Source organism: Schistocerca cancellata, chromosome 4, assembly GCF_023864275.1.
Source record: "Schistocerca cancellata isolate TAMUIC-IGC-003103 chromosome 4, iqSchCanc2.1, whole genome shotgun sequence".
NCBI classification, from domain to species: domain Eukaryota; kingdom Metazoa; phylum Arthropoda; class Insecta; order Orthoptera; family Acrididae; genus Schistocerca; species Schistocerca cancellata.
This window is the reverse complement of record NC_064629.1, coordinates 297,327,921-297,472,099: the sequence shown is the minus strand read 5'-3', so window position 1 is coordinate 297,472,099 and position 144,179 is coordinate 297,327,921. Positions and strand designations below refer to the sequence as shown.

The 144,179-nt window shown below is 45.5% G+C and overlaps 1 protein-coding gene across 1 annotated transcript; it reads left to right on the top strand.

Moving 5' to 3' along the window:
• The first annotated feature begins 41,115 nt into the window (after positions 1–41,115).
• Positions 41,116–98,850, top strand: LOC126184804 (uncharacterized). Its single transcript, XM_049927392.1, has 3 exons — positions 41,116–41,278; positions 78,426–78,866; positions 98,329–98,850. The coding sequence occupies exons 2-3, from the start codon at positions 78,474–78,476 to the stop codon at positions 98,353–98,355; spliced, it is 420 nt and encodes a 139-aa protein (XP_049783349.1). The 5' UTR covers positions 41,116–41,278; positions 78,426–78,473; the 3' UTR covers positions 98,356–98,850.
• The last annotated feature ends 45,329 nt before the right edge of the window (positions 98,851–144,179 follow it).

The window sequence follows — 144,179 nt, the reverse complement described above, 5'->3', positions numbered from 1 at the left end:
ACACCAGCCGAAACACAACTCTTCGGTCGCAACTGACACAATTTCGATAGTCATATTTTCAGTCCTGGGTGTTCATCTTTGAACGCCTGGTACAGTTCATGCAGATTTCCCAACGATAGTCGTTTTACTTTATGAATCCTGGAACCATTTTCATTGAGAGAAACAAAATCCTTCTTCCTAGGCAAACAACGGCCTATATCGTCTCTGTTGTAAAATTCTATGACACCGTTCACAATTTGTTAAGTTAAGAGACGTTTAGGTCTTGGCCTCGGGGTTGGTAAGACACCACAATCTTTGACTAATTGCTTTTCTCACCAAATAGTTACAGGCTCCAAATTCATTTTCAATCCTTCGAATGCTCCAGCTTATCGGAAGAAGTGTCGGAATTTCGACCTTATCACTGCTGTTGGTGCTGTGACTGAATTTCTCTTTCGATTGCATTATCATTTCAGATTCAGCATTACTTTTATAATGTGAATTTTCTTCCGCACTAGGTAAGTACTTCGGAATACGTCAGACAGTGCTTGAACTTCTTCTGTGCGTATGTTTTCTCTCCCAGTTTGTTCTTTTTCACTGGGGACTGCCAAGAGATACAAAACTATCATGTAATGCATCTAAAGCAACTTTTGGGTCTACAGATATGTCTGGCTCGTCTGAGGAGCTACGCAGGTTTGTGTTTTCCACTTGTTTCATTGTAGTTGGATCAGCCACAGGTCCTTGTTCCAGGGTTAATTTTTGGCTACATTTATCACCTGTTTTGCAGTCTGTCGTTATGCCACTGATAATGTCAGTCATTCACATTTGAAATTTACGTAGATTTTTCTTGTATCTGTTGTGTCCACCTTTCCCGAATGGATTACAGCAATACATGATCTTCTCAAATTCCATTTTCAAGGTAGATTTGGATAATTTCAACACACTATATCTTTTGCAGTAACTGTCTGTGTACATGTAGCTGCCACACTGCCATCCAATATTTGATAGCTTGGTATTGGCCAGCCTACATTGTTACCTCACTGCGCATTGTTATAACACCTACTTTTTAACAATAAACATGTTTTTCAGTGCTTTGTGTGATATTGTTGGAGTATATACAATTTGTTTTGCATTAATGCAACACATTGCTGTAGACGTTAATTTATATCTTCTAATCCCATTGGCATCCCAACTTGATTTTTTGCTGTGCTGTGTAATGTAGCAGGAAGAGGCAAATGGATTCTTTCGTCACTTTCGAAGATGACAGGTTTTGAGACTTTTAAGGTCATAGGTCAAGGTCACTGACCTTAATGGAGTATTGGCGGAATTGTCATCTGTACTCAGATGGTACACGTGAAAAGGTTTCCGCCATGATTATGGTCGCATAACAGGAATTAACCAACACTGAACGTGGAATGGAGCTAGATGCATTGGACACTCCATTTCGGAAATCGTTTGGGAATTCAGTACTCCGCGATCCACAGTGTCAAGAGAGTGCGGAGAGTACCACATTTCAGGCATTGCTTCTCGCCACGGACAATGCAGTGGCCGAAGGCCTTCACTCAACGACCGAGAGCAGCGGCCTTTGCGTAGAGTTGACAGTGCTAACAGACAAGCAAAACTGAGTGAAATAACAGCAGAAATCAATGTGGGACGTACGAGGAACGCATCCGTAGGACAGTGCGGTGAAATTTGGCGTTAATGGGCTATTGCAGCAGACGTCTGAGCAGACGGCTTTTGCTAACAGCATGGCAGCCTGCAGTGCCTCTCCTGGGCTCGTGACCACATGCCTGATTGCACCCTAGACTACTGGAAAACTGTTGCGTGGTCAGATGAGTCGCAATTTCAGTTGGTAGGAGCTAATGGTAGGTTTCGAGTGTGGCGCAGACCTCACGAAGCCATGGACCCAAGTTGTCAACAAGGGCACTGTGCAAGCTGGTGGTGGCTCCAATAATGGTGTGGGCTGTGTTTACATGGAATGGACTAGGTCCTCTAGATGTTCGGCTACTAGGAGACCAATTGCAGCCATTTATAGACGTCATGTTCCCAAGGAACAATGCAATTTTTATGGATGATAATGCGTTGTGTCACCAGGCCACAATTGTTCGTGACTGATTTAAAGGACACTCTGGACAGTTCGAGCTAATGGTTTGGCCACCCAGACCGCCCGACATGAATCTCATTAAGTCAGTTCGTGTATAAAATCCTGGACTTGCAACACTTTCGTCGGTATGGACGGCTGTATTGGCAGCATGGCTCAATATTTCTGCAGGGGACTTCTAAACACTTGTTGAGTCCATGCCACGTCTACTTACTGTGCTACGCTCAGCAAAAGTTTGTCCGACCGATATTATGAGGTATTCCATGACTTTGTAAGTGAAGGCACTAAAGCGAATTGGAGAAAGACAAATTTATGGCACAACCTGCCTAAAACAGGGGCTATGTTGGTAGCAAACATACTGAGGCACTGGGTTGTTTTGAAAATCAGCCTTATGCAAACACAATTATTTTATTTTTATATTTACCCAGTTTCGACGCCAATATGTTTTCTTCTGTCGGTCAAATTTTTATTTCTGCTAAGTGCAATATCAAATTTGTAATAATTTGACTGCTGTAAGCCTAAGAAATAAAATATTTGCAATTTGCTTCGTTGTATATGTATAATATGTATATGTATAATAATACAGTTCAATTATAGATGCAACTGTAAGGTGAGTGTGTAAACCAAACAAAGCAAATTGCAAATATTATATTTCTTAGGCCTACAGCAGTTGAATTATTACAAATGTGATACTGTACTTTACAGGAATGAAAATTTGACCCACAGAAGATGACACATTGTTGTCGAAATATGTCGGGGTAAATATAAAAATAAACTAATTGTGTTTGCATACGGCTGATTTCCAAAACAACCCAGTTTTTAAATCGCAAACACGGAGGAACGAAAGGAGGACCTTCAGACCTTAGTAAAATGGTAATAGAGGGAAGTGGGGGGGGGGGGGGAGGGAGAGTAAAAACGGTGAAGGGGAACGTAGGCTAGTCTACGATAAACATGTTGAAATGGACGTAGGCTGCAGCAGTTATGCGGTGATGAGGAGTCATGCACTGGAGAACTGCATCAAACTAGTTATCGAACGGAAAACACAACACAAGTGACAGATGCACATTAAATGGACGTAATCCTACAACCTGAGTGTAGTCCAAAAACTTAGATGGATGAGGACAAATGTAAGGATGTAGAGGCATATATCACTAGGGGTAAGATAGGTACTGCCTATAGGAAAATTGAACAGACCTTTGGAGAAAAGATAACCACTTGTATGAATATCAAAAGCTCAGATGGGAAACCAGTTCTAAGTAAAGAAGGGAAAGCAGAAAGGTGGAAGGAGTATATTGAGGGTCTATACAAGGGCGATGTACTTGAGGACACTATTATGGAAATGGAAGTGGACGTAGATGAAGATGAAATGGGAGATATGATACTGCGTGAAGAATTTGACAGAGCACTGAAAAACTTAAGTCTAAACAAGGCCCCAGGAGTAGACAACATTCCATTTGAGCTACTGATAGCCTTGGGAGAGCCAGCCCTGACAAAACTCTACCATCTGGTGAGCAAGATGTACGAGAGAGGCGAAATACCCTCAGACTTCAAGAAGAATATCATAATTCCAATCCCAAAAAAGCAGGTGTTGACAGGTGTGAAAATTACCGAACTACCAGTTTAATAAGTCACGGCTGCAGAATTCTAACACGAATTCTTTACTGACGAATGGAAAAACTAGTGCCAGCCGACCTCAGGGAGGTTCAGTTTGGATTCCGTAGAAATGTTGTAACACGTGAGACAATACTGACATTACAACTTATCTTAGAAGATAGATTAAGGAAAGGCAAACCTACGTTTCTAGCTTTTGTGGACTTATAGAAAGATTTTGATAATGTAGACTGGAATACTCTCTTTCAAATTCTAAAGGTGTCAGGGGTCAAATACAGGGAACGAAAGACTATTTACAATTTGTACAGGAACCAGATGGCAGTTATAAGAATCGAGGGGCATGAAAGGGAAGCAGTGGTTGGGAAGGGAGTGAGACAGGATCGTAGCCTATCCCCGGTGTTATGCAATCTGTGTACTGAGCAAGCAGTAAAGGAAACAAAAGAAAAATTCGGAATAGGAATTAAAATCCATACAGAAAAAATAAAATCTTTGAGGTTTGTTGATGACATTGCAATTCTGTCAGATACAGCAAAGGACCTGGAAAAACTGAACGGAATGGACGAGGGAATTAGATTACAAAATGAGACACTTAAAGTAGTAGATGAGTTTTGTTATTTGGGGAGCAAAATAACTGATGATGGTCGAAGTAGACAGGATATAAAGTGTAGAATGGCAGTAGGAAGGAGCATTTCTGAAGAAGAGAAATTTGTTAACATCGAGTATAGATTTAAGTGTGAGGAAGTCATTTCTGAAAGTATTTGTATGGAATGTAGCCCTGTATGGAAGTGGAACATGGACGATAAATAGTTTGGACAAGACGAGAATAGAAGCTTTCGAAATGTGGCGCTACAGAATTATGCTGAAGATTAGAGGGGTAGATCATGTAACTAATGAGGAGGTACTGAACAGAATGTGGGAGAAGAGAAATCTGTGACACAACTTGACTAAAAGAAGGGATCGGTTGGTAGGGCATGTTCTGAGGCATCAAGGCTTCACCAATTTACTATTGGAGGGCAGCGTGGAGGGTAAAAATCTTAGAGGGAGACTAAGAGATGAATACACTAAGCAGAGTGAGAAGGATGTAGGTTGCAGTAGGTACGTGGAGATGAGGAAGCTTGCACAGGATAGAGTAGCATGGAGAGCTGCATCAAATCAGTCTCTGGACTGAAGACCACAACAACAACAGCCACATACTCCATTCTGTCTCTTTTCCTCTTTTAGCATTTTTGTTGTTTTAGCTAAATAGTTTCGGGCAGGTGCAATAGATTAGGTTTTGTCATGAAAATTATAATTGAAGAATTCATTAAAACTAGTGCCATTGTCAAAAGTTTAAAAATTTTATGGAGAGCAATAAAAGAGGGCAAATCATTGTACGTGGTCTCGTCCTAGATTTTGTTTCTTAAATTGCTTCGAGGGCATACCTAAAACATTCCTTTTACATTATACCAACTTGCCTTTCAACGTACGTGCAAGTAAAATTTGTTCAAAGTACTGTCCTCACTTGAACAGGTTCTTTTTGGCAGAAAATGTAGCGGGGGTAAGATGGAACGACACGATAACTCTTTTTTAATAATATCATGACATGCTAATGTATTACAGAACAAAAGGTTCAGTTACCATCACGAACCTCAGTGAATCGGTTCTGTTCCTTACCTGAAATTACTAATGAATGCAATGTCAGTGAGGAAAAAAGAATTACCGTATTGGGAATGAAATTAGTAATTCTGTTAAATATTTTGAGGCTGTGTACCAGCAAATGAAGACATCAGTGATTTTCAGTAAAGCATGTAAGTGAAAGAGTAACTGCACGAGGCGTGATGTGCTTTCCACTAACATTGTTTGTAGAGCTGTTGTTACGAGTCAGACGCTATTGTGAGGTGCGCAATTAACCGCGTGAGATTACATACAAAGTAACGAATGCCTCTCTACACTCAGGTAGCTGTGTTGTAATAGCATCGGGGGACTTAATACTTTTTTTTCTTTAAAAAAAAAAGAATGTCACGTGCAAAACAAGTGCCAGGCAGTGAACTTACACCATTCGCTCCCTCTCCGTGTACTGTTTTGCGCAGCGATCGTTGTTTCACATCATCAACTGTGATAAGACTAGCCAAACAGAAGTCTTGGACGGCCTTTTTTGTACTTCAGATATCGGAGGAAAATTGTTCTCTGTTTTCAGCTGTTGTCGACTGAAAGCATCGCAGTTTTTTGTAAGTGCCACCAAGGGGAACAGATATCTTTTCACCTGCATACTTTTCTATAAAGAATAGCAAATAGAAATATTTACTGTCGGAGAAAAAGAAAAGGCGGAAACAATGTTTACCTGCTGTCATCTCCAACACGTTTGGTGGGAACGGTTCTGCCAACGCGAATGACATGAACCTCGCCCGTCAGCATCTTCTTTTACTTTACATTTTTCTTTCCTTATTGACGTTTCTGGACACTGTCTTCGTATTTCATTACAGAATCAGTGACACTGAACCTTAAAAAAGGCAAAGAGTAAACCGAAAGACCCCAACAATAAATATTCAGGTGGCGTTGTCGCCAAAATTCGCACAGTAATAGCACTTGTCAAACGACAAAGGCTATTTGCTTGATAAACCTTTTATTCACTGGTTGTTTATGAAGAACCGCTCAGTCTTTCAGCTGAAATAATTCAGGCCAAGGGCTGATCCTGATAAATTTGATTAATGCAAATAGTGAGTCTAGAGCATAGTTACTAAAATGTGTTGAAACCACTAAAACTCCTCAATTGAAATATCTCCATGTATAAGTGCCTAGTCTGTTTTAGATGATTCGTATTTTTGGTACCGCTGAATAATGTAGATGCAGTGCGATCGACTCGTAGATCGACCGTATCATCTCGAACGTGTATGGGGTAGATCCTTCACGACTCACTTCTCACCGGAATTTGCATGGGGGCAGAACTGTACAGGCGATAACAGCGGCTATCAAAACGTAAACATTAGTACGGAGGGAATCTTGGACGGTATTGCCAGTCGCGTGCTCGCAGGAGACCCTGGCCGTCGGGTGGCTGCTGTAGCAGTTCGCTGACACCGGCAAACGTAAGCAGGTAAAGAAAACCTGTTGCTTTATAAGCTTCCGCTTCCGGATGGAAATTTGTGAGTCCCGTATCAGTTGTGAAACATATTATATGGAAGATTTCTTATAGAATCTGACGGTGTACTCAGTTAATTCTATCACATCTGTAACAGCGTGGTTCTAGCTTTCATACAAAAAAATGTTAAAAACATTTAGAAAGTGGAATACGAGCCAATTACCTTACAGTACTTTTTTGCCACTAGGTAATATTTTATTTGAAGACTAGCTACTTTCGTTGAGTGGTTTAGTTTTTCAAACCTTGTGACTAGCTAACTCGACATGCAAGCTACTATGCTGTACATCAGTCTATATTCGGATAAGTCTGGCTTTCACGTCCTACATTCACATCAAAATCGCATAAGGCTGATGAGTCAGTGGTTCACTACATCAGCTAATTACCCCCCCCCCCCCCCCACCCAATCCAAAGGAAAACCTGAAGTTTCCTGAGGAGTAAGGAGTAAGAATGAAAGAGACTACATGTCGGTCACGGAACTAAAGTACTTGGAAAGATCATTAGCCTTACCACTATTTCGTGAGACTGTAATGCTAAGCTACAATTTTTTTTAAAACTGCCATATTTAAAGTATGACGTAATGTGTCTGTTACAGTTTGTGGAACGAATGTACGGACATCTTCCTCACACAGTCCACCCAGTAACAACCCATTTTATATTGTGTCCGATCCATATATGGCACAAAAATTGACAGGGCCATCGCCTTGGCTTAAATATCTCCTGAAAATGCCTTCTCAGAGTGGGTCGTTGTGACAATGGACCAGAAGCTGCTTCACTATCCACTTAACACACAAGAGAAGGTGGTGGCCGCACGGGAAGCGTTTGCAGTCGGAAGTTTTAAAGTATCTTCCATATCAGGGGGAGGAGTCCATCAGACAAGTGGTTTACATAGTATGCGTACGTTATAACTCGGTTGATTTTGAGTGGGGGTGCAGGGTGTGGAAGAAGCAGCTGTCGCTACGCATGAGTGGTGCAGAGGAAACATGTTTCATAAGTGCCCACCTTCAATGTGAATGGGTAGCTTTATTTCGCAAGTTACGGGTAGCACTTGCGATGCATTGAAGAGCTTCAGTCTACAAATAAGGTTGCTAGAAATCACCAGTTTCATTGACTTATTACTTCGTAGTTTAGTAAAACACTTACAAAACTATATATTCTCTTCTGAAAATAATGAACAAAGAATCGTAAGTTCTAAATGGTAGTAGTTAGTCGATGATTGATGAGGGGGGGGAGGGGGAGGCGGCATCGTAAGCACCTGAGTCTCACTGTTCAGACCTGCTGAGTAATCAACGGTATCGACGTTGTGCTGACTTGTTAAGTAGTTTCGTGAAAATTCTTCGTAATATTGAAAATGAGATCGCCATCGTAAGCCGAATGGCTTTTCAACTCGTTACAAACTTTCTCATAGCCTGCCATCCTAACAATGTAGTGAACTTACCCCTTACGACAGCTCTGCTGCTTATACCCGTGTACATGCGTAAAATCTTAGTGGTTACTGGGTGTTCGCTGCATATGTCTGTCGTGTTAAGTTCTGTTACTAAATTTATTAAATGAAGCAGCTCTGACTATATTAGGTGGATTGTACTGGTAACTTTAGTCCTTTGACAGTTGCTAGATAAAGTAAGGACAGTCCGATGGCAAAGTGATTACACGAGATTAACTAAATAAAGTGCTGTTGCGTTATTTATAAAATCTGAAGCTTATTACAAAATAGGATTATCAGCTGAAACAGAATTTAGCGCACGCGTTACCTTAACGAATTGGAACATAAACGTGTCTGTAGTCGAGTAAGGAATGACATAGCAACTACTGACGAACTCATAATTTAGCACGCTGTTCTTCCTCCGTGAAACAATGGAGCAATTACCAAGTTTAAATTCTAGTCACTTTCTATAAACTAATTGGCTTTAAAAAAACTTGTACTGTGTCCAGCGTACTCTCGTGAAACAGTAATTGATAAACATTCGGCACGTAATTAGTGCACAAGATAGGTTCTTACCTCCTTGTTATACTGCGATTGGACCCGTATGTTGTATAGGGCAGCAAGGATGAAGTTAATACGGATGTGACACTATAGAGTAGCTATATTTATTTCATATACTAAAAATGTATGTACTAAGACCTCTTTCGGAAAAATTTGCCGAAAATTTTTAGACATAGTAATGTAGGTGCGTGCGGCTATCTATAGAAAAGGGAAACTTCTTGACTAGTGCTGAGACATTGAAACTCAATAAAGGCTGGCATAATTGAAAGTAAGGGTTTACTAGGCAATTACCTGCGATAAAGGTGCTTGCAAAACTTGTCTTAAGTGTTCAGATTTTCTCGTAATCCTGGCTAAAGCAAATTAACTTGTCCCGATGTTGCAACTGTACAATTGGCGCAAGGGCATCCGGCAAGGGGGTCCGCGGTTCCCCTTAGTTCTCAGGGAATGGAAAAGTGTGTAATCAGGTGTTCCTTTTTTCAAGTAAATTATTTAAAATCGTATTACGCAAGTTTAAACAGGGTCGGAATTGGTTTTTTTGGCTACTTACATGCCGACATTAGTCTTCCAGTGTATTAAGAATACTCCATACCCTTAGATCTAGCGGCGCCGACGCAAACAACCCCCCCCCCCCCCCCACCCCGCCCTTTCCGTCTTCCCTTTCCAGCAAATTACAGTCTGGACGTCCTTGCATATGCATCGATCGTAATTTACAGCGGTGCTTAACATGCAAGACACTTGGATGGTGCTATGAACTTGACATTTTAGTGACATGAATGCATATTCTTGGCGCATTTCAGTAACAGTTAGCTGCTACATGCACACAAATTTGTGGCTTACAGTTCACATTCCTACATGAATTTGTAACTTGCAGGATAAGCGTTAGTTACATAGCTATGTTCCCACTGGGAAAATGTGTTGTCGACACTTCCATAATGACATAACGCAAACCGTGACCATTCTTTGTGATAACACGTGTAAATAAAGCGTTAGTTGTTGGTCGTGAGACTGATAGTGTTCCTAAAGACATTTTATTAGCATGCATATTTTTCGCAGTCAACAGTATTTTTAGCGGTTTGTTAGTTTTCATCGTGTAAAAAATCTTCAGGTCATTTACGTATTACATTATGCGCGTTTGTGCACATAAACGAAACTTCGGCATGGATCCTATTAATCGCAATATCGGTGAATACCAATTAAGAAAAATCTTAAGATGTGCACAGGGATTAAACATCACTCAGTTCTGTGCAGAGTAGGAATTACTGTTAATCGGACATCATTCCCTCAAGGCAGTGTTAGTCTCTAAATAATACATACTAAATCACGTCAACTGAAAGAAGGTAGCATCGGTATGTTGAGGCAAACCTGTGCTGAACACAAAGGCGGCGAGAATGGCTTGGTTTGTTAATGCATCCGTTTTGAAGGGTAAGTGGTTAAAGTTAAATGCTATAGAAATGTCGCTTGTCTCGAATGGGAAATCAACACGGAGGCGATAGTCACACACTGATCGTAATCAGCATTGGAGTATGAAGTAGTCATCTGAAAGATCAGGCTCATACCACTTGCAATGGATATCGTAATCGTTACTGCAGTCTTACATGTAAACGTGCAGCTGTCTCATGAGTGGGAAACACTCGCGTAAAAAGCAATAATAAAATCTAAGAACAGGTTATTTGACTAAGTGACCTAAACAGTGTTCAAAAGAATAGTTACGCAAGTAGTAAAGTAGCCTTAGCAATATCAGTGGATAACTTCCCTCAACACAGTACAGTAAAATACAATGAAGGAAGAAACGTAAGAACGTACCTCGATAAATAAGTAAATTAAAGGGAGAGGGTTCGCTCCAGCTTTCATCCGACTCCGAAATCCTGTCTGGACATGTAACACTATTTATACTCCCAACGCAGAAACGCAGCGAATGCAGCTTGAGGTGTAACAATTACTTCCATTGTCGACGCGAAATACTCTGAAAATAATAATGGCGCCAAACAGAAAAACACTGGAGTCGACAGCATTCGTAAGTTGTCATACCATCCCGTTCGCTATATGAGCAGCTTTTACATGATGTACATGTCTTCGGTAAATACGATATGTAACATGCACTGAACATAGGTTGATTCGCAAGAATTTGGGTCAGAAACTACATTCTCAAGAAAAACGGTTCCTCTATTTCCGTAGTGAGTCATACCCATCTTCACACGGCTGGCAATAGCTGCCGTATTCTACTGTTCAAAGTTCGACATATTTATTCCAAGCTTGAGTTTCAATAAATATTTAGTACGCACACGTGAGTCATGTTTTCGATCAAGACACTTTCGTCAGTTTGTAGTAGCCGAAATCCCCCGTTTCTGATAGATTCCCTTAAGGCAACTGCTAACACCGGAAATTCCCAGAATTAGTTCAGTCCGAAATGCAATGTGAAAATCTTGTACAGAGCTCGGAGATACGTAATTACTGTCCATACGACTTAGAATATGATTTTCTGTATCTGTAAGAAAAAAAGTACTGCTTATACAGTCGGTCGTTTCGGGGGACGACCGCCATCGCTTAGCAACTCACTTATGTAGATTTAAACACGGCTGTAAAGTTCATGTGGGACACAATGCCACTTCTTGAAAGGAGCAATCTTCGGCACAGGGAAAGACGTCAGTAGGTGTGCAAGCAGGATGCCGAAACATGGATATCCTTACCTTCTAGAATTTAGCCCATCACCAATAGTCTGTCGGAGCAAGCACTCACAGAAAGGAATTGCAAATGGCGCAAAATGGGCAATTTTCCCTTCCAACTGTTCAGGGAACCTGCCGTTTCGAACACCACCTAAAACTGCTGCCCACACCACCAATCTTCCAGCAGGTTTCGCGTGTAAATATTAGAATTCAACGCTTTCTCCAAACATGGACGCGTTGCGTTGATGTATTGACATCAGTTGTGAAAGACCACGACCGGTTCTCAGCCGTCACTTCTGCCTCTCTCTCTCTCTCTCTCTCTCTCTGCGCTTCGTCGTCGGCAGAACGTTGGACTGATTTCCTTCATTGTTCTTAACAATGTCCCTTCGCCAAGTTCCTTTTGTCGTTGAAGTTTTGTATTGTTAATGCGGCGTAGGTACCACGAAGAAACTAATATATTAAACTGCAGTGGGTCGCAAACGATTAGTTTTTTTAACGGTGGTCGTAGTCTTCTGCTTATCAGCTTCAATGGTTTTCTACATGTCTAGGTCTCTTCCCAAAGGCGCCACGAAGTCATTGCACCGTCAACATCTTGCATACACATCGTAGGCGGTCTTCCACATTCTCTTGGCGCGGATGTCCATACATGGATTCTTTAGACTATAGCTTATCATCCATTCTTTGGTGGCCACACTGTTAGTATTTTGCTATCCATGCCATCGAGAATTACCATTTCGTCCTATAATTTCTCATATTACACTCAAGGAAATGATGCAACCAGCCACAAATTTTTTCAGATGATTTTATAGCACCATTACTAGTTTCTGGCCTGATCCCATCGTTAAATGGTAGCGCTTACTTTTAGCAAATTTTACATTTGTGCCCTAAAATATGTTTTTGTTCACATAGTTTATATTTTAGGACAAAAATGTAAAACTTAAAAAGTTGAAAATGATTCCATCTGATGGTCTCTCCCGAAATTAGTAATGGTAAACAAAACAATTACAAAAAACTTGCGGGTGGTTGCAGTATTTCTTAGCGTAATTTACGAAAACAGCTGTGTTGTCCCCTAACCAAAATGGATACAACAATCTCTCATTCTTTAATTCCTGCTTGATTAGAGGAGAGATGCGACAACCTCTTCAACAAAAATTCGTCTCAAGGGACAACCATTTATCTTAATCTTCTCTACAGGTATTAGGCAGGAATTGCCTGTTACGGTAACCATCTGTCAGGGTCTTCCTCCGTCTCTTCTCCCATGGCACTTAAAACTTCTTGTCTCTAAGGGAGCCTCTCCATTCTTTGTAAATGTTCGTACCATTTTCTTCGAATTTTATCATTGATACTAAAGATAAGCAGTTCTCTAGTATCTTGATTTCTTAGCCTGTCTTTTATGCAACCTTTAACAACTCTAAGGAAGTTCATTTCTTGTGCCGGAATCCGGCTTTCTTGCTTCTTGTTAATCACCCAGGTCTCACTTCCATACAGCAGTGTGGGAACTGCGTCAGTTTTGTAAAGTCTGAGTGTTTTTCCTGGTTTTGCTTTTAGGTTTCTGTTAATTGTTCCACATACCCGGTTGTATTTACTAAGCTTAATTTCAATATCTCTGCTGTAGCCATATGTCACATCACATCCGAGGTAACTGAAATGATTTACTTGCTCTAAAATCTTCTATTACTATTTTGGTTCTTTCCCCATGATGGCCATTTTTTCTTTTGGAATTTCCATGTTAAATTTTGCACTTGTTTTAGCAAGAAAATTTTTCTGAAGGTAATCTTCCTTATCTGCTAGGATCACTGCACCACCACCATATAGTACATTATTTAAAAGAACGTTACTTTCTAGGTAGATGCATTTCTGAAATTCAGATTTCCATATATGTAGTATTTCATTAATGTAGATGTTTAACAAAGTTGGAGAGATGCAGCAAAATTGTCGTACCCCTTTGTTAGTTGGTAACATTAGTTTTACCATTCAGATCTAGTGATACTTGTTTGGATATCAACTTTTTATCGCATTTGCTAGATGATTTGGATATCCGCGGTACGTCATTGTTTCCCAAAGTTTGTCTATTGATTGTTGAAAGCTTTTAAAAATCAATAAAAGCAATGTTTATTACACTACCACCGTTTTTCTATTTGCTGTAGAATAAAAACTGCACCTATTGCGGAGCGTCCTTTCCTAAACCTCATTTGCTTCTCATGCAGTACTGCTATGTTTTTAAATCTTGTATTTAAAATCTTAGCGCACAGCTCGAATGCTGAGTCCAGTAAACTTACCTGTAATTACTGCATAGGCTTTTATCTCCTTTTTTTAAAATTGATATCACTATAGCTGTTTTCCAGTCTTCGGGAGTACTCCTCTTCAAACATTCGTTGATGAAATGCGGCTTGTTGTAGCATCATCCACCATATTTTAATAATTCAGCATTAATGCCGTCTTTTCCTGTTGCTTTCCTGTAAAGTGATATTAGTCCATATATTAATTCGTCAGACTGTATTTCATCTAATCCTTTCTCATCTAGTTGTTAAATTTGTTTCTTGTGCTGTATTATCATACAAAAATTCGCTGTAACGATTTATCCACTGCTCTCATTCAGTACTACTTATTTGTATCTTCACTCTTTCTGTTGTTTAAGGCTTTTAAAGCCTTATATGCCATTTGTTGTCTTCAGAGGATATCATGATATTTATTAGAAATAAATCTGTGTTGCTGATGTACTTCACTTACTACGCATTTAGCGTTATTTTTCTTCTTACAATATTGTTTGTTGTCAATAGTGGGTTGCTGAAGTATTTTATATATGCATCCTGTTGTCCTCTGATAGCTTATTATATCCTCATTACAAATTTTTAGGTATTTTCATTTCTGTATTCTTTCCTTTTTACCGAGAGCTTCTCCAGGTACTCTGACTACAGTAATCTTGAGTCTGCCATTCTTCTGTATTGTCTTCAGTTTGTAAGTTCGTTAGCTCATTCAATCTCCTTTGGTACAGGTGTCTGATAACGTCCTCTTCAAGCAAGTAAACCTTATAAAAGCTTCGATCTCGGTGATTTTTTTTATTTGCTTAGTTTCTTCCAGTTTGTGGAAGGTCTGTTCTGGAGATCAGTAAGAAATGATAGGATCCTATATCTTGCCCTCTATAAACTCTTGTATCCATTACTTGGCCAGCTAGCTAATTTACTAAGACGTAGTCAATTGCTGAGCTAAGACCTCTGCTGGCTCAAGTATACTTGCTTACATCGTTTTTCTTAAAAAGTGAGTGTGATTTTTGAATTGTAGTAAGTGGCAAAATCTTAGTAATTTTTCATTTTCTTCACATATTGGTTCTCCAAACAGACCTATAACGTTTGTTATTGGGCTATTTCCTAGTCTGGCATTGAAATCACCCATCATAATCTGATCAGTAGCACTGTATTTACTCAGTCTTCTGTGGTTATTCATAGTAGCTGTCACTCACCTTTTCCCTTCTTCAGGTGCATATACACTTACAAATGTGGCATTACCCATTACCAGTTACAACCTGACTGTAAGTATTCTTTCACTTAGGTATGTACAATCTCGAATGTCTTTTTACCATTTTTTATGCAGGAGTAGTGCTACACCTTTGCTTGCTCTTTGTTGTTCAACCCCACTAAAGAAAATAATGTAGTCCCTACATATTTCCTCTTAATTTCTTGTTAGTTTCTGTGAGTGCTGTAGCATCGATATTGATGTCGCTTAGTATGTTTACTAGTTCTACCTCCTTTTGGGAAATTCCTCTAACATGCCAGGTTGCTGCTTTGATGTGTCCATTTAGCCATTTTCGTTTTGTCGTTTTTCATAGCCTTGTCATTTACCTTAGAGACCATCCGGTTTCCAAGGCTCATTTGGGTGCTGGGAGTAGTTTCTTTTTTCAGAGTTGGTTATCAGCCATCTGCTCAACCCCTTTTAGGAGGACCAGGATTTTCTTCCGGGGCTATCTCCTTTAGCCGATATGTTCTGGTTATTTAAAGGCGCCGGAAATTAGTTAGCCTTTCATTCGCTCCTATTGGCTTTGTCCCCCAGGGGGTCCACAACTCTTTTGTGGATACGTGTGTGGTGAGCACGGGGCCTCGCCTCCCTTCGCCTCCCTTCGCCTCCCTTCGCCTCCCTTCGCCTCCCTTCGCCTCCCTTCGCCTCCCTTCGCCTCCCTTCGCCTCCCTTCGCCTCCCTTCGCCTCCCTTCGCCTCCCTTCGCCTCCCTTCGCCTCCCTTCGCCTCCCTTCGCCTCCCTTCGCCTCCCTTCGCCTCCCTTCGCCTCCCTTCGCCTCCCTTCGCCTCCCTTCGCCTCCCTTCGCCTCCCTTCGCCTGGTATCCTTGGTTATGTTGGCCCCCGCTATCCTCCTGGTTCTGTTTGTTTTACAATATGGCTTTGTTGCGTAATCATCTCCTTCTTTTGGCATTCCTTGGTCCCCCTCTAGGGTTTGACCTCCATTACTAAATTTCTCCTCCGTAGTGTAAGCCATTTGGGGAAGAGCACCTTACCTAGTGTCTCCGATGTGCGCCCTCCTAGTACCTTCCACCTTTTCTTTCATGTTGTTGTCTGATGCTACGGTGCATAGCCAGCACGGTAACCCGCCCGTGTGGTGGGGTCGCTATATACCCTTTTGGTTGAGCCCCCTGAACACACAGGGATCACACTTCTGATACCTGAGCTGTGACCACCTCATGCATGCCTGGAGTGGTTGCTCGTCATCCTGGAGCATCAGAACTCCAGGCAATGGCCGCCATGCCAGACGGCCCGTGCTGTGGCTGGGTGGCGCCCGTGAGGAGAGCCTCTGATCAGAGTGGGTGGTATCAGGGCAGACGTTACGAAAATGAAACACATACGGGTCCAGAACTCTGGCCGTTTTTCTGTGGCCATCTCTCTATGTGGAACTGATTCTTCAAGTGCTTCTTCTCTTGCCTCTTCAGCCTTACCTTCCATGGCTACACGCTGGGAAGATGGTCAGGCCCGTTGGCTAGGGGCGAAACCTTTCCCCCGTTACCTAGTTTGCACCAGGACTGCTGGAGATACTTTCACCAATACCAAACCTTTATTCTTTGTGGAACACATTGAAGACAAGGATGGCGAAGTGGACTCCCTGAGCAAGATGCGGTCGGGTTCGTTGCTGGTCAAAACTGCTTCAGCTGCCCAATCTGCGGCCCTTTGTGCCTGTACCCTTCTTGGCACAATTCCTATGTCCATTACCCCCACCAGTCTCTAAATATGGTACAAGGTGTGATTTTTCACAGGGACCTCATCCTTCAAGCTGATTAGGAACTTCGGAACAATCTCGGACGGTGGGGTGCTCACTTTGTTCGGTGTGTCCAGAAGGGTCCTAAAGACAATTGTACTGATACTGGTGCCTTTATCCTCGCCTTTGAAGGGGATACCCTCCCTGAGAAAGTTAAGATTATGGTTTATCGATGTGATGTGAAGCCGTACATCCCACCTCCTATGAGGTGTTTTAAGTGCTTGCGTTTTGGACACGTCTTCCCGCTGTTCCCAGGCCCCTGTCTGTGGTGACTGGACATCCACTCCATGAGGGGAGTCCCTGTGTTCCCCCTCCTGTGTGTGTAAATTGTCATGGTAGTCATTATCCACGTTCACCAGATTGCCCAGTATATAAGAAGGAAAAGAAGATACAGGAGTATAAGTCCCTCGATCGTTTAACCTACACAGAGGCTCGTAAGAAATATACAGGTCTTCACCCTGTGTCCATGACATCTAGTTACGCCTTGGTTAAATCTTCACCCCTTCCTCCCCCTTCCTTACCCCCATCCCCAGCCCCTCTCCTCCCCCCTCCCCTGCGGCTCCCACACCTTCTCTGGGCGCTGCTCCCCCTCCCCAGCTGGAGAAGTGTTCCACTCCTTCGGCGCCTCTCCTGGGATGCCCCTTCCCGGCACCTTCCAGGCGAAAGGTCTGATGCGCGACAACCGCGAGAGCCGCGGTCTGTTGGCCTCCAGGTCGCCCGGTCTCTTAATGTTCCTGATCTTGCTGCAGCTGGCTCCTTTATGCCTCACAGCCCTCCTCGATCTCAGCCTGAAAAGAAGAAGAAACATAAGTCCCGGCACAAAGAGCCTCTGGTGTCACCAGAGGTCACTTCCCCGACTTCACAACCGGATTCTGACCTGTCGTTCATGGATGTCGCCCCCTTCTTGTCGGTGACGGGTGGGGATCCGACGGTATGACTGGCTTTAGCGTGTTCAGCCCCCATTTAAATCATCGTTCTGTGGTTCCGCAATGGAATTGTAATGGATACTATCGTCACCTTCTCGAATTGAAATCCCTTCTTTCGTCTTACTCTGCAGCTTCTGTGGTTCTCCAGGAATCTCATTTTACTGATTCTCTCACCGACCCTCCGTGGGTTCAGTGTTTTCTGTCGAAATCGGGTCGGACCTCTGCGGGCTTCTGGTGGTGTTTGTACGTTGGTCCATACAGACATTGCTAGCACGTGGATTCCTCTTCAAACTACATTGGAAGCAGTTGCTGTTAGGGTCTATCTAGACTCTGCGGTCATTCGGATGGATCTCCGGCGAGGTCCGAAAGATTCCATCCCCCCGGTGGTGTTCCGTTCCTTTTTCCGCCAAATTTTATGGGAGTTTCGGGATGCTGTTGCTTTCTACACTGATGGCTCTAAATCTGCTTATGTGGAGTATGCCTTCACGTCCTCTGTCGGAACGGAAAATCATCTGCTGCCACCTACATGTGGGGTGTTTACTGCAGAATAGATGGCAATTTCCCAGGCCCTTACCTTTATTAAACAGTCCCAACACAACCGCGTTTTGTTATGTACGGACTCGATGAGTGTCCTTCTTGCTATTGACCGGTGTTTTTCGCGCCATCCCTTGGTCTCTGCCATCAATGACCATCTCGCTGATATTCACCGTGCTGCTTGTTCCATTGACTTCCTTTGGGTCCCTGGCCATGTGGGTATCCCGGGTAATGAGCTCGCTATTCGTTTGGCTGGGGGAGCAGTCACTTTCCCCGTTTTCTGTAACCCCTCCTGCAGCGGATTTACGGCTTCACATCAAATCCCACTTCGCACAGTCATGGGCCAATTCTTGGGAGGCTACTCCCCTGTCTAATAAACTTCGTGCAATTAAGGTGACACCAGGCCCGTGGCGTTCTTCCTTTCGCCTCTCCCGAAAGGACTCGACCACACTGTGTTGTCTCCACATTGGCCATAGCAGGCTGACCCATGGTTTTCTTTTGCGTGATGAGCCACCCCCACGTTGTGGTTGTGGAGCCTTCCAGTCGGTAGCCCACATTTTGGTTGAATGCCCCCTTCTTTTGGCTCTGCGTGCTAAGTACAGACTCCCCACACTTTACCTTTTATGTTGGCTGACGGTTCCCGGGTGGTCTCTCTGGTTCTCGGTTTCCTCCAGGAAAGTGGTTATTCTCAGTTGTAAGGTTTTTAATCTCTCTGGTATTGGGGCAGGGCGGTGAGTGTTTGTGTGTCTCCCACTGTAAGCAGTGTTCGGAGATTCCCGATTCATCTCCCTGACCGAAATCCTGTTTTCTTCCCCTTTTACTCTGTCTTTACCCTTTTTTTAAGGCTTGGTTCGTCTCCTTTTCCCATACGTACTTTCTACATTCTAGCGGTTGTACCTTTTAAGTCACAGGTGGTCTTGTCTATGCTGCTTCAGCATAGTGTTGGGTTCGTTGTCTTGCGGACTTCCCTCGTTTTGTTTTTACCATTGACAACATGACTGCCCCTTTACGTTTTTAGCCTTTTCCCTTTTATTGTTCTGACTTTCCTGAGATGTCACATTAGCGGAATGGACCACATGTGAAACAAGGGACTGATGACCTTGCTGTTTGGTCCCTTAAACCATAAACAACCAAACAACCATTGGCTTTGTAGCCCGTATCTGTCATACATTGTCTAGGGGTCTCTGGACTCGTGCCTTCTAGGATGTGGGATTAGGGTTTGCATTGAAATCCTTGACGTCTGATTTCTCAAGTTTCAGTGGACATGTCCCAGAGTTTTGTTTCTGCAAACAAGTATTGGCAGCCTGAGCAAACTCTGGAGTCGATAAGCGAAAGATTCGGCAGTGTGGTAATGCAGTCCACCGTCGAATGGCCAAATTAGCTACCTTTTGTGGCATGTGTTGTAAAAATAGTTTCATTCCTGACTTTACTCCAGGAACCGAGAAGGTCCATGTTACTGTCGAACGGTTCCTAGAAGAAAAAGGTAACTGTTGCAACACCATGGAACGTAGATCAGATAGTTTTGCTGTTATTGAGCTCAGCAATCTAACACCTCGGAAACAGGACTTCCCACAACGATAGTTACATTGATGGTTGATTTCAGATGATATCCTTACATCAGTTCCACGGCTAAAACGATTTCTGGTAGCTGCCGAAGTTTCAAAAGAAAAGTCTTTAGGTTGGATATCTTAAAATTTTTACAGTTTGTGGTTTATCTCTGATTCTCGGAAAGTGTTCCCAATATTTTCGCGCTAAGACTGTCGTTAACTTCGTGTGTTTCGGTAGCGTCATGGGAGCTCTTCAAGCCTCTAAGAATTCTTACGTTAACTATGAATCAAGCGTGACTATAGTTTTTCTGTCTTAAACAGTGTAGCTAAAGGTATCGATTTTGATAAGAAGTTCAAAAATTTGGAACAAAGCAGGTTATTCTATGCTACAAGCTAGTCACAAATGAGAAAGATCTTTCGTTATTTGTACAGCTTTATTAGTAAACTGCTACTTACGAAAATTCGTTTCACCAATCTTTCTTTCATAAAACTGTTAACAAAATAGCTGACATATTTAACTACTAACATACAATTGCTCCCCCCTTCCAAAAAAATTATGGGGTTGTGGGTTTAGGGGTAGTGAAAAGTTGAAACGCCGTACCGAATGTCAAACGACCTGGCTACACCACTGGAAGCTGCACGATACGATGACTTCATCCTTCGAAAAACATTGTAATACGTGTCCAATGTTTTAGGGACGGATGTCTGAAGCAGTAATTACAGGAATGTAGATTTTAAGTTTGAAAGTTTTGTTCGTGTGAATTTACTACAGTAGGTCACACTTTGGGTCATGAATTTAGCTGCCAGCGGTGCGAGCGTGAACATCAGCAGTTTCCACGAAAAATTTGAACGCCATGTGTTAGACTTTCTGCCAGTTGTATGCAGTCCTTTTGCTTAATGAGCTGGTTTTCCCTAAGCCTCATAATGTGGCCTGTAAAGGCGACAGACAACGTATGTGGAATGTCGAAAGTCTGGTAGGTTCGTCATGAGTCATCTTTCTGGCGACTTCAGGTATTCTGCTAATAAGTGGAAAAGAATGCGATCGGTGTGGCCAGTAGGCCGCACTTACAACTGCCGTTGTAGTGGGAGAAAGGTGATAACCAATCGTCCTGCGCCTCATGGCCGATTGGCTGAAAGGCTTAAGTGTTTACACGTTCCCGAATTCGGAAAATCTCTGGCAATCCTACGTCTGAGGCAAGTCGTGGGGAAGTAATAATCGGGGGTTAAATTTTGAAGTAGAAATCGACTGATAGGCTGTTGTCTATGGAAAGCTCTGAAGAAAGCGCCTCATAGGCTTCGGGCTTTATGCGTGCGAAATTTACTGGTCGGCGCAAAACTTACGTGAGATGGTACAGCTGTCAGCTGGCTAGTACTGATCTTATGAAAGAAGTTAACGTTGCAAGTTTTAATAAAACCGAATAACTTCTAGTAGAAACTTGACTTAATGTAGATTTTGACGTGGCTTTTACCTATGCAAGTTAAAGCAGTTCACATGTTCAGACGATGTGGGGATTTCTGTGAAAGTTGAAAGGGATCGATTGGTGATGTAGTGCGTTTGTTTTCAGATTCAGTGATCTAATTCTGAAACAGTGATGCGCTAAGAGATGGTTATATGGCCTAGACCATTGGTGAAAGTGTTGACTACTCAAAACGTGTCTCGCGGGCCAAAGTGGTGCCGGCGACTGTCAAGATTGCTTGGGAAATGTAACTGTCAAGAGTTGATTCGAATCTGCTGCGAAGTTTCTCTTTCAAATCCGTTATTCTGCGTCCCATAATTTCGGCCACGAACCGCACATGGCTAGATTTTGGTCGCGAACGTGGGTTAGGGTTTGGCGCGATCAACCTTTATGTAAATTGATGCAATTCGATGTTCACTTTTGGACAAGTTTTGGCGACCTAAGCCTGTTAAGGGTAAAATAGCTTTTTGTAAATAGTATGGGAAGATTTAATATAAGGTATTTACTCTTTTCCTTAAAGCAAAGCAGACCTAAAAAGTAATGCACGCTCTCCTCGACATGTCCGGTAGTAAAACTGCATATCAAGCACTAAGCGGTCATCCTCCGCACACTGTTCTCTTGGGGCTTTCGAGGCCGGCTGCCCCTTTTTCTTCGCGAATTTATGGCAGAGCGCACTTTTAGGGTGCGGGTGAACACTACTCTCTCCCGTACTTTCTCCCAAGAAAACGGGGTACCCCAGGGATCTGTGCTGAGTGTTGTACTATTTGCCATCGCCATAAATCCAATTATGGATTGTCTCCCTCCTGATGTCTCGGGCTCCCTCTTTGTGGACGATTTTGCGATCTACTACAGCTCTCAACGGACCAGCCTTCTTGAACGACGTCTTCAAGGATGTCTCGATCGCCTCCACTCGTGGAGCATCGAAACTGGCTTCCGTTTCTCACCCAGTAAGACCGTTTGTGTCAATTTTTGGCGACGTAAGGAGTTTCTTCCGCCCTCCTTACATCTAGGTCCTGTCAACCTTCCGTTTTCAGACGTAGCTAAATTCTTGGGTCTTATGTTTGACAGAAAACTAAGCTGGTCCTCCCACGTTTCCTATCTTTCGGCTCGCTGTCTGCGATCGCTTAACACCCACCGTGTCCTGAATGGTACCTCCTGGGGAGCGGACCGAGTGGTCCTTCTCCGCCTGTATCGCGCCTTAGTGCGCTCGAAATTGGATTATGGAAGCATAGTCTACTCCTCTGCTCGGCCGTCTATTCTTCGGCGTCTCGACTCTATCCACCACCGTGGATTACGTTTAGTGTCTGGAGCTTTTTACACTAGCCCTGTGGAAAGCCTTTATGCTGAGACTGCTGAACCTCCGCTGTCCAATCGGCGGGCAGTACTCCTGAGTCGTTATGCTAGCCATCTGTCTTCCATGCCTACTAATCCAGCCCATGACCTTTTTTTCGACGCCTCCTTTGATGTAGGGTATGCAGGCCGCTCCTCTTCCCTACTACCCCCGGGAGTCCGCTTCCGTCAACTGCTCCATTCTCTTTCCTTCCGCTTTCCTAAAACCTTCTGGACAACTTGGGGTACAGCACCGCCTTGGCTCCGTCCCCGGATCTGCCTGCTCCGTGACCTTTGTCAGTTTCCCAAGGATGGTACCCCTACACTTGTTTATCGTCGGGCATTTGCTGCTCTATGTGCAGCAATGACGGAGGCCACATTTATTTACACCGACGGCTCGAAAACATCGTTAGGTGTAGGGAGTGCTTATATTGTTGGCGACACCCCAAATCAATTTCGGCTTCCCGACCAGTGTTCGGTTTATACTGCGGAGCTTTACGCTGTTCTCCAGGCTGTCCACTACATCCGCCGCCATCAGCGGATACAGTACGTAATCTGCTCAGATTCTCTCAGCTCTCTCCTCAGTCTCCAAGCTCTTTACCCTGTGCACCCTCTGGTCCACCGGATTCAGGACTGTCTGCGCTTGCTCCACCTGAGGGGCGTCTCGGTGGCGTTCCTCTGGCTCCCGGGACACGCTGGTATCTGTGGGAATGAGGCGGCTGATATAGCGGCCAAGGCCGCAGTCTCTCTTCCTCGGCCAGCTATTCGGTCGCTTCCCTTCACCGATCTACGGAGCGGTTTATGTCGCCAAGTTGCTCATTTATGGCATGCGCATTGGTCGGCACTTCCCTGTAATAAATTGCGGGAAGTGAAAGCCCTTCCTTGCGCTTGGACCTCTTCCTCCCGAACGCGTCGTCGGGAGGAGGTAATTTTAGCTAGACTCCGGATAGGGCACTGTCGTTTTAGCCATCGACATCTTTTAAGCGGCGATCCTCCCCCACTCTGTCCCCACTGCTCTCAGCTGTGGACGGTAAGACACCTTTTAATTGAATGCCCCTATTTTAATCCGTTACGCTCCCGTCTACAGCTATCGCCTGATCTATCGTCGATTTTAGCAGATGACACGCGCTCCGCCGACCGCGTTCTCCAGTTTATTAGTGACAGTGAAATGGCGTCAGTCATTTGAACCTTTTTTTGGGGACAATCACCCCCTTTCTGTAGTGGATTTTTAAGCATTCTTCTATTTTTAGTTTCTCAAATTTTCTGACTGTTCCCATTGCTGCTGGTTTTAAAATTCGGTTTTTTACTGTCTTAAGTCACGGGCTGGGCGCTAATGACCTTAGCAGTTTTGCGCCCTAAAACCACAAAAAAAAACTAAGCGGTCATAGGTACATTCAAAGACGTGTATAGAGTGGGTTAGCGCAGTGGTTAGCACACTGGATTCGTATGGGGAGGGAGGGGTTCAAACCCGCATCCTGCCATCCTGATTTAGGTTTCCGCGATTTCACTAAATCGCAGCCGAGTACTTCTCCATCCTTCCGTAATAAGATCTTGTGCTCCGTCTCTATAATGACCTCGTAGTCGACGTACGTTACTCTAATCATCATTTTCAGGACATGTAAAGCTTACGTAACTGATTCCTGTGTTTCAACCATGTACTGATCCAGATTATTTGCAAAGCTCTCTGGTATCACTGTTGAAAGTACTGTGGTCGGTTGCTATAGAACTGTCACGAATGTAGTAAATATTCACGTTAAAAAATTCATAGAATGCAGACATGTTACTAAGTTAACTTACCTTTTGTTGTTCGAACAGTATCGGTGTACCAAGAAACAAGTGATTGCTGTTAAGATTTCATCGTTAACATAGAAAAATGTAGGGAATTGATCTTGGTACACATGTGACTGAACCTCAGCGTACAAGCTAACAAGTTGCAGGATCTTTCGTAGCCTAGCACCACAGTCTGTGACAAAAAGATGCACTTTTTAAGTATTGAGCAGCCTGGCGCTGCATTATCGCGTGTAGATTTTGTGTAAGGCGTGCGTGATTATTTACTGGAATAGTCAGATCGGTGACTTAAAGTACTGTACTTCCCCGGATTAAACCAGCGGTTAAATGAATATTCGTAGTTGGTCGCAGCACCTTGAAAACTTGCCGCCGCTTCTGCTACAATTTTTTGGCTACCCTCAAGCTTGCGTAATCTGCAAACACGTTAATACCACACATGCAGAAATAGCAAGGTATTTGAAGACAGAAAAAGCTGTCTCTTAGACAAATAAGTCAATAACGAAACATGCACAAATTTGCAATTTACAACATAGGTTGATTACGTTTTTAGTGAGGACTTCAAATTTATACCCCACAGGCCTGTGTGTAGTACACGCTGGGATATTTTATAGAGGTCCGAGCTACTCCACCGTATTACACTCGCGTATCAAATGGTACAAAACATTTGGTATACAACCTGATCTACGGCTGTTAGGTATTTGCTTCAAAAATTTGGCGTGACGGGGCTCAAAGTGAGACTAATTTCGTAATGGAGTACCAACAATTTCTTAATGGAATGCTATCGGGTTCTTCCTCTATGGACGTTGTTCTATTCATCAGCATATCGAGAGTTCTCAGTCAATAACCCAAGAAACAATACGAAGTACTACGGTACGTAGATACATAAAAGCATCGTCTCTGAACAATCAGCAAGTTTTGTAATTCGATGCAGTTTTTGGAAGTGAGAAATTAGTTCTATTGCGCATACTTCAGTACACGTGATGCTGCCATCGAACATGAGCGGTGTAGGGCGACTTACTAGTCGCACATTTAAGATAATCTAAATGATCATATCAGGGTTATAGTTACACAAAATAAGGCAGCATTTGCTTTGTGGGCTTCAGGCCGTGGTTTAAGGCATGATTTTGTGCCTAGATTTGTTTCGTAACTCGGGAGACATCAGAGGCTATAAAGACACTGTCTTTATAGCCTCCGATATCTCAAGCATTAGGAGACGAATCTTTGGGCATAGAAAAGTACCTTAAACCACAGCCTAAGGCTCACAAAACAATACAGCGTAACATTCATAACATTGTCGAACCACAATACACGTTCATGTGGGTCACCTTAACAAATGGTAGTAGTTAGAGGGCTGTGAAACTGATACGACGCACTACGCTATACTTTACAGCAAATGTTTGATGGAAACATATAATTTGGGTCGAATGACGTATCCAGAAACTGAATCAAATAGCAACATTTAAACTGTTCACTGACTGCTTTTATATCGACGTGCCGTAGCTCTTCGTATTGCCCATTTAACAAATACTACAAAGAGTGTTAATATCGATCGTGAAAGACTTCACCGTATGATCAGTGTTCTACACCTTTCTTTTTTTTTTTTTTTTTTCGGAGCTTTGAAAATGGGACTAGGCAAGCTATCTCCTATCTTGTGTAGAAAGAGCTGTTTTTGTTTTCTCTTCATTAGGCATTTCAGGGGTGTTCAGAAAATTACATACCAGAGGTCGCTATTACATAGCTATTACATAGCAGAGGTCGATAGTGTTGGTTTTCCTCGTTCTAGTCTGTAGTCTTGCAGTTACGTCTCCTTGTATCCTTTGTGATAGTTGTCCTGCATGAATGGTGAATTGAGACTCCTCCGTGATTCCACGGACGGTTTTGCTTCTTGAAAGTGCTCTTCCAGTTCCCTTCCGAAAGTCACTAGTTCTACTTTGAATGACTTGGGCACAAGTAAGCTTTGCTGTGTGCTTATTTTAGCAGCGAAATCTTTTAACGAACTTGGATTGTAATGCGTAATTTGGTCTGTGACATCACTCCGCCTTCAACCGTAAATTAGACTGCAATCTTAGATTCTGTGACAAACCATTCTTTGGGTTTTTAAATTGTTTTCGAATAACCAGTAAGCACGTCGCCATTTGTTCTTACGTTATGACTTCTAAATGGATAAAGTTCAGCTTGCTAATATTTTTCTTATTACTTACATGTTACTTCGAAACTAAAACAGCTACGACGGTAACAATATCAGTTCTATTTTCGTCTTACCTACTTGGGCTAATGTTTGGAGGCGACACACCTGGTCCTTTGCGTCTGTTACTAAGACAGTCAACTGCCTTACCCAGGTATATCAAACTATGGAGTAGTTTTCCAGCTCGTCGTTAGTCGGAAAAGTGGTTTGATGCAGCTATCCATGCTAATTTATCCTCTGGAAGCATCATCTGTAGACTGTTAACGAAAGTCCGATTGTACGTAACGAAGGTTCTGAGGAGTTCAAATACTAATCAGGCAGTAGCAATCCAGTACGGTTGATAGGATGAGTGTCAAATATGGCTATCGTTAAGAGTGCCCAGTAAAGCGTGACTGGGTCCCTCCGGTTATCTGTATACACAAATGATCTGGCGGATAGGGTGAGCAATTGTTACTAAACACTGCTGTTTAGTGATCAGGAAAGTGTCACCGTTCAGTAACTGTAGGAGAATACAGCACGACTTCGACAATTTGTTTGCCATATTGCAGTGCCTTTAAGAGAGAACAATGTTCGTTTGGACATGCATTCACGTACAGGCACTGTAGCTACTACAGCTTTACGAAATTCATGAATTGCGTTAGTAGTTGGAATACGAACAACCGTCAGCTGTGTAATCGAATGACAATGAAGATTCGTACTGTACCCGACTCTGGTTATCTCCGGCCTGGCACAAATATTTTTCGTTCCCTTACACTGCTGATGACTGTTCGTATTCGTAACTGAGCATACATTTCATGAATTCTTATTTGGTGTGATGAATGACAGCTTGCTGTAAATGAACAGCGAGGTACAGTAATAAGAAAAACAATTCTGTAATACTGTAATGTTTTGTCTGCTGCTTCAGACGACGATCAAATATCTAAGTGTAACGTTACAAAGCGATATGGAACGGAACGAGTCCATAACCCTTTATCTGGCAGTGTTGCTCTCAAGCAACATCAAATTTACGTTGGCCTTCTGGGACAACAAACACTTTCCAGTGCCTTTTTACATTGCGAATGCCAGTTACAATAGTTAAAGGTTTTCTACACGAGATGGCAGTTTGTGCAGTGGTGTTAAGGATATCTCCTCGTGTGAGCAACAGGGGTCTCTTATTTTGGTTCTGAAAGAGTGGATTTCAATAAATTGGCAGTAATCTCAGATTTTCTTCAAGAAATACCAAGAGGCGAGTTTACAGCAGAAATATTTCAATCTAATACTGTTTTGAATTATGTAAATAGTACAAATCTTTTATGTTGCCTGTGAGCAACATTGCCCATAGTTGGGACATGTGCCATTAGTATATTACATATGCTTACGGCGGATATTCAAAACAATAAAATCGTGACACTTGCAAGCTCATTTTGTGGTGTCCTACCACTCTCAACAGTAAAATGATGGGACAGCAATGAAAAAAGAATTTGTGCCCTGTCCCAGTATCGTACGTCAGTACAACAAGCATATGGGAGGAGTTGATCTTGCTGGTTTGCTGATAGAGCTCTACAAAGTACCAATGAAAACTAGGTGTTGGTACAGGAGATTGTTTGGATTTATGCTAGATCTGATTGTTGTAAATGCCTGGCTGGTATTTCGAAGAGAATCTCTGGACAAGACGACCTCATTGAAGACATTCAGGGCAGATATTGCCAATGGTTTGATGTTTTCAGGGAAAAGGAAAGTAGGAAGGCCCTCAATAGACATAACACCACAACAAATGAGGAAGCTAACAGCTCAGACTGTTACACAAGATGTCCGATTTGATAATATGGAGCATTGGCCTCTATACAGCCCCAAAGGTCGTTGTCGTTATTGTCCATCTGGATTTTCTACAGTCATGTGTTCAAAATGCAATCTAGTATTGTGCTCCGTTCCAAAGAGGAACTGTTTCCAAAAATTCCATTGCAAGAACTAGAAGGCAAAATGAAACAGTTCTATTACACAGCAGGAATGCATAAATGTGTTTATAAATCAAATTATTCACGTACAGGAAACCTTTTGCTTGAGGTTATTGGCAAACACTTCTCTATAATATGTATAAATGTGGTCTACTGCTGGCAATGTTGCTTGTAAGCAACATTTCATAATTTCCATAATTTTTGTCAAATTTCTAAAACTGACTGAATTGTATTTCTTTAAGCATAATAAAATATAAGCACTGAAATTTTTTTTTATTTTCACCATTTGCCAAATAAAGGGATAAGGTCGGTAGTGGCGAAGGCGAATGGCTAACTTCGGTTTACTGGAAAATTTTCGCGAAAGTGTTGGCCACCTATAAAGAACATCGAATCTTGAAAACCAGTGCAGCCCATTCTCGGATACTGATCAGGGTCCTCCATGAGGCCGGTTTAAAGGAAGACGTCGCTAAATCCAGATGCATGCTGTTACCGGCAGGTTCGATCAACAGGGAGTTTTACGGAGATCTATAGTGGACTGAAATGGGAATATCTGCAGGGAAGATAGCGTTCTTTCCGCGGAACACAATTGAAAAAATGTAAAGAACCGGTGTTACAGCTGGCTGCAGAACGATTCAACTGCCACCAACGCACATTTCCTGCAAGGATCGCGAAGAGGAGGGAAATCAGGGTAGGGAGGCACATAGATACTTTCTCCTTCGCTGGAACAGATTACATGGTCAATAGAGGTACAATGTATCCTCCGCCATGCCTATGGTGTCTTGCGATCTACGTATATAGATGCACCTCGTAAGTTACCAGATCTCCAATGTAATCTCAAATATTCCTCTGTAGCACCATACTACAGAAATTTTTGTTCTTCAAAATTTTCAATGGGCACGTTTTACTTCTCTTAAAGGATACACTGAACATTTCGAAAAGACTTCTAAACACCTGGGTTAGACGTCAATTTTTTCTTCTTAAGGTCTGCATTTTATACACTAGTTACTTCAACACTCGTCGGTAATTTTACTGTCCAAATAGTTGAACTCGTTCTCTAATTAATTTCCTGAACTCGCTTCTATCAGCTTCACAGGGCTGTAATTAAACTACATACTATTACACTTTCATTCTTTTCTGTTTGTCTTAAAATATGTTAGACGCTATGCATTTCGTACCTCTGTTATTGCAAGTCCTGTCCCGCCACTGACAGATATAAAATGTAACCGGCAGCCTGCAAGATTTTCTTCTTTTAATTGTAATTGACTTCGCCAATTTTTTAGTTTCTCGTAATGCTTCCTATGTGCAGAATGAATAATACGCGATAGGCCAACTCTCACTACCTTCTCAGTTATGGTTTTCATTCCCTTCACCTATTAAGACTCAAATTTGTTTTCGGTACAAGATGTAGATAGCTTTCTGCTCCTTGTATTTCATCCAGGCTACCAACAGAAATGGAAAAGATTGTGTTGTGGTCAATGTTGCCAAAAGCTTTCACTAAATCCAGAAATATTGTGAGTTTTAGCCTCAGTTAATCTCATTTAAGATAATTCGCAGGCTGTTTTTCCTTGCGTGTTCCTACATTTCTCCAGAAACTGATCTTCCCCGAGGTCGGCTTCTAACAGTTTGTTACATTGTAAATAACTCCTTTCAATATTTTGCAACCATGGGTTGTTACTCTCTTAAGATTAGTGAATGTTCACAATTTCCCCCCAGCTGTCTTGGCTTTGGATTTACTACACTATTTAGTCTGATTGTATTTCGTCTGCCTCACACCTTGCACATCTGGTGGAACAGTTCTGTCGTGGTATGCTCTGCAAAATACGTCAATTTTAAGGAAATATCTACTTAGTGCATTATTCGGATGTGTCCCTTTGACGAATTCTCCATTTCTCTCCTAATCTTTGTACAACTCTTGGTTTCCTTTGTACAGGCCTTGCGTCTATCTTCTAACCGTTGATGTTTAGACATTTTGCACCCCCGTCTAAATTTTTAGACTACCGTAACCTCTTGTGCCTTTTTAATTTGATCCATTTTTGTATTTTGTACTTCCATCAATTTAGTCAAATACCTATGTTACGAAAGTAAGTGGCGATCGTTCCCAGTTTTGTCGCCACTGCTCTCAATCGTGAACGGTGAGACACCTTTTACTTCAGTGCCCTTCCTTTAATTCGCTACGCGCACGTTTACAGCTGTCGCTTGATATACACTCCTGGAAATGGAAAAAAGAACACATTGACACCGGTGTGTCAGACCCACCATACTTGCTCCGGACACTGCGAGAGGGCTGTACAAGCAATGATAACACGCACGGCACAGCGGACACACCAGGAACCGCGGTGTTGGCCGTCGAATGGCGCTAGCTGCGCAGCATTTGTGCACCGCCGCCGTCAGTGTCAGCCAGTTTGCCGTGGCATACGGAGCTCCATCGCAGTCTTTAACACTGGTAGCATGCCGCGACAGCGTGGACGTGAACCGTATGTGCAGTTGACGGACTTTGAGCGAGGGCGTATAGTGGGCATACGGGAGGCCGGGTGGACGTACCGCCGAATTGCTCAACACGTGGGGCGTGAGGTCTCCACAGTACATCGATGTTGTCGCCAGTGGTCGGCGGAAGGTGCACGTGCCCGTCGACCTGGGACCGGACCGCAGCGACGCACGGATGCACGCCAAGACCGTAGGATCCTACGCAGTGCCGTAGGGGACCGCACCGCCACTTCCCAGCAAATTAGGGACACTGTTGCTCCTGGGGTATCGGCGAGGACCATTTGCAACCGTCTCCATGAAGCTGGGCTACGGTCCCGCACACCGTTAGGCAGTCTTCCGCTCACGCCCCAACATCGTGCAGCCCGCCTCCAGTGGTGTCGCGACAGGCGTGAATGGAGGGACGAATGGAGACGTGTCGTCTTAAGCGATGAGAGTCGCTTCTGCCTTGGTGCCAATGATGGTCGTATGCGTGTTTGGCGCCGTGCAGGTGAGCGCCACAATCAGGACTGCATACGACCGAGGCACACAGGGCCAACACCCGGCATCATGGTGTGGGGAGCGATCTCCTACACTGGCCGTACGCCACTGGTGATCGTCGAGGGAACACTGAATAGTGCACGGTACATCCAAACCGTCATCGAACCCATCGTTCTACCATTCCTAGACCGGCAAGGGAACTTGCTGTTCCAACAGGACAATGCACGTCCGCATGTATCCCGTGTCACCCAACGTGCTCTAGAAGGTGTAAGTCAAGTACCCTGGCCAGCAAGATCTCCGGATGTGTTCCCCATTGAGCATGTTTGGGACTGGATGAAGCGTCGTCTCACGCGGTCTGCACGTCCAGCTCGAACGCTGGTCCAACTGAGGCGCCAGGTGGAAATGGCATGGCAAGCCGTTCCACAGGACTACATCCAGCATCTATACGATCGTCTCCATGGGAGAATAGCAGCCTGCATTGCTGCGAAAGGTGGATATACACTGTACTAGTGCCGACATTGTGCATGCTCTGTTGCCTGTGTCTATGTGCCTGTGGTTCTGTCAGTGTGATCATGTGATGTATCTGACCCCAGGAATGTGTCAGTTTCCCCTTCCTGGGACAATGAATTCACGGTGTTCTTATTTCAATTTCCAGGAGTGTATCTTGTCTTTTAGCAGATGACGCGCGCTCAGCCGATCGCCATGAGTGAGTGTGTAAGTGTTGAGATGACATTGGTCATTTGAATCTCTCTTCGGGGAAAACAGTCCCCCTTCAATAGCGCTTTTCTAAGATTTCCTTCCGGCTTTAGTGTCCATCCTTTGAGTTAAGCTCCCATTGCTGCTGATTTAAATTCCTGTTTTTACCCTTCGCTAAGCCATAGAAAGGGCGCTTATGACCATAGCTCTTACGCGCCATAAAACCGTAATAAAAAATTACGAAAGTATTGTCACTATATTTGAGTATATGCCTCTTTGATTTTCCGTTACTTTCACTACTTCAGTTCTCACACACCCATTTACCTTCTATTGTATTCCTTTGCCCCGTTCCAGTCGTTCCCTAATGCTACCTATGAAACGCTGAAGTTTCTAGTTCTTTAACTAGGTCCTCTACTAATTTCTCAACATTCTCAGACAGTTCGTTGTAATCTGAAGTTCGTAACTAATAAATAATGGGTAGACTTCCCATGTACTGCCGGAAATGGTTTGCAGTTCAGAACTTTTTTCGAAGTACCTTGAGATTTTCATCGAAGCCCATAAGATATTCGGACGTGGTTTCTGATCATTACCAATCAGCGAAAATCACCGCTTAGTTTTATACAGTTGTTACAAGAAGCAGTTACCATTGGCCTTGACAAGAGAAATAGTTTCTCCCTGCTTTATCGCTGCTGGGTAGTGTGTAAACATGTAGTAACATTAAATGATAAATGGTATAATCCATTTCATGCCCTTAGGTGGATAATACCTCTTTCTATATCTGGCTTTGCCATTACGGCGGTGGCGGTTTCAGGCTCGAGATTTGTCGGGGACAACAGAAAAATAAAATTTCGACGTAATGCTTCACTAGTAACTTACGGTAATAGGATGTTGCATTCAACTTCGCATTTTCCATGGATTGTACTTGGATGATGATAATTCTTGTATGATACGTGAGTGTAATGGCCACGTATTTTGCCCGACCCATAGGTCCATATTAAAACGTCGACGTTCCCACATATCTTTCGTAAAACCCAGAACCACGTTCATTTATAGAAGATGTACAGATAACCAAGTACACCATTAAGGATCTCGTAAAACGCCCTTCATAGATGATTTGACAAAGATCTTACATACTATATCACTGACCGTAGCGTTCAGCTACCACAGTCACTGGGAGTGTTGTGTTGGGTGGTAAGAGGGATTATGATAAAGCTTTAATAATAAATAAGCACAAATATTTATAACGAATTTTTCTCTCTGCGGTGGAATGTGCACCGATATGATGTTTCTTGGCGTACACTCCGCTGCACAGTCAAAAAAAATTCATTCTGGAAACATGCCCCCCTCCCCCCCCCTCCCCAGTCTGTGGCTAAGACATGTTAGTGCTCTACCCTTTCTTGGAATGGTAGTCCTACAAGTTTAGGAAGGTAACTTTGTGAAGTTGGAAAGGTAGGTGGGGTACTGGCGGAAGTAAAGCTGTGAAGACGGGTCGTGAGTCGTTTTTCTGTACCTCAGTTGGAGTAGTTGCCTGACGAAGGCAAAGCTCCCAGGATCGATTCCTAGTCAAGCACTGTTTACTCTTCCAGGAACTTCAAAGCATTTAATATGTCAATCCTTGTTCACCGAATATGAAGGACAAACATGTTTTTTGCCATATGTAGATGTTGGTTTTGCCATAAGTCCCAATGCATCATTCTTGCCACACCATTGTGCTTCATTTTATCACAAACTGACGTGAGTCTGTTGCAGAATTAGGTAAAGGTTTTAGCTTTATGTATTATGATGATCATGGAGAACGCAAACTTCGTTTAAAAATACACTGATACGGCAAACAGGTCTTGGGAAACTCAGCTCGCTCTGAGTGTGCATGAGATAGTTAGCGCCGTAGATAACCGTACGAACTTCACTGTTGCGTTCATGGGCTTCAGGAAGGAGTCATAGTTACCCACAGTCCTTCAGTGAAAACAAAGGTTAAGACTATCGTGCCAGATACATTATCGGATTAAAGATTTAGTGCATCAAATTTCTTAGCAGGCAGAACTCAACACGTCACTCATAACGGAATGAACTAGACTAATAAAAGGTGATTTGAACATCCCCATATGATGCTGTTATCTACAGGAAGGTAGCAACGCTAGTAGTCCACAGCCAAATGCAGGAAGTCACGCAAAAGATTGGTGATCGGTACACGGTCTGACAGCTGATGGTGAAGCTAAAATAATCTAAATCTAACCTGTTCAGCATAAATGTCAAATATACTACTGTACTATTACACTGTCAATGGAAAATCGAGTAACTACTGTAAAATACCCCGGGGAGACATGAAGTGGAATGACCACACGAGATGGAAGGAAAAGGCACATGCCAGACAGTTATAGAATTGAAGGAAATCCAATTGAGCCACAGAAGTAGCGGCATACAACACTGGTTCGACTGGCAGAGTGCCGCTTGGACCTTTACCAAGTTGGATCTACAGAGCTACAGCTATCTAAGGAGGCGTGTTTCGTAAAGAGGTTTCTAAATGGGTGCGAGAGCATTACGGAGATATTCAGCAAACACATGTAGGAGACGCTACAAAAGGCCTTTCGCTTCACAGAGGTTTGCTACTGAAATTCTGAGAAAATACGTTTGAGTCTGACAGGTTGTCTTCGACCACCTAGCAGCAGACTTGGGCTTACCGAGTCAGTTAGGGTAAAGGAAGGGATCATTGATAAGATTGTAATAGCAACTATGACCATGGTTATGACAAGGAATCTTCAGAAGAGTAAGAAACCCTCAGTTACCAAGACTGGCATAATACAACTCGCAGTGTGTGTGAGTAGTCAACATCAAATACTCCCTGCTGAGGAGGAAGACGGGGAGCACGAATGAAGAAAATTCAATAGTATCGGTCAGTAATCCCAGGGCAAGTGTGTTCAGAGCAGGGTCTTTTGGGAAGGGGAAGAAGCAACATGGGTAAATAGCGGTTTATGGGTAAATAGCGGTTTATGGGTAAATAGCGGTTTATGGGTAAATAGCGGTTTATGGGTAAATAGCGGTTTATGGGTAAATAGCGGTTTATGGGTAAATAGCGGTTTATGGGTAAATAGCGGTTTATGGGTAAATAGCGGTTTATGGGTAAATAGCGGTTTATGGGTAAATAGCGGTTTATGGGTAAATAGCGGTTTATGGGTAAATAGCGGTTTATGGGTAAATAGCGGTTTATGGGTAAATAGCGGTTTATGGGTAAATAGCGGTTTATGGGTAAATAGCGGTTTATGGGTAAATAGCGGTTTATGGGTAAATAGCGGTTTATGGGTAAATAGCGGTTTATGGGTAAATAGCGGTTTATGGGTAAATAGCGGTTTATGGGTAAATAGCGGTTTATGGGTAAATAGCGGTTTATGGGTAAATAGCGGTTTATGGGTAAATAGCGGTTTATGGGTAAATAGCGGTTTATGGGTAAATAGCGGTTTATGGGTAAATAGCGGTTTATGGGTAAATAGCGGTTTATGGGTAAATAGCGGTTTATGGGTAAATAGCGGTTTATGGGTAAATAGCGGTTTATGGGTAAATAGCGGTTTATGGGTAAATAGCGGTTTATGGGTAAATAGCGGTTTATGGGTAAATAGCGGTTTATGGGTAAATAGCGGTTTATGGGTAAATAGCGGTTTATGGGTAAATAGCGGTTTATGGGTAAATAGCGGTTTATGGGTAAATAGCGGTTTATGGGTAAATAGCGGTTTATGGGTAAATAGCGGTTTATGGGTAAATAGCGGTTTATGGGTAAATAGCGGTTTATGGGTAAATAGCGGTTTATGGGTAAATAGCGGTTTATGGGTAAATAGCGGTTTATGGGTAAATAGCGGTTTATGGGTAAATAGCGGTTTATGGGTAAATAGCGGTTTATGGGTAAATAGCGGTTTATGGGTAAATAGCGGTTTATGGGTAAATAGCGGTTTATGGGTAAATAGCGGTTTATGGGTAAATAGCGGTTTATGGGTAAATAGCGGTTTATGGGTAAATAGCGGTTTATGGGTAAATAGCGGTTTATGGGTAAATAGCGGTTTATGGGTAAATAGCGGTTTATGGGTAAATAGCGGTTTATGGGTAAATAGCGGTTTATGGGTAAATAGCGGTTTATGGGTAAATAGCGGTTTATGGGTAAATAGCGGTTTATGGGTAAATAGCGGTTTATGGGTAAATAGCGGTTTATGGGTAAATAGCGGTTTATGGGTAAATAGCGGTTTATGGGTAAATAGCGGTTTATGGGTAAATAGCGGTTTATGGGTAAATAGCGGTTTATGGGTAAATAGCGGTTTATGGGTAAATAGCGGTTTATGGGTAAATAGCGGTTTATGGGTAAATAGCGGTTTATGGGTAAATAGCGGTTTATGGGTAAATAGCGGTTTATGGGTAAATAGCGGTTTATGGGTAAATAGCGGTTTATGGGTAAATAGCGGTTTATGGGTAAATAGCGGTTTATGGGTAAATAGCGGTTTATTGTTAAATAGCGGTTTATTGTTAAATAGCGGTTTATTGTTAAATAGCGGTTTATGAAGTTAAAACAAACAAGCTGAATGAAGCGAAAATAAGGGTAAGGGGGGGAGAGAGAGAGAGAGAGAGAGAGAGAGAGAGAGAGAGAGAGAGAGAGAGAGAGAAGCGTTCAACGACTTCGGATTTAAAATTTTGTGGAACGATCACCCTAACTGTAGGCGTGCACGGGCGATTTTCCTGCGTGCGATTACTTCATTGCAAGAATGAAACAAGTTGGCTGAAATAAGAGTGCGCACACCTGCGATCAAACAGTGGCAATTTAAAAACCGCAACGTAGCGTATTTCACGTGCGACGCGATACTCGCAGATGTTGGAGCACACGCACTGGCACCAGCCCACGCGCCCTGGCGACGCTGTTTGTCATTCTCGCTGTGCGTTTGCAGACAAAGGTTCTGTGCGCTAACTCCATGTCTGATAACGAGAGTTGGGCTACGGAAGACATCGCAAGTTGTGTTGTCAATTCAGAAAGGCTAATTGCAGAAGTAGAAACGGAGGCAATCTCTCTCTAGAGCAGGAAATTAAAAGAAGTGATCGCAGCTGTGGCATTAGCCTAGCGACAGGATCTTTTAGAATGAGTCAGGTCCTTGTGGAGGCCAGAGTCACTCCATTGCGTATCCGATGTGCACAACTGCTCGGCAGTTAAATTGCACACATTCGCTGTTCTCATGAGCATCTGAATTACCGTCTCATTTTCCAACCTGTGACATTTCATCTCCCATGTCGGCTGTCCAGGTCAGGGCTAGCTACTGGGTTAGCGTCCGGTCCCTTCCGTCAGAAGTCCTTCCCTCTACCACATCTACTTGAGGTCCATTCACATACACCTCCATGGTGTACACCTCGGCCGAAGCTTTGTGCGGACCCTTTGCATGTCCCTAGTGGCTCAGTTCTCTCCCACTCTCTATCACTACGTCTCGATTCTTAGTGTTCCGGGGCTCTGAAGTTCACACCGATGGCTCGGTGGCTGATGGTCCACACAGGCCATATTGAAAAGCATTCCTGTGTATTCACTACAGAGTTTGTGGCCATATCTCGTGCACTTCAGCACATCCGATCCTGTTCTGGTTAGTCGTTTCTACTCTGTACTGACAACCTGAGCAGCTTACAAGCTATCGACCAGTGCTCCCCTCGCCATCGTTTGGTGGCTAACATCCAGGAGTCCATCTGTCCTGGAACGGTCCAGTCGTTCAGCGACTTTTGTTCGGACCTCAAGACACATGGGAATCCCAGGCAACGAACTTGCTGACAGGCTGGCCAAACAGGCTACGTGGAAACCGCTCCTGGAGATCGGCATCTCTGAAACTGACATGCATTCTGCCTTGTTCCGCAAGGTTTTTCGGCTTTGGGAGACGGCGTGGCATAACAGTATGCACAACAAACTGCCTGTCATTAAAGAGACTGTGAATGCATGCAAGTCTTCCATGTGGGCTTCTTGCAGGGAATCAGTTGGCCTTTGTCGACTCTGCATTCGACGTATTTGGCTCACACATGGTTACCCCCTCTGTCGTGAGGACTCACCTCAGTGTCACTGTGGCTTCAAAATGACAGATGTCCACCTCTTGCTGGACTGCCCACTTTTAGCCGCCCTGAAGCGGACTTTTAACTTCCCCAGCACCCTACCTTCGGTGTTGGGCAACAATGCCTCAACAGCAGCTTTAGTTTTAAGTTCTATTCGTGAGGGTGGGTTTTATTTGATCTGAGTTTTTGCACATGTCCTTTGTCCCTGTGTCCTCCTCCCTAGGGCTTTTAGGGTGGAGGGTTTAATATGTTGCAGAGTGACTGGCTTATTTTTTATTCTCATGTTCGAGATATGGTAATCTTTGTTTCAATCTCCTTTCCCTGTTTCTTGCGTCTGTCGTTTTCTTGTCCTGTTTTGTCCATTGTGGTGTTCGTTGTCCTCCTGTCGTTCTTCTGTTTCAACATTTCTCCTGTTACTGTTCCGTATTTCTTTGTTTCCTTCTTTCCCTTGGGTAATTGTCATGCTGGAAACTAGTGACAGATGACCTCGCAGTTTGGTCCCCCCCTCCCTTTGAACAAACTACATAGGTCGCCCCAACGCCGAAATCCTTGTGCACGAAGTGGCGTATTTTCAGAGTTAATGTTCCTAGTTTGCTACACACAGTTCTGCTGCGGTGCGTGTAACAGGCGTATCACAGCGTGCGAGTGACTTCGCACGGCAACGGAAACTTCCTCCATTGCCGAAGCAAGTCTTTTGGGGGATGGGTATCTAAATTCACACATTAACGAAATGCTAGTGGTACAGTAACAAAGTGCAATGTCGTGTGAAGCGACAATGAAACGTTTCCAGTAATTAAACAAAGGGTGCACAGACGTTAGTGAAGCTGATAGGGAAGTCCAGATCTTCCCTATGCGGTTCCCGTCTTTTCAGGAAGCTGGAAGGACAAATTGGGTGAGGTGGATTTTCCGCCAACGAGGACGTCCATACAACGATTCCCGAGTGGCTCCGTTCTCATGGAGTGAATTACTGTCGTCAGTGAATTGGAAGGTTCGTGGAACATTCCGACAATTGTTTTGAGACACGGTGACTACATTAGAAATAACTCTGAAACATAGGAGAGCATATAATACGTTACTTGGCGTGTCATAATAATGTGTAACTTCTGATCTCCCGTATAGAGAGAATAGCAGTCTTCAGTTTCCAGGGGCAGCCCTTGACGATATCATTGTCTAGAAACATTTGCCGTCGAGAACAACGTTCTGGGTTCTATTACTTACAAAGCCCTCAAGCGACCCACATATCTAAGGATCTCTTCCGTATTCTGGGTCTAACAAGGGAACCTCCCCATCGCACCCACCTCAGATTTAGTTAAAAGTTGGCACAATGGATAGGCCTTGAAAAACTGAACACGGATCAATCGAGAAAACAGGAAGAGGTTGTGTGGAACTACGAAAAAATAAGAAAAATATACAAACTGAGTAGTCCATGCGCAAAATAGGCAACATCAAGGATATTGTGAGCTCTGGAGCGCCGTAGTCCCGTGGTCAGCGTGAGCAGCTGCGGAACGAGAGGTCCTTCGTTAAAGTCTTCCTTCGAGTGAAAAGTATACTTCCTTTATTTTCGCAAAGTTATGATCTGTCCATTCGTTCATTGACGTCTGTTAACTGTAATAAGTTCAGTGTCTGTGTTTTGCGACCGCATCGCAAAACCGTGCGATTAGTAGACGAAAGGACGCGCCTCTCCAATGGGAACGAAAACATTTGATCGCACGGTCATAGGTCAACAGATTCCTCCACAGGGAAACACGTCTGATATATTCTATAAGACACTGGTGACGGCATGTGCGTCACATGACAGGAATATGTTGTCGACCCACCTAACTTGTACACTTGGCGAATGGGTAAAAAGATTCTTCTACCTTGCCCGATTTAGGTTTTCTTGTGGATGTGATAATCACTCCCAAAAAAGTGATGAAAACATAAGTTTGTCGCATAAACTGCAACAAATGAATGCAACAGTTTCACAGTCGCACAGTTTTCCCTGTGCTCTATCAAAACATATGTTTTTAACGTTTTCAAATTTTTTCGTGTGTAGACCGTCAAATCCTGCATATGTCCAAGCAAATCTGAACATGCCCTGGAATTTTGGAGAGCGAAGTTACGTGTGTCTGAACTTTGATAATTGACACACGATCACGTAAACAACACTGCTCTGTGTACCTGTGCAGCTTCGCAAAAATCATAGAATCTTTTCACAAAGTATTTCACTTGCCGAAAACCAAACATATATAACGGTTGCACAAGAGGTGTACAACCTGGAGGAATGGTAATCACGTCTACTCCCACACTAAAATTGTCTGAAAATAAATTAAACTTTTCAGTCGAGGAAAGATTTGAACCAAGGCCCTCTCGTTCGGCAGCTGCTCACGCTAACCATGGGACCATGGCGCTCCTGAGCTCACACTATTCTTGATGTTGCCTATTTTGCGCATGGACTACTCAGTTTGTATATTTTTATTTTTTTCATAGTTCCACACAACTTCTTCCCGTTTTCTCGATTGATTCGTGTTCAGTTTTTCAAGGCCTATCCATTGTGCCAACTTACAACTAAATCTGAAGGGGGGGGGGGGGGGGGGGGGTGCGATGGGGAGGTTACCTTGTAAGAAACTTTACCATATGCTTCGACCTTCATTAAAAATGCAGCGGGTTACTGTTTCTGTGCGTGGTAATTATTACTGTCGGGAAGGAGAACGGTGTGTAGTAGATGTAAAGCAATATGTGTACGATGTTCGGGAGCAGGATGCGCGGAAAGGCGGCTACACCAGACGAGCTGCGGCGGCGGAGCGCGAGCTGCCAGTGGCAGAGGCAGAAGCTGCTGAGAGCCGCGGTGGAGAACAGCACGAGCCGGTGGGCGCTGGAGGTGTACAGCACGCGCTGCTCGCTGCCCGCGCTGGCCAGCCTCTGGCGCCAGCAGACTGGCGGCGGCTGCGACTTCGAGAACTTCGCACAGCGCGTCGTACGGCGCAGCAGGTCGCGCCTCCGCTCGCCGTCTGAGACCTCCGCGGGCAGCAGCCGGCGGTCGGCCAGCGAGCCGCGCCTCTGGGTGCCCCAGCAGGGCACTGCGCCACCAGCTGGTCAGGGGAAGACGCGACACTCCGTCGCCGTACCTGTGCTGCCGGTTGCCATCTGTGGTCCTTACGTGTGCGTGGCACCCACAGCGTCAAAAGTAAGCACAATCTTATTTCGCTTTTAGTTAGTAGATTGGTATGCAGCAAGTTCGTCAGTTTCACTCCGTCCTGTCGACGGAGCTTCAGCAGTGTCTGGCGAAGACCAACTCCCGTTCGCGGCCAGAGTCGGCGCACTCTTAGCGCACTGCGGCGCGTGAGACGAATTACGCGACGTATTGCTCCATAGACTTCCTCGAAAACTCGGGGGCGGCGCCGGATTGTTCGCGCGTTGCTACTTCCATATTTCATGAAATAAGGGTCACCACCCTCTCTACCCCCGCTAATCAACGCCATGTAGTAACATGACTTCAACGAGATTGCCAAAACTGACCACAGGTTAGGAAAACGAAAACTGTAAACAGATACATAGTAACCGATTTCCATCACTGCGTCCATAAAAAGCATAGCGTACCCCGGTAAACAGTAAAACAATTAAAAAACACACTACTTGAGGTAAATCGACCGAAAGAATTATATAAAATTTACAGTGAAATATACAGGCGTCCTTCGTTGCTAGTAATCAATTTTTTCCGTTAAAATCTCTAAAACAGTAAGGGTATTTAGTTCTTATCTCGTTGAATGAGATGTTCCCAGATAATTATTCTTTCAGTTCTCACTTAACTCCATTTTCTAAAACATTTTACACTTCAAGTAATACTTCGGCCACTTCTCCATCCCCAGATATTATTTCACTTATTGTAACATAATACGACATTCGCATCTCCATCATGCAAAATTAGTACTTAAAATAAAGAAATGAAAAAGGCGGAAGTGTTATATTAGAAAAAACTATAATCCATGAAAACTAACCTACTTCAATAAGGAACATCAGTTACGTACAATATCAGGAACACAATTTAGAAGCTGAAATTCATGAATGAGCTCATGTAATAAAGGGATGCTTCCAACCGAGAAAAAGAATTCAGTACGAAATTTCTTCATAGCAAAAACTTCAATTTTTTTTCTTGTACATTGCAACGCACTAAACTGCGTATAATTTAAAGGCTGTAGTGGTCTGGTGTTTCCTCAGACATAAAGGCATGTCTTCAGAAAATCGTTATGTGAGAAACACTATCTAAACAGACATTGTAATAATGAACGACAATAAAAATTGTTCCAATTAAGTTAAACACGAAAAATTTCGAAACTCAATGTGCCGCTCTTCATGAATAACTCCAGCACACTTGCCAGTAGCAACGCTGAAGTGACAATGATCTTGCCATGGTGAACCATGAAGTAGTCTCTCACAAATTCACACACTTAAATTTTTCATTGGCGCAAAACAGAATTTATAATGACTAGCAGAAGAAAATTGTACACGTGCCTAATGCCGTGCAGGACCCTCGCGAGCCCGCAGAAGTACCGCAACACGATGTGGCATGGATTAGACAAATGTCTGAAGTACTGCTGGAGGGAATTGACACCGTCAATCCTGCAAGCCTGTCTATAAATCCTCAAGAGTATGTGGGAGTGGAGATCTCTCCTTATTAGCACGTTGCAAGGCATCGCAGATACGCACAGTAATGTTCATCGCTGGGGAGTTTGGTGGGCAGCGGAAGTGTTTAAACTCAGTGTTTCTGGAGCCACTTCGCAGCAATTCTGGACGTGTGGGGTATCTCATTGTCTTGCTGGAATTGCCCAAGTCCATCGGAATACACAGTGGACATGAAAGGATGCAGGTGATAAGACAGGATGCTTATGTACGTGTCACCTGTCAGTTGCATCTAGAAGTATCATGGATTCCATATCACTCTAACTGCACACGCCCACACCATTTCCGAGCCTCGACCAGCTTCAACAGTCCGCCCCTGACATGAGGATGCAGGGTCCATAGATTCATGAGGTTGTCCCCATACCCGTACACGTCCATCCGCTCGATACGATTTGAGAAGACTAGTCGGAGTTGGCAACATGTTTCCAGTCATAAACGGTGCGATGTCGGTGTTGATGGGCCCAGGCGAGAGACAAAGCTTAGTGTCGTGTAGTCCTCAAGGGTACACGAGTAGGCTTACGGCTCCAAAAGCCCATAACGATGATGTTCCGTTCAATGGTTCGCACACCGACACTTCTTGATACCCAGCACTGAAATCTGCAACAGTTTTTCGGAGGGTTATACTTCTGCTACGTTGAACGATTTTCTTCAGTCTTTGTTTGTCAACTTCTTCCAGGATATTTCTACGGCCGCAGCGATGTCTGAGTTCTGATGTTCTATCCGATTCCTCATATTTACTGTACACTTGAGAAATGGTCGTACGGGAAAATCCCCACTTCATAGTTACATCGGAGATGCTGTCCCATCCCATAAGCGCCGACTATAACACCACGTTCACACACTCTTAAATTGCAACCTGGCACTGTATCAGCAGTAACCGTTCTAACAACTGCGCCACACACTTGTCATACATAGGAGTTGCCGACCGCAGCGCCGTATTCTGCCTGTTTACATAGCTCCGAATCTGAACACTCACGCCTATACCAGTTTCTTCATTTCATTGTAGTATCGTTTAACCACCCTGCAAAGCTGCAAAGGGTGGCTAGCTAGATGATAAACGTTATCTACGAGAATACCTAAAACAGTCGCAAAGTTTCAATTAGCATGAAGAAATGATTTTCATTTGAAACTTGGTAATGGTATTAATCAATACTCAATGGGACCAATTCTTCCCCAACGACGGATGACCTTGTGGAGGCATTGGCTTTCAAAGTCTGCATTTTGGCCGTTCAGGGGCTTTACTCTCAAATGATTACCTCTTCATCATGCAACAGGCTGCCACGCAATGGAAAAAATGCTACATGCAACGTAAAGTTACAACGGAATGTAAGGCAAACTTCGATGATCAATGAGTGGTCCTCACTTTCCCAAGATCATCTCCATTGTGATACGCCGGTCTTAGACAATCGAGGTCTCCACTTTTCTTGATGCCCAGATTTTTGCAGAGATAGTCGGCTACTTCACCAGACGTGTATCACCATGCTGTAAGCCTCTCAGCCGCCTAATAACTGCACCGCATGAGGTGCATTGTTGCTGTACACTTCTAACTCAGAATTGTTGCAGCATTGTGAACATTAAAGTGCAGGACGATAATTCATCTGTGGTCTGCATAATGTTTTGGCTGCTCTAGCAGCGTCCTATAGTATTCTGGCATGGCGATTTGTGTACCAGGAATGCAGACATGCACCCACAAATGAAGTGTTAAGAAATCCTTTTCGTGGTTATACTTCAAACTGCGACTGCCCACCGCACAGCGTAACATCGTTGAGGGGCTCGTTGAAACGAGAATTGGGAGAAACCATTAACTAATTAAGACTACAATTAGTGGTGTGATTTTAGTCCCGAGTTTTACGCAAGAGGCGTTTGTGACTTGGGGATGTTACCTTGGTGGTTAGGGTCGCATCTGGCGGAATTTGGCTCTACCCCTTCGTATGGAGGTGCGTCGAACCTACGAGGCTGTTCTAAGAGCTGGAAACAATCACGAATGTACATACTCCACATACCATTTTTGAGCTGGACATGGTGTATCCACAAGAAGCAGCACTTTCCAGAAGAATATGAATAACGGGACTACAGGATGAGCAATGAAAATGCCAGCATTCTGCTACTGAGGCCCGAAAGGCTTGAACGTTTAAAATTTTAGGTAGTCGAATGTTGCTCGTGGGATGAAGGACTCTGACAGCAACCCAGCTAACGGTAGGGGGCAAGTCGCGAGCCCTCTGGGAGTGCAATTTAAGTTCCACATTTCGGAATTCACGAGAAAATGAGTGAGCAGTAGTGATAGATGGAGTTACTCAGTCAATACAGAAAACGTTGAATAGTTACTGGGTATATTACTGTAAGCGGGCGTGTGATTCCTGTTAGCCATCTTTCAGACTTAAAGCAATTGCTGTAGATAGTGCATGTGATCAGTAGGCAGAAGCCTCATATCAGATCGTGGAGCCAATAGCTGACTGGAGTTTGTATTGAAGCAAATCGAATTTGTAGAAGTGTTACTTCGTGGCTTTCGAACTATTTTCGTTGAATTACTATCCTGTTTTGTTTTTGTGAAAGTTCCAATGAATAACATACTGTTCATGAAGTTTCTCATTCAAGTGATAGGATCTCTCGTTCTTTCTGAATACAGTTAGACTGATGCAGTGTATTTGTTTGGGAGTACTCGCAACAGTCTGAAATTTCTCCCCCCAGGGGGTCCACAACTCTTTTGTGGATACGTGCGTAGCGAGCACGGGACCCCTAGCTAATGTGGCCCTCCTTCCTTTCTGGGCTGCATACCTTCCTTTTCAGCATGCTTCCCCATCCCCCATCTCTCCCCTCCCTCACCACCGCCTCTTTCCTTCCCTTTCTCCCCCTCTGGGAGTATGTTTTGTGCCTACGTCTGGAGACGGGCACCCGAAACTGACACGTTCTTCGCTTTCTCTGCTTGCAAGTCTTCAGCCTTCCTTTGTCCTCTTTTCCTTACCTCTTCTCTGTACCCTTTTCTCTGCTGCGGTGTTCGAGACCTCTCCTTTCCTTTCCCTTTCTGTGGTTTTTCCCCCCTTTCTGTGGTTTTTCCCCCCTTTCTGTGGTTTTTCCCCCCTTTCTGTGGTTTTTCCCCCCTTTCTGTGGTTTTTCCCCCCTTTCTGTGGTTTTTCCCCCCTTTCTGTGGTTTTTCCCCCCTTTCTGTGGTTTTTCCCCCCTTTCTGTGGTTTTTCCCCCCTTTCTGTGGTTTTTCCCCCCTTTCTGTGGTTTTTCCCCCCTTTCTGTGGTTTTTCCCCCCTTTCTGTGGTTTTTCCCCCCTTTCTGTGGTTTTTCCCCCCTTTCTGTGGTTTTTCCCCCCTTTCTGTGGTTTTTCCCCCCTTTCTGTGGTTTTTCCCCCCTTTCTGTGGTTTTTCCCCCCTTTCTGTGGTTTTTCCCCCCTTTCTGTGGTTTTTCCCCCCTTTCTGTGGTTTTTCCCCCTTTCTGTGGTTTTTCCCCCTTTCTGTGGTTTTTCCCCCCTTTCTGTGGTTTTTCCCCCCTTTCTGTGGTTTTTCCCCCCTTTCTGTGGTTTTTCCCCCCTTTCTGTGGTTTTTCCCCCCTTTCTGTGGTTTTTCCCCCCTTCTGTGGTTTTTCCCCCTTTCTGTGGTTTTTCCCCCTTTCTGTGGTTTTTCCCCCTTTCTGTGGTTTTTCCCCCTTTCTGTGGTTTTTCCCCCTTTCTGTGGTTTTTCCCCCTTTCTGTGGTTTTTCCCCCTTTCTGTGGTTTTTCCCCCTTTCTGTGGTTTTTCCCCCTTTCTGTGGTTTTTCCCCCTTTCTGTGGTTTTTCCCCCTTTCTGTGGTTTTTCCCCCCTTTCTGTGGTTTTTCCCCCCTTTCTGTGGTTTTTCCCCCCTTTCTGTGGTTTTTCCCCCCTTTCTGTGGTTTTTCCCCCCTTTCTGTGGTTTTTCCCCCCTTTCTGTGGTTTTTCCCCCCTTTCTGTGGTTTTTCCCCCCTTTCTGTGGTTTTTCCCCCCTTTCTGTGGTTTTTCCCCCCTTTCTGTGGTTTTTCCCCCCTTTCTGTGGTTTTTCCCCCCTTTCTGTGGTTTTTCCCCCCTTTCTGTGGTTTTTCCCCCCTTTCTGTGGTTTTTCCCCCCCTTTCTGTGGTTTTTCCCCCCTTTCTGTGGTTTTTCCCCCCTTTCTGTGGTTTTTCCCCCCTTTCTGTGGTTTTTTCCCCCCTTTCTGTGGTTTTTTCCCCCCTTTCTGTGGTTTTTCCCCCCCTTTCTGTGGTTTTTCCCCCCCTTTCTGTGGTTTTCCCCCCCTTTCTGTGGTTTTCCCCCCCTTTCTGTGGTTTTCCCCCCCTTTCTGTGGTTTTCCCCCCCTTTCTGTGGTTTTCCCCCCCTTTCTGTGGTTTTCCCCCCCTTTCTGTGGTTTTCCCCCCCTTTCTGTGGTTTTCCCCCCCTTTCTGTGGTTTTCCCCCCCCTTTCTGTGGTTTTCCCCCCCCTTTCTGTGGTTTTCCCCCCCTTTCTGTGGTTTTCCCCCCCTTTCTGTGGTTTTCCCCCCCTTTCTGTGGTTTTCCCCCCCTTTCTGTGGTTTTCCCCCCCTTTCTGTGGTTTTCCCCCCCTTTCTGTGGTTTTCCCCCCCTTTCTGTGGTTTTCCCCCCCTTTCTGTGGTTTTCCCCCCCTTTCTGTGGTTTTCCCCCCCTTTCTGTGGTTTTCCCCCCCTTTCTGTGGTTTTCCCCCCCTTTCTGTGGTTTTCCCCCCCTTTCTGTGGTTTTCCCCCCCTTTCTGTGGTTTTCCCCCCCTTTCTGTGGTTTTCCCCCCCTTTCTGTGGTTTTCCCCCCCTTTCTGTGGTTTTCCCCCCCTTTCTGTGGTTTTCCCCCCCTTTCTGTGGTTTTCCCCCCCTTTCTGTGGTTTTCCCCCCCTTTCTGTGGTTTTCCCCCCCTTTCTGTGGTTTTCCCCCCCTTTCTGTGGTTTTCCCCCCCTTTCTGTGGTTTTCCCCCCCTTTCTGTGGTTTTCCCCCCCCTTTCTGTGGTTTTCCCCCCCTTTCTGTGGTTTTTCCCCCCTTTCTGTGGTTTTTCCCCCCTTTCTGTGGTTTTTCCCCCCTTTCTGTGGTTTTTCCCCCCTTTCTGTGGTTTTTCCCCCCTTTCTGTGGTTTCCCCCCCCCTTTCTGTGGTTTCCCCCCCCCTTTCTGTGGTTTCCCCCCCCCTTTCTGTGGTTTCCCCCCCCCTTTCTGTGGTTTCCCCCCCCCTTTCTGTGGTTTCCCCCCCCCTTTCTGTGGTTTTCCCCCCCCTTTCTGTGGTTTTCCCCCCCCCCTTTCTGTGGTTTTCCCCCCCCCTTTCTGTGGTTTTCCCCCCCCCCCTTTCTGTGGTTTCCCCCCCCCCTTTCTGTGGTTTCCCCCCCCCCCTTTCTGTGGTTTTCCCCCCCCCTTTCTGTGGTTTTCCCCCCCCCTTTCTGTGGTTTCCCCCCCCCTTTCTGTGTATGCCTGAAGGCGGACCCACGCATTTTCATGCGTAGCCGGTGACGGGGTAACGCGTAATTCCCCATCCCGGGTACACAGGTAGAACATGTACGTACTCCCTGGTAACGGCCAGGCCCAGGAATGGGTGAATACCCGAGCTGATACCTTCCGAAAGTGCCGATTGGTCGCTCCGTCCGTTTCTCTGGAGGTGGGACCCGAGGTGGGACCCCACAAGGGAGGAAAGTGCCATCGGAGACGCCAGTGATCATGGGGGATACTTCTGCAATCGTTTCATCATCTTCTACTATGTCTGCTCACAAGTGTAAGTTCAATGAGTTTCAGCCTCAGACAGTTCTTTCATCGTTAACACAGTTCCTTGTTGTTTTTAGGTTTCCACACTCCCTCGACGGATTGTCCGACGAAATTCAACACTACCTGTCTGACCAGGGCCTAACGGCTGTTCAGTCATGAAAAGGGTTGACACAAACATCGTTCCAACCCATACTGTCTTCTTGACATTTGACAGAGTTAATCTCACATCGAACATAAAAGCGGGCTATGAGAATTTCCGTTTGCCCTTACATCCCAAACCCTACGCGTTGCTATTGGTGTCAGCGGTTCAATCATACCAGCCAGTCCTGTTCCAACCCGGCCAAATGTGTTACGTGTGGCAAGGATGCCCATGAGGGTGCTTGTCCATATCCATCCACTCATTGCATCAACTGTATGGGTGACCACGCTGCTTCGTCTCAAGATTGCCCCATTTTTAAAGACAAAAAGCTCATTCAGGAAATCAGGGTGAAGGAAAAGGGGACGACCTTTGCTGCTCGGAAATTATTCGCCATTCGAAAGCCCACTGTGCCTCAAACAGGTAAAACAGCACTGTCCTTGCCTCTTCTCAGCCAACAAAGTAGGCAGCCACGCAGACTTGTAATCTCACCTTTAGTGCCACGGAAGTAAGATCGGTCAGCGCAAAGATCGCCCGTTCAACCTCCCCACTTTCGCCTGCTCACTCTATGGCTCACCCTTCATCAGGTTCTGCTAAATCTCGATCCCAGAAGTCCGACACCCAGACTTTGAAAAAAGAGCACACTCGTGAAGGTTTTTTACATACCCCAGCTTTCACCTCCCGCAATTTATTATGGGGAAGTGTCGACCAATGTGCATGCCATAAAAGAACAACACGACGACATAAAACACCCTGTAGATCGGCGAAGGGAATCATGCGAATAGCTGGCCAAAGAAGAGACTGCAGCCTTGGCCGCTATATCGGCCGCCTCATTTACACAGATACCAACGTGTCCTGGGATCCAGAGGAACGCCACCGAGACGCCCCTCAAGTGGAGCAAGCGTAGGCAGTCCTGAATCCGGTGGACCAGAGGGTGGACAGGGTAGACATCTTGGAGACTGAGGAGAGAGCTGAGAGAATCTGAACATACTGTATCCGCTGATGGCGACGGATGTATTGGACAGCCTGGAGAGCAGCGTAAAGCTCCGCAGTATAAACCGAACACTGATCAGGGAGCCAAAATCGATGTTTCTGAGCAATCAGTGTAAATAAATGTGGCATCCTTCATTTGTGCCCATATAGCAGCAAATGCCCGACGATAAACAAGTGAAGGGGTAGCATCCTTGGGAAACAAAGATGACGGAGCAGGCAGGTCCGAACCTGGAGCCAGGGTGGTGCTGTACCCTAAGTTGTCAAGGAAGTTTTAGGAAAGTGGAAGGAAAGAGAATGGAGCAGTTGACGGAAGCGGACTCACGGTGGTAGTAGGAAGGGCGGCCTGCATACCCTAAATCCAAGGAGGCGTCGAGAAAAAGGTCATGGGCTGGATTAGCAGGCATGGAAGACAGATGGCTAGCATAACGACTCAGAAGGACAGCTCGCAAATTGGACAGCGGAGGTTCAGCAGTTTCAGCATAAAGGCTTTCCTCAGGGCTGGTGTAAAAAGCTCCAGACACTAAACGTAATCCACGGTGGTGGATAGTCGAGACGCCGAAGAATAGACGGCCGAGCAGAGGAGTAGACTATGCTTCCATAGTCCAATTTCAAGCGTACTAAGGCGCGACAGACGCGGAGAAGGACCACTCGGTCCGCTCCCCAAGAGGTACCATTCAGGACATGGAGGGCATTGAGGGATCGCAGACAGCTAGCCGAAAGATAGGAAACGTGGGAGGACCAGCACAGTTTTCTGTCAAACAAGACCCAAGAATTTAGCGACGTCCGATAACAGAAGGTTGACAGGTCCTAGATGTAAAGAAGGTGGAAGAAACTCCGTACGACGCCAAAAATTAACACAAACGGTCTTACTGGGAGAAAAGCGGAAGCCTGTTTCGATGCTCCAAGAGTGGAGGCGATCGAGACATCCTTGAAGACGTCGTTCAAGAAGGCTGGTCCGTTGAGAGCTGTAGAAGATCGCAAAATCGTCCACAAAGAGGGAGCCCGAGACATCAGGAAGGAGATAATCCATAATTAAATTTATGGCAATGGCAAACAGTAAAACACTTAGCACGGAGCCCTGGGGTACCCCGATTTCTTGGGTGAAAGTACGGGAGAGAGTTCTGTTCACCCGCACTCTAAATGCGCTCCCCCTGCGGGTTCGGGGGTTAGAATAGGCCCGCGGTATTCCTGCCTGTCGTAAGAGGCGACTAAAAGGAGTCTCACATGTTTTGGCCTTATGTGATGGTCCCCTCTCGGGTTTGACCTCCATGTTTCTAAATTCTTCCGAAGAGCGAGCCAATTGGGGAAGGGCGCCTTACATGGTGCACTGTATCCGTCGTGCAATTAGACCTTTAGCCGGCTTTCACGTCGTTGCAATGGTGTCCCGCTCGTTTTCGATCTTTAGGGCGGGGATACGTCCCTGGGTGCGATTACCACACTGCCCTCTGCAGTGTTTCTTTTAACTGCGACGACGACCTTGGACAGTTTTGCACCTAAGATCCAGCACGGTAGCCAGTCCGTTGTGGTGGGGCCGCCATGTACCCTCTTGGTTGTAGCCCACTGACAACACAGGGATCGCTCTACTGATGACTGCGCCGTTAACTCCCCACGTATGCCAAGGAGTAGATGCCTATCCTCCTGGGGTATCAGGACTCCCGGCAACGGCCATCCTGCCAGGTGGCCTTTGCTGTGGCTGGGTGGCGCCCGTGGGGAGGGCCCTTGGTCGGAGTAGGTGGCATCAGGGCGGATGACTCGCAATGAAGCGTGGTACATCATCTCTCGCTGGCGGCCAGCCGCCAGCAGTCTCTAAGCGTTCTCGGGCTCAATTTAATGCTCAGAAGTACGATCCGAAAACGTTCCCCTCCCTGGCCACGCCGTGGGAAGAGCGTAAGTCCCAGGATGGAGGTAACAGTTATTCGCCCCGATTGTTAGTTTGCACGAGAGCTGATGGGGAGTCTTCTCTCCACAAAGCCTCAGTTCTTCGTCGAGCATTTAGAGGACAAGTTTGGGGAGGTGGAGGGCTTGTCTAAAATGTGCTCTGGCTCAGTACTGATACACACGGCATCCTCCGCCCAGTCACGCAGGTTACTTGCTTGTGACAAGTTGGGGGATGTTAACGTTACTATTACTCCACATAAGAGTTTAAATATGGTCCAGGGTGTTATTTTCCATAGGGACCTCCTTTTGCAGTCTGATGACGAGCTGCGCGCCAACTTAGAACGTAGAGGTGTTCATTTCGTCCGGCGCGTTCATCGGGGTCCGAGGGACAATCAGGTTGCTACCGGTGCCTTCATCTTGGCCTTCGAGGGTGATACGTTACCGGAAAAGGTCAAGGTGATGGTCTACCGATGTGACGTCAAGCCCTATATCCCTCCCCCGATGCAGTGCTTCAAGTGCTGGAAGTTCGGCCATATGTCTTCCCGCTGCACTTCCAGCCTCACATGTCGAGATTGCGGACGCCAATCTCATCCCGATACTCCATGTGCCCCGCCTCCCATCTGTGTCAACTGCGGGGAGCACCATTTACCTTGCTCGCCAGACTGCAGAATATTCCAGAAAGAGCGCAAAATCATGGAATATAAGACCCTGGACCGACTGACTTACACTGAGGCCAAATGGAAATACGACCGATTACATCCAGTGCGAGTGACAACTTCCTACGCCGCTGCTACAACACCTGTGCTAGCCCCATCAGTTTCGCGCCTTCCGGCCGGATCGACGAGTGGTACAACTCCTCTTGCCCCCTTGCCAGTGGGGGGCTCTACCCACCGGCTTGCTCCTGTGCCACCTACCTCAGGAGCAACACCATCCCCCCCATCGGGGACGTCGGTCCCCGCTTCTCAGCCGGAGAAGTGTCCAACTTCTTCGGCTTCTCACGCTCGCAAGGGGTCCCTTGGGTCCCTCCCTTCCCAGGTTTCCACCGGCGGGAAGGCTGACGATCGACAGTGGCGTAAGTGCCCACAATCTGCAGGTCGAAGGGCTTCCCGATCCTCCTCAGTCCCGGAGACTGAATCGGTGAAGCCTTCCCAGCCAGTTAAACCCAAGGAGCAGCGTGAGAAATCAAAGAAGAGCAGCTCTAAGCCCAAGGAACGCGCGGTGGTAGCCACCCCATCGCAACCTTCTAGCTCTGCGTCTGGGGACGAGGTGGAGATTCTGGCGTCCGCTGAGGACCTCGATCTCGCCGGTCCCTCAGACGCCGTGAATAGCAATAGCACTAGCACGGGTGCTCAATCGGAGGCAGCAGGTGACCCAGCGGTATAATCTGCCGTCCCAGTCCCGGCACGCCTTTCTCAGCCATGGACAAAACCATCCTCCAGTGGAACTGCAGCGGTTTCTTCCACCATCTAGCTGAGCTCCGCCAACTTATCAGCCTTAACCCTTTCCTCTGCATTGCTCTGCAGGAAACTTGGTTTCCAGCAATGCGCACCCCCGCCCTCCGTGGCTATCGGGGTTATTATAAGAACCGAGCAGCTTATGAAAGGGTGTCTGGTGGCGTCTGCATCTATGTCCTTAACTCTCTTCACAGCGAGTCTGTCCCTCTACAAACAGCTTTAGAGGCTGTCGCTGTTAGGGTGTGGACGCCGCAGGCTCTTACCGTCTGCAGTCTTTACCCTCCACCAGAGGGTGATGTCGCGCAGCATGTCCTGGCTGCGCTGATAGCCCAATTGCCGCCACCTTTCTTCTTACTGGGCGACTTTAACGCCCATAACCCTCTGTGGGGTGGGTCAGTGGCAACAGGTCGAGGCGCCATCGTTGAGCATTTATTGTCGCAGCTCGATCTCTCGATTTTGAATGATGGTGCCTCCACACACTTCAGTGTGGCGCATGGCACCTACTCCGCCATTGACCTTTCAATCTGTAGCCCTAGCCTCTTACCATCTGTCCACTGGAGTGTGCATGACGACCTGTGTGGTAGTGACCACTTGCCGATTTTTCTGTCACTACCACAGCGTCACTCTTCTGGGCGCCCTAGCAGATGGGCTATGAATAAGGCTGACTGGGACTTGTTCTCCTCCACTGCCGCTATTGAGCCTCTCTCAACTGATGCCATTGATGCGGTGGTTACATCGGTCACCGCCGGCATCGTCACTGCCGCCGAGTCTGCCATTCCCAGTTCTTCTGGGTCCCCTCGGCGGAGGGCTGTGCCTTGGTGGTCGCCTGAGATCGCTGAAGCGATTAAAGATCGCCGGCGGGCGCTCCAGCGTCACAAGCGACATCCCTCCATGGACCACCTTATCGCCTTCAAACGGCTGCGTGCGCGGGCCCGCCTCCTTATCCGCCAAGGCAAGGAGGAGTGCTGGGAGCGGTATGTGTCCACCATTGGACTCTATGTCACTCCATCGCAGGTGTGGGCCAAGATTCGACGGGTCTTCGGCTATCGGACCCCTGCCAGCGTCCCTGCGCTCTCACTGAATGGAGCAGTTTGTACTGACTCCGACGTCATTGCAAACCGCTTAGCAGAGCATTTTGCTATGAGTTCCGCTTCTGCGAATTACCCCCAGGCCTTCCGCTCCATTAAAGAGCGGATGGAACGTCGGAGCCTTTCTTTTCGCACCAACGCTTCTGAACCCTACAACGCTCCATTCAGTGAGTGGGAATTTCAGAGTGCCCTTGCCCCTTGCCACTTGCCCTGATATCGCTCCCGGGCCAGATCGCATCCACTGTCAGATGCTGAAACACCTTTCAGTGGACTGCAAGCGACGCCTCCTCGACCTTTACAACCGTCTCTGGGTCGAGGGTGAGTTTCCGTCGCAATGGCGGGAAAGTATTGTCATCCCCATTTTGAAACCTGGAAAGAACCCTCTGGAGGTGGACAGCTACCGTCCCATTAGTCTCACCAACGTTCTTTGCAAGTTGCTTGAACGGATGGTGAGCCGGCGCTTAAATTGGGTGCTGGAGTCTCGGGGCCTTCCGGCTCCGTCTCAGGGTGGGTTCCGTAAAGGCCGCTCCGCCACCGACAATCTGGTGAGCCTTGAGTCGGCCATCCGTACAGCCTTTGCCCGCCGTCAGCACCTGGTCGCTGTCTTTTTTGACATGCGGAAGGCGTACGATACGACATGGCGTCATCACATCCTTTCTACGCTTCATGGATGGGGTCTTCTGGGCCCTCTGCCGATCTTTATTAGAAATTTTCTGTCGTATCGTACCTTCCGCGAGCAAGTCGCGGCCTCGTATAGTTCCTCCCTCGTCCAGGAGAACGGGGTACCGCAGGGCTCTGTCCTCAGTGTCTGCCTGTTTTTAATTGCAATAAACGGTCTCGCTGCGGCAGTAGGAAATTCTGTCTCCGCTTCCCTGTATGCTGACGACTTCTGTCTTTACTATAGTTCTATTAGCATTGCAGCAGCTGAACGTCAGCTACAGGGCGCAATCCGCAAGGCGCAGTCTTCGGCTGTAGCGCGTGGTTTTCAGTTTTCGGCTGCCAAGACCCGCGTTACGCATTTCTGCCGGCGCCGAACGGTCCATCCTGAGCCGCCGCTTTATCTTGCCGACGAACTTCTTGCGGTGGTGGAGACCCACAGGTTTTTGGGTGTCCTTCTTGATGCCCGGTTGACTTGGCTGCCTCATCTCCGGCAGCTTGAAGAAGCGTGTTGGCGGCATCTCAACGCCCTGCGTTGTTTGAGCCACACCCGCTGGGGCGCCGACCGATCTACCCTGTTGCGGCTCTACCAGGCGTTAATACAGTCTCGCCTGGATTATGGGTGCCTAGCTTATGGCTCAGCATCCCCATCTGCGTTGCGGGTGCTGGACCCAATTCTCCACAGCGGGATACGCCTTGCCACTGATGCTTTCCGCACCACCCCTGTGGACAGCGTCCTAGTGGAGGCAGGTGTATCTCCACTGCGGTTCCGACGCCAACGTTTGCTGGCCGCTTATGCTGCCCATGTTTTTAGCTTGCCCGGGCATCCAAATTATCGTGTCCTGTTCCCGCAGTCAGTCGTCCACCTGCCAGACCGTCGGCCCCGGTCGGGTTGTCCGATCGCCGTACGCATCAAGGAGCTTCTCTGCGGGCTTGGGTTTTTCCCAGTTCCACCTCCTTTCCGGGCGCCTCTGCGTACACCCCCGTGGTGTGTTCCTCGCCCTTGCCTTCGGCTCGACTTGGCACAGGGCTCGAAGGACTCGGTCCCTCCAGAGGCCTTCCGCCGCCGCTTTTATTCCATCCTGGCCACGTATCAGGGCTCTGGAATTGTTTACACCGACGGTTCGATGGTTGCTGGTCGTGTCGGGTATGCGCTAACTCTAGGGGACCATTCCGAACAACGGTCCTTGGCGGCTGGCTGCAGCGTTTACACTGCTGAGCTAGTCGCCATCTTTCGTGCCCTAGAGTATATCCGCTCCTGCTCAGGTGAGTCCTTCGTTATCTGTAGCGATTCCCTGAGCGGTTTACGAGCTCTCGACCAGGGTTTTCCTCGTTCTCATCTGGTGATGGCTATCCATGAGTCCCTACGTACTCTTGCGCGTTGCGGCCGCTCTGTGGTCTTTGTGTGGACCCCCGGTCATGTCGGTATCCCGGGCAATGAACATGTTGACCGCCTGGCGAAAGAGGCCACGGGTAAACAGTCTCTGGACGTTGGCCTCCCAGAGACTGATTTGCGGGCAGTCCTCCGCCGAAAAGTTCTTGCGCTTTGGGACGCTGAATGGCGCAATCAGATCATGCCCAATAAACTCCGTGCCATCAAGGAGACGACGACTGTGTGGCGGTCATCCCTGCGAGCCAACCGCAGGGACTCTGTCGTCCTTTGTCGGCTCCGCATTGGCCACTCCTACCTGACACACAGTTATTTACTGCGCCGGGAGGACCCTCCTGTATGTCGCTGCGGGGCGGCTTTGACAGTGGCCCACATTTTGTTGGCCTGCCCCCTTTTAGCTGTGGTCAGGCAGACATTTGCGCTTCCTGATACGCTCCCTGCCCTCTTATGTGATGACCCTGGTATGGCTGACTTAGTTTTCCGTTTTATTCGGGCAGGGGGTTTTTATTATTTACTCTGAGTGTTTGTTCTGTTCTTTTGTGTTCTGTTCTTTTGTGTAGATTCTGGCCATTGGCCTACGATTTTACGCTGAGTTTTTAATGTGTTCTCGGTGGTTGGCTTTTCCTTTTTATCTCTCTGGTCGGCCAACCACTGTCACACTCTGTGTGATTTTAATTTGTTTCGTCTGATCTCTGTAGGAGTATTTCTTGTCCTGTGTCGTCTGACGTCTTTCCTGTTGTTAGTTTTTTATTCTCTTTGGGTGGTTTTACTTTTTTTGGAAAAAGGGACCGATGACCGTCGCAGTCTGGTCCCTTTAATCCCCCCCAAACCAACCAATCTAAATGCGCGCTCTGCCATAAATTCGCGAAGAAAAAGGGGCAACCGACCGCGAAAGCCCCGAGAGAAGAGTGTGCGGAGGATGCCTGTCCTCCAACAGGTATCGTATGCTCTCTCCAGATCAAAAAATATTGCTACTGTTTGGCGTTTCCGGAGAAAATTGTTCATGATATAAGTGGAGAGAGCAACAAGATGGTCAACTGCAGAACGATGCTTTCGGAATCCGCATTGGGCAGCTGTTAAGACTGCGGGATTCCAGCCACCAAGCTAAATGGTAATTCACCATAAGCTCCAAAACCTTACAGACACTACTCGTGAGAGAAATGGGGCGATAGCTAGAGGGGAGATGTTTGTCCTTTCCAGGTTTCGGAACAGGAACGACGATAGCTTCCCGCCATCGTCTGGGAAAAGTACTGTCGGTCCAAATTCGATTATAAAGGCGAAGGAGGTAACGCAGACTATGGTATGATAAATGCAGCAACATTTGGATGTGGATACCATCCGGTCCTGGAGCGGAGGAGCGAGAAGAAGAGTGCATGTTGGAATTCCCACATGGAGGAAACAGTATGATAGCTTTCGCGATTTTTAGAAGAAAGCTAGAGGTTGCACTTCCGCTGCACGTTTCTTCGGGAGTAACGCTGGTGGGTAATTTGAAGAGCTCGTAATCTGTGCAAAGTGTTGACCCAATGAGTTAGAAATTGCGGCGGGGTCCACTAATGTATCATGCACGACAGTGAGCCCAGAGACCAGGGATAAACTAGGCGCGCCTGATAACTGTCGAATCCGAGTCCAAACTTACGAGGATGGAATGAAGGTGTTAAATGAGCTAATAATTTCCAGCTTGCCTTCTTGCTATCGCGGATGAAGCGACAGCATCGCGCACGGAACTGCTTATAGCGGATACAATTGGCCAAAGTAGGATGGTGTCTGAAAACGCGAAGAGCACGTCGCCGTTCACGTATGGCGTCACGGCATGCCTCGTTCCACCAAGGAACTGGGGGCCGCAGGGGCAATTCGAAGATGAGAGGTATTGAACGTTCCGCAGCTGTAAGAATAACGTCTGTAATATGAGTGACCTCATCGTCGACGCTAGGAAAGTGACGGTCATCGAATGTCGCTAGAGACGAAAAAAGTGCCCAATCGGCTTGGGCAAACTTCCAGCGTCTCGGGCGCATATATGGCAGTTGTGGCTGCAATCGAAGGACATATGGAAAGTTGTCACTCGAGTGTGTATCAGCAAGGGCGAACCATTCGAAGCGCCGAGCTAGCGGAAGAGTACCGACTGCAAGGTCCAAATGAGAAATTTGTCGTGGAGGCAGAGAAAAATGTAGGGTCCCCAGTGTTGAGGCAAACAAGATCCACTTGGTGGAAGATGTCTAGCAATAGTGAGCCACACGGACAAGGATGTGGAGATCCCCAAAGGGGTGGTGGGCATTGAAGTCCCCAACCAGCAAATAGGGGGGTGGAAGCTGACCAAGAAGATGGAGATCAGCTCGTGCCATTGATGTGGAAGATGGAATGTATACAGTACAAAGAGAGGTGTATCCAGAAAGGGAAAGACGGGCAGCTACAGCTTGGAAGGAAGTGTTTAAGGGGATTGGGTGATAATGGAGAGTATCATGGAGAAGAATCATGAGTCCTCCATGGGCTGGAGAGCCTTCAACAGAGGGTAGATCATATCGGACGGACTGAAAATGAGGGAGAACAAAGCGGTCATGGGGATGCAGCTTAGTTTCCTGAAGACAGATGATGACTGGCGAGTAGGATCGTAAGAGGATCGTCAATTCATCCCGATTGGCTCGAATGCCGCGGATATTCCAATGGATAATGGACATAGGGTGGACAGAAAATGGAAGAATGTGACCAAGGTTGCCGTCTACTCAAACGACTGGTCAGAGCTTGCGACCGACAGCGTGGAACGGCATTCAGCCAAAAGGCAGAAGATCGTGATCCATAGGTTGTTCAGGAGCAGCTTCTGCCACCAGCGATCGGCCGGTTGATCGGCCGCCAGCAGTGCGCCTCGGCGACACAGAAGACGGCCGAGGGCGGCTACCGCCAGGTGGTGCTCTAGATGAGACACGCCGTGGCGGAGAAAGAGGAACTGGGTTTCTTACTAGCCTTCTTGGGAACATGATGTTTAGATGGAAGTGTTACGGGATGACCCTCGCATGGGAACATCTGTCCTTTATTTTCTTCGTAAAAGTGGTTTGTACTATCGGTTGTAAGTCCTTGAATTTTCCTCTGGCATTTGAGTCCCTTAGTTAAGGAGACCTTGACATTGCCTCCACACCGACCAGGCTCTCACCACCTTTTCCCTACATTGGCTGATTTGCTGTGCTGTTTAGTTCCTACTTTTCTTGTCTCCTTCACCTAGTGGGGAAGGTAGGATATTAATACTTCAACGTATGGCGTCGACGGATTGAGATTTCCACGGAGCTGTGAATGGTCTCACTTCAGATACGGTACTAAACAGAAAAAATCATTACTATTTGTCACGCCCATTTTATCAGCAGCAACAAACAAGTTGAGCTGTTGGCGCAGTTGCTATACGTGAATCTAATACAGGCGACATCTTACAGTGTAGTCCTAAGTTGGCATTTGTATCTTTAGACTTCATCTTCTTCTTCTTCTTCTTCTTCTTCTTCTTATTATTATTATAATTATTATTATTATTATTAGCAGCGTTTCAGAAACTTACATAAAACATAGTTTATACGATTGACAAGTCAACACAGTTCATTCCATCTTGATAAAATGCAAATAGAATGACGGTGCTACTACATAATTCTTCGGACGTAAGATTCGAACCGCTTGCATGCACTGTGGAGTTCTACGTAGCGTTTTGTGCAAACATTGTCTCGTTTATCAGACGGTCTTACGTCGAACGTTAACTATATACATAGAGGGGAGGGGTTTGTAGTACTTCAAATTATCTAACACAAGGGCAAGTAAAACTTACTCATAATTAGTTGATTCCTGTTGAAGACCTGTACTTGTTAAATACTGTTTCGCCATTGGCATATCCCGTTCCTTCACTGTTGTTATTTCTATTGCCTGTAGGAAGTTAAATCATTTTGCCTTGGTCAGCATTACGTAAAAATACAGATGTTGACCAGCTTGGTGCAAAAGATAGCTGAGATTGTTGACGGAGCGCCCTAAGAGTTAGCTGCCTCCCATAATTCCTCCCCCCTGCGGGTTCGGGGGTTAGAATAGGCCTGCGGTATTCCTGCCTGTCGTAAGAGGCGACTAAAAGGAGTCTCAAATGTTTCGGCCTTATGTGATGGTCCCCTCTCGGGTTTGACCTCCATCTTTCTAAATTATTCCGAAGAGCGAGCCAATTGGGGAAGGGCGCCTTACGTGGTGCACTGTATCCGTCATGCATTGAGACCTTTAGCCGGCTTTTTCGTCGTCGCAATGGTGTCCCGCTCGTTTTCCATCTCTTCGGCGAGGATACGTCCCTGGGTGCGATTCCCACGCTGCACTCTGCAGTGTTTCTTTTAACTGCGACGACGACCTTGGACAGTTTTGCACCTAAGATCCAGCACGGTAGCCAGTCCGTTGTGGTGGGGCCGCCATGTACCCTCTTGGTCAGGGCGGATGACGCGCAATGAAGCGTGGTACATCATCTCTCGCTGGCGGTCAGCCGCTAGCAGTCTCTAAGCGTTCTCGGGCTCAATTTAATGCTGAAAAGTACAATCCGAAAACGTTCCCCTCTCTGGCCACGCCGTGGGAGGAGCGTAAGTCTCAGGATGGAGGTAATAGTTATTCGCCCCGATTCTTAGTTTGTACGAGAGCTGATGGGGAGTCTTTTCTCTCCACAAAGCCTCAGTTCTTCGTCGAGCATTTAGAGGACAAGTTTGGGGAGGTGGAGGGCTTGTCAAAAACGCGCTCTGGATCGGTCCTGATCCAAACGGCATCCTCTGCCCAGTCACGACGGTTGCTTGCTTGTGACAAGTTGGGGGATGTTGCTGTTACGATCACACCGCATAAGAGTTTAAATATGGTCCAGGAAGTTATTTACCATAAGGACCTTCTTTTGCAGTCTGATGACGAGCTGCGCGCCAACTTACAGCGCAGGGGTGTACATTTCGTCCGGCGCGTTCATCGGGGTCCGAAGGAAAATCAGATAGCTACCGGTGCCTTCATCTTGGCCTTCGAGGGTGATACGTTACCAGAAAAGGTCAAGGTGATGGTCTACCGATGTGACGTCAGGCCATATATTCCTCCCCCGATGCGGTGCTTCAAGTGCTGGAAGTTCGGCCATATGTCTTCCCGCTGCACTTCCAGCCTCACATGTCGAGATAGCGGACGCCTGTCTCAACCCGATACTCCATGTGCCCCGCCTCCCATCTGTGTCAACTGTGGGGAGCACCATTCACCTTGCTCGACTGACTGCAAAGTCTTTCAGAAAGAGCGCAAAATTATGGAATATAAGACCCTGGACCGGCTGACCTATACTGAGGCCAAAAGGAAATATGACAGACTCCATCCTGTGAGAATGACATCTTCTTATGCAGCTGATACGACATCTGTGCTAGCCCCATCAGTTTCGAGACTTCCAGCCAGCTCGATAAGCAGTAAGACTCCTCCTGCCCCCTTGCCCGTGGGGGGCTCTACCCAAACGGTTGCTCCTGCACCACCTCCCTCAGGAGCAACCTCCTCCCACCCGTCAGGGACGTTCGTCCCCGCTTCTCAGCCGGAGAAGCGTGTAACTTATTCGGCTACTCTCGCCCGTAAGAGTTCCCTTGGGACCCTCCCTTCCCAGGGTTCCACCAGCGGGAAGGATGACGGCCGCCAGTGGCATAAGTCCTCACCAGCGGCCGGGCGTAGGGCTTCACGATCCTCCTCTGTCCCGGAGACTGAATCGGTGAAGCCTTCCCAGCCGGTTCAACCCAAGTTTCAGCGAGAGAAGTCCAAGAGAAAGACCTCTAAGGCCAAAGAACTTGCGGTGGCACCAGCCCCACCGCACCTTTCGCGCTCTGCGTCTGAGGATGAAGTCGAGATTCTAGCGTCCGCTGAGGACCTTGATCTCGCTGGTCCCTCAGACGCCCTGGATGCCTCTCGTACGTGTACTGAATCGGTGGCAGTGAGTGAACAAGCGGCGTAAATTGCCTTCCCAGTCCTTTCACGCCTTTCTCAGCCATGGACAATATCATCCTCCAGTGGAATTGCGGCGGTTTTTTCCACCATCTAGCTGAGCTGCAACGACTTATCAGCCTTCACCCTTCCTTCTGCATCGCTCTTCAGGAAACTTGGTTTCCAGCAATGCGAACCCCCGCCCTCCGTGGCTATCGGGGTTATTATAAGAACCGGGCAGCATATGAAAGGGTGTCTGGTGGCGTCTGCCTCTATGTCCTTCACACTCTGCACAGCGAGTCTGTCCCTCTCCAAACACTTTTAGAGGCTGTCGCTTTTCGGGTGTGGACGCCACAGGCTGTTACCGTCTGCAGTCTTTACCTTCCACCGGATGGTGCTGTCTCACAGCATGTCCTGGCTGCGCTGATAGCCCAATTGCCGCCACCTTTCTTGCTATTGGGCGACTTCAACGCCCATAACCCTCTGTGGGGTGGGTCAGTGGCAACAGGTCGAGGCGCCATCGTTGAGCATTTATTGTCGCAGCTCGATCTCTCGATTTTAAATGATGGTGTCTTCACACACTTCAGTGTGGCGCATGGCACACACTCCGCCATTGACCTTTCAATCTGTAGCCCTAGCCTCTTACCGTCTGTCCAATGGAGTGTGCATGACGACCTGTGTGGTAGTGACCACTTTCCGATCTTTATGTCACTACCACAGCGTCACTCTTCTGGGCGCCCTAGCAGATGGGCTATGAATAAGGCTGACTGGGACTTGTTCTCCTCCACTGCCGCTCTTGAGTCTCTCTCTAATGACGACATTGATGCGGTGGTTCAATCGGTCACCACCGGCATCGTTACTGCCGCCGAATCTGCCATTCCCCGATCTTCTGGGTCCTCTCGGCGGAAGGCTGTGCCTTGGTGGTCGCCTGAGATCGCTGAAGCGCCGGCGGGCGCTCCAGCGTCACAAGCGACATCCCTCCTTAGACCACCTTATCGCCTTCAAACGGCTGCGTGCGCGGGCCCGCCTCTTTATCTGCCAAGGCAAGGAGGAGTGCTGGGAGCGGTATGTGTCCACCATTGGCCTCCATGTCACTCCTTCGCAGGTCTGGGCCAAGATTCGACGCGTCTACGGCTATCGGACCCCTGCCAGCGTCCCTGCGCTCTCACTGAATGGAGCAGTTTGTACTGACTCCGACGTCATTGCCAATCGCTTAGCAGAGCATTTTGCTACGAGTTCCGCTTCTGCGAATTACCCCCAGGCCTTCCGCTCCATTAAAGAGCGGATGGAACGTCGGAGCCTTTCGTTTCGCACCAACGCTTCTGAACCCTACAATGCTCCATTCAGTGAGTGGGAATTTCGCAGTGCCCTAGCTGCTTGCCCTGATACCGCTCCTGGGCCAGATGGCATCCACTGTCAGATGCTGAAACACCTTTCAGTGGACTGCCAGCGGCGCCATCTCGATCTTTACAACCGTCTTTGGGTCGAGGGGGTGTTTCCGTCGCAATGGCGGGAAGGCGTTGTCATCCCTGTTTTGAAACCTGGAAAGACCCCTCTGGAGGTGGACAGCTACCGCCCCATTAGCCTCACCAACGTTCTTTGTAAGCTTCCGAACGGATGGTGAGCCGGCGCTTGAATTGGGTACTGGAGTCTCGGGGCCTTCTGGCTCCGTCTCAGGGTGGGTTCCGGACAGGCCGCTCCGCCGCCGACAATCTGGTGAGCCTGGAGTCGGCCATCCATACTGCCTTTGCCCGCCGTCAGCACCTGGTCGCTGTCTTTTTCGACATGCGGAAGGCGTACGATACGACATGGCGTCATCACATCCTTTCTACGCTTCATGGATGGGGTCTTCGGGGCCCTCTGCCGATCTTTATTAGAAATTTTCTGTCGTATCGTACCTTCCGCGTGCAAGTCGCAGCCTCCTATAGTTCCACCCACGTCCAGGAGAACGGTGTGCCACAGGGTTCTGTTTTAAGTGTCTGCCTGTTTTTAATAGCCATTAACGGGCTCGCTGCGGCCGTGGGAAATTCTGTCTCTGCTTCCCTGTATGCTGACGACTTCTGCCTTTATTACAGCTCTACTGGCATTGCAGCTGTTGAACGTCAGCTACAGGGCGCTGTCCGTAAGGCGCAGTCTTGGGCTGTAGCGCATGGGTTTCAGTTTTCGGCAGCTAAGACCCGCGTTATGCATTTATACCGGCGCCGAACAGTCCATCCTGAGCTGCGGCTTTATCTTGCCGACGAACTCCTTGCTGTGGTGGAGACCCACAGGTTTTTGGGGTGGTTTTCGATGCCCGGTTGACTTGGCTGCCTCATGTCCGACAGCTTAAACAGACGTGTTGGCGGCATCTAAACGCTCTGAGATGCTTGAGCCACACCCGCTTGGGCGCCGACCGCTCTACCCTGTTGCGGCTCTACCAGGCGTTAATCCAGTCCCGTCTGGATTATGGGAGCCTGGCTTATGGCTCAGCATCCCCATCTGCGTTATGGGTGCTGGACCCAATCCTTCACAGTGGGATACGACTTGCCACTGGTGCTTTCCGCACCAGCCCTGTGTACAGCGTACTAGTGGAGGCAGGTGTACCTCCACTGCAGTTCCGGCGCCAACGTTTGCTGGCCGCTTATGCTGCCCATGTTCTAAGCTTGCCCGGGCATCCAAATTAGCGTGTCCTGTTCCCGCAGTCAGTCGTCCATCTGCCAGACCGTCGGCCCCGGTCGGGTTGTCCGATCGCCGTACGCGTCAAGGAGCTTCTCTGTGGGCTTGGGTTTTTCCCTGTTCCACCTCCTTTCCGGGCGCCTCTGCGTACGCCCCCATGGTGTGTTCCTCGCCCTTGCCTTCGGCTCGACTTGGCACAGGGCTCGAAGGACTCGGTCCCTCCAGAGGCCTTCCGCCGCCGCTTTTATTCCATCCTGGCCACGTATCAGGGCTCTGGAATTGTTTACACCGACGGTTCGATGGTTGCTGGTCGTGTCGGGTATGCGCTAACTCTAGGGGACCATTCCGAACAACGGTCCTTGGCGGCTGGCTGCAGCGTTTACACTGCTGAGCTAGTCGCCATCTTTCGTGCCCTAGAGTATATCCGCTCCTGCTCAGGTGAGTCCTTCGTTATCTGTAGCGATTCCCTGAGCGGTTTACGAGCTCTCGACCAGGGTTTTCCTCGTTCTCGTCTGGTGATGGCTATCCATGAGTCCCTGCGTACTCTTGCGCGTTGCGGCCGCTCTGTGGTCTTTGTGTGGACCCCCGGTCATGTCGGTATCCCGGGCAATGAACATACTGACCGCCTGGCGAAAGAGGCCACGAGTAAACCATCTCTGGATGTTGGCCTCCCAGAGGCTGATTTGCGGGCAGTCCTCCGCTGAAAAGTTCTTGCGCTTTGGGACGCTGAATGGCGCGACCGGATTACACCCAATAAACTCCGTGCCATTAAGGAGACGACGACTGTGTGGCGGTCCTCCATGCGAGCCAACCGCAGGGACTCAGTTGTCCTTTGTCGGCTCCGCATTGGCCACTCCCGGCTAACACACAGTTATTTACTGCGCCGGGAGGACCCTCCTGTATGTCGCTGCGGGGCGGCTTTGACGGTGGCCCACATTTTGTTGGCCTGCCCCCTTTTAGCTGTGGTCAGGCAGACATTTGCGCTGCCTGATACGCTCCCTGCCATTTTATCTGATGACCCTGTTATGGCTGCCTTAGTTTTACGTTTTATTAGGGCAGGGAGTTTTTATTCTTTCATCTGAGTGTTTGTTTTATTTTATTTTTTGTGTTGATTCTGGCCTTTGGCCTATGATTTTAAACTGATCTTTTAATGTGTTTCTAAGTGGTTGGCTTTTCCTTTTTTATTTCTATGGTCGGCCAACCAGTCACACTCTGTGTGGTTTTAGTTCGTTTTGTCTTGTCCTTGTCTCCGTTTCTCTTGTTCTGTATCGTCTGTGATATATTGTTCCTCGTTTTTATTCTCTGTGGGTGTTCTTTGTATTTGGAAAAAGGGACCGATGACCGTAGCAGTCTGGTCCCTTTCATCCCCCAAACCAACCAACCAACCAACCAACCAACCATAATTCCTACACGGTCCGTCCGCATTACAGATTTGTACGTCCGTGTTCTTTGATGACTTCCAGAAATTAACTCATTATGTGACCAATAGGTCTTACAGTAGGTAGTAAGACTGTTACCGCCAATATTAATTACAGATTGAGTTTCAAATTCCAATATATAACATGTGATACACAACAAGTGAAAACCATATGTGAAACCGGTTTCCCAAATAGCTACAGAGCTTCACAGTGTAGTCACAGCACCACGCACTGTAACTTCAGTCTACGATCGGACACACGGAAAGTCAATAGAGTTAAATGCCAGATCAACCACCAGAATTTATCTACATAATACATATTGTCACTAAAGATAAACCAAGAGACTCAAAGCCGGTGGCAGTGGCCAGTACATTGTAAAAACAGTAGCGCACTGAGGTTCATCTTGTTAAATTTAAGTGTAATCACTAGACGACCGGTTTAGTTCACCTCTCTTGGCTAGTTTTTCAGACTTTTTCTCTGTGTGGTTCAACAACCACCTACATTGGTTTGAACCTGATTATAGTGAGACTTTGTCCCTCGACCGTTTCTACAATCCACACTTATGTTGTCTAACTGAATATCATTTTATGAAACAAGATGTATCCTATCAAGCAAGCCTTGCTTTTGTTCAAGCTGTGCCATAATTTTTTGCTTCCCAAGTGGATTCAGTAATTCTTAAATCAATAATACGATCTGTCTAACCTGCAGCGTTCTCCTGTAGCACCCCACAGGAGCTCACAGTTTCGTGAGTTCGTGCGTGGCAGACACGAGGGGCCCCGAGCTATAACCGCTCGTTCTACATTCCCTAGCTGCATTTCCCTCACCCTGCCACCTCCTTCCTATCCCCGCTCCTTCCCCATTGCCACCTCCTTCATATCCCCGCTCCTTCCCCATTGCCACCTCCTTCATATCCCCGCTCCTTCCCCATTGCCACCTCCTTCATATCCCCGCTCCTTCCCACCCCCCCCATGGGGTCCGCAACTCTTTCGTGGATACGTGTGTGGCGAGCACGGGGCCCCGAGCCATTGCAGTCTTCTTTCTCTCCAGGGCTGCATTTCTTTTCCCTTCCCATCCTTTCCCCTCCTTGCTCCTTTCCCCTCGCCCTCTCCTCTCCCTCTCTTGGTGTCCTTGCTTATGTTGGCCCCGCTATCCTCCTGGTTCTGTTGGTTTTCTAATTCGGCTTTGTTGCATTATCATCTTCTCCGTTTGGCATTCCTTGGTCCCCCTCTGGGGTTTGACCTCCATTACAAAATTTCTCCTCCGTAGTGTGAGCCATTTGGGAAAGAGCACCTTACCTAGTGTCTCCGACGTGCGCCCTCCTAGTACATTCCATCTTTTCTTTCACGTCGTTGTCTGATGCTAGGGTGCATAGCCAGCACGGTAGCCAGCCTGTGTGGTGGGGTCGCTATGTATCCTTTCGGTTGAGCCCCCTGAACACACAGGGATCACACTTCTGATACCTGAGCTGTGACCTCCTCATGCATGCCTTGGAGTGGTTGCTCGTCATCCTGGAGCATCGGAACTCCTGGCAATGGCCGCCGTGCCAGACGGCCCTTGCTGTGGCTGGGTGGCGCCCGTCAGGAGAGCCCCTGATTGGAGTGGGTGGTATCAGGGCGGACGCTACGCAAATGAAACGCATACGGGTCCAGAACTCTGGCCGTCCTTCTGTGGCCGTCTCTCTGCGTGGAACTGATTCCTCAAGTGCTGCTTCTCTTGCCCTCTTCAGCCTTCCCTTCCATGGCTACCCACTGGGAAGAGGGTCAGGCCCATCAGCTAGGGGCGAAACCTTTCCCCCGTTATCTAGTTTGCACCAGGACTGATGGAGATACTTTCACCAATGCCAAACCTTTATTCTTTGTGGAACACATGGAAGACAAGTTTGGAGAAGTGGACTCCCTGAGCAAGATGCGGTCGGGTTCGTTGCTGATAAAAACTGCTTCAGCTGCCCAATCTGTGGCCCTTCTCAGTGGAGGGATAGCATTGTGGTTCCTGTCCTTAAGCCTGGTAAGAACCCCCTATCTGTTGACAGCTATCGACCAATTAGTTTGACCAATGTTGTTCGTAAGTTACTTGAACGGATGGTAGCCCTTCGGCTCAATTGGGTCCTCGAATATCGGGATCTATTGTCCCCTTACCAGTGTGGCTTTCGAGAGGGACGGTCTCCAATCGAGCATTTACTTCGCTTGGAATCCGCAGTCCGGCAGGCTTTTTCCCAGCGCCGCCATTTGGTTGCAGTGTTTTTTGACCTTCGCAAGGCCTATGACACGGCCTGGCGCCATCACATCTTACTTACCCTTCATCAGTGGGGTCTTCGAAGCCCACTCCCGATTTTTATCCGCCAGTTCCTGATCCATCGGTCATTCAGAGTTAGAGTTGGTACTGCTTTTAGTTCTCCATGGACCCAGGAGACGACCATCCCACAGGGTTCTGTCTTGAGTGTCCTTTTCCTCATTGCTATCGATGGACTTGTGGCCTGTCTGTCCTTTCGTCGTCCCTACCCTGTATGTGGATGATTTCTGCATTTGGGTTAGTTCCTCCTCGATGGCCTCTGCAGAACGGCAGCTCCAGGTAGTTATCCGGCGTGCTTCTGCATGGACCCTCTCACATGGGTTTCAATTCTCTCCTTTAAAATCGCGAGTGGTCCACTTCTGTCGCCGTACTACGATCCACCCTGATACAGAGCTCTTTCTCGCTGCACAAAGATTGCCTGTGGTCCCACAGTTTCGTTTCTTGGGTCTTCTTTTCGACAACAAGCTCACTTCGCTGCTCCATATCAGATATCTGAAGGTAGAATGTTTCCGTAAACTCAATGTCCTTCAATTCCTTGCCCACTCCTCTTGGGGTGCGGATTGTTCCCTCTTTCTCAGTCTTTATCGTGCTCTAGTTATGTCTCGCTTGGACTATGGTTGTCAAGTTTATGGTTCAGCTGCTCCTTCCACACTGCACGTGCTGAATCCAGTCCACCATCGTGGTATCCGTTTGACCACCGGTGCCTTCCCTACTAGCCCTGTTGATAGTCTCCTGGTTGAAGCTGGGACCCCCCCCCCCTTTATGTTCGGCGGTCCCAGCTTCTGGTGTCTTATGCACTCACTATCCGTTCCTCTCCCACTAATCCTTCCTATTCTATCTTGTTCCCAGACCATGGACGTCGCCCACCCAACTCCCGCCCTCGGGTGGGTTTACCGGTTGGGCTGCGCCTTGCGTCTCTTTGCCGTGATTTTCAGCTTCCTTCTTTGTCCTGTCTTCCTCGCTCCCTCCCCTCCTCCCCTCCACCCCTCCTTGGTTAGTTCCTCGGCCTCGAATTCGGATGGATCTCCGCCGAGGTCCGAAAGATTCCATCCCCCTGGTGGTGTTCCGTTCCTTTTCAGGCCAAATTTTATGGGAGTTTCGAGATGCTGTTGTTTTTACACTGAAGGCTCTAAATCTGCCGATCATGTAGGGTATGCCTTCACGTCCTCTGTTGGAACGGAAAGTCATCTGCTGCCACCTACATGTGGGGTGTTTACTGCGGAATTGATGGCAATTTCCCAGACCCTTACCTTTATTAAACAGTCCCAACACAACCGCCTTTTGTTATGTACGGACTCGATGAGTGGCCTTCTTGCTATTGACCGGTGTTTTTCGCGCCATCCCTTGGTCTCTGCCATTCATGACCATCTCGCTGATGTTCACCGTGCTGCTTGTTCCATTGATTTCCTTTGGGTCCCTGGCCATGTGGGTATCCCGGGTAATGAGCTTGCTGATCGTTTGGCTGGTGGAGCAGTTACTTACACCCCATTTTCTGTAACCTCTCCTGCAGCGGATTTATGGCTTCACATCAAATCCCGCTTCGCAGTCATGGGCCAATTCTTGGGAGGCTACTCCCCTGTCTAATGAACTTCGTGCAATTAAGGTGACACCAGGCCCGTGGCGTCCTTCCTTTTGCCTCTCCCGAAAGGACTCGACCACACTGTGTCGTCTCCGCATTGGCCATAGCAGGCTGACTGATGGTTTTCTTTTGCGTGATGAGCCACCCCCACTATGTGGTTGTGGAGCCTTCCAGTCAGTAGCCCACATTTTGGTTGAATGCCCCCTTCTTTTGGCTCTGCGTGCTAAGTACAGACTCCCCACACTTTACCTTTGATGTTGGCTGACGGTTCCCGGATGGTCTCTCTGGTTCTCGGTTTCCTCTGGGAAAGTGGTTTTTATTCTCAGTTTTAAGGTTTTTAATCTCTCTGGTGTTGGGGCAGGGCGGTGAGTGTTTGGGTGTCTCCCACTGTAAGCAGTGTTCGGAGATTCCCGATTCACCTCCTGACCGAAATCCTCTTTTCCTCCCCTTTTACTGTCTTTACCCTTTTTTTAAGGTTTGGTTAGTCTTTCTATTCCCATCCGTACTTTCTACATTGTAGCAGTTGTACCTTTTACGTCACAGGTGGTCTTGCCTATGCTGCTTCAGCATAGTGTTGGGTTCGTTCTCTTGCCAATTTCTCTTTTTGTTTTTTACCAATGACAGCATGACTGCCGTTTTACGTTTTTATCTTTTTCCGTTTTATTGTTCTGACTTTACTGAGATGTGCCATTAGCGGAATGGAGCATATTTGAAACAAGGGACTGATGACCTTGCTGTTCAGTCCCTTAAACCTCAAACAACCAAAGAACCAACCAACCAACCCACTCCTTCCCCATTGCCACCTCCTTCCCCTCTTGTTCTAATTTTTGTCAGCCTGGCTATTACCCTGGTTCCCTGTATTGGTTGCATTTTTGCTCCTTTTACTTGTTCTTTCACCCTTTTGGTGTTTCGGTCCCCATTTGAGGTTGGACCTCCACTTCAAAATTTCCTGTTTTTAGTATGAGCCATATGGGGAAGAACTCTCTAGCACCTACGGTCTGGATTCCTCTCCCCCTCCCTTCCCCACTGTAGCCCCCTTCCACCCTGCTAGCTTACCAGCATGTGTAGCCAGTCTGTGTGGTGGGGCTGTTACGTACCCATATGGCTGAGCCCCCTGATAACACACGGATCACCCTACTGATACCTGAGCTGTTCCCTGCCTGTGTATGCCAAGGAGTGGTTGCTTGTCTTCTTGGAGCATCGGAACTCCCAGCATCGGCCGCCGTGCCAGACGGCCCTGGCTATGGCTGGGTGGCGCCCATGGGGAAGGCCCCTGGACGGAGTGAGTGGTATCAGGGTGGATGCTTGGTGCATGAAGAGTACCAGGCTGCAAAGACTCGGCCGTTCTCACTCGGCCGTTCTCACTCGGCCGTTCTCACTCGGCCGTTCTCACTCGGCCGTCTCTTCGAGTGGTGAAGAATCCTTAAATTCTGCCTCATGACCTGGAAGCCTTTCCTTCCCTGGCTACACCATGGGAGGAGGGCCAGGCTCGCTTTCTTGGGCTGAAACCCTTTCCCCATTATCCCGTCTGTACTAGGACGGATGGGGACCCTTTCACTGCCACGAAGCCATTGTTCTTCGTGGAAAATGTAGAGGAAAAGTTTGAAGTGGAGTCCATTAGTAAGATGCAGTCGGGCTACTTGGACAAAGCTGCTTCTGCCACCCAATCTGCAGCTCTTCGTGCCTGTGATCGTCTTGGCAATGTCCGTGTCTACCATTCGTCACCTTCCCTTAGTATGGTCCAGGGACTCATTTTTCATAGGGACCTGATCCTGCAAACTGATGAACTCTGGGCTAATCTGGAGTGACAAGGCGATCACTTTGTTAAACATGTGCAGTAGAGGTACAAAGACAACTGCTGATATACTGGTTCCTTCATTTTGGTTTTCGTGGGGGATACCCTCACAGAGAAGATAAAAGGTTATGTGGTAGAAATCTGAGGTGAAGCTGTACATCCCTCCACCTGTGCGGTTCCTTAGGTGATTGGGTTTTGTGATGTGTCTTCCCACTGTATGGCGGACCCTTTGAGTGGTCACTGTGGCCACCCTGTCCATGGGGAAGCCCTTCTTTTCCGCCGCCTGTGTGAGTCAATTGTGCTGACCGCCACTCACCTCAGTCGCTGGATTGCCAGCTTACAAGAGAAGATAAGTCTCTGGATCGCCTGTCTTACACTGAGGCTCGTCAAAAGAATGAGACACTCCATCCTGTCACTATCTTCAACATTTGCCTTTACTTCCTTTGCTCCTCCTCCTCCTCCTCCTCCTCCTCCTCCTCCTCCTCCTCCTCCTCCTCCTCCTCCTCCTCTTCCCCCCCCCCCCTCGTCCTTACCCCAGCCTCACCCCACTCTCCCCTGCAATTCCCATGACCTCCTGTCAGGGAGTCATTCCCCCTCCTCGAAGAAGTGCCCCCCTTGTTCGGGATCTGCCAGTGGTCAGGCTCCCTACCAGGACGCCTCTCCTTGGTGTCGCCCAGGCCAGAAGATTCTCACCACCACTCGGCCACCAGGCGCACCATCCTTGTGCCTCAAGGTCGCCCACTCTTTCGGTTACTGATATTGCAGATGCCTGTACTTTCATTGTGTCCTGTCCTCCTCCCACCTCAGAAACAGAAGAAGAAATATAAATCCCAAGACAAAGCACCCTGGGTGCCCCTGGAGGTGCCAACTCCCCCTCGCATGCTGAGTCTGGCATCTTATTTATGGATGTCACCCCATCCTTGTCGGTGACTACTACTGACAGTGACCTGACCACCATCTTGGCTCCTTCGTGCCTACCTTGGACTAGCGCCACACGCTCATCCAGCAGAACTGCAACGGATACTATCGTCACTTAACGGAAATGCAACATCTTGTCTTCTCTTATCCTGTGTTCTGTCCTGTTCTCCAAGAAACGCATTTCCATTGTAACCACTCTCCAACTTTACGTGGTTATCGGACATTCTGTGGGAACTGTGCTGGCCCTGGGATAGCATCTGATGTCTGCATTTTGGTTCACTCTGATGTCCTTACTGACAGGATCCCCCTATGTACCACACTGGAAGTGATAGCGGTTAGACATTGCAAATGGTGATTGCTGGAGTCATTTGCAATCTACCTCCCTCCATGTAGGCCACTTGGTTGTTGCACTGTCTACCTTAATCTAGGAATTCCCATCATTATTTCTCTTCCTTGGGGATTTCAATGCCCATCATCCACAGTGGGGAGAGTCACTTCAATGGGTAGGGGTATCCTATTCGACCAACTTACTATGGACTTCGATTTGTCTCCACAATGATTATTACCCTATCCACTTCAGTGCTGATCATGGCACCTTCTCTGCTATCGATCTCACTATCTCCTCCCTTGCCCTCGTGGATTCCCTACATTGGTCATCCCATGATGACCTTCGTGACAGTCAGCACTTTCCAGTAACACTACCGTTGCCCTGCTGCTGCCAGGCAGACGGGCCCTCACGTTGGGCATTCTCCAGGGCCAATTGGCCATTATACATGTCTGCTGTCAGCTTTGACACCTCCGTCTCGAGTTCCATTGATTTAGTCTTGCAAGGCATCTCGGCCTCTCTTCTTCATGCTGCTTGCACTGCTGTCCCCCTATTCACAGGGCACCCTCGTAATCGGCCGTGGTGGACCAAGGATGTCACAGTCACTGTCCAGGATCGCTGATGGGCGCTGCAGCGATTTAAGCGACACCGTTCCCAGACTAACCACCTCACTTTCACGCGTTTCCATACTAAGACTTGTTAAGTGGAGTAAAAAGGAATGCTGGAGCGCTATGTTTCCTCCCTGGGGACGTATGCCTCTTCATTGCAGGTTTGGTCAAAGCTCCGTAGTGTTCCGGGCTGCCACCAGCAGTCGACAGTTCAAAGCTTGAACCTCCAGGGGGCTCTGTGCACTGAGGCATTTGTCCTTGTGGAACACCTTGCCACACACTTCGTAAGTGCGTCGTCCTCCGCTTCCTAGCCTCCTGCCTTTCTTCAGCAGAACCACAAAGTTGAACAGACCCCCTCCATTTCATCCCACACCACGTTGAGCCCTATAATACACCTTTTGCTGAACAGGAATTGGTGCAGGTTCTCAGCTCCTCAAGAGACACAGCCACAGAGCCAGATTCCATTCACAATCAGATGATCCAACACTTGGACGTTCCATAGAGGCAACAGCTCCTCAGGGTGTTTAATCATGTCTGGTTCACGGATGCTTTTCAGTCACAGTGGTGTGACAGTATAGTTATTCTGTCCTTAAGCCTGGGAAAAACCCAACGTGTCTAGACATTTACCGCCCCATTAGCCTTTTGAATGTGCTTCGTAAACTGCTCGAAAGGATGATAAACTTCAGATTATTTTGGGTACTCGAAACTCGGGGCCTTTTATCACCATATCAATGTGGCTTCCGGGCAGAGCGATCTCAAACTTACCATTTACTCTGATTGGAATGAGCCATCCGACAGGCTTTTACTCACCACCGGCACCTGGTCGCAGTTTTCTTTGACATACATAAGGCCGTATGACATGGCTTGGCGCCATCACACTTAAGTTACTCTCCATGACTGGGGCTTCTGTGGTCCCCTTCAGATTTTTATCCGTGATTTTTCATGTTACTGGCTTTTCCAGGTTCGAGTTGACACTTCACTCACCACCACTCAGATTCAGGAGAATGGTATCCCACAGGTTTCTATGCTAAGTGTCACACTCTTCCTCATTGCTGTAAATTGGCTTGTGACCTCTGTTGGGCCTCTGGTTACCCTGGAATTGTGTGTTGACAGATTTTTGCATCTGATGCAGCTCCCACTCGGTGTCTGCTGAGTGCCATCTCCAAGGCGCCGTCTGACGGGCCTCTGCGTGGGTCACCGCCCATGGCTTCCAGTTTCCTCCTTCCAAATCGCGAGTTACGCGTTTTTGTCCTTGACCCACAGAACACCTTGATCCAGAACTTCATTTAGGCAACCACCTCCTCGATGTTGTAGCACAGTCCTGTTTCTTGGGCCTTATTTTTGATAACAAGGTGACATGAATGCCTACACATTTTGGGGTGCAGACCGTTCCACTCTTATCCACCTTTACCGTGCTCTGGTCTTGTCCCGACTTGATTATGGTAGTCAGGTTTATGGTTCAGCAGCTCCTTCCGCTTTGAAACTCCTTGACCCTGTCAATCATTGTGGGCTGCATCTGGCTATTGGTGCCTTTCGCACTAGTCCTGTTGATAGTCTCCTTACAAAAGCAGGGATTTCTCCTCTACATATCCGACGGACCCAACTCCTTGTTTCTTATGCAATTGACATTCGCCAATTCTGAGACCATGCTGTGTACCCTGTGCTCTTCATCAATGAGGGATGTCTCCCTCCCAATACTCGCACATGGGTGGGATTGCTGGTTGGCATGTCTCAATACCCTCTGCCAGGATCTCTTCCAGGGTACTAAGGTCTCTGTTGATCCTATGTTTTACCAGTGTCCTGTATGTACTATCGTTGCAGAGTTCCAGGGTGCCATCATCTTTTACACTGATAGTTCTAAGACTATTTTAATATCTCCTACTAGTTTCGAGCACCATTTGTTACCAGGATCATGAAGTGCATTTACAGCAGAGCTTCTAGCCATTCACAGGGTCCTCCTTTTTGTTTCTCAGCCTCCCTCCACAGTATTTTTTTCCGACTCCATGAGCAGCCTTCAGGCTATCGATCGATGCTACTCTCGTCACCCCTTACTATCTGCCATCCGTGACCTTCTCTCTTCCCTTTAGCGCGCCACCTGTTCAATCGTCTTTCTCTGGGTCCCAAGTCATGTGGGAATCCCAGGGAACGAATTGGCTGACGGTTTGGGTAGAGAAGCAGATTTTTGCCCCGTTTCCTCTCAAGATTTCAGCTGCAGATATGGGGATCTACGTCAAATCTCTCTTTGCGCATCAGAGGAACGCCATCTGGAGCGCTACAGCTCATATTAAACTCCGCTCAATCAAGGAGTCTACTGCAGTTTGGCGCACTTCGTTTCGCCTGTCTCGGAAAGAGTCCACTGTTTTATGCCGTTTACACATTGGCCATACCTGGCTCCCCCATTGTTTCCTCCTATGTAACGACCCACCCCTACAGTGTAGTTGTGGCGCCAGACTGACATCTCACATATTGGTGGCCAGTCCCCTTCTTTCGGCCCCCGTGCTAAGTATAGTCTTCCTGCTTCCTTACATTTAATATCAGCAGGTGATTCACGGATGTTGACCTGGTGCTCGGTTTCCTCCGTGAAATTTATTGCCAGATGCGAGGTTCTCCTTCAGTCATGGAGCAGGGGCGGGTTGGTCGTTGTTGGGGCTCCTTTTGCAGTCTTCACGGTCTGTGACCTCATGACAGCCTCCCCTTTTTTCAGTTTTAAGGTTTGGACTCGCCTTTTATGGTTATACTGTGTTTGTTCTTTTACTCTGATTGAATCCGTTCATTTTTAGCAGACTCATTCTTATGTAACCCCCTTTGGAATGGCGGGACTGATGACCTCACAGTTTGGTCCCATACTCATTCAATCAATCCTGTAGCACCACATTTCAAAAGCTTCCGCACTCTTTCTTCCAAATTTAATCGTTCGTTTCACTTCCGTACAAAGCCAGATACCGGCAAATACTTTCAGAAGAGACCTAAGGTATTAAGAATCAGTAATTGATGTTAATTTACAGCAACGTTTTTGTTGTTGGTGCTAGCCGGCATTTTATATAGTCTCTACTTCAGTCTTCATTAGGTTTTCTGGCCCAGTAGCGAAAATCCTTGGCTACTTTGTGTCATGTCTCCTAATTCCCTCAGCATTGGCTGATTCAGTACAGCTGATATCCATTGCACTTGTTTTACCGATATTCATCTCCTCTCTCTCAAAGAAACTGAACTTACTCAATGTACACTGTCACTTGTAGCTTCTGACAGAATTACAATGTAGTCGCTAAATCTGTTATTTCTTCTCCTGGGGATTTAATGTTTCATTTCCAAAGTTCGTAAGGTGCCAGGACATGGGCACTTACACGTTATCCTACCAACATTAGTATTTATTATAAAGGGACTGGCCAGGGCATCAGATTATGACTGTTTAATTATGATAAATATGAGGCACACTCGGGCAGTATTCCCTGCATGTCTGCATGATTGAGCCGCTAACTTAAAGCGTTGGTGTAAAGTATCGGAAGTTGAGAATTGTGCAATGTAAAGTCTGCAGACGGCCGTAGCTCGCCGGGCTGCCGTGCGCGGCAGGTAGCGCTCACCGGAAACGCAGGACAATACGGAGCTTTTGGGGATAGCCTGGCATCCGGAGCCACCTGTACTGGGCAACACGTGGCGAAGACGGGAATTTAGTTTGCCTAGGGGCGTTATGACGTACTCTATCATTGGGTAGACGTCAGTGGAGGGATTTCGGCGATGATAGAGCGTTCGACATTGGCCGAAACTGAGTATTCTTCCGCCGCGTTTTCGTACGCGTGGGAGACGAGAGAATTGTGGAAGGTCTTCGCCTTCAGCCATCGAGCTGTACGGACTTGGAGACGGAGTCTTGGCCATCGTCTTCGAAGGGAGATATACGGTCTGTATCGCAGCATTGCACCAACGCGTGTTCCGTGCAGAGTTCTGTGGTTAGAGCTCTTTGTGTGCTCGGAAGCGAGATTTTCTCAAACGCCTAACCACTTCCAACAACTTACCTAATATTCTCGATCTAGAAGTTATCTTTGCGAGGTGCCGAGTATTTATTAACGCAGCTGCCGGTAATAGGGGCGCGTAATTGCAAATTATTAATGTGCCATTCTCAGGAGCGTGTGGGTGGACAAAGAGATTCACATTTTTTTGTAAATTGTCAGTTGTGGGGAATATCAAATTAAAATACCAATATTACGATCGAATTATCGACTTCGTTGTAGCTAGCATTTACCCTGTCCCACTAAGATTTAAATCTACTCTAGTCACTGCGCAGCTTGCCCAGACGGGAAGGAAAGAAGGTTTGAAGTCTTCTGTCAGCGACGGACTGAAAAGTCTAAACGTTTCATGTCATGTTCGCTCAGTAAACATATTGAATAACGTGGACACACACACACACACACACACACACACACACACACACACACACACACACACACACACACACACACACACACACACACCCGCGCGCGCCGCCACCAACACACACATTCCCTACGTGTTGTGGTAAATTGCATGCTGTCCCCATAATCTGATACCACCAAGGAAGCATGTGAATTACCCGTGTACTGGTCACACCAAATTTACGATGTATTTATGAAGCGCACATTAAACAGATGCATTAACTGTTAGTAGAAATAACGCTTGCAGTACCAAAATACATTTTTGTTAGTATTTGATACCCTGTAAGGAATGGTATTCTGACACGGTTAATAAATATTGCTTTTCCGGAATGTTTTCTTATTCAATCTTAATTGGACATTTCCAGTATAGATAAAATATTAAGGCTGTTAACATGTCGATAATATCTTTGAGCTGTAAAACGAATAAAACTAACCACCTGTTACTCTGTTTACAGCCAGCTGTTCATGGAACTTCCAAAGCTGATCAAATTCACCGGACGCAAATGCATAGGTCTGGCGAACAAATGCAGCGTAACTACCCCGGTGTCTGCCATGTGGACACGCAGCAGATACGTCTGCTGCCGCACGCCATGCCGGTGTTACTGTTGTGCAGAGTTGGAATGGCTCCTGCTCGCCAGTGGGTAGCGCCGTCTGCTGGCGCACCGGTTGAGACTTCGGCTGGCAGAGGTGAAACGGCACATAAATGGACCCACACAGAGGCTTCGCAGTCATCGGGCCGCAGAGATCCGTCCCGGCGCAGCTCCAGCGGAGACATCGGCCAAGTGGAACACACAGCGACAGCAAGCAAAGTCCAGCGTAGTCGTACACGAACGCTTCCCGGCAATTTCGCACAGCTGGAGAAATCTTGGACTTGTAATGCCGGCAGTCAAGTAAAGGTTGGTTATCTAGTGTGGAGGCGTGTTTAAGATACAATCTTGGCATTAAAAGATACCGTGGACACTAATACACATGTCACTCCCGTGTTGCAAATTCAGTTAATGATCTCTTCGGCGAATATTAAGCTTGGCGTTCCATCATTCTGCTGTTTCAATGTTGCTTTCGTTAAAGAACTACTAGAAGGAATTCATTAAAGTGCAAAGCCTGTAAACGTAGATGCATACTAGATGTCATGAAACAGCAAGGAAAGGGACGGTACGTCAAAATGTTTAACATTGCATTTCAAGCGGTGCTATTTATACAAACAGTGAAAAGGATTTAAAGGCTCTTCCGGATGAGTTTCCACGTTGATGTGTGTGACGTGATTGCAGAGCGATGCCATCTGCTAAAATTAATGTGAACACATTCTCGACGTGCTCACTACTGTTGCAGCAGTTGATTTCGTTCTTTTATGTCTAAGTCGTCTTGCTACATCGCGCGAGTTAAACGAGAACTGCAGTAGAGCTATAGGAGTGGTCTGCCACCAGTAGCGGATTTAAAAATTTTGCGCTCTCCCCCCCCCCCCCTACGCACAACACATTATATGCGCTCCCTCCCCTCCCCACCAGAAAAAAGGTTTTAAATAATTACTATATTACCCGATCACTTCACAATTGCCGTTTTGGCTGGGAGCGCTGGGAGTTGTTTCCTTACTCTGCTGTTAGTTTTGAAGCACGCGTCAGCGGTGTAGTCGTGCTCAGTGTAATATGGTTCCTGAACTCTACTTGATGTACGGCAGCCGATAAAACACTTAAAACTGCAATTTGTTAACACATTCTCCTGTCGAGGCAACAGAAACGAACACCAGGAAACTAACTTCAATTTTATGGCCTAAAAATTCAGCAGAGGGTGTACAACACGGATTTTTGTTACACGTTCACTTTTAATGTTCTTTTACACGAAACCAATGAAAATGAAGTTCTTACGATCTCAAAATGGAAGCGAACGTGTCACGCATTAAAATTTAATACGTACTTTTACAGACATGCGTCCACAATTAAACTGTCGTTTCACGATCTAATAACATGAATTTGTAGCAGATAAACACGTTCGGTATTAATACGTGAATCTATAGGAAAGCGTAAGAACTGAAAATGAGATTTCGATGCACGAACTGGTAACTAAATAGACGCCCTCTGCGGGTTCAGGGGTTAGAATAGGCTCTAGGTATCCCTGCCTGTCGTAAGAGGCGACTGAAAGGAGTCTCACTTTTTGGCCATATAAGCTTAGGTCCCATTTCATGGTTTGACATGCCACTTCGCAAATTCTACGAAAGTGCATGCCATATGGGGAAGGACGCCTTACGCAGTGCATTAGTTACCCATAGTACCCTTAGATTCGATTTCCTTAACCTCTTGTCATGGCTTCTCATCTCCACCTGCAATCCAACTATTTTGGCGAGGACACTTTCTGGGGTGCGTCATCTTCCGTTGCCTCCTGTTCTATTTCGCCCCTATGACGATTGGATTTCTCTGCGAACAATATACAACATGGTAGCCTGTCCATTGTGGTGGGGCCGTCATGTACCCATTTGGTGGTAGCCCCCTGACAACACAGATTACGCTGCTGATGCGTAAGCTGTAAACTCCCCACATATGCCGAGGAGTCTTCCTAGGGCACCAGCATGCCAGGTGGCCTTTGCTGTTACTGCGTGGCGCCTGTCGGGAGAGCCCCAGATCGAAGTGGGTGGCACCAGGGCGAATGACCAGCAATGAAGCGGACTAAGACATATCTTACTGGCGACCATACGGCGCCAGCAGTCTGTAAGAAGGGAAAGATGGAGTACAATGCTGACATATATGACCCTCAGTCATTTCCCTCCCTCGCTACACTACGGGAGGAATGTAGGGCTACAGAAAGAGGAACCATATTTGCCCCAGTATTTAGCCTGTAGCAGAATGGATGGGGACTCTTTCCACCTATCAGTTTTTTGTTTTTTTGTTGAACATCTTGAAAATGTTTGGGGAAGTGTCAGCACTGTCAGACATGAAAAGCGGTGCAGTCTTGATTCAGGCAGCATCCCCAGCCAAGTCCCGGGCGTTAGTCGTTTTTGATGGGCTGGTTGATATTACTGTTTCCGTCACTCACCATAAAAGTTTGAACATGGTCCAGGGGATTATGTTCCATCGTGACCTCCTCTTGCAGTTTGATGAAGAGCTCCACGCCAATCTAGAACGGAGGGGTGTCCATTTCATCTGGAGCATTTACAGGGGACCCAAAGACAACAGGGTTGCTACTGATGCCTTCATCTTGGCCTTGGCGGGTGAGTCATAGCCTGAAAAGCAAAATTCGGGCACATCTCCCTGCTGCACTTCAAATGCCATATGTGGAGACTGCAACTGCATTCAGATATTCCCTGTGCGCCTCCTCCTCCTTGCATCAACTGCAGAGATCAGCACTCCCTCTGCTTGCCAGACGGCACAGCACTCCAAAAGGAGCGGAAAAGTATGGAGTAAAAGGCCCTGGACCTTTTGAGTTATCAAGAGGCTAAACATAAATTTGAAAGATTACACCCTGTTCGGTTTAGCCGGATGGCGGGCCAAGTGGTTCTAGGCGCTACAGTCTGGAGCTGCGTGACCGCTACAGTCGTAGGTTCGAATCCTGCCTTGGGCATGGATGTGTGTGATGTCCTTAGGTTAGTTAGGTTTAAGTAGTTCTAAGTTCTAGGGGACTGGTGACCTCAGAAGTTGTCCCATAGCGTTCAGAGCCATTTGAACCCTGTTCGGTTTACGTCCACATACACTGCAGCTACATTATCATCGCTATCACAAGTGCCAGTCGTACCACAGTGTCACGAACAGTGGGCCCTCTGGGCCTCCAGAATACATCCATCCCCTGGTAGTAGGGGGAAAATCTCCTTCCATCGCTCCCAGAGTACCTACTTCGGGAGCAAGGCCCCCCAAATGCAGGGGACATAAGTCCCCTCTCACCAGCCAGAGAAGAAACAGCCTCCGCCAGCTCCTCTTGTGCGGAAGGGATCCTTTGGGACCCTCTCCCAAGGTGTCCACTAACGCCACAGTGAAAACTCGACAGTGGCTACTGGAGCCAAAAGCTGCTGGACAAAGAGCTTCACGGTCTTCCTCCATGCCTTAAACTGCTTCAGAGAAGTCCTCCCAGAAGCCTCTAAAGAGAAGAGAGGGCAAGCAAACGAAGTCTGCTAAGGAAAAGGACCCTGTGGTGGCCCCAAAAACACCACTGCCTACGAATTCTGCACCTGCGGAAGAGGCAGAGCTCTCAGCATCCCCTGAGGACCTGGATCTCACTGATGCCTCATCCAGAATAGGAATGGATACAAAAACTCCATTGGTGGCAGCAGGTGACTCATGTATAGCCTTCCTCCTTCCGTGCTTCATGCTTTCCCAGCCTTACTGTAACGTCACCTTCCAGTGGAATTTCTGTGGTTTTTCCACCACCTAACTGAGCTACGACAACTGTTAAGCTTTACATCTGATTTCTGCATTGCCCTCTAGGAAACCTTTATCCCGGTAATGTGGACCCCTGCCCTTTGTGGCTATAGGGGATATTAAAAGAACTGTAGCGACTATAATAGTGTCAGCTGGAGTTTTTTCCATGTCCTGAACTCGGTATGCAGTTAACCTGTGCCTCTCCAACCCCTCTTGAAGCTGTGGCTGTCAGGATAAGGACAGACAAAGGAAATATGTCTTCAACGTATATTGTGCTCCAGATGGTGCAGTACCTCTAAATGTATTAACTGCACTGATTGATCAACTCCATAAACTCTTCCTACTTTTGGGAGACTCTAATGCACATAACCCCTTGTGAGGTGGCACTGTGCTTACTGGCCAAGGTAGATAGGTCGAAACTTTCTCAGTTCGACCTCTGCGTCTTAAATACTGGATCTCCCCCACACATTTCAGCGTCCCCCCTGCGGGTCCGGGGATTAGAATAGGCCCGAGGTATTCCTGCCTGTCGTAAGAGGCGACTAAAAGGAGTCCATCCCCCTCACGGGGGTAGTTAGCGCCTGCGTCCGGAGACGGACGGTTTCACGACCTATAATCGTGGTCTTTTTGGTTTTAAACTTCTCGTTTCTTCCTTCCTTTTGTTGGTCCCTTTCTTTGCTCTTCTCCACCTCACTGTCTTCCTTACTCTTTCCCTTGACTTCTCCTTGCCTTCTCATTGCCTTTTTCTCCTTGCCTTCTCATTGCCTTTTTCTCCTTACCTTCTCATTGCCTTTTTCTCCTTGCCTTCTCATTGCCTTTTTCTCCTTGCCTTCTCATTGCCTTCTTCTCCTTGCCTTCTCTGGTCTCCGCCTCGGCGTTTGAGACAGTCTGTCCTCTTTCTCCCTCTCTCTCTTCTTTTTCCTCTTCTTCCTTCCTCCCTGTGCGTGTCTGAAGGCCGACCCACGCGTTCGCACGCGTAGCCGGTGACGGGGTAACGCGTAAGTCCCCGCCCTGGGTAGACATGTAAGGCACGCGCGTACCCCCTGGTAAAGGCCAGGCCCGGGGAGGGGTGATTGCCTGAGCTGATACCTTCTGACCATGCCGATTGGTCCCTCCGTCTGTTTCTCGGGAGGTGTGACCTGAGGTGTAAACATTCACCTAAGGCGGGAGTGCCCTCTGAGAGGGTCCCCACAAGGAAGGAGCGCGCCATCGGAGACGCTGGCAATCATGGGGGATTCCTCCGCAATGGATTCTACTCCATCGCTTTCGACTTCGACCCAAAAACGGAAACGTGACCAGCCAACAGTGACAAAAGTACTACCGCCTGCCCCACAGTTCCTCGTAGTTTCTCGCACTGAGGACGGAAAGGATTTTTCCTCTGTCAACCCTTTTGTTATTCAGAAGGGCGTTGATGCCATAGCCGGATCTGTCAAATCTTGTACCAGGTTGCGTAACGGCACCTTATTACTAGAAACTGAGAATGCCTTTCAGGCACAAAAACTGCTTCGGGCCACCCTCCTGTACACGTTCCCTGTCCGGGTGGAGGCCCACCGAACTTTGAATTCGTCTCGTGGTGTAGTGTATACTAGCTCCCTCGACGGATTGACTGACGAGGAGCTTCAATCTTTCCTCGCTGAGCAGGGCGTGACGGCTGTCCATAGGGTCATGAAAAAGGTCAACAACGACCTTGTACCGACCCGGACACTCTTCTTGACCTTCGATAGTGTTAAGCTGCCATCGCGCATCAAGGCGGGCTACGAGGTTATTTCTGTTCGCCCCTATGTCCCGACACCTACGCGCTGCTACCAGTGTCAGCGTTTTAATCACACTCGACAGTCTTGTTCCAATGCGGCTAAATGTGTCACTTGTGGCAGGGATGCCCATGAGGGTGACTGTCCACCTCCGTCTCCTCATTGTGTGAACTGTCAGGGTGACCATGCCGCATCCTCCCGCGACTGTCCTGTCTATAAGGACGAACGTTGCATCCAAGAAATTCGTGTCAAAGAGAAAGTGTCCACCTCGGCTGCTCGCAAGCTATTGGCTAGTAGGAAGCCCACGCTGCTCCCAGCGGGGAAATATAGTACTGTCCTCGCCTCTCCTCGGACTACCCGGGAGGTCGCAACCCAGACATGCGATCTGACCTTCAGCACCACGGTCGTCCGTTCGGCCAGTGCTAAGATCGCGCGGTCGACGTCTCCTCTTCCTCCCATCACACCACAGACACCAGCCACTTCCTCAGCTTCTGCTAAGTCGAAGACACCGAAGTCAGATGCACGGTCCTTCAAGAAGGAACCATCCCGTGCAGACTTCCTCCGTCCCTCGACCTCCCAGCCTTCGACCGATACTTCCACCAAACGTCCTTCCAAAAAGGCGCATAGGAAGCACAGTTCTCCTTCTCCGCCACGGCGCATCTCTTCTCCTGCGCCACCCAGCGGTTGCCGCCCCAGGCCGTCATCCGTTTCGCCTGGCCGCACCGCCGGTAGCCGTACATCTGGCCGTTCACCGGCGGAGGAAGCTCCCCCTCCCGGCCATCCTCCCGAGATGGCCGATGACCCTATAGACCCCATGGACGATGACTGTCCGCCTACTGATAGCGGCGGCAGTGCTCGCTCGAAGCCAGGCCCTAAGCGGCCTTCGAGGTGACCCCTTCTCTCATCTTCCTTTTCTTACGATGGCACTTATTCACTGGAATATTCGCAGCATTCGCTCCAACCGAGAGGACTTGAAGTTGCTGCTCCGCTTGCATCGTCCGCTCGTCGTAGCCCTCCAGGAAACAAAGCTACGCCCATGCGATCACATTGCCTTGGCACACTACACCTCTGTGCGTTTTGACCTACCCCCTATGGTAGGAATCCCAGCTCATGGAGGGGTTATGTTGCTGGTCCGGGATGATATTTACTACGATCCCATCACATTGCACACCGGCCTGCAGGCAGTCGCCATCCGCATTACTCTCCCCACTTTTACGTTTTCCTTTTGTACCGTTTACACTCCCTCGTCATCTGCCGTTACCAAGGCAGACATGATGCAACTTATTGCTCAGCTACCTGCACCGTTTTTGTTAACTGGAGACTTCAATGCCCACCATCCCCTTTGGGGTTCTCCAGCCTCCTGCCCGAGGGGCTCCTTGTTAGCAGACCTTTTCAACCAGCTCAATCTTGTCTGCCTTAATACTGGCGCCCCTACTTTTCTTTCGGACACATGTCATACCTATTCCCATTTAGACCTCTCTATATGTACTCCCCAACTTGCACGCCGGTTTGAGTGGTATGCACTTGCTGATACATATTCGAGCGACCACTTCCCATGTGTTATCCATCTCCTGCAGCATACTCCGTCTCCGTGCTCCTCTAGTTGGACCATCTCCAAGGCAGACTGGGGGCTCTTTTCTTCCAGGGCAACCTTTCAGGATCAAACCTTCACAAGCTGCGATCGTCAGGTCGCACACCTCACGGAAGTCATTCTCGCTGCTGCTGAATATTCCATCCCTCACCCTACTTCTTCTCCACGTCGCGTACCGGTCCCCTGGTGGACCGCAGCATGTAGAGACGCTTTACGTGCTCGTCGACGTGCTTTACGCACCTTTAAACGCCACCCTACAGTGGCGAATTGTATTAATTATAAACGATTACGTGCTCAGTGTCGTCGTATTATTAAGGAAAGCAAGAAAGCCAGCTGGGCTGCTTTCACAAGCACCTTCAACAGTTTTACTCCTTCTTCTGTTTTCTGGGGTAGCCTGCGCCGGCTATCTGGCACTAAGGTCCACTCGCCAGTTTCTGGCTTGAAGGTCGCGAATGAAGTCCTTGTGGCCCCTGAGGCTGTCTCCAATGCCTTCGGCCGCTTTTTCGCCGAGGTTTCGAGCTCCGCTCATTACCACCCTGCCTTCCTCCCCCGCAAACAGGCAGAGGAGGCTAGGCCACCTGACTTTTGCTCCTCGAATTGTGAAAGTTATAATGCCCCATTCACCATGCGGGAACTCGAAACCGCACTTGGCCGATCACGGTCCTCCGCTCCAGGGCCTGATTCTATTCATATTCAGATGCTGAAGAACCTTTCTCCTGCGGGTAAAGGTTTTCTTCTTCGTACATACAATCGCATCTGGATTGAGGGACATGTTCCCGCATGCTGGCGCGAGTCTATTGTTGTCCCGATTCCTAAGCCGGGGAAGGACAAGCACTTGCCTTCCAGTTATCGACCTATCTCACTTACCAGCTGTGTCTGTAAAGTGATGGAGCGAATGGTTAACTCTCGATTGGTTTGGCTGCTAGAGTCTCGAAGCCTACTTACCAATGTCCAATGTGGATTTCGTAGGCGCCGCTCTGCTGTTGACCATCTGGTTACCTTGTCGACCTTCATTATGAATAACTTCTTGCGGAAGCGCCCGACCGCGGCTGTGTTCTTTGATTTGGAGAAGGCTTACGACACCTGTTGGAGGGTGGGCATTCTCCGCACCATGCATACATGGGGCCTTCGCGGTCGCCTCCCTCTTTTTATTCGTTCCTTTTTAATGGATCGACAGTTCAGGGTACGTGTGGGTTCTGTCCTGTCCGACACCTTTCGCCAGGAGAATGGGGTGCCACAGGGCTCAGTTTTGAGCGTCGCTCTGTTCGCCATCGCGATCAATCCAATAATGGATTGCCTCCCAGCTGATGTATCAGGCTCCCTTTTTGTGGACGATTTTACCATCTATTGCAGCGCGCAGCGTACACGTGTCCTGGAGCGCTGTCTTCAGCGTTCTCTGGACCGTCTTTACTCCTGGAGTGTCGCCAATGGCTTCCGTTTTTCTGCCGAGAAGACGGTCTGTATTAACTTCTGGCGCTACAAAGAGTTTCTCCCACCGTCCTTACGACTTGGTCCCGTTGCTCTCCCAATCGTGGAGACAACCAAATTTTTAGGCCTTACCTTTGACAGGAAACTTAGCTGGTCTCCACATGTGTCATATTTGGCCGCCCGTTGTACCCGTTCTTTAAATGTCCTCCGTGTTCTCAGTGGTATGTCGTGGGGAGCGGATCGAACCGTCCTCCTTCGTCTATATCGGTCGATCGTCCGCTCCAAGCTGGATTATGGGAGCTTCGTATACTCCTCTGCACGGCCATCCATCTTACGCCGCCTCAACTCCATACAACATCGGGGTTTACGACTTGCGATCGGAGCATTTTATACCAGTCCCGTAGAGAGTCTTCATGCTGACGCTGGCGAATTGCCGCTCACTTACCGGCGCGATATACTGCTTTGTCGGTATGCCTGTCGGCTACTGTCAATGCCCGACCATCCGTCTTATCGTTCCTTTTTTGACGACTCTCTCGACCGTCAATACGGGTTGTATGTCTCTGCCCTGCTACCCCCTGGAGTTCGCTTTCGTCGCCTCCTTCAACACCTTCATTTTTCACTCCCTGCAACCTTTCGAGTGGGCGAGAGCCACACGCCACCTTGGCTCCAGGCTCAGGTCCGCGTTCACCTTGACCTCAGCTCGCTCCCAAAAGAGGTCACCCCCAGTTCGGTCTACCACTCCCGTTTTTTGGAACTTCGTTCGAAGTTCATCACCATGACTTTCATTTATACAGATGGCTCTAAGACCAATGACGGGGTCGGGTGTTCTTTTATAGTCGGGGCACAAAGTTTCCAATACCGGCTCCATGACCATTGTTCGGTCTTCACAGCTGAGCTCTTTGCCCTCTACCAGGCTGTTCTTTACATCTGCCGCCACCGACATTCTGCTTATGTCATCTGCTCAGATTCCCTGAGCGCCATCCAGAGCCTCAGTGATCCGTACCCAGTTCACCCTTTCGTACACCGGATCCAACGCTCTCTTCAGCGGCTGGTGGACGTCGGTCCGCCGGTTAGCTTTATGTGGGTTCCTGGCCATGTCGGTATCCCTGGGAATGAAGCTGCAGATGCCGCGGCCAAGGCTGCGGTCCTCCAGCCTCGGACAGCTTCTTGTTGTGTCCCTTCGTCCGATTTTAGCAGGGTCATTTGTCGGCGCGTTGTGTCGCTGTGGCATGCCGATTGGGCTGCACTTACCGACAACAAGCTTCGGGCCTTAAAACCTCTTCCCGTGGCTTGGACGTCCTCCTCACGCCCTTCTCGGCGGGAGGAGGTCGTTTTAGCAAGGTTAAGGATTGGACACTGCCGGTTCAGCCATCGCCATCTGCTGACGGCTGCGCCGGCGCCGTACTGCCCATGTGGGCACTTGCTGACGGTTAGACACATTTTAATGTCCTGTCCCGATCTTAACCAACTGCGCCTCGATCTTAACCTGCCTAATACCTTCGATGACATTTTAGCGGATGACCCACGAGCAGCTGCTCGTGTTCTTTGTTTTATCAATTTGACACACCTCGCTAAGGACATTTGATGAAGTTTTTTAATCCTATGCCTGTCAGTCTGTCTTTTATTGTGTTTTTCCTTTTAGTTGTTGTTGTCAACTTGTGGCTCGCGGTGCATTTTTAGAGTAGTCAGGGCGCTAATGACCATTGAAGTTGTGCGCCCTAAAACCACAAAAAAAAAAAAAAAAAAAAAAAAAAACATTTCAGCGTGGCTAATGGCACTTATTCGACCATTGATGTATCCCTTTGCAGTGACACTTACCCCATCTGTCCACTGGAGTGCATATGACGACTTACCTGGTAGTGACCATTTTCCCATCTTCCTGTCACTCCCCTCGACGTATACAAAGGTGGGATTTAAACAAGGCAGACTGGGACGCTTTCACCTCTGCTGTCACCGTTGAATCTCCCCCACATGGTACCATCGATGTGGTAGTTGAGCAGGTCACTAGAACGATCGTTTCTGCGGCGTAAAACACGATTCTTTGTTCTTTACGGTGCCCCTGGCGGAAGTCAGGACCTTGGTGGTCTCCAGAAACCGCTGAGGCTATTCAAGAGCGTCGGCGAGCTCTACAGCGACATAAGCGGCGTCCTTCCCCAGAGCACTTAATAGTTTTAACGGCTCCGTGCCCGCGTTCGCCAGCTTACAAAACGATGGAAACAGGAGTGTTTGGAGAGGAATGTGTCGACCATTGGGTGCCATGCGTAACCTTCCCCAGTCTGGACGAAGATCAGATGTCTTCTTGGGTATCATACCACAACAGGTGTCCTTGGCATTAACATCAATGGCGTGTTGTCTACCGACGCAAACACAATTGCTGAGCACTTCGCTGAGCACTATGCTCGAGCCTCTGTGTCAGAAATATTCCCCAGCGCTTCGCACCCTCAGACAGCGGATGGAAAGGAAAGCCCTCTTGTTCAGTGAACGTCAGTGAACTCTATGATGATCCATTTACAAAGTGGGAGCCCACAGCATCCTTGCACAGTGCTCTGACATAGCTCCTGGGCCAGATCGGATCCACAGTCAGATGATGAAACATATTTCATCTGACAAAAAGCGACGTCTCCTCGTTATCTTCAATCGGATCTGGTGCGATGGCGTCTTTCCATCGCAATGGCGGAGAGCACAATCATTCTAGTGCTCAAACTCGGTTAAAACCCGCTTGATGTGGATAGCTATCGCCCCATCAGCCTCCCTAATGTTCTTTGTAAGCTGTTAGAACGTATAGAAAGTCGGCGTTTGTGTTCGGTCCTGGAGTCACGTGGCCTACTGGTTCTATGCCAGGGCAGTTTCCGCCAGGGTCGCTCTACAATTGATAATCTAGTTTCCCTCGAGTCTGCCATCCGAACAGCCTTTACCAGACGCAAACACCTGGTCGCCATCTTTTTTGTTTACGAAAAGCTTAAGACACGACCTGGTGACATGTTACCCTTGCCACATTATATGAATACGGTCTCCGGGGCACCATTCCCAATTTTTATCCAAAATTTCCTGTCGCTCAATACTTCCATGTCCAAGTTGATGCCTCCCATAGTTCTTCTCCCCCCTCCCATATCCAGAAGAATGGGGTTCCGCCAGGCGCTGTATTGAGTTTATCTCTATTTTTAGTGGCCATTAACGGTCTAGCAGCAGTTCGAGGACCTTCGGTCTCACCTTCTCTGTATGCAGACGACTTCTGCATTTCGTAGTGCTGCTCCAGTACTAGTGTTGGTGAGCGGTGGCTACAGGGAGCAATCCACAAGACGTAGTAATGGGCTTTAGCCCACAGCTTCCGGTTTCCAGCTGCCAAGTCGTGTGTCATGCACTTCTGTCGACATCGTATCATTCATCTGGAACCAGAACTTTACCTTAATGACGATCCACTCACGGTAGGGGAGACATACCTATTTTTAGGACTTGGTCCCGGCGCCCAGTTGACGTGGTTACCTCATCTTCGTCAGCTGAAGCGGTAGTACTGGCAGCACTTCATTGCCCTCCGTTTCCTGAGCAACACCAACTGGGATGCAGATCGCTCTATGCTGCAGCAGCTCTACAGAGCCTTCGATCAATCCTGCCTTGATTAAGAGAGTGTGGCTTATGGTTCGGCGGCGCCCTCAGCGTTGTTTCCTCAATCCGATGCACCACTGTGGCGTTAGACTGGCAACAGGACCGTTTAGGAAGAGTCCAGTGACCAGTGTCCTTGCGGAGGCCGGAATCCCACAATTGAAGGTAATGCATGCACAGCTGCTCGCCAGTTAAATTGCACACATTAGTAGTTCTCCTGCGCATTCGAATTACAATCTCCTTTTCCCATCCAAGGCGGTTCATCTCTCGCATTGGAGGCTCAGGTCAAGGCTTACAATTGCGGTTCGCATCCATTCTCTTCTGTCTGGAGTCCTTGCTTCTGCCACCTATAGAGTCTACTCAAGTTCCATTCACGTACACGTTCATGGTGACAACTAGGTCGAAGCTTCACTTGGACCTTTCACAGGGGTCCTAAGGTGTCAGTTAACCCCATAGCTCTACACTGTCACTTCATCTCGATTCTTGACAAGTACTGGGAGCATGAAGTGGTTGATACTGACTGCTCGATGGCTGATGGTCAGGTTGGCTTTACGTATGTTCATGGACATATTGAACAGTACTCCTTGCAGATGGCTGCAGTGTTTTCATTGCAGAGCTGGCGGCCATTTCTCGTGCTCTTCAGCGCATCCACCCATGATCTGGCGAGTCGTTCTTTCTTTGTAGTGACTCCTTGAGCAGCTTAAAAGTATCTACCAGTGCTACACTGGCCATCCTCTGGTAGCGACCATCTGAGTCCATCGATGCTCTGAAACGGTCCAGTCGTTCAGTGGTGTTTGTGTGGACACCAAGCCACGTCTGAAACCCAGGAAATGAACTTGGCGACAGGCTGGCCAGATTGACTACACGGATACCTCTTCTGGAGATCGGCATCCCTGCAACTGACCTGCGATCATTGCTACGCTACAAAGTCTTTCAGATTTGGGAGACGGAATGGTTAATCTCAGTACAGACAACAAACTGTGTGCCCTTAGGGAGACAACGAATGTGTGGAAGGCCTCCATGCGGGTATGTCGCAGGAACTCAACGGTTCTCTGCCGGCTCTGCATTGGCTGTACGTGGCTAACAGAGTTACCTCCGCCGCCAGGACCCACCTCAATGTCGCTGTGGCTCACATATGAATGTCGTCCACATCTTGGTGAACTGCCCACTTTTAGCCGCTCTGCGGCGGACTTTCAACCTTCCCAGCACCATACCTTCGGTGTTGGGTTACAGTGCCTCAGCAGCACATTTAGTTTCACGTTTTATTCGTGAGGGGGTTTTATCGCACTATCTAAGGGTGGGCATTTAGCCTCCTCTCTGAGATCGCCACACTACCTCCATTTTCTCTGTCACACTTGCTATGCATTTGTTGGTCTTGGTGGTCGTATTTTCCCTACATGTGTTCATCTCGCCTTGTGTTTTTGGGGTGGACATTTTGTGTTGCAGAGTGACTGGCTCATTCTCCTTTATTATTGTGATCAGCTAGCCCAGACAATCTGCTCTATGGTTTTGATACATTCTTCTTCTTTTCCTTGTGGTGTGTGTTTTCCTCATGTTTTGTCCATTCCATTCGTTTTCTTAGGTGTGGTGTCAAGTGTTCTTGTACCTTGAGCCTTATTTGCGTCAGGGAAAAGGGTCTGACGACCATGTAGTTTGGTCCCTTTATATCACAAACCAACCAACCAATCCGAATACAGACGAACAAATACAGAACTGGATTTGCTGTTACATAATTTTAGAGACCAGTGTGGAAAAACAGATCTGTTTCATAATGGTTCAGGTGTAAAGCATAAGGGGCTGAGTAGCTAGATGCTGCATAAGTGTACACAGTACCTTGAATCCGTGTAAGGGCTGAACATTTTTGTACTGCATGTATTGTTTTCACCATAGCTCTCTAAAGGTATTCGCAGAGCTTTTATGTATTTATCGAGAGAACTGAACTAAGTTAATAACTTTTCGTCTGAGCGTGCTCTCAGATAACGTATATTTCCGCGATACGCATCAGTTGTAACATACTACAGTGTCAGTATGACTTGACTGTACAGCGCCGAGCGGCCCTGGGTCATTCGGGTATTGTTTAATATTATCGGGTACCTTCGGTCACGTCTGCACCTAAACGAGGTTTAGTTCCACGTTCTGCAATCGGCAATTCTAAAATACAGGTAATGCGTACTTTTTAAGTACAATGAATGTGCTCTAAGTTATAATAAGAATCACATATTATAAATTTTTAAGACTAATTGGCATAAATAAACTCACCAGTCAACAAAGTTGCGTCTGGTTTCGACGACAGAAAACTCGATCATATCTTCATAGTTCAGACGGTTATCAGTTAAGAGAACGGCTTCGATGTGAAGAATGGACAAGGCGTTCAGTCTCTCATCAGACAACGTAGGTACGATTTCAGTCCTTGAAGAGCCGAAATCGAGCGTTCTGCTGAACAGTTTCCAAGTGCCATACATGGCAATATTCTAAGAGCAATGTCAACGTTAGGAAACACGGACTGTAGCCTCTTTTCGTAAAAATTTGCTGATTTCGACTAGTAGATCGCTAATCTCAGATCTCAAAAGTTGCGCGAAATGTACACATTCACTAGGGAAGCAAGGCTCTAAATCTGTCATGACACTTCGAGGTTTGCTGCACGTTCACCAATATCGTCAGGTGAACTGTTCTTACGGTTACTGAAAACTGTGAAGGGGGTCCAACAATGTTCTAAAGCGTTCCTTCCGCCTCACTAATTCGGCGTACAAATTGTCGAGTACTGGGAGAAATGTTAAGATTCCAAATTTTTCTCTTCCACTCAGAAAAACTTCTTAAGAGTCCGCTTTTTCGTCGTCATAAAGTTTGCGTTTTCGTGACCTATAGGTGCATTCATAGTTTGTCAGTCATCTCCATGGATTTATTTTCATAATCGATGAACATGCCACGAAAAGATGCAATAAATCCTACAAATGATTGGTATAATTCATGCACTGTTTCAGTATCAATATTTACACTCCGCAATTCCAGACTTAAACAATTAAATCTCTGGAGTATGTCCTTCCAAACTGTCATCATGACTACCGTTTCTAGTCTGTTGAGTTGATTCAATAGAGTTGAAGTTTCATTCCGCACAAATGGTTTTTCAGACGTATTATTGGCAATATGTGTGAACACACTGATAACGCCCTCCCAATTTTCATATAGACTTCCACACGCTTCCTCTACCTCTATACTCCGCAAGCCACCAAACGGTGTGTGGCGGAGGGCACTTTACGTGCCACTGTCATTACCTCCCTTTCCTGTTCCAGTCGCGTATGGTTCGCGGTAAGAACGACTGCCGGAAAGCATCCGTGCGCGCTCGAATCTCCCTAATTTTACATTCGTGATCTCCTCGGGAGGCGTAAGTAGGGGGAAGCAATGTATTAGATACCTCATCTTGCTGAGCAACATGTTTTTGATAGATTTTTACAGTTTTGTGTCCTGTTCCCATGAAAGAAGTTTATTCCAGCCCTGTGTAGAAGCAGAGAAAAAATTATAAAGATTTTGCACTACATTGAAAAATTAGCATGCTCTCAAACAGCTTGCAGCACCAGTGCCGACTAAATTCAAAGAATGTGCTGCACAAGGCACATAATGCGCTTTCGGATTTCGTTCTTTAATGTGTGCCTGCAAACCATTGTAGATTCCTGACTTTGCTTGGGTTGTCATATGGCCTCTACAGTCAATATTATCAATGGAATTTGTAGAGAAGTCTTTCAGTGCAGCCTCAGCCAAGTTTTCGGACTTGCGTCCCGGGTTTGGTAAAAACAAAAAGAAACTTTCAAGTTTCACCTCGTTCATATATCTTAATCTGGTAGATAATTGATCAGTATGTGAAACGACCACAGTAGAACCTACTATTATAGAGAAATATTTGGCGTATTTCATTGCACTTAAAATAATTCTCTTAATTTGCTCAGAAAGAAGCTCTATTATTTAATCAGACTGTTGAAGAAAGATAACTTCTATGTCCCTGCCCTGGATTTCCATATCGTTCAATGTGCTCTGCGAGAAAAGGATCAAACTCGGCTAAAGTTAGAGACCTCATAAACTGACAGTTATGTAATGAATGGAATCTTTCAACGTGACCACGTACGGGAAGTGCATGACTTGTTAGCTTCTTCCCAACTGCAAACGCCCTTTTCAACACAATGCGCCAGTACATTTGTTTCTGTCTCAACATATGACCAGAAATGGTTGTCTATTGTTCAAAGTGACTCTTCTTGTCAAGAGTGATAACTCAGAATTTTTGTGTTCAAGTGAACTGCTGTGATCAGATAAAATATTAGAAATATTTTTCCAATCTACAATACCATTAGTTGCAATCGCGGCCGTACCTCCTAACAATTTAAATGGTGCACGAAAACAGCACCGGTACTACAGGAGTATACTAGAAAAGAACTCAAAGTTGATTCACCATTTAACAGTTTACGGAAAAACACATTTTTGTTCAAATATCTGGTTTTATCGCCTATAGATATTCTTGAATTAGAAAAATCAGTTACAATTTTGATTAATGCCACGTTGTGTCGAATGTTCATTCATTGACGCACTATTCTGCAGGATGATCACTGACAATGTTATTTCTTTTTGTAATGTCTGATTCCACACTGTTTTTCGTGAAACTCGAAATAAGGAACAATTTGCTTTTCTTCACTTTCATTTTCAGCTTCTGTTTCGTCTGTATTTACTTCCTTCACAACAGCTGCAGTGCCAGAAATATCATCCGTACTACTTGAAACCGAAGTCGTACCAGCAAAAGTTTTTGCGAAAATTTTATCTACTCTGCCAAGTGTTTTTAGAACATAGGCTTCCCATTCTCGCCTTTCCTTCGATAACTTCCGAAATGCCGCCGCACTTAATTTTGCACCTTTGCACTTTAACAGTTATTTATGTTAAGGCACTTACAAAATTGTCAACAAACGGTCAAAACAAAAGAAAGAAAGAAATTTGTGAGAGACTGTGTACAGGTACAATCTTACTACACCTCACACCAGCACAAAGATTTTTTCCTTTGAACATGAAGCGATGAACTGATAAGCTCGGATTACTCGACGTAACTGTGCTATGAGAGAACGACAATGCAGAATAATTTGCGTCGCTTTTTTCTGTCAGTGAACGGTAGCACACCTGCCGGCTGGAATTCGTCTCGTAAAGAAAACAGGTCAGTCCCTTTTTTAGTTAGTTTCCCGCGTCGCCGGAATTTTAGCTAGGACGCAAATATGTTCTGAATATTCTTGACACTGTCTTTCTAATTTCAGAAGAAAATAATTTTTGCAATTTCTTGCAGTGAGTTGTGCTAGATCGTCTCTTATCCCACTTACTCTTACAACATTTCAGCGATTCCTGTGGGCAGAGAAGACAGACTATTTAACTTTAAGTAGTCTTGTTGACAGTTGTAGTGGTGTCATTAGTGTGATCACTGCTGTTATGTCTACACGCAAGTGCACCTTTTCTTCCAACGTAAAATAAAAATAATCATGCCCAGAAGAAAAAGCCTAGTTAAGAAGTTCAACGTAAAATTTGCAATGCCACGGACTACTCGATAGCGCACAGTATGAGCTTTGATGTAGTGCAGTCAGCAGTACAATAAATGAGAGAAACGGAAGTTGGTTTCTCCTCCTTTCGCCAAAAAAAAAAAGTAAGCAAGTAAATAAAATTTTGAACTGTTGTGAAATGTATTCCACACTTCATTAGATATGCTTATGTTTCTTTTGTAAACACGTTTAAAAATGTAAATCATTTCCAGTATCACCATGTTTTGTTAAATGGATGTCATTAAATCTAAGCTGAGATGACGACCACAGAGCTTTCACATTAATTAAAGTTATGGAGGGTTGACTTGATACTTCCCCGTAATTTCTACAAGAAATGTAAGTAGTCGGGTTTTAATACTGAGGCCCACACATGTTCCAGTATTTAAGAAACTGCTGATTAATTTATCACAGCTTTTCAGGGGTCCTGGTATTTTCACGGGAAAAATATATCAGGGTTAAGTAGAAGCTGACAACATAGTCGGAATAAGAACTTTTCAAACATTGTATTGTAGATTGCCGTCCTGACAACTTACTTCAAAATATTTTTATCGATCGTGAAGATACCAAACAGAAACCCAATGTTAAATTTTCATTCAGTCACCATGTAAACTACGTAAGTTTCCAAGCTTGTATTGTCGAATTTTGTTCATAAGGCTTATTTAAACTAGCAAGTTGTTTACCAATATAAAAATTTTTGTAGTTTGTAAGCGCAGTTTTTTAAAACGTAAAAGATTCAAATGAGTACAGAGCGAAGAATGCCACCCTCCCCCACCCCTTCAGGTGGTAGGCGTGCCTAGTGGGCCTATACGTAAATCCGCCACTATCTGCCACAGAAGAGACCAAATCTCTGAAAGTTAAATATGAACATGGCCGAAGAACATTGATGAAACAATTTTCATTAAAGGATTTACTGATTCTACTTTCCTGACGGAGGAAATTATTCTTCACGTTATTTGATACTGAGAAAGAAAATAAAAAGATCACGGTATAATGTGATACGCATTGCTTTGTAAGTATTGACACGTTCTCTTCAGCAAGTCATTATCGATGTTTTCAAAAGTTCAAACGACGCTTTTCCATTTCATTCGTTTCTCAGCAGTGCGGAAAATTAGTCATACAACCTTCAAGAATAAGTTGGAAATTGTGCTTTGCTTTAACTGTTATTACTAATTTCCTACTTGCGATGCCACACTAAATTTGTCTCGGTTGACAACTCAGTCGTTTCTCCATTCAGTACTGGGTTGAACGAAGTGCTGCAGCGTTCGTATTCCACCTCGTGTGAACACTAAATATATCACAGTGTTGGTGCTTCGAACCGTTAACATCCAGGGTTGAAGCGACCTTCATCTCGTAAGTCACGCCGCTATTAAGTTCGCCTTAGAATTTGAGAGAGATCGTACTTTACTTCATGCGAATACGATTAATTTGTTTCATGAATAGTAAAAAGATAAACTGGGTATACAGTGTACCATCAGCAAAAAATTAAGTAGTTCACATATTTGTATGTATAGTTTCTTTCGGTAACCCAAACTTGGGCTTGAAACAATGCAATCCTTCGTAAATGTCTTCATACAACATGCATACACGTATGGTACTGCTGAGGATATTTTTGAAACATTTAATACAAGCGCAAGGTTTTGTTACTGACCGCTGTAGTCAGAATTTGTAGCCAGACATAAGAGCTGCATGTTGCAGGCAAACATCGTTTTTTGTTCCCATTAATGTGCCATAACAGGTATCGGTAAAAGACATATTTTAGTCGTCTTTCATAAGACCTGTGTATAGCTGTAAGCAGTGTTGTAAACAACGAATATTTTCTGAATTCCATTGTTAAAGATGTGTGGAGCCAAGATGAAAAAACTTAACTTCCTTTTTTACTAAAATTGTTTCTAGGATAACAGATGAAAAACGAGCTAAGGCATATAGTAAAGTAAATAAATGTAAGGCAATTTGATGCGTTATCTTTCGTTGCTCCTAGGAGTGTGACTTGAAATTGTTCTCCTGTAACACTCACTTGGTCTGTTTCTGGTTTTAAAGTCTCATTTGTTTTATTTTCCAGTTGAACAAAGATCAACTATAATTTTCTGTTCCAGTCGCCATCCAAAAACATTCGTTTATGACGAGCAGATCAGAAGTATCACGCAAGAGCGGCCTCTGGGGACGATCGATCAATCAGCTGAGAGTACAAGAAAAGTAACTTTTAAGCAACAGACATTATTTTGGATAACAACCAGAATGTAAAAAAGATTGAAGTATCGTGATGTTACTAAAGTCCTAGTAACAATTTTATTTTGGTCCCACACTCCTCTTCCTATGTATGCCGACGTAGAGAGAACGGGTTTAGCTTGGAGTTAAAAACACATGGCTAATTACATCATGCTGCTACTAAAACGTTTAGTACTGTGTATACCAGATCCCATTTTTCTGCTACAATGAGTTATCGGTTCGATGAAGATGATAAATACTCATACTAAAGTATACGCTTAGTTTTTAAAAAAAACTAGTCCTGAAATACAATCGTTAAGGATTTTTAACACGGAATTTTTTTCTAATGGCGTGTCGAACAGAGGTGAAGGTATATCAAAGACTCAACGCTCATACCACATTTCTGCAGTCAGTTGGAATTTTATTTTTGATAATGGTTTGTTACTTGAAAAGTAGTACTGTTGTTAAGCAGTCCTGCAAATCAATAAAGATGGTTTGTGAGCCTACTGTCTTAATAATTGACTTACTCTTATTTTCAAATACCGTAATATAGTTGACATACTGTTAAGGAATTGCTTATTCTCCAGCTATTTTTTGTTTAATCACATATTTGTAAGGTTTTCCGTTGAGCAGAATAAAAATTATTGGAGCTACGAATATGGAACTTCAATTTCTCTAAAATGAAGTCCTGCTTTTGAACTGTTACTCTGAACTATTCAGACCTAACACTTTTGCCTAGGAGGCCAACTACACTACTTTTGGTGTCTTCTCATTAGGACTCCCTGCCTTCAAAGTCCCAAACACTGATTGTAGTACTTACATTCAGGGATGTCAAAATGGGAATGATCACCCACTAAGCAAACTATTACGAACGACTTAACCTTAAAGGCTCCATGTCCTCTCACATGACTGCTAGTGAATGGAATTCCGCAGATACGACAGAAGGAACGCATTTCTAGAAAAGCTGCACATGTTGATTGGTAACTACTAAAGTGTTGAAACTTCCTGGCAGATTAAAACTGTGTGCCCGACCGAGACTCTAACTCGGGACTTCTGCCTTTCGCGGGCAAGTGCTCTACCAACTGAGCTACCCAAGCACGACTCACGCCCCGTCCTCACAGCTTTACTTCTGGCAGTACCTCGTCTCCTACCTTCCAAACTTAACAGAAGCTCTCCTGCGAACCTTGCAGAACTAGCACTCCTGAAAAAAAGGATATTGCGGAGACATGGCTTAGCCACAGCCTGGGGATGTTTCCAGAATGAGATTTTCACTCTGCAGCGGAGTGTGCGCTGATAAACTTCCTTGCAGGAGAGCTTCTGTTAAGTTTGGAAGGTAGGAGACGAGGTACTGGCAGAAGTAAAGCTGTGAGGACGGGGCGTGAGTCGTGCTTGGGTAGCTCAGTTGGTAGAGCACTTGCCCGAGAAAGGCATAGGTCCCGAGTTCGAGTCTCGGTCCGGCACACAGTTTTAATCTGCCAGCAAGTTTCATATCGGCGCACACTCTGCTGCAGAGTGAAAATCTCATTCTGGATACTAAAGTGTTGTTGTTAATTCCGTTTAGCGTTATCAATTTCCATTAACTTGTGTTGAAATAGCTGTTAAATGTATGCCTCAGTAATGGTAGCCATAGTTAAAAACTTAACAATCTCTCAACAAATACAGTATCTTTGAAGGGTAGTTTACTCCGTAGCTGGAAGGACAGAATTATAGAAAGAGATTCTGAATTCTGTAATTTAGCACTTACACAAAATTCAGTTCTGCGCTAGACTATGGTATTGTCACTTAGTGCTGTTAATTCTAAACTTTCCAGTTTCGCCAAAGAGTCGTGCACTAGAAAAGATTCGCAGCTTGCTTACTCATGTGGAAAAAAACTATTCTTAGTAAGTTACTCTCACAATCAAGAGAGAACGACTTTACGACGTTGCTTTCATCAGATATTATGTATGATCCATACTTCTCAAGGGAGCATGAAAGAAAATTCAGTGAATCAATAAATCTGAAATTTATAAATCATATCTTTTTGTGCGCTACTGAAATACCATTTGTGAATGATTTGTTTTTCTGTATTAAAGTCGGACAAACGCAACTTTCATTTAGCTCTTTATGATGATCAACCACTGTTTGTTCACACATATTGGTGATCAAGAAAGACATATCACAGTTGCTATGATCGTTGACAATTATGGGAACTGTATTACAAGGTAGCACTGTAGCTGGCATGGGCAGCACCCTTACGTGAGATGGAACGGCAGTGGAAGGTGTTAATCACCTTCCTTCAACGCTCACCTGCAAATACAGAAAATTTTTGCTGAGTGAAGCGCCAGTTCTTGACCAGAGCTTACTTCGATGTTTTTATGTCGCAATACGAGCCTACTTAGTTCTAGCGATAACATACAGCTCTGTGGACCATTTCATAAAATCACTGCTTCCATGCAGTTTAAAATAAGCTTAATCATAGCTTGTGTAGTACATAATGCTGAAGGGTGTACTCACATGTATGTGACTAGAAAAAAGAGTAACTGCTAAGACTACAGGTAACAGTTGGTTGTAATATGCATTTCGTATCAGCATGAATTGCAAATGGCAGTCTCAATTCGTTGCTGAAGTCTATATTTCATAAAGTGGGTCACTAGGCATGACGCCACTGACCAGCCTATGCACAGTCAACTAATGTTCACATTTTTCTCAGGAATGAAAAAGCAAATGACATTCATGTAGTACAACTGAATGGCGATAAGAGTAATGCCATTCTGTGCTAGAGTAGAAACGTGTGGTTTTTTCTTTGCAACAGAAAAGGTATGTGTCCGTGTTAATAACCTGTAAATAAAGATTTCAATGTTGTGACAACGTTTTGTGATATGAAGCCGTGCAACTCTCAATTTTTTCCTGTTTTCCACTCTCATCCATTCATAAGCTGAATACTGAGCGCCACAGATGTTCCGAGACGTACTCATTCTGTTCTTGGAAAATATGGAAATGTTTCAGCTCTGCAGGGTATGATATGTTGGCAAAATTGAAATACTTTCCATATGGCCAATACTTACTTTGTGCATCCCAACTTACGGGATAAAACCTTCTATAACGGACAATCTGCAACAAACATTGTTCTTAGTTAGTACTCATTACTACTTACCTATCAGTTAGGGCAGTTTCAGACGGAGTACTGCATATACTCCGTCCAAAAGGACTAATGAGGTCCAACGGTACCGACCGATCGCCATGTCACCCTCTGCCGATAGGTGTCACCTGATGTGGATACAAAGGGACACGTGGCCAGCACACCAGTTTCTGATGGTTGTCAGTTTTTGCGACTGGAGCCGCTACTTCTCAATCAAGTAGCTCCTCAATTGGCATTGAAAGCACTGAGTGCACCCCATTGCCATCTGCAGGCCAGGATGTTCACCCATCCAAATCCTGGCCAAGCCCGATGGTGCTTAAATTCCGTGATCTGACGAACGGTGTTACCAATGTCACAAGGCAGTTGGCATAATCCTGCATAAAATCCTTTCCTTTCATTGCTATTATCTCTAAGCTGAACTACTTCCTCCAGTGCCCAGCTGGAATCTCAACGTTAAAGAGCTTGCATATACTTCTCAAGAACCAGTCATCAATAATGTCCGATGGAATTATACTTGAACTGTTTGTATTCAGGTACATAGGTTTTTCTGAACCTGACTTCAGTGAGAGAGACTGCAGATCAGCAACTGATTCCAAGATGTTGGTTAATCAGATCCTCTGTTCCCAAAAAATGTGTGGAGAGGCAATCTAGAAACGTCTAGGCTTCTTAAATACAAACCTACTATCAAACTTCAACTTATTAGACTTCTAAATGCAGACCAGACAACAACCCATCGGAGATCATGTTTAACGCAATTTGCTGCTGGTGCACCCATTGTTAATCTGACACAACTAAAATAGTACTATTAGTCTGTCAGCAACGACAATGTTCACGATGTTCAGCCTACTGAGACTCCTGTCAGTCACCTGCTGCTTGATCATGTTACTAAATGATATATTGGCAGTATTTTCGACAATCACTGCTCTCCCCAGCTACGTGCACAGCTACGTGCACATCTGCAACGTTGAATGAGAAAAATCAGATTTTAGGAAAGACAACTCAGTTGCATTTATACATAAGCAACGCGTGAGCAATCATACATATAGCAAATGACTGCAGGAGAAGAGAGATTGGGGAAGCTTTCTGAACGATCTGTTAAAGTAGAAACGTTTTGGGGCAGCAAGTAATCAGTGTGTGAAAAACAAAACAAAATTAACAATGTTACTTCGACCTTTTTAGTTTCTAACATGTCTAAGAAGAAAGTGATGAAATGACAGCCACAATTTAAATCATCAGTAAGTCTCAAAGAATGGCTGCTTCCAGTTTTATAAACCCTCGTTCCAGCTGATTCGACAACTGGATTTCTCCACGTGTGCAGTGATGCAATTTTATATTTCACAGTCTCGACAAGTCCAGGCATGTTGGATTGTTCCAACAAGCAAACAGTCCTCAGATTGCTACGGCTTGTCAATACTTAGACAACGACCACTTCCTTAAATTGATGGTTTCGCCAAGACTTGGCGGAAGTAGTACATCGCTCAGTGAGTTGTGTGTTAATGCCTAATAATTGTCTTACCGCTGCTAAGTCGAGAATCAAATGCATTGGTCTCCACCTCGGTGTCATCACTGTTGTGGAGAAATTAAGGTATAAAGTTACACTTAGAAGTCTCTTCAATTTCGACGGACAATATAAACTTCAAGCGCACACATGCATCTGCCATGTCATATAGGCACTATATTCTTATATAATCAGTTACCTTCGAAATCTATCTCTAACATTTTGGTCATGAGGTGTAATGTATGTAGTCACATGCAAAACCCTGCTCAAGAATTACATGAACTGTTAACAAATCTTTAGAGTTTGCAAAATGAAGCTTCTGTGGGTGGCTTTAAACAGATGGACTGTTCTCATACACCACTCCCCAGTCTGCAACAGTCTTTCCATTTAGTATTGTCAGCCATTGTAAACTTCAAGCAATGATTGAAGGTTTTGGAAATCCTCTCCAATATATGCATCGTCATGTGACTTGCCTGTCAATTCCGAAGCAATGAGAAAACTAATCACGTCAACAATTCATATAAGCAAGAACTAGGGATCCCACACTTTTGGTACCTAGTTCAGACTACTTTCAGTGTCAATACTCAAACATGCAGCTCATCATAAATGGGAGACTGTTCAGGATATCAGGCAGGATAACAAATAAGATAATGTTCGTGCGCAAAATATTTATTAATGCATATACCTTTACACATACTTAACAGATATTTATATTTCTTTGGTATAGTTTTAATATCTACATTCTGAGCTCATAATTTAGATGGCATCCAAATCTTTCTGCAGACTGTAATTCCAGAAATGCAAAGAAGGTATTTTCTCCGTTTCTAATACACATCTAACTTTGTTGCAACAAACTAGTTTTTCTATGCCCTTAACAAATTAGTTTTGTTACTCTTGTAATACTTTTGAGAAAATTTGCAAATTTCAATTTGCTTTTTTGTTTTATGGGTAACAATACTGTTAAAGAATTATACGTCCTTTTGGTTGTAAGATGGCAACTCTTCTCCAGTTTCATGTGGAATTTTTGTATAGAAAATAAAGTTAAGATTTTGCGAATGAACTGTCATTTACGTTACTCCACTGGTTTTAAACTATGTGAACAGCTTTTTTATTTCGAGATGCCCAGTGTCCAGTCCCTCGCACTTACGTTCAAAGCGACCATCCTTTTTACACAGATACGTACAGGAATGTAGGTTTATTAGGTCATATATCCTCTAATCCTTGGACCAATCTTTTTCTGAATGTACACCGACGTAGGGCCAATTTCCATTGGCAATAAATGTCGTTTTTCTGTTACCTGGTCGTATCCAGGTTTTGCTATACACTTCGGTTACGTAATGTGTAAGCTTTGCTTGTGTATCAACAGTGGCTTCTTCCTCCAATAATAGTTCGTTCTTCGTTATGGCAGTTTTCTCCATACACTCTAGTTTCTACTTTTTTTACGTCAACCTCGTCCAATCATTAGCTTTCCCATACTCCTGACAACTTAACTGTAATTGGAGTAATTTTTCAAGAAGTACTGGTTTGTCTGATACATGGGTTCTTCTTAAAACCTGTGGAATGACTTCAGCTGTAACCAGTCCTAATTAGACAGTACCTATATTTCAGTGTTGCGGAAAATAATGCCCTGTACTGAGTAAAATGTTTCTCCAGCTTTCGTGTAATACTTATGTACAATACTTGAGGCATTATTGTTGAAGCATGTGTTGACAGTTCCCACACAGTTTGCAGTCAGATAAAGAAAAATATAGGCAGGCAGAACGTAACTGATCTTTTCTTGCTCTTAAGTGTGGAATGTTCAGTTTTGCACCAGCTACTTACCGTCTATTTTTATTATCCTAGTAGACCAAATGCAGAATCCTGTTAAACACAAGACAACTGTTCTGTAAGCTATCTCACATAGACGTAACTTGCAGAGCGTATTGTAAATACTTTTCCTTGGTGTTTGACCCTTATCCGCCTTCCATACGATCAAACGTCATCCAACATTTAGTTATAAATTAACGGCTTTTATTCTAGTACAATTTTGTTCAGCCAAGAAAGACACAAAATTTTCTCAGATGCGTATCAATGAACTTTATAAAATAAGATGGCTACAAATAACTTCGTTTACTCTTGGGCTCCTGATTTGATATACGAATTTATGTATTTTATTGTACAATTGGAGATATACAGTTGTTCAATCTATTACATTGGTCGGAATTTTAACAGCAGAGTAGTCTGGTAGGTACATGGTATTTTGTGAATTAGAAAAAATTGAGTATTCCAGGTTTGGAGTACTGCCTCAATCTGCCGACATTCTGAAGAAAAAAATTTTGAAAACGACTTCTCTTTTTCGTTTCAGTTATTGAGAGAATGCCATTGTGGAAGTAATGATACATGGTGTTTTAAGACATTCAAGATATTAAAGAAGGAATGGCGACTAGAAACTCCTGTTTCATTAGGAATGCTGAAAACTGGAGAAAAAGTAGTCATACAGCTCTATTAATAACAAATTTCCATGTTTGTGAACAGGGGTTGGTAATGCAATATCTTCCTGCCAGTGACTCTTTTTTTTGGGGGGGGGGGGTGTCTGTGGTAAAGCATAGTTGCCAAACCTGCACATCCATATGGATGGTGTGTTATTGCGAAGTAACACCGCAATGAAACTTGAACAATAGTAGAACCGATACTGTACAGCACAGAAGGAAACGGAAATACACAATTCGATAAATAGAAACGACGCTTCTACTCCAATGCAATAACACTTAAGTAACCGCGGTTTATGATCCCGTGGGCATGGTTCTTCATAGGATGTGTGATCACGGACGGCAGTGTATGCTTTGCAACGTGCTTCCATGCTGGCAACAAGCTTGGTAAGTTCTTTTGTTAGGATGTTTCATTCCTACACCAGCAGTTGCCGTCTGCTGGACTTCGATGTATGTCGACCTAAAACATCTCCCCAATGCCTCCCACTGAGCTCGATGGGAATTAAGAGGGGTGAACGGACAGGCCAGTCATTCGCCGAATATCCTCTACCTTCGCTGTTACATGCGATTCCACATTATCAACCATAAAAAATGAAGTTAGGTTCGAATGCACCATCGAAAAGACGCACATGAGAAAGGCGTAGTGTCAAAACAGCGTCGACCAGTGAGTGTACAGTTTTCAAAGATACGTAGTTCAGTACACACGAGCAAATGTAGTTGGAACTCTCATGAGGCCACTGCGAGCTGAAGTAACTCGGTTGTTCTGAGACAGTCGTGATCATAACAGAGGAGTACTGCCATAATTGGCCGTGATAAAGCGTGCAATAACCCGTTACAGGTATGCACGAACAATGAATCGTGCACAGCTAGTCATGCGAGAGCTAGTGGGTGTCATTCAGTGATGGGATGGCGAGGCGCGGCAACTCGTGCGCTCCGAGAATTCCTCGAGCCTCTCGTTCCCAAGCAATTCTCGAGAAGCTCACGAGAAACGGCCCGGCGGCGTGTGCCGCTGCGCGCCAGTTGGCTGCGACAACATTGCCGCGCCGCTCGTGTTCTATAAATTGAATGCCGCCGCTAGACAAACACGCTCGCTGTGCTCGTAACTAGTACGTCTCAGGTTTCGTTCGAGTAAAGTTGTTGTTCAAATCAATATGGACACTCAAAAACGAACATCATGGTGTTGGCAATACTTTACGGAGGATGGAGATAACGTTACTAGGAACATTGGTGTTAAAAATCTCCGTAATGTGTCAAAAAATACAATGGGCATGATTAGACATCTTAAACTGCACAATTTATCGAGCAATAAAACAGCGACGTCCGTGGATACAGAGGCTCATTCTACCAATAGTGCGAGGCAGACAAAATATCCAGGTACATATGGACAAAAGGTGAATTCCGTGCAAAAGCTCGGATAATGTCCGAAGCGGTTCGCCATGCTTGAAAAACATCGATTTTTTAATCGTACTTTGATAACATAAGACATACCCCAAAATCAAACCTATACTATCCTAGCTTTTGCACGATACGATATGTAATTTTATTGGACTAGTTCTCGAGCATCACAGCGGGGAAGTAAACGGCAACAACAGCTAGAAGAAGCACTAGTGGCCATGATAATAGACTATTTTCAACCGCTTTCAATCGTCGAGGACATAGGTTTTCGACGTTTTGTTTCACTGTTGGACCCACAATACTAGATACCAAATCGAAAAAAGTTGCGCCTCATGATTGAGGACGATTACCATAAAGAGAAAGAGGCTGTAAACTTGGTCGTGGAAGACTTTACTTGTGTTTCTTTAACGACCGATATTTGGACCTCACTCAATAGGGAGGCATATATTGCTGTAACTGGTCATTTCATTAACACTACTTGGTGCCTGAAAGCTTTAGCTCTCGAGACATTCCATTTCCCGGAAAAGCATACAGCGCTAAATATTAGTGAGGCGTTAGATAACGTGATTTCAAAATGGAACATTGAAAACAAAGTTGTAAACATCACAACTCACAACGCCAGTAACATGACGGCAGCCGTAAAACTTTTTCAATGGCAACATAGATATGCAACATGTGCCTTGTTTAGCACACACACCATAAATTTAGTTGTGAAAAGTTCTTTGAACAGCAACAGTGAGCTCTGCATAATGCGGGAAAAAGCCAGAAAAAATTGTTACTTGTTACTTGTTTTAAAACAAGTTGCAATCCTAATGAAAAACTCCATGAGATCCAGGATCTAATGAAAAAACCTGTTAATAAATTGATTCAGGAAACCGAAACCCGATGGAACAGTAAGTTTTATATGCTACAACGTCTAGTGGAGCAAAATGAATGCATTGCAGCCTGTTTATCATCTTTGTATTCAGGTGTAGGGAACCTCACAGCTGACGAGTGGCGAGTTTTGAGGGAATGTTTGTGTGTACTGGAGCCATTTGAAGTGGTAACAAGTGAAATCTGAACTGAAAACTATACCTCTCTTTCGAAAGCTATTCCAATAATCAGACAGCTAATCCTAACCGTATGCAATGGGAAGTGGGCTATCACGACAGCGCAAGAGCTACAGCAACATCTGCACAACTCACTAATAGCCCAGCTAGGATTAATAGAAACAAAGTACGGTACATGTCGTTGCCACAGTTCTCGACCCAAGATTCAAAACGTTACCATTTACGAATCCCACTCATTCAAAAAATGCCGTTGCAAGCCTAATTGCAGAGTGCACAAACGTGGTAGAGACCGTACGATCTACTCATTCGGCTGCTTACGACACTAGCCACGAGCACCATTTCGTACAAAACGCCAGTAGCCCCTTATGGGCTTCTTTCGATGAAGAGGTTTCCAATAAAAGTCTAATGAAAAGCGGTTGTGATAGCATAGACCTGGAGGTACGATATTTGGAAGAACCGTACCTAAAACGCACGGATAATCCTTTACACTACTGAAAAAAAATGAAAAGTTACCCAGGTCTAGCTGTCGTGGCAAAAAAATATCATGCAATGCCTGCAACTTCTGTCCCCAGTGAAAGAATATTTTCGAAAACAGGACTACTTATAAACAAACAAAGAAGCAGACTAAAAGGCCAATTGGTTAATAAAATCATTTCTAAACAAAAATTGACGGCAGTGCAGCAGTGGGATGTAAAAATGCCTTTTGCTGAACAGCTTTTGTTTCCTTTCTTCAGTAAGTAAACGCATGTACGCAGTTTCTGTATATATAAGGCTATAGCATTTCTCTTTTACTTTTAAGCATGCATGCGTACATGCAGAATGTACGAGGAAATTTATTTTGTAAGAATAAAGCTTCTGTTTCATGCGAATTCTGTGCTTTCTTTTAAACAATTCTATGATTTTTGTCTTATGAGACATAGACTGATAGTTCAGTACACATTAATAACGGTATACAGTTGATATCAATCATAGAATTTCAACGTTTTCCGTGCACGTACGTACGGCGAGTACGACCGCTGCGGCTCAGTGCTTCGTGTACTGAAGGTATGCGCAATTTCTCAGAGAGCGCAGCACTGTCAACTTCTCGAGCGTACCCGAGACATTCTCGATAAATTGCCTTCGTGTCGCGCGTTTCTCGAGCACGATCATAGCCCAGCCCTACTGTCATTGTTTTCATCAGGAAAAGAGCGATCCAGCAATCAGTGACACCAGTGTGTGGTGATAAAGGGGCCACATGCAGTAACTTATGTGAATACAAAGCTGAAGTTAAGTGTGTTGTATAATAGAATAAGTTTGGCGATCTTTGTTAACAATCAAGATTTCATTCATCTTCCAAGCAGTATGTTTCCATGGTGCTCCCCATGCTATGGGAAAGGTATGGAGGCGGAACACCTAAACTCACAAGTGATAACAAAATCTGTGCATTGAAGGTGCTAGAAAGTCGAGACAAGCGTATTTAACCAGCGGCATAGTAATAATATAACGTTGATTCTCGGATGCGATAGATCATTCGCGTAGATAGCAACAAGTGAAACAAAATATTTGTTAATACACCTCAGGAAGACTCAGTGGACAATAGATAAGGACTATGTTTTTGTTGCAGTCCTAGTTGGATAATGGAGTACACGACACTGACGTATAAGTGTGCTGCGTGGGTGTTATAGGACAGAATTTTCAATTTTCCCCCCCCCCCCCCATTTCTGAAGTAGCTGTTAAGTTGGGTAGCTCATCGTGAATGGTCACTAAGTCATGCTGGACCCGACTCCTAACCTCTTTGTAATGCCGAATCTGGTCTTGCAACTAACCATGGACCCAACTAGTCCTCTTCAGCACTGATTAAATTGGATTAAAAGAAATATGTTGCAGAGAATAGTGATATTAATCCAGAAAAGAGAATAACACAATAATAGAAGTAACTTTCACTGAGATTACTGTGAGAAACTTCGGTAGTTCAGGCAGAAACGTGAACCTTAATGAGTTCGTGAATTCGAGATACAGGTTTAGTACAGAGTGTACGAGAGCTATTACAAACATCTTTAACGGTAAGGTGGGACGAAAGAAAACAACGTGTTCCTGAGCCGCTATGGTTTTCTAGTTAGGTAAGTTAGTTATGTTAATCCTGAATCGAAATATTGCAACATCATCGAAAATTTGTTCAGATTATATACTAACATGTAATATTTCAGCACGAGCCACCATTTAGTTACCGCATAGACGCGCGCGCGTGTGTGTGTGTGTGTGTGTGTGTGTGTGTCAGTCGTCTTGGCAGATGGCCCCGAACAATAATCCGCCCTCCTTGAGGAAGTTTAAATCAACAACCTTTAACTGTGTGTGCCTTGTAGATGCTAGTAGCAGCGGTTTCTCAGCTGCCTTTAGCCATAACACGAGAAAGGGTTGTCAAACCAATGTAGTCATTTTGTAATTCTTACATTGCCTGATAAACGTCACAAAAATTCCGGAACATGTCTCTAAAACGTCGGCAAAGCTCCAAAACTGTCGTCATAAAGTTTCCAATGAGGACAACCATAGACTCACATTAAACTAATATTACACCAATAGATAGCATGAAGTCACAAGTGAACATAAAACAACCATTACATAGAACACCAATAAATCTCATCATAATAGTTTCTGTACTGAAGCCGATGTGGGGCATTATTATGTGCATCAATATGGGAGCTAGTGGCAGCAAGCTTAGGTAGGTAGGCAGTCACAAATGACTGACGTTAGAGTGGCACGCTGGCAGAGGCCGGATCATCCCCAACATGAAGGGTTGTTAACTGAGCACAAAGGCAGCAAGAGATAGCAGAAACAGAGTTTGAAGAGGATGACAGCCATGCAGGATGAACTTCAAAAATCACCTGTATTCGTGAGCAACCTTTGTGTTACTGAAAGATACTCCTGTTGAGTGAGTTGCTGGAGATGTTATGACTCAGATTGGTCAGCAAGGCGCCAAGTGTTCACGAAATGTATATGTAACTGTACCATAGCAAGATTAAATGAAATAGAGGAGATTATGGTGGGAAAACGAAAAGGAAGAGGATACTATGAACAACTGGGGCGCTCTGTGAGATCTAACCATGTCGTTCTAGCTGCATACCCTCGAGGATAATGAAAAACTGGCCAGTACAGTACCATTAATGCAGTTCAAATTGTATAAATCTTGTGAATTTAGGTTACAGTCACTTCCTGTACTGTAGGTTACTGGTTGCTCACCGCCACACTGTATGTCAGCTGTGCTTTAACAAAATTGAAGCTGTATCCAAGGTTCTCGGGTGTCCAGCCGGATCCGATCGTCGAAGTTCCACGATATTTCGGCGAATAACCGTTCCGCCATCATCAGGTGGTGCTGATGGAATGATCTGTCTGCGCTGTGTCCATGGTATTTATGTCCTCGGGGTCCCGAGTCGTACCCCGGCGCGGACGGCCGGCGGATCGCCGTGTGGCGGGAAAGGGGGGGGGGGGGGGAGAGGAGTTACTGCAGCCACGCCCGGTGGTAGGCGCAGTTCATCTCCGTCCGCCGTGGCGGAAGGATCTCGCGTCCGCTCATGCCGTTGCTCTTTGATGGTGTTTAATAATGGTTTCAGGGCCTTGCTAAGCTGAAACCCGGTGTCCCTGTTGATGAGGTTATCTGTTACGCGAATTTCTATGGCCTCCTTGTAGATACTGTCCCAGTAGGCACTTGTGGCCGTCAGGATTTTTGTCTCTTCGAATTTCGCTGTGTGTCCGGTTTCAATGCAGTGTTCTGCTAGGGCCGAATGGCTGGGTTGGCGTAAGCGGGTGTGACGTTCGTGCTCCTTGCATCGGTCCTCGACCGTGCGATCTGTTTGGCCGATGTAGGATTTGCCACAGCCTCACGGGATTTTGTATACGCCCGCTTTCTTAAGGCCTACGTTATCTTTTGCCGTTCCCAGTAGGTCACGAATCTTTGCTGGTGTTCTGAAGACTGTGTCAACCTTGTGTCGCCTTAACAGTCTCCCTATTTTTGACGACACTTTGCCAGCAAACGGCAGAAAGGCGAGAGCTTGCTTCTCTTCTTCGGGTTGTTCTTCATCTCGGTTCTCGCTGCACTTCTGTTGTCGGAAGGCCCTTTGGATTTGGCGGTTGCCATACCCATTCTTGCGGAACACGGTCTCCAGGTGTTTGAGTTCCGTTGGCAGGTTCTGTTCATCAGAGATCGAGTGTGCTCTATGTACCAAGGTGTTGAGCATTCCATTAAGCTGCGCCGGATGGTGGCAGCTGGAGGCATGTAGGTACAGGTCAGTGTGTGTAAGGCTTGCGGTACACACTATGACCCAGGGTAGTTTTCCATCTTTCTCCATTAAAGAGCAACGGCGCGAGCGGACGCGAGATCCTTCCGCCACGGCGGACGGAAATGAACTGCGCCTACCACTGGGCGTGGCCGTAGCAACCCCTCCCCCCGCCCCCCCCCCCCCCCTCCACCACGCGGCGCTCCGCCAGCCGTCCGCGCCTGAGTACGACTCGGGACCCCGCGGACATAAATACCACGGACACAGCGCAGGCAGATCATTCCATCAGTACCACCTGATGATGGCGGAACGGTTATTCGCCGAAATATCGTGGAACTTCGACGATCGAATCCGGCTGGACACCCGAGAACCTAGGATACAGCACATTCGCTGGGAAAGCCAGCCAGCCACATATTAAGACTAAAACTTCCTTAACATGTCAGAAGGCCACAGTTCTTTGAAATGTAACGCTGAATGTCAGGTTAGTCAGCTTCCATTCGCTCGATCTTCTGTGTCTTACTTAATGCGTGTCAGGTTCAGAATAAACCAAAGGGATTTGCATATCATCAGATGCATATCCTACGTCACATGCTATTTAATGATACACAAATATTCTTTATCATTGTCTCTTCTTATTTTTTATTTTTATTTATTTATTTATTTTTTTTACAGTGTGGGTGACATAATGAATTAGTCAGTGTAGTGTTTAAGTTGGGATCACGTAATTAGTGACACACTTAATATACTATATTTAGATAATTTTGAGGCCCAATGGGTTAGGCAACTATTGGGGTCCTTCAAACAAAACAACCACAAAAGGACGGCACAGTCAATGACCACAGTGCATTTTCTCCCATTCATATAATATTTAAAACAGTTCGCTCCGAACACAAGAGCCAGTAACTCTTTCTCCGTTATACTGTAATTTGTCTCTGCCTGAATAAGTTGGTGGGAAGCATAGCCAACAGACCTTTCCTTATGCTTGTATTCTTGACTGAGAACAGCTCTGACAGCAAAGTCTGATGTGTCAGTTGTAAGGATAAAAGGCTCTTTATAATCTGGGTACACTGACACGTCTTTGATCTACATAATAGCTAACTCACATTGTTCTGTCCTCTCAAAAACTGCTCCCTTTTTTAACAACTTGGTCACCATGTTACCATGAAATAATCTTTCACAAATGTACAGCAATAATTTGTCACTCTTACGAAACTTTGAAATTCTTTAACATTAACGGGTAATGGGAAACTCTTAATTGCTTCTGTTGAAGGGGGATGCAGCTTCACTCCAGATGAGCTAATGATACGTCCTAGGTGCTGGAGTGGCGACATCGCAGATGATCACTTTAGTACCTTGAAACTCAAATATGCACCTTGTAACCTTGACAACACATTTCTCAATCTATACATGTCCCTCAGCATTCCTAGGAAACACAATAATGTCATCTAAGTAAACTAAATACAGAGTAGGCTTCAATCCTCACAGCAACGTGTCAGCGAATCCTTGGAAGGTGGCAGGCGTGTTTAGAGTAAGAACTCATACTATCTTGAAGGTACCACAAAAGTGGTTTTAGGCTGGTCTTGAAGAGCAGTCAGGATTTGGTGGTAGCCAGGATGCATATCAAGGGTGGTAAGATGCCTACAGTTCCATGATATGTCCAGTGTGTTGTCGCTATGGGTAGGAGGTAAGCATCAGGATTATTCACACCTCTCACATCGATGCACAGGCAATTCGTCTTTTCCCCCAGATAGATTCCTTTGGTATGACAACAATTGGTGAGACCCACACACTAGCTGATGGTTGTATTATTCCTGTTTAGCTACTGTTGTATAGTATCGTCCACAACAGATAGTAAGTGACAAGGAATTCAGTATGGTTTTTGCGCTATTGGCCTATCATCTCCAGTTAGAATCTCATGGTGCACAAGGTAAGTTGCTGGCAGACATTCCCATTCCTCAAACAACCAAGCAAACTCTTCTGACACAGGATATACTACATTTCGTTCTGCTTCAGTTAAGTCTGCCAACTTCTCATATAACTGGTTCCTAAGAACTTTTCTCACTGTCAACTGATTCCCGCACTTTAATTTTTTTCATCTACTTTTGTCCACTTGAAAGTGGTTTTCCACATAGCATCTCCATTGCTCACTGTCGAAAATTGTCAGTGCAAAGTGGAATACAAAATTTCTTTCATACTGTTTCCACTCTGTCTGAACGGATCAATCAAAAAGACAGATCTCATCGGTTTTTTGGATTTGATATCCATCCAGAGAACTTTTCACATAGCAACAATGATTGAAACAGGAATGATAGATTTTAAAGTCCAAGTTCGTGGTTCTGTGAAAACTTCGAAATAGGCCTTTTTTCGCACATTCCTCTTGGCTGTGTGGTTCGGTTGCTGCCAAAACATTGAGGTACGACACCAGATCGAACAGTTTACATCCTATAATGTATCATGCAATGGTACTGATGTAAGAGGTCGTTCCCCAGGATGACATGGAAATCCCTTCTATGGTTCAAATTGCTCTAAGCACTATGGGATTTAACATCTGAGGTCATCAGTCCCCTAGACTTAGAACTACTTAAACCTAACTAATCTAAGGACATCACTCACATCCATGCCCGAGGCAGAATTCGAACCTGGGACCGTAGCAGCAGCGCGGTTCCGGACGGAAACGCCTAAAACCGCTCGGCCACAGTGACCGGCTCCCTTCTGTTCTTCCTTACTTCTTCCATGTGATAAACAGAACTCCTACTGTCTATTTGCAACTTCACGAAACACATTCCTGTCAGTAGACTCACTTCTCACCCAGACCGCTAATACAGCAACACGACAGCTGCAGCACCTGCTTGTCATCGCCAGAAACAAACAAAACACTAATTTGCGTAGTTGTACCAACTAAAACTTTACATTCCTTCCATGAAGCTTTCCTTCTAGTATTACATTCGCCGTCTCATCTAAGTCCCTAGAATGGACAGAATTTATCACTTTTTCTGGAGGGTGGGATTGGGTGACAGGGCCTGCCCCCTGCCATTTCGCTGTCGTGGTCTCTCATACAGCCTGTTTTTTGTGGAGGGCTCCTTTGCGGAGTGTGCTGTCCTCGTTTCTAGGGCAGCTATTGCCGATGTGCGCTACTTCACAGCAACTGGGTTAATATGATACCCTTCACCTGTCAGCTGCATGTCCAGGTTTTTACAGCACCCATAGCGTGTGTCATTTGTGCAAAAGTGGCATCGTTCAGTGCTACATGATGGAGTGGAAACAAATATTCCCACCTCCTTGCGTAGTAGGACTAATCTCACAGCTTCATTTAAAGAGGTTGCTTTAACCTCACTACCTATTTGTGAGTTTATACTTCTGATAAACAAATCAATCATGTGAGCCTAAGCTTCATCAACAGGTCCTTTCGTTTCACATCCGGTTCTAACACATGTGTGTGACATGCACCATCCGTATCCAGTTGGCAAAAGCCTCAGAGCCGTCACCCAGCTTGTGCTACAGTGTGGACAGATGGTTATTGTGATAACGAACTCCTCTCTTATATTAGAAGCGCTCTTTTAATCCTTACGCCGGAACTTACGAATCATCTCTCAAAGTGACTACAGATTCAACATATGTAAGGGCATATAATGACAGCTTCAACCTTGCTAAGTTTAATAAAAATCCGTTTGGCGAGGAACGAGTATATCTTACATCATAGACACGTTCCAAATATGTAGTTGCATTTTCATTCGTCTTGCCCGAGAAAGTTGGGAAAAAGTTACGGCGGAAAAACAGCTCATAATAGTAGGAAGGGAGGTCACAGGACTTATTGCAGATTCATTAGGGGATTAGTCTAACTAGCTTTTCACGTAGTCACTCGATCACTCGAGACCTTCAATGCCCCACACTGCTTCTGTAATTGATTTTTTTAAGTGTGACTACTGATCTTGTCATTTAAAGCAGCAACCATGTCCATGTACCACCTTCAGTAGTTGGTTCTTGTCTTTCTTATTATCGAGAATGTAAGTCAGGCATACTTACAAATTAGGGAAAGACAAGTGCTTAATGATCGACTGGAAATTTCTTTGCAGAGGAAAATAATAATATTCAAACGGAAAATAAAACTTGTTCCTGTCCACAATGACAACCAAAGAGGTGAGGTGACGACAGAGGACAAGATCGCAGTGCTAGCGACACTTCCACAAATTTCGACACATGGAGTCAGTGACAGTGGCTGCGATGACGTTCCGATGCGAGAATGGTATTGGCAGCAGCGGTGGCGCGTTGAAAGCAGATGTGACGTCCAGACCCCTTATGGAAATGGCTACTACGTGATGTGGGGTTGACTCCTTGTAGCAGCTGTGATGGCTCGGGCTCCGCTGCAATAATTGGCGCAGCAGCACTGTGTGTAGTGTGGATTGCATGCTGGTGGCCACTGACACAAGGTAATGAGTAATGAGTCTATCTGTGTGGCAGGGGAGGGCTGAGGACAACTGAACGCATCCCAGAACTGGTGGCGCTGCAACCCACGTGAATATTCACACAGCATGGGGCACATAGGCGCATCTAATGGCAACAAAAGAAGGGAAAACGCTTCATGACGAGATCAGGCCGCAACTCACACTAACTACAACAGCCACGTGTAGCTATGGACTAAAACGACGTGCAGTCCACAGTTGTAGTCAGACTGTCAAACTACAGGATCAAACCGTGTGGACTATCTCAAGTTCTCACAGCAGATGTGCAGTTTGGCCACTGGAAGATGGTCAGGATTTGTGGGTATTCGGTTGAAAGGAAGGTTGGAATAACAATGAAGTATTCATGCTGTAAAACTGGATGAGTCTCCAGCTTTTTTTTTTTTATTAAAGAGTGATGGATACATAAGTATCTGTGGATGCCACTGACACACTGTGTGTGGCGCCTATGAGAAAAGGAAAGGTTTGTCTGCTCAGATCGAGAGCTGGCTGACAAGACAGGCAGAGCCCTACACTCCACACTGCATTCCCCAGACCACACCTGACCATCACACGACCGTTTTCAACCCCTTGATTGGCGGCCTTCTTCCAGCATTGCTATTCTGAAAGCATTACCTTGTTAGCAATGCTGGGTCAAACTGTCACATCATCAGCATTGTCGAGTGCGAGAGTGGAGTTTGCCCAATGGCACGTGAACATGGCATGGGTTGGTGTTGGCATCCCATTGGTATTTGGTTCCAGCAAGCCCAAGTCCAGCCACAGCTCACAAGAAAACTTAGTTAGTTCAAATCTTTCTTCCATACTATCTACCAGCCCACCTTGTACACAACATTATGCCACACCCCGCCATAATACCTGGACCACCAACGCTGCAATTTTGGACATATTCCTGGGTGCACATTTTTACAAGAGTAATGGTCTATTACACAGCTGGTGATCTTACCACAGACACAAAGATACTCTGTGCTACACAGTACACCTCCGTCTGATGGCAGAAATATGAACGCTATACTTCGAGAGTACACCCAGAGGCCATCAGGAATTTACACAGCTATAGCATTAGAGATCTGCTCCATGCGTGCTCCACACGACTAGTCAGCACACACGCTCAGTTGCATATATGTCATTTAAACAACTGCACTTTTAACCGTCATTTGGGCAAAATGGTTCAAATGGTTCTGAGCACTATGGGACTTAACTTCTGAGGTCATCAGTCCCCTAGAACTTAGAACTACTTAAACCTAACTAACCTAAGGACATCACACACATCCATGCCCGAGGCAGGATTCGAACCTGCGACCGTAGCGCTCGCGCGGTTCCAGGCTGTAGCGCCTAGAACCGCTCGGCCACTCCGGCCGGCTCATTTGGGCAAATGAACTTTATTCCGTACTGGTTTCTGTCACTCAGGCCATTATCACTGGAAGAAAAGGCAAATGCATTAGATTCATATTTCTCTTACATGTTTCGAAAGTCCTCAACGTACAATGATTGTACATGACCGTGAATTGTGTATCATGGGCTTACATAGCAACAAATTGGTCTTATAGCAACACACGACCAGACATAAAGGAAGTACCATGAAGAATGTAGAATCCATCCTTTAATGCGTATATTTTCCAATAAGAGGTGTATCCTAGAGAATCAAAGATCCTTGAAGCGGTTCTGGCGCTGCAGTCCGGAACCGCGGGACTGCTACGGTCGCAGGTTCGAATCCTGCCTCGGGCATGGGTGTGTGTGATGTCCTTAGGTTAGTTAGGTTTAATTAGTTCTAAGTTCTAGGCGACTGATGACCTCAGAAGTTAAGTCGCATAGTACTCAGGGCCATTTGAACCAATTTAAATGTTCTTAATGTTTGTATACATGTAAATTACGATTTTAAAAACTAACATTTACATGTATACAAACAGTAAAGAACATTCAAAATGGCCCTAAGCGCTATGGGACTTAACATCTGAGGTCATCAGTCCCTTAGACTTAGAACTACTTAAACCTGACTAACCTAAGGACATCACACACATCCATGCCCGAGGCAGGATTCGAACCTGCGACCGTAGCAGCAGCGCGGTTCCGGACTGAAGCGCCTAGAACCGCTCGGCCACAGCTGCCGGCAGTAAAGAACACTCCTTACCTTTGTCAGCCATAAAATAAAAGCCCACTGATGATGCTGCAACTGCAGTGAAACATGTTTGGGACAACAAAAAACAAAATTGTGTTTTGCTAAAGGCGGACCCCATACAAAAACCGAAGCAATTAAAAGTTGTTAATTCTGAGGGTCACTGTGAAAATATTTATTCGCTGTGAAATATTAACTTCTGTAATTTTGAAGCTGTTGAGATACTGTTGTCACTGGATGTGCCTCATTCTTATGAGACCTCAAATGTATTCAGATTTGCATAAATATTTGCTGTGAGCTATTATCCAATCTCAAAGAGCTGTAACGTGGCCATCTTTAAGAGTGTCTGACACTCCGCCATTTCCTGGAGCTTATTCTGCATAGAGGCAGTGCCAGCATCAGCCGTCCAAATTCCCAGCTCTGGGATTTGCCCGTTTCCGGCGACGTACTCATTATCTCTGCATCTCCTGGGGCGTCAGCGGTCAACTAGCCAGGCTGGTTGCAGCGACCCCTGTCCCCTGGTCCCACTAGCGTTCAGCCGTGCAACAAATTCGTCTCCTGAATACCAGGCCTCGATGGACAAATAATTCGCCCATAGAGTCGTAACGTTACAGGGCATAATGCTTTCCCAACTACAGAGAACACTATTGTGATCAGACTGACGCTTGTAATTTATTGAGGACATCGCAAATTGCCATTCGTGGTCAAATACAACAGCGCAACTTATTAGCTTCACTAGCATCTGCACTTCCGTTCAGGCATGCATTTCTCGCGGTGGTCCCATACAGCATTTCAGTCCAAGGTTGTACAAACTCGCTATTACCGTGGGCCGCAAACCCCTTAATGTGACTATGTAAGTCGAGCTACACAGGATCAACCTGGGCGCCTTTGTCTACGACGCTCTGGAAGTCATGGAAGAACATCGAGCCGAATTTCTCAAGACTTCTATATGGAACCCATATTGTTTTTTACAGAGCAGATTTTAAATGGTTCAAATGGCTCTGAGCTCTATGGGACTTGACATCTGTGGTCATCAGTCCCCTAACTAACCTAAGGACATCACACACATCCATGCCCGAGGCAGGATTCGAACCTGCGACCGTAGCGGTCACGCAGTTCCAGACTGAAGCGCCTAGAACCGTACGGCCACACCGGCCGGCAGCAGATTTTAGTTCTATAATATCGTCATAATGTGTGAATGTAAAACATGATGCATACTTCTTCCTTTAAGTTACTTAGTGAATACATGGGTGATGTACGAGGGTCGTTCAATAAGTAATGCCGACATTTTTTAAAAAAGCCATTAATATACGTAGACAAACGTCCTTGTTAGTACTTCACATTTGCTGTTTGTTCTGAGCGCCGGTGAAGTTTCGACCTGTTTTGGCAGATGACAGAGCCGTAGTACAGCGTCAAAATGGCTTCTACATACAGTTCACGTTACAAGCAGCGTGCTGTTATTGAATTCTTGTGTGCATAAAAAGAAACCGTGGTGAACATCCATAAATGTTTGTATGTAGTGTGTGGTGATGCTGCTGTTGATAGTACAGTTGGGCAATGGGTAAAGTAAGTTACAGCCTCAGGAAACACAGGAACAGAGCTCCATGATGAGCCATGCTCGGTATGTCCTGTCACAGGAACCGCGCCAGCCATGCTGAATCGTGCGGATGTCATGATTCGCGCAGACCGGCTCATTACAACTCGACAGTTGGCTCTACAGTTGTCGGTCAGCATTGGAAGTGCGTCTGCAGTGGTTGAGACTATTAGATATTCAAAGAGGTGCTCACGATGGGTTCCATGAATGCTCACAGCAGACCACAAGATTCTAAGAGAGGCCATTTCATCTGAATTGTTGGAGAGTTTTGAGACCGACGAAGAGGCCTTTCGGTCACGGATCGTTGACTTTGAAGATGACAAGAGTGTCAGTCATACAGTGAAAACATGGCTACGCCAACAGGACAAGAGCTTTTACCAGCAGGGAATGCATGCTCTTCCACAAAGGTGGCCTACGGCCATAGAATGTGATGGAGACTACGTAGAAAAATGGGACATGGATAAGACATGTTGATGTATATTGTCACCAAATTCTGACTCTTAATAAATATGTTCTGAGAAAAAAAAATGTGGGGCATTACTTATTGAACGACCCTCGTACACTGCGCTTAGGGTGATTAGAGCAGTTCTTTGTGTATTTAATACACCACTTTGATGTTATCTTGCAGATTGTTTACAGTGTCTTTAAAAATGTATATGCCTCATACCTCTGTTGGTTGTTTCGCTGCCAAACATCGAAAGCCTTTCTTTACCTATACTCTACACGAAGTGTTAGTGTTGTATAATCGTAACTGGCTGTGGAGCATTCTGTCGTATATGCATTGTTGGTGATGAAAGAGAAGGGAGAAGGTGAAACTCGCTGCTAGCACAGAGACTACTTACTACAAATATCACCTCTCAGCTTAAAGTCGCCTATACTACAAGCGGGGCCGGCCGAAGTGGCCGCGCGGTTCTGGCGCTGCAGTCTGGAACCGCGAGACCGCTACGGTCGCAGGTTCGAATCCTGCCTCGGGCATGGATGTGTGTGATGTCCTTAGGTTAGTTAGGTTTAACTAGTTCTAAGTTCTAGGGGACTAATGACCTCAGCAGTTGAGTCGCATAGTGCTCAGAGCCATTTTTGAACTACAAGCGGATTTTATTTGCAATGTCACACGACGGCACGGCATGGCACACTGCGGAGGGGTTTGAAATTTATTTCAGGTGATTGGCGCTAAGTCTGATGGCCAGAAACTTGACGTCTCCACCTCTCACCTAGCCAGTCAAATAGTTGCAGTGTAAATATCTTCTACCAGCAGTATTCGAAGCGGCTACCCATTAGCTGAGCGCCAAAAGGTAATGTTTACAGAGTGGGTGTTTTGTTTGTTAAATTACTTTTGTGGATTGAACGAAAGAGGGGAGTTTAACGTATAGGGATGCAGTATGTGGATTCAAAAATTAATTATTCTTCTTTTGAATAGTTATGCAGTGGGCAGTTGGGATGTAACAATACGAAGCACTTCTACATATACATCCACATTCTGCAAGCCACCAAGATCACGTACCAGAAGGTTGCAAAGGTTACTAGGAACGAGTGAGAGCAGTCTTTCTAGAGTATATGTCAATGCTAGCTGTTCCCTTTCCTGTTCAGTTCGCATATGGAGTGCTGAGGAACAACTGTCTGTCTGCTTCCATATGAGTATTGATTTCTCTTTTCTTCTCTTCATGGTCCTTACCATCTTGTGATTATGTTGTGAAAAAATATCTGCCTGGTGCAACTACTAACAGTTACTTCCCAGTGAAAAGACAAGTAGAGCTGAGCTCTTCGTGAAACTTGAAACTCTGACGGGTTATGAGTCCTATCTGGGGGAAAAGTCGCATCACACAAATAATTGGTAGTAATGCGTGGAGATGTGAAATATAATCCAATGCGTTCGGTTGTAGATGAAGCTAATTACTACCTTCGATTCATTTCTGGAATATTGAGAAACTGCAGTTTGTCTATGAAAGTGATTACTAATAGAAATTTTGTACGTCGTTTACTGGAACGCTCAATATTGGACATTGGGCGTATTCAAAAAGACCTCAGTTGCGAATAGCCCCAGGCTTGCTTGTCTCGGGGAAGAATGCAACAGGTATGCTACAATTATCTATCACCTGAAGAAAGAAGCCTCGCATTTTCAGTACTATTGTGTTCCGAGTACTCCGTTGCATTTGCGTTGAGCTGAACTAGGTGCCAAAACATGGAGAATGTCTCGCACACATGCGTTAGTAGATTGCACATTCTCTTTGCGCCAAGCTCTGCTTCCCTTTAGAGGTACAAAATTTAAAAGATATGAGAAGTGGTTTCTATTGGCTGCAGTTCAACTAGTTAAAAACCTACTGCTGTATTTCTGTACTTGTATTACTGCAAGTAAAACGTAGTGCCTCCGTGTTAATGGCACTTTGAACCAAAGCTTTCTTCCTACTATCGTGTCGAGAGCCGACTTTTTGAGACTGTTGCTGTATACAAAACACCAGTAGATTCTTGCAAAGAAAAAAAAAAGCAACCAGCCACTATTGATAATGCTCTTTATTTACAGAAATAGCGCCTTTACTGGTTTCGACAGGTTTATCTTCAGATCGCTGACCACGTTTGAACTATTTATATGAAAACTCTTAAAGATTTTTAGATAAAACAGACATTATTAACGTTCTACATCTTTAGTCTTCATGTCGACATACTTATTTCTCAACATAGTCACCATGGCGACGAACACATTTCTGCCACCAAGAGACTAGTTAGTTGAGACCGTCACTGAAGAAAGTTTATATTTGTTAACGGAGCCGCAAACTCACCTCTGCTTGCACCGTTTCATCAATATCAAACTGAAGTCCTCAAAGGTGTTCTTTAACTCGGGACAGTATGGAGGATGATCGATGACAGTGAACTCAGGAATGCAAGGCGTCGGATTGTTGCAGATGTCAGAGAGCTAGTGTGTAGTGTGGTCACAACGCAAGATTTCGCTGGAATTTTTAATAAAATCGAGATGTACGACTACCTAATATCAAACCACGACTTCTGCATGGAAGGAGACCACCAGGGAAATATCAGTGTGATTGTTGGAACAGACTGTTTAATGTGGATGACCAACACTTGTAGGTTAAAGATGTGTAACAAATTTGTATGTCACATCGCAAATCTAGGTTTGAACAAAGTTATAAATTTTGAAATTTGTGGTAAGGCCTTGTGGGACCCAACTGCTGAGGACACACACACACACACACACACACACACATGCCCGAGGGAGGACTCGAACCTCCGAGGGGTGGAACCGCGCGGACCATGACAAGACGCCTGAGACCACGCTGCTAACTTATAGGTAACCACCTTACAGACTTTATAAAGTGTCCGTAGATACGTCTAGGAGAAACTTTTACGTCCTCCATGGCTAAAGAACATGGTATTACGAGATAGGAGTATACAATATACTACTACAAAATGTTATACAGAAGCGCAATATTAAAGCATGAGAAACATGTTTCTTTCAATTCAGGACACTGTTCTCCACAGTACTGTCGGATGTAGATAACGCCAAATTAGGGCTGGTACCTACAAGCAATGGTGTTCCCCAAGTCCTAAGGAAAGGAATAAATGTTTCACACAGGCATTCCCCATTAAAGAAATTACGTCTTTATGTGCAGTTACCTTGCTCTATATGTGAAAAAGAAAACTGGAAATGGAAGAGATTGAGGCCACAAAACGAGAACTGGAGTTTGCGGTGAAGACAACTGCCATAAAGGAATAATATAAACTGCAACAGTAAAAAGAAGAAGCTGTTACAAATGTGTAGGCAAGGCTTACATATTGCTTTAAACACAGTGTGTGGCGAAATATGGTTACCACTGGAGAATATGAAATTTCTGCATTTACTGTTAATAGCAGTGATAAATGGCTATATGTTGGAGTCCTGGCCGAAAAGGACCGATTGGAGCATGCATACTACATAAAGGTCACACAAAAAATCTGTTTATAAAGCTCCATTCCCACCTGGATCTGCTTAAAAGGAATGGTTACATTGTATGTAAGTGTGTTGGACTGGATTTTGTGCATCTAACAACAGAACAACCATCTGGAAATTCGACAAGAATGTGCAGTAGAAGAGCTGGTGGCGTACACTCAGGAAGATGTGGAGTGTTATAACAATAGCGTTATACAAGATATAAGAGGCAAAATTAAAATCACCGAATGCTCTTGTCTGAAATATCTGCTGGAAGGAACGGAGCCAACTATCAAAGCCATAAAAAAAAGGTAGTTTATGGGAAAATGGGAAACAACTTACATATTGGAATTTGAGAACTTACTTTCTTTGTACCTGTCAAACTGCTGGCTGGAGAAGAAATAGAAGAATCCAATGTAGATATAAATTATATGATACAAATTAAGGTGGATGTTACTAGGCTCACATCAACCAAAAATAAAGAAAGAGGTGGTTTCTGTGTGTAAATGCATGTGTAGAAAGTAAAAAAGATTTTGTACAAGAATATATATTTAAAGATTCTCTCTACCTCCCAAAAACAAAAAAAAAGACTTCTATTCACGATTCATATATGGGCGGTGAGTAGTTGTATGACCTGGAAAAGTAGTTGAAACTAGGTAGCTGAAGGCAAGGCACTCTCTTTTCTTACCTCTAAGAAGTAGTGAGATGGCGACACCAGGATAATTTTGATATCAAATTAATTAAATTGATCAATTAATTACCTTCACCCTCCACCCTACTCTCACCCAAGCCCCAGGATGACGTCGTGTGTTTTCTCCAGTGGACATACGGGCCCCACACCCACCCGCACCTACTCTACTGGCTGGAATATCGAATTTTGGTGGGAAATTAAAAAGAAATGTGGGAGTTTCAAAAATGGTGGGACTTTATTTGTCCCAAGGCTGTGGTGACGTCCCACCCCACCACCACGCCGGGAATTGCTGGGAAATTAAAAATGGTGGGGCCATTTTCTGGGACTTGAACCCCAATCCTTCTGGACAGAAAGCCTAAGTGCACACCCCAAGACATGGAAACTGTCCAGATAAAGGAGAGAAAGATGAGGGTAGTGTATTTTATTTATTTTGGTTGGGAAACTGAAGGAAAGATCGGTCCTAATTATGTAATTAATCATAAGGATCGGTTGTAATATCTATATGCATAGCGCCACACAAGGAGCACCTAAAATACTGCTCAAAATCTGACTATGCCATAAAACTGGTGTTATCCTTCTGGGAAGGAATTTCACTATGCCACTTGAAAGTAGCAGCAGACGTACTCGAACTCTACGTAGAATGATCCCTTCATCTACAAGCTGGCGGAAAAGTGGCTGGTGTGGAAGCTACTATCTTTATTTTTGCAGGAATTGTGTTCAGCTGATGAAATGCTGTTATTGGACAGCGAAGAGTTTAATAAGTGTATTACCTGCAAGCATATAGCTTAAGACTATGACTACCGCTGTTCCATGTCAGAGTTCGCTGCAGACGCCTCCTGCTGCACTGCTCAGCAATCACCCTGCAGCCCAGGGGATCAATTCGAGAATGCCAATACATGCTACCACAACTGATGGAAACTGCTTCACTGTTATAATAACATGTAAAAACTGTCGCGAAAAAGCCAACAGTCGCAAAAAACAGGTCATAATGGAACACAGATTATGGGGATTGGGAAAAATCGTCATAATAACACAACTACTGCAAAAACCCACCCCAAAAGATTGCACAAGGAGAGAGGGGCGGAAATTGCACATGTGTTCTCCTCTATGCACGGTCACAAACTAACCAACTTAGAGTCATGAATGAAACTACAATGGAAGCCAGCCCATTAGCTGCTTACAGGCTTTGATAAATATCAATAGGGACAGTTGAAAATTTGTACCCCGACCAGGACTCGAACCCAGGATCTCCTGCTTACATGACAGACGCTCTATCCGACTGAGCCATCCAGGACACAGAGTTATCTATTCTTTCGGACAAGTGCGAAAGAACAGATACCGTCATCATATAAATAAGACTTACCAGCCAATGATCTTCTTCAATGCAGATGCACTCACATTGCTCAAACTCTTACGGGAATCGGTAGAGTGACTGCTGCGAGCGATGAGTATAGTGGGCAGGGTCACTACAAGTGTAGTGTGTGGACAGGAAGTTGGAAATGTGGGTCTCATGGGGAGCGAGCCAGAGATAAGTCCCTGCAGTCGCACTATCCTCTGTCTCCTCGAAGGATAAGTCGGATAGAACGTCTGCCTTGTAAGCAGGAGATCTCGGGTTCGAGTCCCCATTGGGGCACACATTTTGAAATGTCGCTGTCGATATGTATCAACGCCTGTAAGCAGCTAATGGTCTGGATATCATTGTAGTTTCATTCTTCGAGAGCTGCAAGACCACCAATGGAATCTGTTCTTTTGGACACGTACGAAAGAACTGATACCATCTTCATATATATATTCATATAAACATAGAGTCAGTCTTACCTCCCACTCCTCATCTCTACCTCTCCCCACCATAGACAGCCGGGATGGTTCCTCGGAAAGGGCACGGCCGACTTCCTTCCCAATCCTTCCCTAATCCGATGAGACCGATGACCACGCTGTCTGGTCTCCTTCCCCAAACCAACCAACCAACCACCATAGACAGGGATATAGGTTTCTTCTGTCTTGTTGCTGATGGTCCACAATGAGTTCTGTCTGGTGGCTATGATATACTGTCTTCGGTCGGTGGAAATCAGTTACAGATGGACGTTTCATACATGCCTTTAAACTGGACGCCCTTTGGAACAATAATGGAATTCTGGAGTACTCTCCAGATGGGTTTTCCAAGCGTCTGCTGCTTGGGAAGCAGGCTGCTGATACCACCAATGTTGACCACAGCCCCCGCCGTAGCTGAGTGCACAGTCTCCTTCAAGCGCAGCCAACAGTAGCTGGAGGTCCAGGCAGTCGGTCAGCACTAAAGACGCTGCCATACACAACAGGCCACGACGCCGACGGGCCACAGCACAAAGTGAGATAAATGACAACTACCCAGACCACGACTTGTTTGTTTAAAGGGCAGCTGTGGCAGCATGCCACCTGTACCATCAGCACCCACTGCTGAAACCACCCACCACTCTGCTAGAGGAAAAAACTTCACTCTAACAATCGTATTCAGTATAAACGCACCTCTTATAAGTGAGCATCTATTAAAAGATAACAAAATCGTGACAACAATGGAAACAGTTTTGTTTCCACGAAAATTGGTGCAGTCCATTTCCTTTTAGTTTTATGAGCGAAATCAGCAGAGATTTTTACTTTTGACTGCAGGATACAGTTCGCATCTCGATCTTCTCCCGCCTCCCATTACTTTGTCACATCCAACTATGTGAAAAAAAACTACAGCAATGATGCAAATTACAGATGAGCAAACTGCGACGTTGGTGTTCTATAGCAATTCATGGGAGACATGTATTATCTTACCTCACACCTCCCAGACAAGCCCACCCTGTGTAAAATCGAAAAAAACTTCCACTGTTCTGCTGTGAAAACCTATCAATGCAGAATGTTCTTGTTATTTCGAAACTGTTATGAAGAACAGAGAAGGCGAGAATTTTAACTCTGGAGTAGATGGTTTGAGAGCGTCCCTGGCGTTCAAATCAGTGCCCGTAGATAAATTTTCATGCACATGAGTATCACAAACATTTCAGGCACATGAAATAACATTATACATACAGCCTTTCAAGACACTTCTTCACATGTCAGAAAAAACATAATCATTTGACATTCGACAACAATAGACTGTAATTCAGTATAATGTTGTTGTTTTGTACACTGTTGCATGTCCAGTTTTACCAGTGTAATAGAACTTCCTAACATCACATAGTAGAGACGCCTATGAGATTCCACCGATAAATCGAAGACAAATACCATATGTATGCTGACATCTGACATTTTGTGCTCCATAACTCACTTCTAGCCAGCTGTGTGTATGATTTCTGTCACCCAGCAGACCATCATCTTCAATAGCAGCAGATTCTTGTATTGTAGTATATAAGCAATTTGGCCATCACAAACAGCCTTTTTCACACAATCTACTTACACGTCGGGAAAAATACTATTATTTCTAGGTCCCACAAAAAGCTGTAATTCAAGAGGTGGCTACTTTATAATTAGAACTTATGATGTATGAAATAACATGGGACTTGCAGTAATACATATTTTTAAAGACACGATCATTACGATGATAATAAAACCAGTCATGATTCCTCGAGAATATATATAGATGATTTCAATTAATTTTATGAGTGAAATCAGTGTAGTTTGTGAGCATTCATTATGTTCAAATCACACATTGTTTTGCACAAGGGCATTACATTCATTTTACACGTATGAAAGACCGATACCAATAGGCATATACACAGTCGTTTATTACATTCTAGAGCACTCTTTATCGTTATTTTGTAACATCCAGAGTAGGTAAAAACTACCATCTAACTGCATCCAAACTCTAACCAGTCATACCACTCCTTGTAATGGACCCTCCTGTATGACTTAATCGCATCTCTCTGTTCTGATATATCCAAAAACAAATACCGTATGCCTGTTGACATTAAGCATATTACACATTCATGTATTATTCTACTGGAGCAGGTGACCAGTATTCGAAGTCGCTTGCACAGACCTGTCTTATGTTTTGTTGCCTGTATTGGAGGAAGACCGTATTCCACAGACTATCTCTCACAAGAGAGGGTTCCTGTGTTGTTCTTTCATAAGCAGTTTGATACAGTTTTTTTTTCAGGTGTAACACATCCAAGCAGTGTATGACTACAGCTTTGTACACACCATACAGTTTGTTTTTCCACCATGACTTCGAGGTGTGTGTCAGGTGCTAAATCGACATTAACATGTTCGAGCCATTGGCTCCCACAGAAAGCTGGACATCACATGATGTAAACTAAGCTGCTCCCATAACACACAGGATGGTAGATATAGAACACAGAGAAAATGTTTCTTATAGACAGAAATGTGGCCGCGCGGGATTAGCCGAGCGGTCTAGGCGCTGTAGTCACGGACTGTGCGGCCGGTCCCGTCGGAGGTTCGAGTCCTCCCTCGTGAATGGGTGTGTGTGTGTTTGTCCTTAGGATAATTTAGGTTTAGTGTGTGAGCTTACTGATAACCTTAGCAGTTGAGTCGCATAAGATTTCACACACATTAACAGAAATGTGGAAGGCATTGCAGCATATGGAAACTTAACCCCATGTTCCACAGCGATAAGTAGCAGATGTTCAGGGCTCTGCCAAGGCTCTCTCCATCTAAAACAAGTGGTTTCAGTCAATCATTATGTGATAATCAACAGTGTAACAGTGGACAGATGAGATGAAGAAGAGGCAGTCGCTGATTTAATCTGCAACTGACCAGAAGTATGAGGGGAACTGTACCCGCCACATACTATGTCTTGTGAAGGAAGAGAGTAAGCTGTTCAGTGAAGACTGTTGTGGACCAATCTTACTCACAGAATCCATTCAAGTGCACAAGATCCCTCCATATGCATTCATGTCGAGGAGGTTAGCTCCCTTACCGGTGTGTAGTGGACCTGAAAGTACTGTGGTGATATAACAGACCATGAAGAATAAACGTGTAGTTTACGGATGATGGACTCCTGACGGATGGAGTGTGAAATATTTTATGTAAATCAACTGTGCTATCAATTCTGGAGTGTTATTCCAGTGTCTACAGTACCAAGAAGGTACCGGCAAGAGAGAAATGCACGGTGAGCATAAATACACATGCTCTTATGGCTACAAGGTTCTGCACCTAAAAACGCTGTGTTGTTAAAGCCATATGGTTTCCAAAGTGTTAGTCGTGTGGAATGCAATGCTCTTAACACACTAATACAGCATATATATATATATATATATATATATATATATATATATATATATATTACTCCTGGAAATGGAAAAAAGAACACATTGACACCGGTGTGTCAGACCCACCATACTTGCTCCGGACACTGCGAGAGGGCTGTACAAGCAATGATCACACGCACGGCACAGCGGACACACCAGGAACCGCGGTGTTGGCCGTCGAATGGCGCTAGCTGCGCAGCATTTGTGCACCGCCGCCGTCAGTGTCAGCCAGTTTGCCGTGGCACACGGAGCTCCATCGCAGTCTTTAACACTGGTAGCATGCCGCGACAGCGTGGACGTGAACCGTATGTGCAGTTGACGGACTTTGAGCGAGGGCGTATAGTGGGCATGCGGGAGGCCGGGTGGACGTACCGCCGAATTGCTCAACACGTGGGGCGTGAGGTCTCCACAGTACATCGATGTTGTCGCCAGTGGTCGGCGGAAGGTGCACGTGCCCGTCGACCTGGGACCGGACCGCAGCGACGCACGGATGCACGCCAAGACCGTAGGATCCTACGCAGTGCCGTAGGAGACCGCACCGCCACTTCCCAGCAAATTAGGGACACTGTTGCTCCTGGGGTATCGGCGAGGACCATTCGCAACCGTCTCCATGAAGCTGGGCTACGGTCCCGCACACCGTTAGGCCGTCTTCCGCTCACGCCCCAACATCGTGCAGCCCGCCTCCAGTGGTGTCGCGACAGGCGTGAATGGAGGGACGAATGGAGACGTGTCGTCTTCAGCGATGAGAGTCGCTTCTGCCTTGGTGCCAATGATGGTCGTATGCGTGTTTGGCGCCGTGCAGGTGAGCGCCACAATCAGGACTGCATACGACCGAGGCACACAGGGCCAACACCCGGCATCATGGTGTGGGGAGCGATCTCCTACACTGGCCGTACACCACTGGTGATCGTCGAGGGGACACTGAATAGTGCACGGTACATCCAAACCGTCATCGAACCCATCGTTCTACCATTCCTAGACCGGCAAGGGAACTTGCTGTTCCAACAGGACAATGCACGTCCGCATGTATACCGTGCCACCCAACGTGCTCTAGAAGGTGTAAGTCAACTACCCTGGCCAGCAAGATCTCCGGATCTGTCCCCCATTGAGCATGTTTGGGACTGGATGAAGCGTCGTCTCACGCGGTCTGCACGTCCAGCACGAACGCTGGTCCAACTGAGGCGCCAGGTGGAAATGGCATGGCAAGCCGTTCCACAGGACTACATCCAGCATCTCTACGATCGTCTCCATGGGCGAATAGAAGCCTGCATTGCTGCGAAAGGTGGATATACACTGTACTAGTGCCGACATTGTGCATGCTCTGTTGCCTGTGTCTATGTGCCTGTGGTTCTGTCAGTGTGATCATGTGATGTATCTGACCCCCAGGAATGTGTCAATAAAGTTTCCCCTTCCTGGGACAATGAATTCACGGTGTTCTTATTTCAATTTCCAGGAGTATATATATATATATATATATATATATATATATATATATATATATATATATATATATATATATATATGTGTGTGTGTGTGTGTGTGTGTGTGTGTGTGTGTGTAACATCTGACATAACATAAAACAACCCTGCAAGCGTCCAACCCGAATCACTATGATGACAAATTTTAAGATGATAAAATTACGTCCTTTACGCTATTCTGGTGTCATAGGAAGTGACCGAGCTGTTTCTCACTACAAGTATCGTCGGTGTATATCCGCCGCTCGAAATATTTGTAAACCAACTAGAATGAAGACGGGAGACTGCTGTCCTGTCTCTTACGAAATTTATGGATTTTAGACGTCTTTTCAAGTCAGAAATGTTCGAATCCTCAATCACATTTATTTTGTTAGTCGTGCTTATTAATAGTGTGGTTTTGACCGATGTCGCTATACCTAACTAGGAAATAGAGCGAGAGAGGAGACACGAATATTTTCGATGGTTGATAGGTTGAGTTACCACTCACGCCCGGCTGCACGAAAATGCACACGAAGAAACAGTGACTTCTTATGAGGGAGTAAGCACCATGATCAGTAGCCAAAGAAGATGTAATAGTCTTACTGCATTATACAGTAGCATCACCACAGCCCTGGTAGCATTACTCTTTCTTTTGACTGATTAACTGACGTCTAAATCATGTTGTCATGGGAAATCTATTATCTCCTTTATCTTACTTTTCGATTTGTGAGACAACGAATTCATTATCTTTTCAATATCAGCTACATACTTGCCCCACGCCCTATCGTTGTTATGGTAATACTTTCTGAAATTGTATCCAATTCATGCCTGTAGGGTTCTGAAGGATTGCTCGATGGATGGTAAGCCGAGACATGAATGACCTCTACCTCTGTTTCTTTCATACCTTCATTCCATGCCTTGGATATAAAATGCGGCCCATTTTCGGGTAATGCCACCTTCGGTTTTCCTACTTTCACGGAATGATCGGCCACAAATTTGCTAAACACCGCTTCAGCTGTGGCCTTACGCAAAGTATACAGCTTTACAAATTTGGAAAACGTATCCAGTACGACCAGAATGTATGCACCAGCTGTTTTAGGTAACGGATCGAAAGATCCATTGCCAGAATTTCCAAAATATCTTTAGGTTGTATACTTTGCATAGGACCACGACTAGTAGCTTTTGTCACCTTAACTTTTTGACACCTATCACGTGTTCTGATTCTTTCAGCCACCTTCCTATTCATATTGTTAAAACTCACAGATTCACCTGTCTTATCCACACATTTTTCGCTCTATAATGATGACAAACAAGATGAATATAATCGATCAATTCTGGGACCAGTCGGCTACACAGTAGTCTACACCCCTCACATGACAATTCTCTAAATCAAATTTTTGTATTTACAAAGCCGATCTTTTCATCCTATCGTGAAATAACGGAAACTCTTCAAAAACGCCAAGGCCTTGTGGTCGGTATGCACTATGACTTTGTGCCCCCACAAGAAACCTTTACATTAAATCGCCATACTATAGCTATAGCCCTTTTTTCTGAGACTTTAATTTCTCTCGTATTTTGTCAGTGTTCTACTGGCAAAAGCAGTGGACCGACACTCTTTGTTTTCCCCTTGTTCTATTTCTTGAAATGTGTGCACTGCAGTACATGGGAACCGAGTCGGTTCCCATGTGAAATGGTAATGTCAAATCTGGGTGTTGTAATACTACGTCTTTTATAATTTCATCCATTAGTTTATCGAACGCTGTTTGACATTTCTCTGTCCAAATAAACGCACTGTTTTTCTTTAAAAAACCCCACAAATCTGTGTCATTAAATACTTGCCCTTCTGCATTACAAAGACCAAGCAAAGCCGGCAACTGTTTTTTGGTCATTGCCGGTCGACAGTTTCTTATCACCTCAAAGTTTCGCGCGTCTTTAGCTATTTCTGAAGTTGTTATGATATGGTCTATAAATTCTACTTACTTTTCCACAAATTCACATTTATTCAACTTTGCTGTCATTCCCCCCCGTGTCTCAGTGCTTGAACTTCTGTTAGCACAATGCTCTTCCCATGATGACGTTGCTTTAACAAATCGTCAACATAAATCTTAATTCTGGCGCCAAGTTCTTTCCCCAATACACTATCTTTACGAATAGCATTTCCCAGCAAACAGGAATGCTGTCAGTTTTCGCGATTCTTCTTCGAGGGCTATCTGCCAATAGCCGGCGGTCAGACCGAGGCCTGTCACATACCGCACGTTGTGAAACTTTTGCAAAACATCGTCTAAACACTCAGGACGATACGTCTCACGCTTTACAACCTTGTTAATATTGCTGGCATCTATCATGATCCTAACATTATCTTTTTTATACATCAAAACAAGCGGGTTGTTATATTGGCTTTTAGAATTTTCTATGAGATCCCACTCCTCCATGCGGTTTATTTCTGTTTTTACCACTTCCCTCCTAGTTACTGGTGCTTGATGAGGATTCATGGGTTATCGTCTCAATTTTATACTAAAAATCACATACGCGACCAGGTTTATCTGAAAATACCTCCTTGTTATTAATCAAACTATCATACAGCTCCTCCTTTTGGTCGGAAGTTATGCCCGACAGTTTCTCCATATTGTTGCAAATTCATCGTCGGAAAGTGATGTATTTACGTTCCTAACGTGGTAACACTCAGACCCTTCACTCAGCCCTTTGTTCAGAGGTAACGTGATTATATTCCGTCTGATGTCGTGATCACTGACGCCGTGATCGATGTCATCAAAACCCACCTCTAATTTGTTTTCTCCTACAGGACATACCATCATTCTTCTTTCACAATCAATGATTACTTTATTCTTTATCATCCAGTCCATGCTCGTAATTAGTTCTGTGCTCAACTGAGACACCACTAGAAAATCACGTTCAAACCCAACATTCATAATATAAAATTGCATCAAAATTTGAGTCGTAATCGGTTTACTACAGGCACCAGTAGCACCTACTACTTTCTCTCCCGTAACAGGCATTTCGACTATATCCGTTCGGTTTTAATTCAATCGTAAAATGACTGACACAACATTAATCTGACTTCCACTAGCAATTAACGCCTGAGTTCCATTCTATAAACACCAATAGGTATCATAACGTGATCAAATTGCTTCGATTCATTACCCTTCCCTTCCCATAACAGGTCTTGTTCCACTTCTAAATCACTCCAAAAGGCTTCATTCCGTCTATATAACTCATACGGTTTTTTTTCTGTCTTCTCCTTTTCCCTTCTACTTTCTTAGACAAACCATACCTTAATTCATCCTTACTCAACTTATCGGCAGATTCACTTTCATCGTTATCATCGCCTTCGCGAATCACATCTGCTTTGACTTCATAGACATTACAACCATCTGTTTCGTTCATTAATTTTATTCGGTTGTCGTAAGCTACATAATCCGGCTGCACACCACAGTCTCCGGTTGCTCGATCAAATACGCCGAATTCGGCTGAATCTACCAAATATCTACGCATCAGCAGCTTACGTGCCCCCTCATCTCCACTACATTCATCAATCTCATCATCATTACTCATTATATTCTTATCAACTTCATTTACTTCGCGCAGCGGCTCCCTGTGATCACTCACCTCCACCGTTACGCAAAGTTCGTAATTATTGTCCTCCCCCACACTCAGACTCCTTTTCCCACCGAAACTTACTTTCCTATTTCTTTTCCAGGCTTCTGTACCATCATAAATTTCGCTTAATTGTCTCAGCCATTCTCTATCATGGCCTACTATTCACTGCTCTTTCATCGGAACCGCTGTACCACTTATACGCGCCATACCCGCTGTCGTTTCGACATCGCAAACAATTTTATTTGCTATCGCTTCCGATTTGTTCCGTACAAGAAGTTCATTGCTCTTGCTTTGTTTCCTAAACATCTGACTTCTTATGAGAGCCCGACCGTGTTTACTTGTTTGTTGCCGCCACCGCTGTTATATTGTTTCCTTTGATGGGGCCGCACCAGTTTGCACATTTACTGTTGGGAACTAGCGTTTTCAAAGCAGCAATTTTCGCAAACTCGGCCGACAAAATTACTTCTTCCGCGACCGCCACCTCTTCCTTCTCTCTAACCTCTACCTACGTGAGCACATCTCACGTCGTTATCATTGTGACGGTTATTGTTTTCGTTGCCATTCTGGTTATTATTGTTTCCGCCGTGGTACCGTTTGTCACTGTCGCGGTACCACGCGTCAATGTCACCTACTTTCTTCAGAAAATATGTTTGATCGTTTTCGGCCATAAAATAGTCTCCTACACGCCACGGTAATTTTTCGCTAAGTACCGTAAACATATTCTTTTCTGACATCTGACCCTTCACATACTCCACTTTTTAAAATAGCTCCTTGCAATACAATTTCATATTGAGGGCTAGTAGAAATCCTTGGGTAACAGAAGAAATATTGAATTTAATTGATGAAAGGAGAAAATATAAAAATGCAGTAAATGAAGCAGACAAAAAGGAATACAAAACGTCTCAAAAATGAGATCGACAAGAAGTGCAAATTGGCTAAGCAGGGATGGGTGGAGGACAAATGTAAGGGTGTAGAGGCTTATCTCACTAGGGGTAAGATAGATACTGCCTACAGGAAAATTAAAGAGACCTTTGGAGAAAAGAGAACCATTTGTATGAATACCAAGAGCTCAGTTGGAAACCCAGTTCTACCAAAGAAGGGAAAGCAGAAAGGTGGAAGAAGTGTATAGAGGGTCTATACAAGGGCGATGTACTTGAGGACAATATTATGGAAATGGAAGAGGATGTAGATGAAGATGAAATGGCAGATACGATACTGCGTGAAGAGTTTCACAGAGCACTGGAAGATTGGTGGTTGGTTTGAGGAAGGAGACCAGACAGCGTGGTCATCGGTCTCATCGGATTAGGGAAGGATTGGGAAGGAAGTCGGCCGTGCCCTTTCAGAGGAACCATCCCAGCATTTGCCTGGAGTGATTTAGGGAAATCACGGAAAACCTAAATCAGAATGGCCGGACGCGGGATTGAACCGTTGTCCTCCCGAATGCGAGTCCAGTGTCTAACCACTGCGCCACCCCGCTCGGTAGCACTGGAAGACCTGAGTCGAAACAAGGCCCCGGGAGTAGACAACATTCCATTAGAACTACTGACGGCCTTGGGAAAGCCAGTCCTGACAAAACTCTACCATCTGGCGAGTAAGATATATGAGACAAGCGAAATACCCTCAGACTTCAAGAAGAATATAATAGTTCCAATCGCAAAGAGAGCAGGTGTTGACAGATGTGAAAATTAGCGAACTATCAGTTTAATAAGTCACAGCTGCAAAATACTAACACGAATCCTTTACAGACGAATGGAAAAACTGGAAGAAGCCGACCTCGGGGAAGATCAGTTTGGATTCCGTAGAAATATTGGAACACGTGAGGCAATACTGACCTTACGAATTATCTTAGAAGAAAGATTAAGGAAAGGCAAACCTACGTTTCTAGCATTTGTAGACTTAGAGAAAGCTTTTGGCAGTGTTAACTGGAATGCTCTCTTTCAAATTCTGAAGGTGCCAGGGGTCAAATACAGGGAGCGAAAGGCTATTTACCATTTGTACAGAAACCAGATACCAGCTATAAGAGTCGAGGGGCATGAAAGGGAAGCAGTGGTTGGGAAGGGAGTGAGACAGGGTTGTAGCTTCTCCCCGATGTTATTCAATCTGTATATTGAGCAAGCAGTAAAGGAAACAAAAGAAAAATTCAGAGTAGGTATTAAAATTCACGGAGAAGAAATAAAAACTTTAAGGTACGCCGACGACATTGTAATTCTGTCAGAGACAGCAAAGGACTTGGAAGAGTAATTGAACGGAATGGACAGTGTCTTGATAGGAGGATATAAGATGAACATGAACAAAAGCAAAACTAGGATAATGGAATGTAGTCAAATTAAGTCGGGTGATGCTGAGGGAATTAGATTAGGAAATGAGACACTTAAAGTAGTAAAGGAGTTTTGCTATTTGGGGAGCAAACTAACTGATGATGGTAGAAGTAGAGAAGATATAAAATGTAGACTGGCAATGGCAAGCAAAGCGTTTCTGAAGAAGAGAAATTTGTTAACATCGAGTATAGATTTAAGTGTCAGGAAGTCGTTTCTGAAAGTATTTGTATGGAGTGTATTCGTGTTTGGAAGTGAACCGTGGACGATAAATAGTTTGGACAAGAAGAGAATAGAAGCTTTCAAAATGTGGTGCTACAGAAGAATGCTGAAGATTAGATGGATACATCACATAACTAATGAAGAGGTATTGAACAGAATTGGGGAGAAGAGGAGTTTGTGGCACAACTGGACAAGAAGAAGGGACCGGTTGGTAGGACATGTTCTGAGGCATCAAGGAATCACAAATTTAGCATTGGAGGGCAGCGTGAAGGGTAAAAATCGTAGAGGGAGACCAAGAGATGAATACACTAAGCAGATTCAGAATGATGTAGGCTACCGTAAGTACTGGGATATGAAGAAGCTTGCACAGGATAGAGTAGCATGGAGAGCTGCATCATACCAGTCTCAGGACTGAAGACCACAAGAACAACAACAACATTTGTGTCTTTACTCGGCTGCTATGGAGAAGCTTGCATCAATTCCTGCGGAACCAAATCCTGTTTATCTACGGACCAGTGTTTTTCTTCAAATTTGCTCAGAAATTCTTCCAAAGTTTAGCAGTCGTCAGTGGCATTCACTGCCCAGCAACGCGCGTCCCTTCCTAATTTCATCCGCGCTATTCTGATTCGATCCTCTTCAGGCAATGTGGAAGGGTTTATCTCTCTGCATTCGTCCATGAAAATGACTGGATGGATCCCTTCCTTTGGATCGAATTTTTCAATTTCGAAGCTAGCATGACTCGGACATGCCCCGCCTTACGTGAAAGCAGTAGCCAAATTACTTACACTTCCTGAATTTTTTACCTGCTCTTTGATTTTATTAGTTTCGAATCTCAAACTTTCTACTTCCTTGTTTATGAATTCCGCAAGTTTTTGATTTGCATCATCTTCTAAAGACTGAGTTTTATCCTGAACATCAGAAGTACTCACCTCTACTGTTTCTTTTAATCTCTTTTCTCTTTCGATTTGAACCTTCCCGATCTGTCCCTTCAAAGTATTTACAGGTCGATCCAGTTCACTAAGGTTTTTCGTCTGCTCATCGCTCGCTGTTTTAATTTTCTGGTTTACTTTAGTCTCTAAATCCCTACGGATTGAATTGACATCTTCGGTTAATTTGCTACTCACTGCATCGTACAAATCCTCTTTTCGCTTTTTTAGTTCACTGCTTACGGATTTCTTTAAAGCCTTCATTTTATCCTCAAGCTTGTCATCCAACACACGTACTTTCTCTGGTATTTTATCGTCCAAATCTTTGCGTGTTGAAGATATTTCACCTTCTAATAAACCCATATCAGTTCTTAATCCACTCTTCCGTACTCAGAATCCAAACCACATGCCTGATTTAATACTGGTTCTACTTTTGTTACTGTCTCAGTCTCCTGTAGATAATTTTCACACTCTGTGAACAATTCTCTCGAATTCTCCTGATACTAATCACCAGCCTCTTGCTTTATAGCCACACCATTTACATCTCCCATTTTTATTGAGATACCCAACTCACTGTCGTTACTCAGCTCACCGTTCAACAATTTCGAGCTCGGCTCACGCCTTTGTGGCAGCCGCCCCGCCTGCAACGTCGAGTTCAAAATTTTTGCTTTTGTATTGTTTGACCAAAAATTCCACTAACCAATGTTAATTTTAAAATCGAATTTGAACTGGACAGTCACAAGATTGAAATGGTCCCGTCATGCGCCACGTATAACAGTCCCCTTCCTCTTCGGATGGCAGACTATTTAAAGAATTATCGTGTTGCTAATGGTTTGATATTAATTTGGAATAACGCATCGAATCCAGAGTGAAAGTATTACCCGGAAAGAGTCAGATGCTGTCATAACTTGATCGTTATTGTGTGATTTACTTTCTGCAATAACGATCGGCAGAAATAAAAAATGTACCAAATAATACGGAAAATAGCTAGTGAAACTTGGTACGAAGTAATGAATTAATTTTGACTCTGTTTGGAAATTACTGTAAATCAACGGTCGCCAGCTCACTTAGTCTGAGCGAAATCAATAAAAACTCTTGACTTTGAAATTAAATCACTTAACTATTGTAACATGTTGGCATGCGTGGACAGTCTTAAAAACACTGACTCGCGCTCATTATCAAAACACAACGCTCATTCAGAAAGATTTCAGTCATGAAAAAAAAAAGGCAAACTTGTAACTACTCCATGAAATTAATTGGACGCTGCGCAACTAACACTGGCAAGCCTTTTACAGTTCTAAATGATAGACTGGTCGGGTCTTACTTCAAAGCGGTGCGGTCGGTGCGGCGAGGTCCATTTCTTTCCACGACAATGTACGACCATAGGCTCCTCACCACAGTTAACTTTGGGCCCCTACCGCTCTTATTAAACCCTGGTTAACCTTCATGTTTCGTGCTGTGTCCAATTGCTTTTCCACATTATACCTGGCTATACCACACGTGGGATCGTACAGTGAGACAAGTCTCGCCTCCTCGCGCAGCAGAATCCCTCCTTTGCGTCCGACCCGCTCACTCGCTACTGACCGACTACCACCTGTCAGACATGCCCGACCGCTCCTCTGGTTCTGCGGCCAGCGACAGTACAATAACAACAATAACCTCTTAGGTTTACATAACGATATTCCCTGACTTGACCAGTGCGTCTACTACAATTCTTTACATTCTCTTTCTTTGGTTATGTTGCACACAGGAAATTATTAACACACATATACATCACAATAATATACACAATATATTTATACACTTCATTTAAATACACACAGTTAATAAAGCAGGAATAAGTTTATATGTGGGCACTGTGTCGTCGTGCTACACACTCACGTACAGAATACGCTAGGGAGTGGTAAACACACTGATTCTTCTCCTTAATGCTTATGGAATAACATTGCTTGTGAGAACCAACCGTAATTCGGTAATAACTATATTCGACTGCTTGTGTAAGAACACAGTTCTCGATTAGAATATACATGTTTCGCCAGCTTTAATATACCGCTTCTGTTTAATACATATACTACCTTTGTTGTCCGCCCCCGGTAGCTGAGTGGTCAGCGCGACAGACTGTCAATCCTGAGGGCCCAGGTTCGATTCCCGGCTAGGTCGGAGATTTTCTCCGTTCAGGGACTGGGTGTTGTGTCGTGCTAATCATCATCCTTTCATCCCCATCGACGCGCAAGTCGCCGAAGTGGTGTCAAATCGAAAGACTTGCACCAGGCGAGCTGTCTACCCGACGTGAGGCCCTTGTCCCACGACATTATTATTATTATTGCCACCTTTGTTGAAGTATGTGTTATGAAAACCCCGTAGTTTACAGGGGGAGGGGTAATATTAAAAGGGAATGCACTCTTCTTGGATGAGGAAGAGGAAGCACTGTGCAGCACTCACGCCCTGGCGAGGAAATGAAGACTTCTGATGGCACCAAGTGGACACGGATTGAGTCTGGCAACAGAGCAGGTAGGCGTAGTACCAGGAATATGTTGCGAGACATACCGGGTCCGACAGGACACGCCAAACAACATGTTTCAGATGACTCACCACTATCTGTATGTCAGTGACTCGATACTGAAACTGATAAATAAAAGTACGCTGAAGAAAACGCTCACAGCACACTTAGAAATAATGAATGGTCCCTAAACCTGGAAGGACTAGATGCTCTCATTGGATTACTCTACGCTTGTGGAGCATGTGGTGCTGCGTGTATTTCATACAAAGACTTATGGAACAATATGAGGATACCTCCTTTTCTTCGAAGCACCATGTCAAGGAACAGATTTGCAGAAATATGGAGTCACATTAGGCTTGATTCTGTATCATCAAGGAGACAACGTAAAGAGACTGATAAATTTTGCCTTGCTTCATAAATATGCAATCTATTTATTGACAACTGCTTTGTCTGCTATAAGCCAGCTGAGAACATGATTGTCGGTGAGCAGTTGTATCCTTGCAAGTGCAGGTGCCCTTTCATACAGTACGTGCCAAATAAACCTGATAAATATGGCATAAAATACCGGCTTTTGTGTGATGCTGACAAGCGCTACATCCTGCATGGCTTCCCTTACCACCGGAATCATGAAACTCGTGATCCAAGCAAGGGTCTTGGTCACCATGTCGTTATGAAGCTGGCACGGCCATTCCTCCACTGTGGTTGTAACATCACGACTGTTTAGTTGGCACACTTTGGAGATCAGTCAAAGAGGTCCGTCCTGTGGCACGAAGTGGAGACGATGCATTGTATTCAATACACTTGTGTAAGTCAGGTGACCATCTTCTCATAGTATACCGAGGGGAAAAAGAAAAAAATATTCTGAGGAACATGCATGCTGGATGTCAGGTCAATGACAATACTGAGAAGAAACTTCCAGAAACTGAAGTTTTATAATGAAACCAAGGGTGGAGTAGATGTTGACCAAATGGCAGGACATTACAGTGTCCGAGCTGGCACCCACCGATGGCCTGTGCTTGTCTTTTACAACATTCATGACCTTGCAATAATAAATGCTCATCCAATTTTCAAGTTATGTACCTCTAAGATGATTTCACAGCGGGAATTAATTTTCAGATGCAGATGAGCTCGCTGCCCCCTACAAACTGCAAAGCAGATCCAGTCTCCCCTGAAGCATCAGCACCAGCGGTGGCCCATATGGAAACAGAAGGCGTTGTCAAATTCACGTTTCCTGCAAGCAACAAAAGGGGAATAAAACGTCAAACGTGTATTTCAAGTGCCACAAGTACGTACTGAAAGGCTGCCAAGCCAAAACTGTTGTCCAATGTCTGACCTGTGAGTCCATGCCAGTTTAGACGTACTGCCAATTATTTGTTCCTAAATATTTCGAAACAATTACAGATTTTAATTGTTCGTTCTTATGTTTTTGTCCCTTGGTTTCAATAAGCAAGAAAACTTGTTGCATTTTAGAATCTTTTACAAATACTCTACACTTATCTTCCATGTTTGTGAAAGTAAAATTACTATGGATAGACATATAAACTGTGTTTTTGCTCTGTTTCAATTTTTGTATAAAAGTAAAAATCGTAAAATATTTTTATTTGTTTTAACGAAGTTTGATCAAAGACAGTGGAATTCCTTCTGTAAAATTTAAAATATAAATAAAATTTATTCCCAGAAATTTACTTTTGCCCCTGTATTGTGTGTTTTAGAGAATAAATCATAAGTTTTTTGCACGAATCTTCTTGAATGTAATAACGTGGCAAAACCTGAAATACCGTCCAAAATCAATAAAATGGTAGTTTCCAACTGAGGGTAAAAAATGACAAACATGATACTACTAAGGGTATGGAGACGTCTGGTATTTCTAGTGTTAAATGTGTAGGTCATCACCTTTGGACAGGTGTTTGAAATTGCTTCACAATGCCGTAAACTCTTCCAGTTTCCATATGTAGCAATGTCTTCCACATTTTTGTCAATAAGAAACCATGCCTCTGTTTTATTTCCATCATCCTGTGTGTTGTGAGAGCAGCTTAGTTTACATCATGTGATGTCCAGCTTTCTGTGGGAGCCAATGGCTCGAACATGTTAATGTCGATTTAGCACCTGACATACCTCGAAATAATGGTGGAAAAACAAACTGTATGGCTGTGTACAAAGCTGTAGTCATACAGCTTGGCTGTGTTACACCTGAAGAAAACTATCAAACTGCTTCTGAAAGATCAACACAGGAACCCTCTCTTGTGAGTGATAGTTTGTGGGATATGGTCTTCCTCCAGTACAGGCAACAAACCTTTACTCAGGTCTGTGCAAGCGACTTCCAATACTGGTCACCTGCTCCAGTAGAACAATACATGTATGTGTAATATGATTGCTGTCAACATGCATATCGTATTTGTTTTTCGATATATCAGAAGAGAGAAATGCAATTAAGTTTTACAGGAGGGTCCGTTACAAGGAGATGCAGAGTTTGGATGCAGATATTTGGTAGTTTACCTACTCTGGATGTTACAAAATAACGATGAGGAGTGCTCTCGAATGTAATCAATGACTGTAAACATACTGATTGGTATCAGTATTTCATACACGTAAAATGAATGTAATGCCCTTGTGCGTAACGATTTGTGATTTGAACACGATGAATGCTCATTAACTACACCGATTTCACTCATAAAATTAATTGAAATCGACTATATATATTCTAGAAGAATCACGACTGGTTTTATCATCATCGTAATGATCGTGTCTTTAGAAATATGTATTATTGCAAGTCCCATGTTATTTCATACATCTTAAGTTCTAATTATGAAGCAGCCAACACTTGAATTACCGCTCTTTGTGGGACCTAGAAATAATAGTATGTTTCCCAACATGTAAGTAGATTGTGTGAAACAGGCTGTGATGACCAAATTGCTTACAAAACTACAACA

Bases quoted from the DNA above. Each gene is read 5' to 3' on its own strand.
- LOC126184804 (XM_049927392.1), top strand. From the start codon at position 78,474: ATGCATAGGTCTGGCGAACAAATGCAGCGTAACTACCCCGGTGTCTGC. The intron at 78,867-98,328 runs GTTGGTTATCTA...TTTCTGTTCCAG, and splicing joins ATGCCGGCAGTCAAGTAAAG to TCGCCATCCAAAAACATTCG.